The 108,910-nt window shown below is 37.1% G+C and overlaps 15 protein-coding genes and 2 pseudogenes across 23 annotated transcripts; 8 read left to right on the top strand and 9 right to left on the bottom strand.

The window, feature by feature from the left end:
• Positions 1 to 2,049: 2,049 nt before the first annotated feature.
• LOC147506922 (peroxidase 64-like) lies at positions 2,050 to 4,418 on the top strand. Its single transcript, XM_086558957.1, has 4 exons — positions 2,050 to 2,321; positions 2,422 to 2,610; positions 2,784 to 2,946; positions 3,044 to 4,418. The coding sequence occupies exons 1-4, from the start codon at positions 2,121 to 2,123 to the stop codon at positions 3,436 to 3,438; spliced, it is 948 nt and encodes a 315-aa protein (XP_086415083.1). The 5' UTR covers positions 2,050 to 2,120; the 3' UTR covers positions 3,439 to 4,418.
• A 5,142-nt stretch (positions 4,419 to 9,560) lies between these two features.
• Positions 9,561 to 12,020, bottom strand: LOC147506921 (protein STRICTOSIDINE SYNTHASE-LIKE 10-like). The gene is made up of 2 exons (XM_086558974.1): positions 11,761 to 12,020; positions 9,561 to 10,418 (listed from the first exon to the last, which is right to left on the bottom strand). The coding sequence occupies exons 1-2, from the start codon at positions 12,018 to 12,020 to the stop codon at positions 9,674 to 9,676; spliced, it is 1,005 nt and encodes a 334-aa protein (XP_086415100.1). The 3' UTR covers positions 9,561 to 9,673.
• A 40-nt stretch (positions 12,021 to 12,060) lies between these two features.
• Positions 12,061 to 16,875, top strand: RAP (RAP domain-containing protein). 4 transcript variants are annotated; one of them, XM_086558968.1, is made up of 5 exons: positions 12,061 to 12,201; positions 12,663 to 14,147; positions 14,229 to 14,311; positions 15,353 to 15,428; positions 16,022 to 16,568. In XM_086558968.1, exons 1-4 carry the CDS (start codon positions 12,177 to 12,179, stop codon positions 15,419 to 15,421), a joined length of 1,662 nt encoding a protein of 553 aa, XP_086415094.1. In that variant the 5' UTR covers positions 12,061 to 12,176; the 3' UTR covers positions 15,422 to 15,428; positions 16,022 to 16,568. The 4 variants fall into 4 exon arrangements, 3 of the variants coding, with proteins under 3 accessions (XP_086415094.1, XP_086415092.1, XP_086415093.1); XR_015194028.1 differs by lacking the exon at positions 12,061 to 12,201 and adding an exon at positions 16,673 to 16,875 and having other exon boundaries at positions 12,572 to 14,147; positions 16,022 to 16,324; XM_086558966.1 differs by lacking the exon at positions 12,061 to 12,201 and having other exon boundaries at positions 12,572 to 14,147.
• A 273-nt stretch (positions 16,876 to 17,148) lies between these two features.
• Positions 17,149 to 20,111, bottom strand: LOC147506919 (thioredoxin O1, mitochondrial-like; the record flags this gene model as incomplete). The annotated part of the gene is made up of 7 exons (XM_086558978.1): positions 17,149 to 17,442; positions 18,171 to 18,215; positions 18,670 to 18,749; positions 18,849 to 18,899; positions 18,975 to 19,076; positions 19,788 to 19,859; positions 19,928 to 20,111. Coding segments are annotated over 7 exons (648 nt in total), but the record flags the coding sequence as incomplete, so codon positions are not given.
• Positions 20,110 to 25,366, top strand: SKIP16 (SKP1/ASK-interacting protein 16). Of its 2 annotated transcripts, XM_086558971.1 has the most exons (5): positions 20,110 to 20,434; positions 20,530 to 21,204; positions 21,498 to 21,713; positions 22,459 to 22,565; positions 25,046 to 25,366. In XM_086558971.1, exons 1-5 carry the CDS (start codon positions 20,198 to 20,200, stop codon positions 25,122 to 25,124), a joined length of 1,314 nt encoding a protein of 437 aa, XP_086415097.1. In that variant the 5' UTR covers positions 20,110 to 20,197; the 3' UTR covers positions 25,125 to 25,366. The 2 variants fall into 2 exon arrangements, with proteins under 2 accessions (XP_086415097.1, XP_086415099.1); XM_086558973.1 differs by lacking the exon at positions 22,459 to 22,565.
• Positions 25,367 to 27,782: 2,416 nt separating this feature from the next.
• LOC147506917 (putative transcription factor PosF21) lies at positions 27,783 to 31,326 on the top strand. Its single transcript, XM_086558977.1, has 4 exons — positions 27,783 to 27,917; positions 29,798 to 29,930; positions 30,162 to 30,246; positions 30,837 to 31,326. Exons 1-4 carry the CDS (start codon positions 27,862 to 27,864, stop codon positions 31,133 to 31,135), a joined length of 573 nt encoding a protein of 190 aa, XP_086415103.1. The 5' UTR covers positions 27,783 to 27,861; the 3' UTR covers positions 31,136 to 31,326.
• Positions 31,327 to 32,129: 803 nt separating this feature from the next.
• Positions 32,130 to 34,967, bottom strand: LOC147506916 (uncharacterized). 2 transcript variants are annotated; one of them, XM_086558975.1, is made up of 7 exons: positions 34,585 to 34,967; positions 34,451 to 34,518; positions 34,285 to 34,379; positions 34,050 to 34,158; positions 33,384 to 33,397; positions 32,658 to 32,759; positions 32,130 to 32,531 (listed from the first exon to the last, which is right to left on the bottom strand). In XM_086558975.1, the coding sequence occupies exons 1-7, from the start codon at positions 34,695 to 34,697 to the stop codon at positions 32,373 to 32,375; spliced, it is 660 nt and encodes a 219-aa protein (XP_086415101.1). In that variant the 5' UTR covers positions 34,698 to 34,967; the 3' UTR covers positions 32,130 to 32,372. The 2 variants fall into 2 exon arrangements, with proteins under 2 accessions (XP_086415101.1, XP_086415102.1); XM_086558976.1 differs by having other exon boundaries at positions 32,130 to 32,528.
• LOC147506915 (GPI-anchored protein) lies at positions 34,943 to 39,722 on the bottom strand. Of its 2 annotated transcripts, none has more exons than XM_086558969.1 (8): positions 39,469 to 39,722; positions 39,092 to 39,165; positions 38,085 to 38,939; positions 37,241 to 37,486; positions 37,092 to 37,157; positions 36,492 to 36,632; positions 36,267 to 36,314; positions 34,943 to 35,534 (listed from the first exon to the last, which is right to left on the bottom strand). In XM_086558969.1, the coding sequence occupies exons 2-8, from the start codon at positions 39,105 to 39,107 to the stop codon at positions 35,467 to 35,469; spliced, it is 1,440 nt and encodes a 479-aa protein (XP_086415095.1). In that variant the 5' UTR covers positions 39,108 to 39,165; positions 39,469 to 39,722; the 3' UTR covers positions 34,943 to 35,466. The 2 variants fall into 2 exon arrangements, with proteins under 2 accessions (XP_086415095.1, XP_086415096.1); XM_086558970.1 differs by having other exon boundaries at positions 37,092 to 37,106.
• A 5,272-nt stretch (positions 39,723 to 44,994) lies between these two features.
• Positions 44,995 to 48,151, bottom strand: LOC147506914 (uncharacterized). Its single transcript, XM_086605860.1, has 5 exons — positions 47,059 to 48,151; positions 46,873 to 46,930; positions 46,176 to 46,277; positions 45,543 to 45,716; positions 44,995 to 45,181 (listed from the first exon to the last, which is right to left on the bottom strand). The coding sequence occupies exons 1-5, from the start codon at positions 48,149 to 48,151 to the stop codon at positions 44,995 to 44,997; spliced, it is 1,614 nt and encodes a 537-aa protein (XP_086461986.1).
• A 67-nt stretch (positions 48,152 to 48,218) lies between these two features.
• LOC147506913 (uncharacterized) lies at positions 48,219 to 49,223 on the bottom strand. The gene has a single exon (XM_086605859.1). The coding sequence runs from the start codon at positions 49,221 to 49,223 to the stop codon at positions 48,219 to 48,221; it is 1,005 nt and encodes a 334-aa protein (XP_086461985.1).
• A 7,035-nt stretch (positions 49,224 to 56,258) lies between these two features.
• On the bottom strand, positions 56,259 to 57,171 carry LOC147506912 (uncharacterized; annotated as a pseudogene).
• Positions 57,172 to 64,886: 7,715 nt separating this feature from the next.
• Positions 64,887 to 73,752, top strand: LOC147506911 (uncharacterized). Its single transcript, XM_086558954.1, has 7 exons — positions 64,887 to 65,316; positions 65,470 to 65,569; positions 67,671 to 67,730; positions 69,147 to 69,264; positions 70,974 to 71,056; positions 71,466 to 71,536; positions 73,297 to 73,752. The coding sequence occupies exons 1-7, from the start codon at positions 65,096 to 65,098 to the stop codon at positions 73,520 to 73,522; spliced, it is 879 nt and encodes a 292-aa protein (XP_086415080.1). The 5' UTR covers positions 64,887 to 65,095; the 3' UTR covers positions 73,523 to 73,752.
• A 516-nt stretch (positions 73,753 to 74,268) lies between these two features.
• LOC147506910 (putative disease resistance protein RGA3) lies at positions 74,269 to 76,758 on the top strand. Its single transcript, XM_086558955.1, is given in 2 exon segments — positions 74,269 to 76,174; positions 76,177 to 76,758. Coding segments are annotated over 2 exon segments (2,109 nt in total). The 5' UTR covers positions 74,269 to 74,647.
• Positions 76,759 to 76,843: 85 nt separating this feature from the next.
• Positions 76,844 to 80,926, top strand: LOC147506909 (putative disease resistance protein RGA1). The gene is made up of 5 exons (XM_086558953.1): positions 76,844 to 77,666; positions 78,735 to 78,817; positions 79,232 to 79,302; positions 80,428 to 80,614; positions 80,790 to 80,926. Exons 1-4 carry the CDS (start codon positions 76,844 to 76,846, stop codon positions 80,537 to 80,539), a joined length of 1,089 nt encoding a protein of 362 aa, XP_086415079.1. The 3' UTR covers positions 80,540 to 80,614; positions 80,790 to 80,926.
• A 2,740-nt stretch (positions 80,927 to 83,666) lies between these two features.
• On the top strand, positions 83,667 to 86,324 carry LOC147506908 (amino acid-ligase). 2 transcript variants are annotated; one of them, XM_086558949.1, is made up of 4 exons: positions 83,667 to 84,200; positions 84,833 to 84,967; positions 85,134 to 85,271; positions 86,075 to 86,324. In XM_086558949.1, the coding sequence occupies exons 1-4, from the start codon at positions 83,885 to 83,887 to the stop codon at positions 86,173 to 86,175; spliced, it is 690 nt and encodes a 229-aa protein (XP_086415075.1). In that variant the 5' UTR covers positions 83,667 to 83,884; the 3' UTR covers positions 86,176 to 86,324. The 2 variants fall into 2 exon arrangements, with proteins under 2 accessions (XP_086415075.1, XP_086415076.1); XM_086558950.1 differs by having other exon boundaries at positions 83,701 to 84,200; positions 86,079 to 86,324.
• Positions 86,325 to 86,717: 393 nt separating this feature from the next.
• LOC147506907 (uncharacterized) lies at positions 86,718 to 89,012 on the bottom strand (annotated as a pseudogene). Its single transcript, XR_015194024.1, has 6 exons — positions 88,794 to 89,012; positions 88,633 to 88,700; positions 88,298 to 88,547; positions 87,338 to 87,412; positions 87,184 to 87,246; positions 86,718 to 87,061 (listed from the first exon to the last, which is right to left on the bottom strand). The product of XR_015194024.1 is annotated as an uncharacterized LOC147506907 (transcript).
• A 1,742-nt stretch (positions 89,013 to 90,754) lies between these two features.
• On the bottom strand, positions 90,755 to 96,421 carry LOC147506906 (putative U3 small nucleolar RNA-associated protein 7). The gene is given in 11 exon segments (XM_086558947.1): positions 90,755 to 91,522; positions 91,525 to 92,236; positions 93,458 to 93,497; positions 93,918 to 93,988; positions 94,507 to 94,625; positions 95,297 to 95,429; positions 95,521 to 95,610; positions 95,692 to 95,760; positions 95,836 to 95,884; positions 96,182 to 96,246; positions 96,338 to 96,421. Coding segments are annotated over 11 exon segments (1,662 nt in total). The 5' UTR covers positions 96,344 to 96,421; the 3' UTR covers positions 90,755 to 91,214.
• Positions 96,422 to 108,910: the final 12,489 nt, after the last annotated feature.

Raw genomic sequence — 108,910 nt, 5'->3', positions numbered from 1 at the left:
GAGTAGCCAGAGTCTCAGAGTACAAGCAAAAGTTCCAAGAATTAGCAGCACGGCTAGTAGGTACTCTAAAACTAACATAAAACATAATAAGCATAGCAAATTTTATTTTCAACTGCCAAAGTGATACAGGAGGATCTGAGTCAGATGATGCTAAGTTGCCAGATTGCACATTGATGGCACTAAAGTATCATAAGTGACCCCCTATTTGGAAAGATTTTGGAGGTGCGCCTGCTGTCACTACCAAGCGACGCTCTGTGATAGCTATTTTCCCTTTCAAATTCATCGTTTTAAATTTTATTTTCTTTTTACCGTTTCGAAAATAAATCTGAATCCGATTTGGGCTAGACTTTTGGTAGATTATTTCTGTTTTCATCTAGTTAATTTTAGTATGAATAATATTTGGATTAGAATGTTTTTACAGCTATAAATTCCGGCTTGTGGGCTAATATGAGATATTATTGATTTTATTAAATTTTAATAGACATTAGAGACGTTTTTTCTATGTTTATGATAAATCTCTTGTGTTCTTCTCCGTTTATCATCTGTTAATTATTTATAGTCTCCAGGATAATCGCTATTCTGTTTTACTTCACAAATGAGACATGGGCTGAAAGAGATTGTATGGCATCTGTCCTACTCCAATCACACAAAGCTACAAGCCTCGGTGAGGAGTTAGGACCAAATTGTAGAATGGTGTTTTGAACTGCATTTATTTATCGGACAAAGAAAATAAAAAATAAAAAATTATAGGGGTTGTTCGATAAGTCACTGGAGCACTTACAAATAATCGTTGGAATCTATCACATCTTTTAAACATTCCAATTAATCTCTCATAAAATTTGTTATAATAACCTTTTCAGTTGCACGGTGCCAATATTTTTGTTGGGTTTGTGGCAAGCATATATATAAACTTCTAAATACCGCTACTGATGACTGATAGTTTCACCTTAACTACCTAATATTCTCTCTCAATTTATCTTCACTAATGCGGGGATTAGTTATTATGCACATTGTCATGAATAAACAAGACACACTTTAACTATTTTTGCACTGGCATTTCAGATATGTTCATCGTATTTCATTGACATCCAGATTTGCACTGCGTATTTGCATCCAACAGCTCACAGTCTGTTGAATTCCTTATTCCAAACTGAACTTAATAGTTCGTTTGTGGATACACCAGTTTCTTCCATATTTGAAAGGGATACTTATTCGTAACAATAACCAATTCTATGGTTCATAACTAGTGAATTTGTGATAGATCATGAGGGATCAAACTCTTGAGCCTGTGATCCCTGAATGCTGAGCTGCTGGTTACATGATTCGTATTTTAGTCCTCATTTGGTTAAAACAATATTGTAAAAGCATGTTCGATTTAAGTCCAAAGTATACGTACATATCAATCGAAAAAGTCAGAATAGCCAATCAAAATGCGTAAACTCGATGAAAAAACAAAGATTTCGACTGTAGCAGTAGCACGATAAATTTTGTAGCTATATTTAATTTCTAATACAAACTAAATAATAATGATAATCAACCTAGGTGGCTAGGTTTACTGTTATCATCTCTCTGCATGGAGGAAAATCTTAGAAGAGAATAATGCGAAATTAAAGATGTTAAAAGACATTTCACCTAATTAAATTGTTGGACGCTCAAGAAGGGGAAGGCAGGCATGTTATGGCAAAAAGTGGTACCCCTTTTAGGTTTGATTGATTTAGTCTGATGTTAAAGGAAAGAAAAGTTAGTACGTTGAAAGTGATTATGTATTTGGCCTATCGCTAGCTAATGATGAGTAGTGAATAAGTTAGCTTTGATGTCAATGTTTAATATTTAGATTGTGCATGTAGTATAGAATTAGTAGTTAGTACAGACTTCATGATGCAGAGAGAAAAGACATGTGACATGGTTTGTCCTTAATTGATGAGAATGCTTCAATAACACTTCTCCATTATCAACTCTTTGAGCTAATAATTCCACCTTATCTATTCACCAATGTATCTCTCTTTCTACCCTTCTATAAATACTCAATCATCTCTTTTAAGTAGAGCAGGGAATGTAAACACATGCATGCATTTTAAGTAGAGCAGGGGATATAAACACAAGCATCCATCTGAAGTATAATGGCAGCCATAGTTGCTCTGTTATGCACTCTCATCTTCTCAGTATATTCTCTAGGAGATGCGCTGAGCTTAAACTATTATGACAAATCATGCCCACAAGCCGAGGTTGCCATCACAAAGGCAGTTAAGAAGGCAATTGCAAATGACAAGACAGTTTCAGCAGCGCTACTTCGGATTCATTTTCATGATTGCTTCGTTAGGGTATATATTTTTTCGTATTCGCATGTGCTTATATATACATATACTTAACGTGTCATTTAGCTAAATCATTCAATTTAATGTGATATGCTTTTGTTTATAGGGATGTGATGCATCTGTGCTGCTAAATTCAGTTGGGAAGAACACCGCAGAAAAGGACGGGCCTCCAAATATTTCTTTACATGCATTTTATGTCATCGACAATGCAAAAAAAGCCGTCGAAGCTCTGTGCCCTGGTGTGGTTTCATGTGCAGATATCTTAGCTTTAGCTGCAAGGGATGCAGTCACTATAGTAAGTTACATATAGGCCAAAAGCAAATGCACTCTGCATAATTATTTGCACCTAGCTCTTTTGTTATCTCTTAGTAAAACAAACAAAAACTCCCAGTAGAAACCCAAAGAGATGTCACCATGAGTTAGTTAACTAGTGTTTGTGGTTGGTTGTTAACCATCTTCATTTTGTAGGCTGGAGGTCCTAATTGGGAAGTGCCGAAAGGAAGAAAAGATGGAAGAGTGTCAAAAGCAACTGAAACAAGATCTTTACCAGCTCCCACCTTTAACATTTCTCAACTGCAACAAAGCTTCTCTCAAAGAGGTCTATCCATGAATGATCTAGTGGCTCTCTCAGGTAATTATAAACCATATTTGTACATAGATTCAAATGCCAAAAGACTAACAGAGAGATCTGAGATAAAATGATTAAATTTACTCTTCATCACATGTAGGTGGACACACCCTTGGATTCTCTCATTGCTCATCCTTTCAAAACAGAATCCACAACTTCAGCACCAAACTTGACGTGGATCCAACAATGAGCCCGTCCTTTGCAGCGAGCTTGAAGAGTGTTTGTTCATCACACAACAAGGTGAGGAATGCGGGTGTGACCATGGATCCTTCTTCGAGAACATTCGATAATACTTACTTCAAGCTACTACTTCAAGGAAAGTCTCTTTTCTCTTCAGACCAGTCTCTACTCAGTGCACCAAAGACGAAAGCATTGGTCTCTAAATTTGCTAGCTCTCAAGAAGCCTTCGGTGATGCTTTTGTGAAGTCCATGATCAAGATGAGTAGCCTAAATGGTGGACAGGAGGTGAGGCTGGATTGCAAAGTTGTTAATTAGTTGAAGGTCGTGACAGCCAGTTCTAGCCTATTTAATTAAGACTCGAGCTATTTAAGAGGCGACCCATGAAGAGGGTCATCTTTCATTTTTACGTACTGAAGAGATTTTTGAAATGTATGTAAAATAATTTCACGATATCACTGTATCAGGTTATCAACTGTGTAATATACTAATATGTATCATTCAATTGCTATAAATAAAGACTCAACCTTCTTTCAATTTTTAGCTCGTAATTTTTATTTTTACTATTTAATGTATTTTGGTAATGGGATTGATAAAGCTTTGCCTTACAAATTCCAACATACAATTCAAGGAACCATATTTACATTTTACAGTAAGCAACTCTTGGAAGGTACAAGCACAAATCACTTCACTATGTCCAACTTACCACGCAATGTCACCTTAGCTTTCATGACTCCCAGTACTTATTCAGATCACTTGACAGCGTTTTTGAACAGCTTCCATCAGTCTCCATAAAACTCCAACTAATGCTTCGACCTTGTCGTAAAAATTATCCTTCTGGGAGATACCAATACTTTGGAAAGTCAACCCACTTTCTCCGTCAGATGCTTTGAGTTCCTGAACTCATTGCATGATTTCAATCTCATAAAGCCAGCAACCTTGGAAACATTTAGGTTGTTCAATGCTGCATGGATTTCATCCAAGATAAGGCCTGTAACTGTGCATCGAGAAAAGCAATGCCAGTGCTGCAACAATCTTCTCTCCTCTCCATAGCCATTCCATCTCATGAAAATGCTCTGTTGGGGGCATGGCTGTGTATTTGAAACAATTTAAGAAAGGGTCATCCTCATTTTCAAGGTTAAGATGTGTTGTCCCCTGCAGTGGATGTCTGTTGCTCTTTTTTGAGTTGCTTGTACATCTCGTCAATGACACTGGAAATATGATTGAAAGCTTCCATGAACAGTTCATACCTCCTTTGTTTTACAGATATTCATTGATTATCTCTCTTCTTTCCTTGCAGCTGCAAACTCCTCAATTTTGATCCATTTTTTCTCCTGAGAGTCCACCTCGATCATGCTCTCGATTAGCACAGAAAGCTCTCTTCCAAATTATTCAGTGCTTCCATATCAGCATGTCGTTGCCTACCCTAAACATCTTTTTCATCTCTCAGCTTCGCTGTCTTCCTCCCGTTTCCTCCATAACCTGTGGCATTCCTTCAGCTGATTGTGAGCTAGTTGCTTCTTATCAAGATTACATAGTTATTATCTGCAGTTCTCTTTCCATACATCTTTTAGGCATTCAGCTCATTTCCTTTTTCTACAACTTTCTTCAAGTTCAAAATACTTATCTTGCTCCTTGAAAACATCTTCCCCACTGCTTTTTCAGCTTCAAGGGCCTTGTTCACCTTATCCATTCCTCTTCAATCTTGAAGAATTGCCACAAGTAAATGTTTTTTCTTGACTGATAGATCTTGCAAGTGAGCTTTTCCGCCTCATCTTCCTGCTCCTTTTTATGCTTCCTATCCATGACTATTGTCTTCTTCTTTTGATAAACAAGTGCTGATTTTTCTTCCACTGTGGAATTTTCTTCTTCCTGTGCACCATAGTCTCTTAGGTTCATCTGAACCAGAGATCTGCTAAACAAGTCCAGTATGTTCCTTAAGGTTCTTGGTAGCGATTAATTCAACATTGCCCCGCAGTAAAAAAACTATGTAGTGAACCCATGAAAACTTTCATTTTCAACCTTTCTTTCGTACACTTTTGCAGAAAAATTCCATTGGCAACTCCAGGAAATTCTGGAGGCTTGGCCATAGAAGTTTCGTGAATCTGGATTTGCCTGGTTTAGCCTGTAAACCTTTTCCTTCTTTCAAGAAGTTGACTAGAGCTGAAAGAACTAAGTTTTTATTAGGGATGCCAGAATATCACTTATAGCTTAACCTGTATTGTCACCAGAAGCAACAAGATTTTCATTTTAACCAGAACGTTCAGCAGAACCTGATGCAACAGTCATAAGGCAATTATGCAAAAGTATAGCCACCATAATAAATACAACAACCATTGAGCTCAGAAAGGAATATAAATCATGATAAAGGTGCATAGGAATACTACATCTATTCAAATTTGTTATTCCTAATGATTCAGTATGTAACTCTGGGAAAACTCTAGTCTGGGTCTATTCCACAGAAAAAATAGAGGCCCTAAAGCAAATTATCGTTTTGGGAGGATATAAAGTTCAATAGTTGGACAAATTGGCAAAGAAGAATGATGACAGAAGCTTTGGGATTGATCCATAGGTGGGGTCCATTCAGGTCAGATTGCAAAGAACCTGACTAAGGTTATATACAGGTACCCTGTGTATCAACCTCCTTTATGTGATTGGTATTGGGCTCGGCCGATTGATAAGGCTCCTGGATTGATCAAGACATAATAAATCTACAAGTTCAGCGGCTTCTGATTAGCATCGGAAACTTACTTACGAGTCTAAGATAAAAAAAATATATCTGAAGGTAAAGCAACCCCAAAATGAAGTAAGAAGTTATAGGAAAGAATTTGCACATATTGCCAGTGCCACAGCAAGGTGCTTCTGACAATGACCAAAATGGTGTAAGAAGTTATAGGAATACTAGTGATGGGGAGCTTAAACCAAGTAGCGATCTGAACAAGCAAGGACTCCAACAAAAACTGGCCGAGCTGCAATAATATCTGACACGTATACTGGTGAGGATAATTCATGGTTGCATCCGCACAATTTTCCCACTATTCGCCATCGCAAATGAAGCATTTCTTCTGTTAGTTGCTTCTGAAGATCCTACCCCTATGACTCTTTGAGTACCAAGGGACACATATGAAACAGAACTCAGCAGGTGAACTTGCAGAAATCAAATAAGCACCAAACATGCGATATAAATCTCAAAGCAAACAACATAGCTTGCAATAGGAGCAACCCTTCTTGAGCAACTTCAGAAGAAATGCGAACACCGATTTAGTGGAGGACGAGAAGCTAACAGCCATTCTGCCCAAGCATGAAAAATGAGAAGAATCAGTATACGAGATATAGACAACATAAACACAAACCAAAACGAGAACTGCTCAAACAGCTTAGGAAAGAGTGAAAGACAGACCCAAAACGAGATTAAATGGACTTCTGCATATGCAGGAAGCCGGCCAGAAAGAGCATCCATAACTATTTGATCGAAGTCTTGCTGAGGAGCTGATTTCTCTTGTAAGAGTAGCAGAGTTGCACCAACAAATGGATGCATGTATGTAATTTGGAGAAACAAAAGCATGTAGCTCATGAATATATCAATCTAAGAAAGCTTTAGTTTCATTAAGCATTGGCAAAACAACATCCTACATACAAGAGTCAATACCTATGTATCCAGAGTCCTTGACAATGTGTCAACCATGTTCAGACATGCTTGAGCAACATTATGCATTTGTAATCATAGTGTACATTAGTCAATAACTTTATGCATATTTCATCACGAACTGAATCTGCAGGATATGTCCAAGTTTTTTCAAATAGTGCAGAGAGAAAATTTTCCCAAAACATTCACATTTTCTGCCATTTTGAGATGTCATCACTGAAAACTTCCCTTGCCTCTGCTGGCCTTTCTGGACAAACAATAAATTTTCCCAAACAGTAACTAGAATTCGAGGTGCCGGGCTAATTTGCAACAATCCAATTCCTAAGAAAATATTAGATTTGCCAGTTTTGCTAAAAAAATGGTTTTTTTCCCATGGCAAATAATATTTCAACTTTTGTTATCATATCAAGGTTTTCAAATTCAATAAAGTAAATAAAAGCACAAAATAAAATACAAAATAAATAAAACCTTGAGTACAAAACATTAATGACCATAATATGTTTCTCAAACTTGGTCCAAATAAAATGGAAGAAGAAGAACATACAAATATACAACCTGGTCTACATGCCATTAGCACAGAGAACAAAAAAAGTTAATTAACTGGAGCTATTAAGCAAAAATAAAAATACAAAATGTGTACATGCAAGTCAACCATCTTCCATAACTCAGCAACATAGCCAGCATTGCTGAAGAGCCCAGCATCACCCAACAACACCCAGCAACAACAGGCTTCAAACCAACCATTTCCAGCACAAGATACATTTTTTAAGTCCAACACACACACACAGCACCACCACCACCCCACCACCAAAACACATCATCACATTGCACACACACACACACACACACACACACACAATGAAATGCAAACCCATTCGTGTACCAACTAATTTAGGAGAAAATGAAGTGGGTGAGAGTTCCTTCTCATCACTTTCCATTTACTATTTACAAATAACCTCAGACTGACCCTAGAATAAATAAGTTATATATAAACAAACTAAAGGAAATAACAATACAATTTATGACCATTCACAAATTAGACAACCAATGCAACAAAATCATATTCCAAATGAACAAAACATTTCTATAGACGCTCAAGTCTTTCTCCCAAAGATCCACCTAAAAACCAACAAAATATGGAATGTCAAACTTTTATTCCGTGCCCATTAAAGTTCTCAATGCCTAAATAAAATTCCAGATCATGACACCAAGAATGATGTTTGAACCTTCCAGACAACCATTTTATTCCAAGTAGGCCAATAATCAATGTGCTTGACAAAAAGAAGAACCTCATCATGCCTAAATTGGACCTTCACATAAAATTTTTTAAATCCTAAACCCTTTCAACATATTGAGCAAAAAACAAAATTGCAACATTGGTCAACAGACCCATCCCAAACTGCACAAGTATCATCGGCGCACTAAGAAATACTTAATCTATAAAGCAAAACCTCGGCAGGCATTCGAAACGCATACTAAAAACAATAATTCAAATTGCAATACTACAAGAGGTATAGTCAGTATGAGACCAAGGAAGTATTATAATGAGTGATCGGGCATTCGGGCGCCAATCTTGTCAAAGGAGAGAGGAACAGATTCACAGATCTTTTAACACCAAAACAATTTCACCCAGATTTCAACTAGGATTAAACTACATTTTAAAGAATCTATACGCAGTACAGTAAGACCTATAGTCAGTATGAGCCCTGAGACCTAGTATGCCTAACAATAAGCAATCAATTTCCACAAAGGAGATAGGAACAAACTCACAGGTTGATTAGCAGGACCAAACACCAAAAACATTTCAACCCAGATGTCTTCAACTAAGATTAACATATATTTAACAGAACCTAAAAAATATCAATAGCTTGTCAAACATTTATTTAGATTATCCACCCTTTGTTTATACTCAAGTTTCTACAAGAATACCAAGGTCTCATAAAATTTACACCAAAACAATAGTACTAGTAGGACGAGATGGCCTACCATTGCCATCTCTCAGTAGAACTTCACCACTCTTGGCAAAACATAATGGCCTCGGATTTCGTTTATTGTAAAGCAAATGGGATGAGCAGGAATCACTGACGGACATCTTAATTGTTCTTTCCATGGCAAATAGCTTAACCCACGAATCACTTAAACCATAATTCTTCATCACCCATATGTCGAGATCAATACCATATGTTTTGCAAAGAACACAAAGTTCTCCTCCTAAAACCCCCACAGTCATAAAATCATACTCATCCATAGGACTAGAAAACTCTCGAAATACTTTTTCCTTGATACTAAAAGAGATGAGAGTTTCGCAGTATTTATTTTGGATTTTGCTATCCAGTGAATAGCACCATTTAAAACATTCCTGATTCTTTTTCAACCACAACTTCATATCGGATATTTGAAATTTTCCTCATGAAGGATCATTCATTCAGCAAATAAACACCGACTTTTTGAGTTATACACACAGGAATTGACAAAATGCAGAATTTATAAATTAGCAACTTCAAATTGATCCTTAAAATGGAAAAAATAAGAAAAAAAAACATAATCAAATAGATTTATGAAATCAATTGATGCTTTGGCGATATTAGATTAGATTCCATACCTGACATATCGATTGTAATCACGAGAGAGCTAACTACGTGATGAAAGCTAAAATTGCAAATATAGTGGTTTTGTGCCTTTCCAATTGTTATGTAAAATGTAAATATGGTTCCTTGAATTGTATGTTGGAAAGTTTTATCAATCCCATTACCAAAATACATTAATAGTAAAAATAAAAATTACGAGCTAAAAATCGAAAGAAGGTTGACTCTTTATTTATAGAGATTGAACGATACATAATCGAGCAAAATTAAGTAAGAGTAACCAGCAAAATCTCCAAAATCCAGAATTAATTACATAATCGATCTAACGTGAGAAAATGGTAAGGTAGGGCGTAGCCACGGATCCTACCGAGAAAATACCATTGTATTCATTAATCTCGCTAACAGATTCTGTGTAGGCATTACCATGCAGTGATTCCAAATGTCTACCTTGCTCATCAAGTCGAACTCCTATAGTTTTATCAGTATATGATGGTGTCGATTGTCCATCATTGAGAGCTACCCAAAAGTCGCCCATAGCATTTCTCTTAATGTTATCAGGTGTACCTGGAAGTTGAGTAAACAATTCAATCGTATTGGCTCTTGGACCTTCAAGCCAATACCTTAAAACTCGACGCGCACCAGTTTCAGCGACGAGTACGAATGTATAATCCTTGCTTAATGCAACTCCATTGGCAAACTTTAGACCTCTCTGCAACACGGTCACTTGTCTGCTTCGGGGATCATACTTCATCAGTCTTCCGGTACTGTCGCCGCTTAAGGTTACACGCAAGTGTTCCCTTCTTGAAAATCGGGTGCTGCTATCGGTAAAATATACTATGCCGCTGTCTGGGTGAATATCCATATTATTAGTGAATTTGAATGGCACACCTTCAACGCTAGAAGCAAGTTGGGTCGCCGCCCCACCATTCTTTCCAACACTCATAAGCCCGAAATAAGCGTCTGCTATATAAAGTTCGCATGTTGCGTTGTTGAATTGCAAACCCAGTGGCCTCCCACATATGGATTCAAGACTGGGATTAGTAGAGCCATCACACACGTCCCTTCTCCTGATTACAACCAAAACAAGTCACCATTAATACCTATATAGATATTCATAAAAATGCAACAAATTCTTAATTGTCTCATCAAGGCCCGATACGACAATGTATTATACAATTTATATAGACATAATGACCTAAAAATACAACTTACTTTAGTGTTTTTTACATTAAATCAATTCTTTACAATTGATACACTCTGTTAAATGAATGATGGATGGCATGTCAATTAACTGTTAGGATGGGGCCACGTGAATTGCACCCCTCCTCTCATTTTCCCCATTTGGCAGCCAACTTAGACACTTCTTCTCTAATATATAAAAAGCCCTCAAAGAAAAACACATAATCACATGGTAACTAATAAACCCATTTCTTTTTTTGCCAAAATCTATTCACCATGGTTAATTTCTTACTGGATTCTGTTTGTTTGATTGTTATCATAAAAGACCACCATCAGAAATAGAAAATTCTTTTCTCCAAAACCTAACATCTTTTAACCAAATAGAGGCATCAACATAGATTCTGTTATTGGATGTTTTTTATTGCTCCAAAACAATCGGTTTAAATGAGATAAGTTCCTGATTATCAATAGTTCAAATTGGTAGTTTGTCTAGTGTGGGTTGTTCATGGGAATCTTTTTCAAAATCTGTTATTGAAGATAATGGTTATGGAGTGCTTTGGGTGGGATGTCTCAAGGAAGATGGAAGCATGTGCACATAGCCACAGACAAAGATGATTGAAAATTTGATTACGTGAGAGAATAGACAAGTTTTCCTGCTTGTACTATTCAGGCACATGTTGAAAATTAGATTTGTTTTCGGGGGTATTTTAGTCATATAGGTTAAATAGCGAGAGAAGTGCAACCCACGTGACCATATTTCTGATGGCTAATTGATTTTCCGTCCAATTAGACTTGACAGATTGTATTGATCGTAAGAAACTGAAAGTATTATGTATTTTTAGGCAAGAAAAAAAATACATTGCATTTAATATAAAAAACACTAAAATACGTTGTATTTTTAGGTCATTAATATAATACGTGCTCTGTTCATATAGCAATGAAAATTCTATCAAATTTTTGGAAAAGTATAAAAGATTAACGTTAATTATTTGGGTAGAAATACAATTCGTATTGGAAATTGCAAAACAACATGAATACATTAAGCTTAATAATTTTACGAGAGGGAAAATAAAGATATTTGAAGCATGGTCATAGGCTACAAGAGGTAGAAGGAGGTACCTAACTATCTATTAGCTGTTTGTTTGATAGTTGACAAATTTGTTTGTTTGATAGTTGACAAATTTGATTTTGACAGTTTTCATGGAAAATCAATGATAAACGCAGTAGTACCTGTATGGGGCCGTGTGCGCGAACTCGCTCCAACCAAGTCCTTGCCATTTAAAAATCCGGCCATCAGAGACTCCCACATACGGACCTTTTCCATTGCAATCAAAAGCAAAACTTTCTGGTCCAGTAACACTAGGTGGTAATCGGATGAGTTGGTATTCAGGATATGTAGGATACGAAACTGTGAAAATGAGAGATAATGAAAAAGAAGTGAAGAATAACAACACCAAGTAGAGATTTCTCATTGAACACGATTTTGCCATGGTTTTAGAATGGCATACTTCACAGTCTTGTTTCTTATTTATAAGCACCTAAGAACTTCGAGTTCAACTCAAACTGTGACTCTGTTTTCATTCAACTCAAACTGTGACTCTGTTTTCATTCCTACTTCAGTTGATGATTAGCTTAAACAGAGGTTTATGAGTTCAACTCAAACTGTAACAGGTTGGCAAACTCTATCCTCTCTGTCCTCTCGTGATTACAATCGATATGTGTATGGAATCTAATCTAATATCGCCAAAGCATCAATTGATTTCATAAATCTATTTGATTATGTTTTTTTTTCTTATTTTTTCCATTTTAAGGATCAATTTGAAGTTGCTAATTTATAAATTGGTGCATTTTGTCAATTCCTGTCTGTATAAAGCTAAAAATTTGATTGCAAGAGAGAGACCAAATCCTTTTTATTTGTTTCTTTTTTGATTCGCCGAAATGGCAGGTATAAATATACATACCGATAAATTGGGATTTGGTATCACAGAGGAACAAAAGTCGTTTCTTTTATTATTATCTTGTTTGTTTTAGAAGAAGATAAATGGAGGGAGCTAGTTTCTTCACCACTATTAACACATTTGCTCCTCCTCCTCCTCGCCTATCTTATCGGCGGAGATATAATGTTGTCGCAGAGCTCAACCCGAACAACAACAAGAAGAAGAAAAAGTCTACTGCCACTAGGCTCATTGGAGACGAGACTCACGGGATGGACTGGTGCTCCAGGGCCAGAAATGCTGCCTTGATATCCATTCACTCACGCGGCCTCGCCCAACACCTCACTGACAATCACAATACCAAAAAGAAGATGAAGAAAAAGAAGAAGATTGACAATACTAGTAAGAAGAAAACCAAGAAACTAGTTAAAGAAGATTCTGACTATGAATCAGAACTAGATGAAGGCGAAATAGAAGCCATTCTTGATCAAGACATTAGAAGCACTGTGAGTACGATTGAAGAAAAGATGCAAGCTTTAGTTGACAAACTCTCTCAATTTTCACCTGGCGGCCCGTCTGACAGGAAGAAAGAGATCACTCTGAACAAAGCCATTGTAGATTCCTACACTGCAGAAGAGGTACTGGAAGTGACTTCTGAGACTATATCAGCTGTTACCAAAGGTTTGACCCCTTCACCTCTCACACCTTTAAACATTGCCACTGCACTACACCGGATTGCTAAGAACATGGAGAAAACGTCCATGATGAGATCTCATAGGTTGGCATTTGCTCGACAAAGAGACATGTCTATTCTTGTCGGTATGGCAATGTCTGCCCTTCCAGAATGCTCTCCCCAGGGGATTTCGAATATAGCTTGGGCACTGTCTAAGATAGGAGGGGAGCTACTTTATTTGTCTGAGATGGATAGAGTCGCAGAGGTGGCTGTTGCAAAAGTAGGAGAGTTCAATTCACAGAATGTTGCCAATGTGGCTGGTGCATTCGCTCTAATGCAGCACTCGGCTCCAGACCTCTTCTTTGAATTGTCAAAAAGAGCGTCAGATATAATTCACTCTTTCAGCGAGCAAGAGCTTGCTCAGGTGTTGTGGGCTTTTGCTTCACTTTACGAGCCTGCTGACCCTTTGTTTCATTCCCTTGACAATGCATTTAAGGAAGCTGGAAATCTCAGATGCTGCTTGAAAGAAGAAGAAATGAAATCCGAAGAAAATAGGCCTACTTTCGCCCTTAATTTCAACAGGGATCAGATTGCGAATGTAGCTTGGTCTTATGCTGTTCTTGGCAAAATCGACTCACCTTTCTTTTCTCACATATGGAAGAGTCTGAGCCACTTTGAGGAGCAAAGGATTTCAGACCAATATAGGGAGGATATAATGTTTGCCTCACAGATTCATCTTGCAAACCAGTGTTTGAAGCTTGAGTACCCACACCTTCAATTATCTCTGGGGACTGACCTAGAAGAGAAAATTTCAAAGGCAGGGAGAACAAAAAGGTTTAATCAGAAAACAACTTCTTCATTCCAAAGGGCCGTAGCCCATCTTCTTGTTAGCACAGGCCTTGAATGGATCAGAGAATATGTGGTCGGTGCATACTCTTTGGATGCTGTCGTAGTTGATAGGAAGCTTGCTCTGGAAATCGATGGGCCAACTCATTTCTCAAGAAATTTGGGTAGGTCTATGTGTTGATGTTCCTTGAGAGCTCTTCTTTCCTTTTATAACTAGTGGTTAACTATCATCTGGTTCTCTGCAGGGACACCTTTAGGTCACACAATGCTGAAACGCCGCTACATTGCTGCTGCTGGCTGGAAGCTAGTGTCTTTGTCACACCAGGAGGTGTGTTTTGCAAACATATACTTTGATTGCTTTTATTTTGCAGTGTATTTGCATGTGCCCCCCAGCCGTCAATTTTAGATATATGTTTATCTTCTATTCTTTATACCTAGCTATCAATGTTAACATTATGAGAGTTTGAAATTCTTTGTCTGAAGGGATATAAGAAAATTGAATGAACCACTTAAAAACAAACGATGAAATTTTTGTACTACTTCTTTGCTTGGTTGTTCCTTTGGATAAAATAATCTTATCCGTGCTGAGCTTACTTTTGTTGTCGGATTGTTCATTTGGACAAACTATCAAGTATCAACCATTGGCAACTTGCCAAGGAATCACTATCTAAACGAATGTGCTCTTTGCCTAAATATAGTGTGGATCATCTCTTGTTCAATTTCCCAGTCAGTAGAAATTTGAATGTTTATATCTATCATTTTGACAATGTTGAGAATGATTGTCTACCTCTGAAATGTGGTGTTGGAGCTGAAGGGTCCACTAATAAAAGGATGTCCATCCACTTCTGTGCTTTGAGAAAAATCCAAATACCTTGATTGGGGAAAAAAATAAATTCAAGTATGTCTGTCCACGCCGTGAAAGTAACAGTGTGTTGGCTATCTTAGTTATCACCTTCCTGGACTGAGTTTGTTTTAGCATTATATTTTGTAGAAAATGAACTATAAAATTGTGTAGCAATATTCTGAAAATGAGTGAACATGTTGCCAAAGTTCTGTCTGTTGTTACTGTGTATAACCACAAGTCCCACATACAGAGGTGAATGTGGATTATCTCTTCACCTACTGGATTTGTTACAGAGTTGAGCTATTTCTCTTACAGAACTACAACGACAGCAGCAGCAACATATTGTAAACTTTCGATGTCCATAGCATTTGATAACATCTGTATCAGTGTGGTTCTCTAATATGAAGGCACTCCTTAGATGGTTTTAATCGGTCAAAGTTGGCACAAATTCACAGAACCATTATCTTTCTTTTGCTATCATTGATAATGACTTATGATTCCTTATTCTCATTGTTATCTGAACAGTGGGAGGAGCTTCACGGAGGTATGGAGCAGCTGAATTATCTCAGAAAAATACTTGAAGATCATCTTTGAAGTTCATGTGAGTATCTTATGATCTGGTGACAATTAATGCTATGAACATTCAAGTAAGCGTGAATACTGTCGTGATGGCGGTGAAAATGTCGGTAAGCTTTTGAGTAAATGGTGTTTGTCTCTGCTAGGAGAGAATTGCTTCAGGCAGTACACTCCAGCAAATGTTTGTTGTTGTTGCTTTCATTTTTTTTTTTTTTTTTACATAATAAAAAAAATACTTTTCCAGAATTCTGTTTGAATTTGCCAGAGTATATCCATACTCTAGATCCAGATGTTCCCACTATTGCACACACTTTTACCTCTACATCAGAGCGATATAAATACCAATTACGCATTTATGCCAAAACATCAAATTTGCTACTAATTTTAACTAATCTATAAACTCTGAGTGCCTGTTTTTGCTGGAACCTACAAACTCACATAGGAAAACTTCTGTCGTCTTCTTCAAGCAATAATACTTGGGGAAGATTTCGGCCACATCCTTCTGAAACCTACAAAACTCAAGTACATTATCGTCTTTATTGGAAATGCCTCAGGTTTAGTATGCTTTTGTTTAACTTAGTTAATGCTTTTGTGTAATCTGTTTTTGTTTGTTAACAGACAACTTGTCATGGCATATGATCTTTGCTGGAACTTGTTTTCTGGCAATGTAAGTTGCTTGAGCATGCTTGTATCAGCAGCAGTGAATGTGGAAGTTGCATTTAAGTTGTGGACGGTGATACCACCACTTCTTCTTATTATGGCTATACACACAGACTCCTTGAGATGATTCATGCAACTATACAAAGGAGAGGGGGGAGGGCGGCGAGAGAAAATGTAAGCGGTTGTTGAAGGAGATCTAAACCCTCAGTCCCTCACATCCTCAAAAGTCAGCGCACACATAAGACAGTTTTACGAACCATGGTATTAAAGTTACTCCCTCAAGAACGAGTCTTACTGTTATTTCAAGGAAGTGGCATTACAGTACTTCTTTGTAGATATACGTAAATACCACTCTAAGCAACCTCGGATTGTGATGCATTCTTTGTGCCAGTATTTTTCTAGAAGTTGGTTGTGTAATGATTTGCATTCTATATATATATATATATGAACAATGATTTCACAGGCAGATCTAGTTTATCGGAAAAAAAATGCAGATCTTAAAGCATTGGATTTATCTTCTTCTTCTTTTTTTCTGCACAGTATTCTTGTTTTATGATTGTTTTTAGGTTGGTGCTAATGCTATATTGCAACTCTAAATATGAAATGCAGGACATTGGCAAGTACAACGGAGCGACCTTAAGTTTGTTATTGACACCACGAAGACATTTCATGTGTTGTATGGCTTAAAACCGGGTTTCCTGTTGTTTCAATAGACATTTCATGTTTGGTTTTGATATTTTGATATTTTGTGTAACCAAACTACCAAACTACCTGTAGGGTTGTATTGCCGAATTCAAGTGTGGTTCTTTATACATACATGTGTGAATGACAACCTAAAACAAGGGCCTACAATTTGCGTATAGCAATTACTAAATGGTTTTGTGTTTCTCAAGCAAGTTAAACTGGGAAACACAAACTCCACTAGCAGAGCATGACCACAACCCATACAACAAAACCCAATACTAATACCATGTGTTTCTCTCCTCTTGTTGAGAGCTCAGTTCAGATCCCAAATTGACTTCAAGAGCCCGACCTCACACTTCTGAGAGCCAAAAAGACCCCATCTATTACCCTTGAGCAACTAATTTTCCAAGACTTGCTGTCAATTAAGTTATTTGGGATTCAAATATTGTTATTTAATACAATCAATCACGCAGCTGAAATGATGTAAAAATTTTATTACAACCATTATACTGTATAAAACAAAAACATCCCGTAGGTACCACAGCATGTCAAAACTGTTCTCCCTGCCTTTGTCAAAACAACTAACTGCTATCCGAATTCTTGTAAAGGTCCTCCATTGTCTGCGCCAGAAGCGGGACATCAGCACCAGTCATTTCACGCAACTTTTTCCCCTCCCGGAAGAAGCGGAATGTTGGCTGCAGCAAAAGGTCAATGTCTATAAGGATTAGTTAATATCAATATTACTAGCACAAAATCAATCAAATGCATCCAATTAATGGAGTTTGATTCAGTCTAACAGTAAAAGTTCTGTTACTTAGATTTCTCGCTAGACATCCAAGTCGAAAGTACAGTGTTGCCTATATGGCTATATAAGCTCACTGGACCAAGAATCTGTAGTTAGAACACAGACGAATATAACAGAAGTATCTAAATAAACGTGTAGAACTTTCTACAAAGAGTGCAAGAATCGGACCTTTAACTACCCTAGTATGCTAATGGTCTTTCTTGTTTCTTTCTGCTGACAACCTACTAAATGTTGTTCATGTCTTTTGCAGTTTCAGGAATTGTTGATTGGGAATTCAAAAGGACGAAAAGAATTCACTTATAGGGAAGACCGCACAGAACAATATCACTAATGAGCACTGACACAAGTTGGAAAAATTTTAAATTAACATGAGAATGCAGGTGAGCTTTGCAACAGATATGAATAATCAAAATTTGGAAGTAAAGAAAGAAAATTGATGTCTGCGTGTGTGTGGGGGGGAGTTTTACATATCTATGCAAGACCAAGCAACACCATTTCACAGATGAGGAATAACACTAGAAAAACATTAAAAGAACAAGAATTAACATGAAATTCAGCCGTGTTGCTAAATATCTGTGGGAAATTTTTTAAAAATAAGTTTAGGTCAAGCTTTTTTACCACAGTACCAATCCCCCAATCGGTCAATGTCCTCATGAGCTCCATCTACAGACAATTTTTTCTAATTAGTTACACATGAATTACCATAAACACAGAGTTTAAAGTAAACAATATAGAAAGAACATTTTGTTTCCTACCAATGATCTTCCACCTATTTAGAACTAGAATGCAACAATTGGCAGATGTCTCAACTTAAGTAAAAAAGCTTATGCATAGAATGGCAAATATTACTGTCCAGGTGAGGTGTGGCACAAGGCCAGAGTTTGTATACAGTTCAATTTGATGATAGAGCATACTGCAAGTATAGACATATACTAGTGTGTGCATATAGATATTATATATACTAAATAGGTTTGAAGATGTCTAATGCTGTTCACAATCAATCAAAGGTGAGAAAGGACGCACAATTTGACAATCTCGTTGATACCAACTTGCATATAAAATGAGGAAAAGACAAAAGCAGGTAAATTGTATGAAGCAAGTAAAGTCCTTGTCTTACTTGATCAACATCAATTTTATATATTTTCACATGAGGATATTTCTTGCTCAACGCTTCGACAATGGGGCCCACTAGTTTGCCTAAAAAATATCAAAACTTACATTAAGTATAAACAGCATTATCAAACTTCAGTACTGTTTGGAAGCTAATGAAAAGTTTAGTGGGTTGAACAGTCTTACATGGCCCACACCAGACTGCAGTAAAGTAGAAGACACAAGGTACAGGATGGTCTATCACGCAAAAGAAAAATATGAATTAATAAAGATACAAAAGAAAAGCAATAGCCACAAATCTATAATGCTTACTAATGCGGCTGATGCGACTTCTCCGTTTCAGCCGGTGAATGCTCGTGTCTGCTCTCCCATATTTTGCCGTTTGTTTAGTTTCACTTTCACCTATTTTAAAGCCTACAAAATAGCAACTAAAGTAATTCAACTGATTTCACTAAGAGGTGGCCACACATTTCCAATTATTGAATTACTATTTGATACACAAGTGAAAGCACATCAAAACGGTTACCCATTTTAAGAAGAAAAATAATAAGTTGCGTTAGTTGGAAAAAGAATTAACCAAGATAAATTCTTAATAATTGATAATTGTATAACATATTTAAAAAGGGAATGGTTATATGAACTCCACGTTATAGTGACTCCAAAGTTACTCCACTCCTACAAGTGGAGTTACAAAATGAATTGAGGGCTAATTTTTTGTGGAGATATACATCACATCATAATGGAGAACACTCCAACAAAAAATCAATTCAATTGAAAATGTTTAACCTTATCAAAAGTTGTTATGATATGAAATTATTTTTGAGCCGTTGGATAATTTCATAACATTCCAAACGATTTTTGACAAGGTTGTACATCTTCAAATGAATTGATTTTTTGTAAGGATGATCTCTATTGCGTGTAGAACATCTCCACCAAAAATCACCTTCTAATTCAATGTATTTAGTAGTGGAGTCACTTTAAGTGGAGTTCATATAACCATCCCCAACCCCATTCAAAAATTGTCAACTTTATCTCCTACATTCAACTCCAACGCACCAATTACATTATCAATTTTGTTTTTTTAATAATTTTGTTAATAACAAATATTAAGAAATAAATAAATACCTTGAGCCTGGGATAATGCGTTGGTCAATTCATCCTGGGACTTAATGATTGAGATGCCAGAATAGCCTGAAACTGAGAAATATAATTTACACTGTGAGAAAACATGAAAAATCATAATGTAAAATATCATTAGTACTTACTATAAGATGAAGAGAAGTGAGTTCCAAGATTTGAAGGTGGTCGTTGTTGCTGGGTAAAATGAGGAGTTGTTGTTGTCAGGGCTTTAAAAAATGTGTGTTGTGGATTTAAGGAACGGAGAAAAGAGACCCCAAACTCTTTCTTGCTGCTGCTACGGCCATCTCTCTCTCTCTCTCTCTCTGAAATATGGATGGCATAATAATGTGCCGATACATATCATTATAAGGACACGTTGGTAAAAAAGAATGCTTTTTTAATCTTCCAAATATCATATGAATAGAGAGAGAATGGATGAAGAAATGAGGATGACTCTGGAGGGATTGGGAAATTTGAGTCTTCACCTGATAGAAACCAAGCTGGGTGCCAAAGAGTGCGCTTCCCTCTGCTGCGTCAACAAGAGGCTCAGAGATTCTGCTACCGATGACTCACTGTGGCGCACCTTCTGTATCCAGGATCTCCAACTCCAAGAACCTCTTGACCCTTCCGCCAATCCCACCTCTTCCTTCAAGGTTACTAATTTATCTATCTACTACTCATGTATTTGTTTTTGTTTTTTATTTCCTTTACAATCTATAATAATTATTAAACTGTAAATTAAAAATAGGTAGCATATCAAACTTGGAGACAGACATTTTCATCCTATCCATGGCCACTCGTCAAGCGAGTTAAAAACTGTTGGGATACTCTTAAGAATTGGACGGCCATTCAATTTCCTGAGGCCACTCATACCTTGCAGAAGGGAGCATCTGAAGCTGACCTTAAAGACGTCGAGGACAAACTCGGAGTCAACTTACCTCTCTCTACAAAGCTCTTGTATCGCTTTTGCAATGGTCAGGAATTACCTGTACAAGATCCCCAATTTGGCAGTCCCTTGGGTATCATTGGAGGCTACCTCTTTTATGACCACCTAGTCAATGTCTACTTACTACCCCTCACTCAAGTTATCACACAGACCAAACAGTTTGGTTTTTCAAACACCTCTAAATACATCGTTGTCGCTTCATCTTCTACTTATGTTCAGAAGTTGTTTTTCCTTAATTGTGTCACTGGTCAACTCTGTGTCGGTACCAGCAAGCTCTCCACTGACGGAGAAATGATGCCGTGCGTATTAGTTCCTGCTATTAGTCAGTGTCACACCATGTTGTTGTGGTTAGAAGAACATGGCCGCCGCTTAGAGAGTGGCATCATCCGTCTCAGAGAGGAAGGCAAACTTCGAAGCATCAATCTATTCCCAGAAGCAGCTCCATCATGCTCTACTGCTGTCACCAGTGGGGTTCAGGTGATCAATTGCTTATACTCTACTCTTGCCATATGTTACTGACAAAGACATTGCTGTCTAATGTTCCCCAGATTCAAAATCATATGTTTATAAATAGATTCATGCCTACTGATGTTTTCGGTTCTGGCAGAGATAATAGAATCTTAAGACAAAAACCCTAGAAAACCGATTACCTTGGGGAACCAGTGGGTATTTGATTACCTTGGTTGATGGTGATATTTGTGTAGCTACTGTTGCAGTGATTGTTTTGCTGTAAGTTGGGCAGGTAACTGACGGTGGTAATCATTTTTCAGATCCGCGCTTCTGCTGTGTTTGTTCCAGAACTTAGTTACCTTGAAAAGGGGCCTGAGTATTGGTTTTCTTATTCAATCCGCATGAGTCTTTTGTCTGAGGGGTGCATTGCAAATGGAACAACGTTCCCTTCTTGTCAACTTTATTGGCGCCATTGGATCATTCGAGGCAAGGATGGTGTCGTTTCCGAGGTCGATGGAGAAGCTGTAATTGGACAGGTAGGTTCACACTGATCTTTTGTTTTTTGTTGATATTTCCCTTGGCCAAAGCTTTGACTAGGTTTCTTCTTTGCTTAAGCACTGGTGTCATTTCTTTTTAGTTGTAATCAAGGACTAGAGAAGTGTAGAAGCTACCTTCTTGTATACTGGTGCAAATGCTGATTAGGTGGAGCCATTATCTGATTAGTCCACCAAAGATCAGGATACTGATTCGATCTATCTCTATGTCATTGCATCAATAGCTGTATTTATTAGAGTAGCCAATATAAAGCAAGAGTTAAATGTGTCTTGCTTAGTTGCTTGCTTGGTCAAAGAGTCAAACTCTAGGTAAGAGACATCACAATGAAAATGAATGGTTTGTAAGTTGTAACTAATTAATCTGTAAACCATTTATTAGAATTAAAAAATATAGGCACAGTTTGATCCTTGCTCTATACCTAAGTAAAGTTCCATTTCTCCAAGAAAATCATGCTGCTGTCAAAGCATGTAAGGTAGGAAAAGTTGGATACTGCAGAGGAAGATAATTATCAAAGGAAATAGCTCAGATCAACTAGTTGGCATCTGAAGAGGATGATACATTAGGCTCAACTCTCAACTATAATAATACTATTCACGCCAAAATGTAAACTATCTTCTTAAATTACAAGTTGTAAGTCTTTTGAATGGTAGTAAGTTAGTAACTCCTTGAATCAAAACCATGCAATTTGTTATTATTGTTATTATTATTTATTTTATGTGAGTGCAGTATCCGCTATTGTACCCAAACAGAAAGGAATTTGTTTATGAAAGTTGCACGCCATTGCCATCATGTCCTGGATCTGTTGAGGGGGATTTCACATTTGTTCCTGGAAGGTACTTTTCATATACTTCCAATTTAGCACCCGCACCCCCTACATACACAATAATTTGTTTCACAACACGTTATAAGGATTAAGTACATACCTGACAGCTGGCTTCAGTTTTATCCAAATTTGTATTGCATGTGAAGACCCCCCCCAAACTATCATCATATCCGGAGGCTTATTGCGAGATACCAAGTTTTGGTTTGGGGACATTGTTTCAGTGAGGAACTCGAACGTTACTGTTTTCACAAAAATGTGACAAATTGGAGGGGGAAAAAACGGTCAAGGAGTGCCAATGCCTAAACTCCTTTAATGCAATTAAAGAAACTTATGCACACTTTAATAACAGATTTGTATCATTATGTAACATTCTAATCACACTCTAAGAATGTGTATATGAAATGTGAAACATACAAACTAAGGATAGTGTGGTAATTTTAAGCCCATGTCAAATGCGTACTTTGGTAAAGGTGTTTTAAGAGAAAGAAGGTAGAGACAAGATAATAGTTACCTTCAATCGTGTTTTCTGGAGTGTTTTAGGAAGTAATTTGAGAAGGACTATAACCGATTGGGAAATTTCTGTTTTCACCAATTTGAAAGCCACTACTATCTATCAAGAAAGGGAAAGTTTGGAGTGGAAGATGTGCAGATATGGATGTGGGATAAAAGCAGGGAGTTCAGCGTAAAATCAATATATGGGGTATTAAGCAAGGTTCAAGCGAATAAAGAACTGAAGCCACATGAGATAATTGTCAATTTTCCGCACAAAAGGATATAGATGCCTTCTATTCCAGTATTCCTTTTAAGGTGGTGTTCTTTACTAGGATGGCTTTTCTAAGGCTTTTAGAAACCGTAGGTAAGATATGCAAAACATACGGACTTCGACAACCAATGAGTGGTCACTTTGTAGGATTTTTGAGGAGGATGTGAACCATGTTCTTATTCGATGCCCATTTTCTATATATGCGGGTGTGGGGACTATTGTTTGCATCTTTCAACAAACCTTGGTTACCGCCGAACAGAGTTGAGAAGGCACTAGGTGGAGACATCATTACACATATCCTAACTCCAAATCCAAGATGGGTGGCGGAACATCTTCCTAGAGCTAAGTTACATTGACACATATACGTGTGTCCGTATCCGACACGGCGTAATACCAAAAGTGGAGATATATCACATACAATATGTGTTGTGTGTTTCGTGGTGTCCGACACGGATACGTGGACACAATAATTTTTTTGAAACATGGTGTGTCTGTGTAACATAGTCCTAGAGTTATTACTTGGGTTCTTTGGTATGAAAGGAATCTGAGAATATTCGAGAACAAGACAAAGGAGATGCATAAAATCCAAATGGAATCAAGGGGACACTCTTTATTGGTCTTAGGGGCGACGAAATTTATAGATTTGAAGTTTCAAGACTTCAAATGTAATTGAGATTCCATTTGTTGTAGTATAAAGTGGTTATGTCTTTGCATATGGGAGGTGTAATCTCATAACTTGTTGCCTTACTAAGTGGAGGTTGCATTGTAATATATTTAATTAACGAATGGAATATATCTTTTATCGCTAAATCCAGAGATGAGGATATCAAATTGTATACTCTCTTATTACTCAGCTTATAAAGTTGAAAATGGAAAAAACAAATGAAATTTCAGTGCACACATCATTTTTTTTGTTAAAGATGATATCATCTTAGATAAACTTACAAGAAAAGTGTATGCTAGCATAACTTCTGGTATCCATTCGTGAAATTAATTCATGATTGTTCTAGTGAGATAAACCTCAGCATTCTGTTAGATAACTCTAACTGACCAAGATTCCACACTATTTTCCTTATAGGGTGCCAGATTTCTGGAGGAACATATTAGTAGCTACCCCCTACTAAAAAGTAAAAACCGATTGGCTACGAGTGGATAGGCCTCAGGAAGAAATATGTTAATCAGCTATGATTTAAACTCCTGAATTCCTGATGTAAGAGTGTAGGACTAATACTCCCAATACGCCTCCTCATGTGTGGTGTGACTTTAGCCTAACACGTGGATTTTTAATTTGGAGGGTGGAGCAGAGCACAATGGGCCCTTTGGGCCAAATTTGGAAATAGCTTGCTCCTGATACCATCTTAAATTTGGGAGCATCCAACACAAAACCAATTGACTACGACTGAAGTGGCCCCGACAACTTATATATTAATCCGGTAGTCTTTGAACTCCCAAAGTGGGACTAATAATCTCAAGAAAATTAGAACATGTAAATTGGAGATGATCACAAATTTTCGGCTTGTTGATGTAAATTTGGATGTGATACGAACTAATTTTGAGCATGTATTTACTGTAACAACTTGGCTATGCCGCGTCTAGTTTGTCCTTGTTGAAGGAAGGGATGAAGGGTTCTGGAAGCATCTGTTATCGTTAAGCTTTTTTCTTTTAACTATTTTGATAACCACATCTTTATAGATCTAATATGATGTTATTGCCTTTTGGCAATTTAGGTTGACAAATCCAAAAGGTGGGCCATTTATGGTAGAGGTTGCACAGTTCCCGCTTCAGCTGCCAGACTATGTTTACTGATTGCACCATCACCACTCCAATCATAAGAGGGTCTATACCAAGTTACCAACCATCTAAATCCTTGGAATTTGTTTTCCACGGACACCTTATGGGAGGCTAAATTTGCTATGCATCCTGACACCAAATTTGGTAATCTGCTTTTTTACGTACTTTGTAATTGTATTTCCTAATAAGGATAAGAGTAAATGTTGTGTTGGTAATCTTTTTAACTCTTTATAATGTGGCCAAACATTTCTTCGGCTTGTTGCTACTTCTACAATTTAGGTTCTAAGAGTGAATGCTTTAGTTTGTATCATCAAAAGTTGGTCTTTCACCTTGGGTTGATGCAAGTATTTCGAAAGATTGATTGAAATGCCGCCTACACAAATCCTAGCTTTCGGTTTACGGAGTTACTTTTCACCAAATCTTGTGAAAGAGGTTGTCTGGTCATTGATCGGACGGCTCAGTTGGAAAGTAGTTCAAGTTTATTTCCATGAAATACTGAATTTGATGTTCATCTCCATGCTACTAGAGCAAGTGAGACTGAGAGCAGATCTCCTTTTTCTTTTGGACAACCGGTACCAGCCAATTGAAGTTTACTTGCAGAGTTGCTGTTGTTGCCTTCCACATCTCCTAGTTTCCTTTAATTTTGGACATGTTTCTGAAATTGAGTTGTTGATATAGTGACGACCGAAACTGGAGTTGCTATATTTTTTATGCTTTTAGAGACTCACAGTCGTAACGTAACTACCAACTACGCAAGGCAGATGATGATTGTGAATTATGAATACTAGTAGAGGTTAATTCTAGGATGGTGATCCATGTGAAAAATGAACACATGTATGAGAGTAGTTACCTTTGGACAGCACACCTCCACACATGATTCCTTCTAGAAGAATACATATATCTTTTTTCTTTTTCTTTTTTCACTTTCTCTTTGTCGATTAGTCCTAATTCGTCCTGTTATTTAAGGAAAAGAAAAAAAAGGAAACAGAAACCCTGATTAGTCAAGTATTCAAGTTGTTATCCTATTTATTATTTGGTTTATGATAGGTTTAAAGTGTTGGAATGGATTTAGTTATAATATGAATGTTGTCAGAGATTAAAACAAGATCATCTCTTTTTGTCATTTCCTTTTTTGTTATTAAGTAGGTAAGATTTACATAAACGTATTGTCTAGGATTCCATAAAGTACCTCTTTTAATTATTTATTTTTGTCAATGTTGCCTTTCGTTTTAAATCATATCCCATAAATTACTCGCGTAGGGTAAAATAGTGCATACCCTTTAAAGTTGTGGTGTGCTCATGAGGGTAAGCTCAAAATTTGTCTTTTAAAGAGTTCTGTCTTAACCCTTTATGCCGATGCCCCTTTAAAGAGGCTAAGTTCTTTTGAATTATTTTTGAATTTTTGAGATGAGAAACCTGTTTTTAGGAGAGTTGCAATACAACTCATGTAAGGCCAAATTGTGTGGGTCCTCTGGTAACATGTTATAGGTGGCAACTTTTAAGAAGGGTATGGTAGCATCCAAAGGTATAGCTGGTCGTTGGTAAAGAAGCTGACACAGTTACTCGCGAAAAAAGCGTCAATTTTTTGGCTGATGTGGTACGTGTTTAGAGTAAGGCAGGTTTTGAAATTTAAAGGCTCGTAGCAATATATAAGGAAATCTATCTGTTAGAATCTTAGCAAATGACTAATGGCATTTGTGCTACAATCCTCCAACTTATACAAAATCTTGTGGTAGAAGATGCAATGGTCCGGGCTCACGGATAAGTCCATTTGTGTCTCACTAACTCTCGCTCTCGGAAGATGCACGTAGCAAAATCAGGTTTCCTTTGGTAAATCTGATTTTATGGAGGGTCCAGTTCTGAGCTTACCTACCAAACTTGGAGAAAAAGTGGGGCATGGGAAAAGAACCCCTGGAATCTCCATTTATTTGGTAAAGTTGGACACATTATTTGTAGAACACCATTTATTTGGTAAAGTTGGACACATTATTTGTAGAACACTATTTTGCCACAATACTCTTGTATATATATATACTGCATTCAGCTAGCTGCTTCTCTCCACTTGAGTTGCGTTGAGAAAGCAGGGAAGGACATTGGTGTGAGTTTCTATGGAGCACGAAGTTTCCAAATCTTCTGCAACTTGTCATGGTGGAAGTGGTGGTAATGCTAGTGGTTTACCTCCTCTTCCTCCTACTACATCAGTAGAAGGGTTGTCTTCTTCGCGTCGTCACTCCCTGTGCTCCTTCGGTACTGAAGCATATGAGATTCTGAGCAGAATATCTGAATTCCCAGACAGGAAAAATATAAGGCACCGGAGAGTTCATTCTGAGATTGTCAGCCTCCCTGATCCTGAGGTGATTCTCAATGGCGACTTTAGTACTGACTTTAGTATTGATGTTGGATATGATGGTGCTGGGGGTAATGCTCATTCTCTATCAGACATTTCTGATGAAGAGGATACAGAGGATCTCGTCTCCATGTACATCAACTTTGATAAGTTCAGCAGCAGCACGGCCTATTCTTCTTTATCTGCTACTGGTTCTGCTGCATCTTCTATATCCATGTCATCACTGTCTTCAGCATCCGCTGAACAAAACCACAGCCTCTGAATAGTTCTTTACCAACCAGTCGCCCTAGTACAAGAATAATTCGGCACCATCGCAGTAAGTCCCTGGACGGGACTGTTTTTATCAAACCTGATGATGATTTCCTGTTTTCGGATGCTGTTCCCTCCCCACAGCTTAGAAGAGCCATGTCACCAGCTGAGATTGCGGAGCTTGCCCTCACCGATCCAAAGCGTGCCAAGAGGTATTTTTTATTTTAATTTTTTTTAACGTAAGAAGGCTATATAGTATTGTTGGTCAAACATATAAAGTACAAAACTCAAATGGATCCAGTTGAACTTGGATATGATTTTGAGATTAGATTGAAGTAAGTTTGTTTCAGCGGGTTGTTAATTATTTCTATCATGTATCTGTTTACTCGTGCTTGTGTGGATACTTTTCAAGCTAAACATGCTTTTGAAGCTGCTAGTTCCCCAAATTCGAATCCCTATTGGGACCGGTCTGATTATTCAGTATCTCCCTTAAAGCCATTTAGGATCCGGCCAAAACATTTCGGTCTTGTTTCTTAATGGTTCACTTGTTCGATATCATGGTCTGATCTGATGATTGCAAACAACAAGGGTAGGTGACTAGGCGTTTTTGATGATCAGTGCCTTAGGCAGGCTGTACTCCTATGCTCAGTATAGGCAGTGCGTCCTGACACTCCGACATGCCCATTTCTTTGGGACTGAACATATTTCCTTTTATTTCTAGAATTTGATATCATATATGAAATCATTTTTCCTTTTTTTCTAGAATTTGATATAATATGAAAGATCTTGAAATACCATTTCCAACTACAGTCTTTATTGCAATCTGAGTGAAGGTTAAAACTCTAATCTTTCAGAGTTCTAAAAATTAACTGAAACATCTTTTTACATGTTAAATCTGTAATCTTGAATTGGATTCTCTTGATATGTTTTAGAGCTAAATTAAGTAAGTGATTTTGAATGAGATTCTCTTTTGAAACATTTAATTCTCCCTCGGCCAGAAATTAAGATTTTATGTTTTCTAAATGTTGGTAAAATCCTAAAATTTTATTTGTTTTCCTAAAAAAGTTGCGTAATCTTGTTTGGTTTTATTCTTATTAAGAAAAATTGAAACCCTTCTGGTTTACTGAATTTATGATTTTGATTATTGCCTTGATTAGCAAATATTTCTTGCTACCTAACAAATGGTCAAAGAGCAAGAAATCCTTTTTTAAGTCTAAGCTGTTAATCTGTTATTCGAACTGTCAGCTTGAAATCCCAGTGGTTTTCTGCTACTCAGGTTTTAAAATTCCTTTGAGATCTTTAGTATCACGTTTGCTAGGAGCATAACCTTTTTTTAGCTACATTGCCATGATGCGCCATAAGCTCTACTATTCTGCCATGCTAAGGAGTTCTATAATGTATTATACTAGAAACACCTGGTGTTACAGCCTCTTCAAATCTCATTTATAAGAAATGATGCTAGTTCAGACATAAATTTCTATTGTATATTCAAACAATTTATTTAATCTCGTTTATTTAATAAGCTGGTATGGATTTCCCGAACCCTCGCCCTTGGCCTTGGGTGTTTGCTTAAAATTTAAAAAAATAATAATAATAAGACATTTTATGCAAAAAAAAAAAAAAAGATTAAATGTGTATGCCATATATCATTATATCCAGACTGCAGTGCCACTATTTGTTTTATCAAAAAAAAGAAGGGCAAACTAACCTTGGTGCAGCAACTGTTTACATATGGCAAAGCATCCTTTGCGGGAATTGTCCTTTAACCTTCTTTTGTGGTTCAGTTTTGAAGCAATGAACATGTATGATTTCTGTCAAAATTTGAATGTGTTCATAGGGAACACTGTTTTTGGCCAAAGTATACTTCCAGACTCTACTGTTTCCTCCTCCTTTTCCCACTTTTTTAATGTTAAGGGAATTTGGAGAAACTAAGGTTTGACATAGCTTAACACTTAACAAGATATCAAAATGTTGACATCCTGAAATCATGATTTCCTGTCTTGATTTATTAGAGGTAAGACGGGATTTGTGACTTTTGCTTGGATTTATTATGTGAGAAAATTTTCACATGTGTTCTTCCCTCATTTAACAGGGTCCTAGCAAATAGGCAATCAGCTGCAAGGTCAAAGCAAAGAAAGTTGTATTACATAGCTGCACTTGAACATGAAGCAGGGACCCTGGAAAGAAAGAAAATTACATTGGCTACAAAGGTGGTCATGTTGAAGGTATTTTGCTCCCTAGCTACACTACATGTTTATAGTTTTACGAATTAAAGAATCAAATGGAGATTGTACCCATCAAACAATCAAGTAATCATTGTACGCTGAGTCAGTGTCTAGTGTACGTTGTGTCGGTGTCTAGTTATTCTATATTTATTTTCCTTAATATGCACAAATAATTTATCTTAGTTAACTAATAGATCATGGCTGCGATCTTTGTTGGCTTTTTATGAGCAGAAAGGAAACAGCGACGTGGCAACTGAAAATCATGAACTGGAGATGCAACTGCTCAACTTGGAGCAAAGGAAGTACGTGCAAGATGGTAAGGTTCCTCCGACTCTATTTGCTTCTTACTGCTGCTTTTGAGGTCCCGCGTAACATTTTAGCTTTCTAACATCTTTTACTAATTTAAAAATCCTGACCCTGACCTACAATCCCGTGACAGTATTTTATAATATTTTATGTGTAACTCTTCGTCCATTTTTTTGGACGGTTTTATCCCTATTTAAATTATTAAATTTCAGTAGTTATTTTGTCACAATATGGTAATAAGTGTTGTATTGTAAGGGTATAAAGGGAAATAAAAAAAAGGACAGTTGGTTGCTACATGCTTCCTGCAAAAAGATTGTGGGCTCCATATCAAAAGATTTTGGCACCACTGCGTGCTACTCTCACACGTGCATAATGCTAATCAAGATAAAACATGTATACTTTTAGCTGTTCTTATATCATCTGTTTACTTTTCCTTTTCCGTTACATGGTTTTCCTCGTTCTCTTTGTCCTCTGTTTTTCGTAGGCCTGTCCTGCATAATTATTTTCATTTTCATTGATCCAACAATAGTCATTTCGCAGGCTCTTCATCTTGTTTTCCTTTTATTTAACCAGTACAACTCATTCTTATTTTCCTCATAGCTCTGACCAGTGAACTGAATGAGGAGCTTTGGCGGCTGAAATGGCTAGCTGGGGAAATCATTCCGAAGGGCGCATCTGTGATGCAATTCAGCCCATCCTATGTACCCAACCAGCAATCATGTCCCAGTGAAAATGCTGTGCGCACCTTTTTAGCTGAGCACCAGTTGCAACAGCTTCAGATTCATTCTCAGCAGCAGCAACAACAAACAGGTGATAAGAAAATTGATGGATCTAAGTCGTCACCAACAGAGACTGATCATTCGACGGATGTGCAATCTTCATGTGGAGAAGAAGAGTGAGGAGGAGATACCCTACACCATTAAGCTCAAGTGAAAATTGGTTTCTATATGAGCAAACTCTAGTTTTGCATAGACATCATTATTTTTTACTGTTTGAACATGATTGTGTGCTTTATTAGAACAGAAGTATTATTAGATTGATATGACTATAAATTAATACTGGAGAGAATAAGTATTGGAGCTTTTAATGCTGCTTTTGTGTTTAACTCAATGGTGATCCACCATATAGTTTACATAGTCTGATATCCCAAAGCCTATATTGACTTTGTAAAATGGTGATGGAGAAGATAGACCATACAGGTCATTCCGTAAGTCAACTTCTACGAAGGTAAGGCAACTTACAGCATAACGTTGTGCAATATTGCCTCTCAAAATGAGATTTGAGATTGAGAATATCCGCCGAAAGCAGGAATTAGCAGGATTATTATAGCAGCCTGTGGCGTAAGATGATTAGCGTCTCAACATCCAACTTAAGTCTCTATGGAACATCATAAGGAAAGACTAGCAACAAAGAAAGACCAACCAAGATTGAAGATAACTTCGTAGCTATTACATGTGTGTATACAACTCCAAGTCCCTTAAACTTAACAGACCTAACAATAACAATCTTGTTCTTGACGCTCCCCTTCAAACTCTCAATGTGTAGCACCGTGAATTCACGAGGAATCTAGCCGAATACAATAGACACTATTGCTTTGCGAATTGCAATGCCATGCCCTCGTTGCAGTACTATTTATGAACCCAATTCATTGCATTATGTCATTCAGTTGTCACAATACTGCAACGTATGGACAAAGTGCAAACAAAATCAAGACAAAGTGCAAACAAATCAATCCCAAATATCTGCCTTGGTGTGTGATACCCAACTCTCAAGTGTTGGAAGCAAACCTTGATTAATTGACAGCTGCCCACCAAACCAAAGAGAAAGTGAGGAACCATCAGTGAGACTAGTGCATGTGGTACAATGGCAGTATCAAAATATGGCCACCAGCACTGACAAAAAAAGTTTCACATAAAACCTACATGATCACCTACAGAACTAATACCATATTTTGAGGCCAAAACATGGCTTGCAACCTAAAAACCACCACCAATGTGCACGTTTCCAGGCCAAAAAAGAATTTCCAACTCAAGTTTACAGTATATATGCAGTAATACCAAGTTCAAAAACATAAATCTTCAAAACCATACTGCAAAAAGGGGTGGGGGATTTTTCATTTTGATAATCTCGTCCCTTTTACACACTAGAAGAGCTTGAAGTGGTTGCTTCGGTCTCTACTTTTTCAATTGTCAGTGTAGCATTGAACCCAAATGCATTTCCTGGTTCAAAAAGTTGTTCGAGTTCCTCTGGTGTCTGGATTGTTTTGAACTCCTTACTCACGTTCAGCTTCTCCTGCTTTTGGAGAGAACAAGAAGACCCTGTTATTGTCAATGAGAGGACCTTAAGATGGATTAACTTTTTTTTTATCGTTTTTTTTTAAACTCGCCGTTAAGATGGATTAACTGAGTAATGATCACTTGCCTCCTCTACATATTCTGTCATGGTCATGCTAACAATTTCTTGTATAACAAACTTGATAACGCGGGCTTCTCCAATTGCCTTGACAAGGAAGTCCTTTGGGACCTGCAACATTATCTAGTTATCCAATTGAACAGACAGCAGTATACAAAGCAGTTGATAAAGAAATTTAGGATGGTGTTTGGATCCTTTGCAGCTCATTGATCCCATCAGGTCTTGTGTTTCTCTTTCAATCTTCTTTGCAAGCTTCTCACATGTTCTAGACAATCTCATTTATCTGTGAGGTGGATTGCATCATACGGACATCACATTGTTCTTAAACATTGTCTCTTGTGTTTACATAAATAGGTGCCCTTTTCCAACTCCTATGTGTTTTTGTGTGTGTGCAGAAGAGGGAGGGGGAGGAGGAGGGTGTATGATACACATTCCCGTGCCAATGTGACTTGGGTTTTGTTTTGACATACATGAAGTCAAACCTCATTGAAAACATTCACTCCAAATGCATGTCTCTTTTCTTACAGATACTGCACAACGGCTAAAGAATCATGTACAAGTTTCTTGGAGCAATCCAACATTTAATTACTTTATATCTTAACGTGTTATCTAAAAAATTCTAAGTCCGCAGTGGAACATGGACTCACGGTGCAGTTGTTAGCTTTTTTCACTAAAAATAAGGAGTGTTAATTGAAGAAAGAACATCTAAAAGAAATAATCATTAAAGCCACTTACGTTGGACGTTTTTCCTGGATGAGCCCCAAGTCCCCAGCATGATGCAAAACAAGATGTCAGATTTCTTTCTTTCCACAAAAGCATGGTCATTTTTATGCCAGAAATAAGCTTCATAATAAGAAAATGGGAAAAGAAAAGATGCATATGCTAGGGAAATTATGGGATGTTGCAAAAGTTTTTACTCTTATGACCAAACATAGCAAGCCTACTAGAAATAAAACAGCTTTCAGAACAGCTCAGTTGGTAAGAAATTATGCATAGAAGCTGTATCGTGTTTGCAAGAAGCAGCGAAAACATTTCCTGCAAAAATGTTTTCTTCTGTGTGTCAGGTAAAACTGGAATGAAATGGCAGAATAATGTCTCTCTTTCCTTGCCACTTCTTGCAACCCAAACGTATTTATAAAATATTATAATCTGGGATTCTGGGGTGCCACTTTTAATACTGTATTTTGTTAGTATCACTGCTACTCAACAGACTAAGATCATGTGGTCATGCAATTTGTTTGGGTTGAGAGATCTACTTGGGTAGTTCAGTTCATGTATATACAAAAGCGAAATATCAAACACAATTGAATTGTAGAAACCATAACATATCAAGACATCCGAATAGATGATTATAAAAGACTAAAGTGTTCATAAACACCAGCAGAGTGCTATAGAATCTACCTCCTTTCTGTCGGCGAAAACCTGGAACAGCCGGGGCAGTACGAGCCAAATTTGTCAACACGTCATTAAATACTTTTTGAGTGTCCTTTCCAGTCAGGTCCACCCTAACCTGACAATTATAGTGAGCACAGTCCCTTGAAGCATATAAATAGAAAAAATGAGACATTTCCACAACTTCATTTGGTGAATTTATTAACTGAAAACGTTAAAAATAATGAATTCCTCAATGGGCCACCTGAATCGTATCATCATTACATGACTCAACAACAACCTTAGCCTTCCTCAAAGTGACGCCAATGTCCTTCATATTTGTTACAGATGTGTCTAGGTCTACAGCAAGTTGATTTGACATCAGTGCAAGAAATGAGTAATCATGCTTATACTGGATAGAGAATGGTTACCTGGATTATTAACTGCATATATGGGCTGGGATAAGCCAGTGAGTCCCCTCCCATGGGTAAATGATAACCTAAAGACACAAATATAAAGTTGATGCAATCAATCAATGATCAAACAAGAGACGATAAAATCTTACCCCTTGAATGGACGTTGGTTGGCACTGATGCTGCTTCTTGAACTGATAACGAACACACTTACAGTGTGATTTGGAAGGAGAAGCAACTTGGTTGTAGTTAATATAGCCGCCATAACCTTTGCTTTGAATTCAGAATTCAGATTTCAGGAGTGGGCTGAGCCACTGAATATGAATAATAATGAAGAAGATTTTGTTTTAACAACCGACTTTCTTTCTAGTTTATTCCTTTCCTAATTTCACTACTCTTTCCAGTCAATTTTTTTTACATCTTGGCTGCAAAAACATTAAAAGTTATGATTTTTAAGATATCTTTTCTTTTCTTGCGTAGGGAAGATATTGCTCAAGGACTCTCTGTAAGTGATGGCAATCCCATTTTAATAACAGCAGCTCAAAATCAACATACTGAGATCAATCAAGTTACAATTTACTTCCAAGTATCTCTTCTCTACCAGTTTTGACTTCAGTAGTTCGACATCCACCCAGCAACTAAATTTTAGCGGTTAGTTGAGTGCTATTTGAAACATCCTTTCATAGTAGTCCAGGCAAAAGGAGGTAACAAAATGGACTTAATGAAACACAAGGTCCATGCATACAGCAGGTACTGCACTCCAGTCTCCAGCACTTCAGCTATCCCTGATTCTTCTTTGAAACTGAGGCATCCCAGAGAAATTACTAACATAATATACAGGCAAAAGTCGAAGGTAATTCTCATTAACCTCTACATCATTCTATCATTTCAAGAAAACCAGATGACCATGAATAGAAACCAAAAAACTGTTGCTATACATGAGACGTGTTACTCAAATATACATGTAAATGTCCCACAAGTAGTCTCCTGCACCTCAATAATTTCCTCCAGGTTGAGTATGGCTCACTTCCCTCCTACAGCATACTGAATACAAAAATTGAAATAAAGGGTACAAGAAATGTGAATCCATTGAAATGATAACCTGCAAGTTGTGACATCATGAAAACATTAGCCAGTCTTGAAAACATAATAAAAAAAATCCTAAAAAAAAGGATACAATTCTCAAAATGTGATAGGTAAGTGATTGCAATGGAACAAAGACAAGTTTGTAGTAGGTGTACTGTCTGACAATTTGGTCCAAAAGACTGCTTTCAAAATGTTTGGGAACTGGCTTCCCCTGCAGGATTCAGGTTAATTCATAATTTTCTCCTATATCGTTGAAAAGATTTTAGTTCAGGATTAATCTTTAGTTAACTCCAAATTAGACATGAAAACACGTCTTCCTCCCCAAGATACATGAGCAATGGTTGAACATGCAACAGCACTAACATTTCTTGAATCAATCTATATCTTCTGTGCAGCTAATATTTTGCCAACCACAGCGATTTTGGTAGCTTATAACAATGCATCGGTTAATGTCTGGGAAAATTCCTCTAGAATCTAGCCCACATCCATTGATCTTTGATTGAGCCTTGCATTTAACCATTTATATATCATGATTGAGGCGGCTACAAAATATTGTTATTTTCTTTCAAGCAAAACAAATGAACATCTTTTTAGGTGTAAATGAACATCTTTTCTTTCCTTTTTTTATTGGTAAAATGAATATCTTTTCTAACTAAACCAAATCCTTTCACATAAACAGTGAATTTCATAAAGAACAGGGGCAAAGTAAATTATAAAAGGGACTGAGGCTAAAGCCAACGATACACACCAGGGTTCATTGAGGTCTTCAACGTCGGTAGCGCAGGTAATGACATCTCTGTAAATTTGAACAACAGTGATTACTCTGTAGGTTTGGCATAAAACTAGAAAAGTATTACCAGGCCTTTATTTGGTTGCCTACATGGTAGAGCTAGTTTACTACTAGAATCGTTAATCAACATATGTATGTTAATATAGACTTGCAAAAACTTTCTTGTTATGTAACATAACTTACCAGGGGCACAAAGGGACATTGATGAAACTGAGGAGGATGAAGGCCATGGTGCAGCAACATTGTCACTCAAATCACATGTAAAGCTAAAGCCAGTAGTATTATCAATAATCACGTCTGAAGGCAAGCTTCGAAGAAGACATCCTACATTCACAACAAACTTAAGACCTTTTGAAGAAATGATAAACATAATATATTGTTTGGCTTTCACAGGGTAACCCTCGAGTATGAGCTTCAATGACAATGATTAGGTAAGAAATTTCTTATTCATCTAGATAATAAATATAATTGTGATGACCTAATGCTCAGTTGAAAATATTTCGCCAAAGTTTCCATATTAAAATTCACTTAGCAGACACGTACTAATAAGATCAGACTCATATGCTATTTGAGCAGATTTCAAGTCCTGAAAAGTGAATGTTGGGCCCAAGTTCTTTAAGTTTGCAACAAATGTCACGATACTCTAAATTGCAAAGAAAAGTACTTTGTGTCGCCATAATGACCAGTGAAATACAACACAGAAGGATTTAAGGCAAAAGATAAAAGCAAGAAAGACTTAGAACAGAAAGAATAAATAAAAATAAAAATAAAATATGAGCGAACCTTCTTGTCCATAAGCTGCTCCAGTTGAGAGGTAGCAAGTAACATGACAGGAAAATGAAAAAGATGCTGAATCAGATAATGGTTGTGAAATAGTTAAAAAACAGAATGACCCAAACCTTAACAAAGAAAAAACTGAAATAAAACAGTACCTTGAAGACTGAAGTCCTTCAAGTCCACATCACAAAGCTCATAGATATTCGTCATGACACCACCTCTCTTTAACATGGACCCAAACAATGTAGCACAATTTATGGCTTGCCTATTTGTAATTAGCATCTGCTTCTGTATCCCCACAATGTAAGTGTTTAACGAACTGCAGCAGGATGGATTAGGAGCGGCTAAATCTCGACATGCTTTGATTACTTCTGAAGGTTGCTTGAACTCCAAAGGACAAACTGCACGTCCGATGACTAGTTTAGTTAAATTAAGATTAGACAATGATTCTTTTACGTAATGTCCATCTAGAATCACAGATTACACACAAACCATTGTAATGTTCAACCCGAAGAATATAAATTATAGTTTCAAGTAAAGTTCATACATGCAATCAAAGCATTGATTAATAAAATATATGATCAAACGATTTCAGAAAGAACCTATTCATAATCACAGAAAGGGAAAAATAATGGATTGCTGCTCTTGAAATAGTCATAAGACAAAATGTTTGCAACTGTTTGTCAGTTATTCGATCTAGTCAGCTTGGGTAGCACTCTCATCCTTCCTCTTTATCTTTCACTTTGCTTTCTCTGCAGTTTTTTTTCTTCTACCGTTTCAAGGTCAAAACAAGAAGGGACATACGACCCAACTTGGAGATGGCCAAACTAAACATAATCGCAATATGTGCACCCATTAGGTAAAAGCAATAAGCATGACAACACAGATTACTAACTATCAATTAAATAAGGCTTAGTTAGCAAATCCACAATAGAGGGCAAAGTACAATGGCCAACAAGAAATTATGAAAGGATTAAATGTGAGTATCAAACACTACACCTTTGTTAACTTTGCAAGCGGATAATATTCGAAATGCATTGCTGGCAGCATCTAATGAGAGCTTCCTGGAAAGCCATGAGTACACCACGCTTTTGCAGTCGCTGAGGACATCTAACGTCCCAGGCTCCCCAACTCTATTTGATTCTAGAAGAGTTGATTCTCTTAGTGAGATGCGGAGAGCAGCATCAGATATTGCGTGCTGGCAGACTGGTCTGCAGCACTCTTTGAGAGGGTCAACATAGTTACAAGCATCTAATAATTTGCTCGTATTTACCATTTTCTCAAAGATCGGTGCATCCTTCACAGGACAAGTACCTCCAGTAAGATTTGAAGATTTTACAGAGCAAAGCTCGGGTATAGTGATGTTTGCGCCTCTGCTAGCCAGCATACTAATAATATCTGAGAAACAATAATTGGCAGTTACGTTCTGCATAACTAACTGAGAGGAATTGCTGCTGTAGTGACCTAGGAAGATGTGGAGTAAACTATTAACCTGGGGACAACAAATGACATTCCCCACGTATGCCGCTAAAGGTGCAGAGCAATCAGATGAAGTTTTGTCAACGACAGTGGAAATAACAGAAAAATCTACAGGACATTTCCCAGTCAAGACTGGTTCATGTGTGGTTGGAAAAGAAGGGTACATAGGTGAAATTGGTTCCTCAGGATTTGGATATAGTGGAACTACAGCGGGTGATATTTCTATGGGATCAAAGATTCCAGTAGTAGGCGGGACAGCGAGATCGGCAAAGATAGAACTGTTTGAGCTGGCTTCAGGAGGTCTCTGCAGTGCCCTTACATCTTGGTGGGTAGGCAACCAAATTATGAATAACAATAACCAATTGCAAAAATAAGCTGCAATAAGATAATAGCTAGTCAGAAATTCAGTATCTTTACTGGCACAATGAATATAGACAAACTTGTTTCCCAAAAGTGGAAATATATTTCCCAATTAAAGCATAAATATTTAATTAGACAATGTTGTGAGAGATTGGTGGAGGACTCACCCTTGAAAAAATCCATAGCTAGACTAGCCCTTTGGCGACATTTGAAAGAGAGATTATTCACCGAAACCAGATTGCTGTACAGAAATAGAAATGAAATTAGTTGAGCTAAGAGAGATTATTCACCGAAACCAGATTGCTGCACAGAAATAGAAATGAAATTAGTTGAGCTAAGGAGGAGCAGACAGAAAGAAAGAAGATTCAACTGAATTTGGCCTTTTTGAATCAAAATATTTTCTTCGGTGGTGGTAGTAGTAGTAGGTTACAGCTGGAAACGAAAATGTGTTATTTTGTTATTATTATTATTATTATTATTATTATTATTATTATTATATGAGATTCGGAATCACAGAGTTGGGAGTTAAGGGGAGAGTAAGTACCTGGTTTTTATTCGGAATCAGAATGAATCAAACCTTGTTTTATAAAAACTTTGCTTTTTATTAGTGACACTAGTACTAGCAGAGGAGTTCCGCTGTTATTATTAGGCTTTTTATTTTGTTTTTATATACCAACGGATTCCAAACCAAACTTCATTACGGTTTTGGGAATGATTGTCTCTCAGATTTCCATTTTCCCTCTATTGCCCATCTATCGCCGCGCTTTTTTCTCTCTCCTGCTCCTGTCAACCCGATAAGGCGATAACCAATCAAATTCGGTAATGGGTTCAATCCAACTAGATACCCATTTTTATACTAACCCAAAGTCCCAAACGGATAGAAACCAAAATACTAAAGCCCTAATATATAAACAATTATCTAAAACACGGGTCATAAGTATAACTACGTTTACACAATAAGAGACAATTGTAATAACTAATATAAGTATTAGATTATGAGGGCGTGCACACCCCATAACTACATATGTAAAGTCTTAGTATAAATATGTAACTCTGGTCTCTGGGTCACTCTACTCAATCTCTATCAATTAATCAATCTTTGTTATTCTTATTGGTATCTCTCCATCTCTCAATGTCATAACTCTCATAACAACACCATTTAACATATTGTTTGGTTGAGAAAGTATGACTCCTAAAAGTCTGGCTATTTTATAGTGTAGAGATATTTGTAATTAATTTTAACTAGTAAACGGGCACGTGCGTTGCACGTGCTAGCAATGAAAAATGGGGCGGAAAAAATGAAAGGAAAGAATTATGTATAATGTAAAATATTACATATTAAATTTGTCTGAATGAAACTTTAATTAAGGGGAAAAAAAACATTTGAATACGTTAGTTTTATTTTTTGTTTGATACGATTTTTGCTGCTCTGCCATGCTGCGAATAAATATATTTGAAGATGTATTTAACTGTCTGTAATTTAGTTAGTATGTAATTAGTATTGTATATGCCACAAACTTATTTACCTAAAAATATAGTTATTAGGGTAGCCAGAACAGGGTTCCGATCTCTAAATAGATCTGCTATAGCTTCTCGATCTCGATCAAATGGCTTAGAATCTGTCTCTACATCTGGATCTGTAATAGGATATGGAACTAAATATCGACCTGAAACTGGAAGGGGTGCAACTGATACTGCTTGTAGCCTACATCGGCAGTGGATCACGCCCATGATCATAAGGGCTTTTCCGTATGGGGTTGGATCATTGGCCCTGGTGATAGGTCCCGTTTGGCTAGGAGTTATCACTTCAAGCGGATATTCGAGACAAACAGCTGGCCAATGAAGTTCGTTCTAGGTTTATACATGTTCAGGCAATAGCATGGCCGAGTATAGAGAAAGTCAACCCAGGGCAATTGAAGAGGAAGTCAAGAAGAGCTCAGACTCCCATTTTCATCCACTTTAATGGTTTGATAAAGCTTATATCGATTCTCTTCGTGAATGTAGTGGAAATAAAACTAAAACTACTAATGAAGTTAATGTTCTAAAGACTTACGCAGAAGATGAACCAGTAGTAGATAAGTTAGAATTATCAAGAACAACATCTTAATCAAAGGGGACTGCTGGGAGGACGCGGAGCTCGTCAAGCAACTGACAGCTAGAACCAACAGGCTCAAGCCCTTTGTCTTCCAGTAAAAAATTGCATGCTGCACAAAATCAGGTAATATTCAAGAAAGGATCAAATGTGATTTACAGTTTTGTTGTCCAACAGAGAACAAAAAAATTATATTGACATGACACTGCCATTGAACAATCAGACGGTGAAACAGATTGTTTTCTCACAAAAATTGCTTGACATTCGCAGAGGCTTAGCTAGTAACAGGAGAGGATATGAAGCGAGAGGATATGAAGCGAGTATTAGTTGTTTGAAGAGACAAATCAAAGGACTGCCCTTCAATACCATCTGCCAAACTCCTATCGTTCAGGAGCTCAAGAGATTCCACAATCTCGGACATTGTTGGCCCGTGTAATGCAACTGTATGCATATCTGAAATACATATAAAAGGTGTTTGAATGTTTGATTGACCTCACCTGAATACAGAGAGAGACAATGTCAGCAAACCAAGAGAGGAACCTGGAGGAGAACATTGGTCACGCATCTCCATTTCCTTAAGATAATAAAGTCATCTGATTGATTTGGTGTTTTAATATTGAAAAATAGAAAAAAGTCAAATCAAACTGATTCAGTGAAGCCTTACATTCAAACAACCTTTAGGAATAAAAATCGCACGCAATACCCCTTAAGACAGCAGCAACAGGAAAACTCATTACTTGCATCAAAGTCATGCAGAATAAACTGCTCAAACGATACAACCTTGGTCACATTTTTCTTCCCACGAGTCTTATTACCTTTCATCCCTTCATTTCATTGAGGTTGAAAATAGAGTGTGTGATATTGACCAAGGAAGTATGTAGAACATTAGCAGAGCGATCATGATCCAGGAGGGACATTGTGACTTCTCTGAACCCTGTCTCACCAACCCTTACAGACCGCTTCAACCCGGCTGATCAAGAGCTTTTCCAACTAAGCCGCCCCTATTGCTCGGGATAGGATCAACACCAACCTTAACAACTTTTACAATATCATTCACCAAGCAATTCTCGAAAAAGCAACTTGATTTGCCAAGTATCTCAACCAATCCACTTTCTAGATGATTGAAATGATGGAAAATTTCATCCGCTACTCAACCCGTCAAGGCCAACACCACTAATCCACTATGTCGTTGATGCTAATAACACTTACTTATAAAATTAAGTTGGCTAAGCTGAGCTTGACATAATAGGATCATCAACATATAAAATTGATAATAAAAACTGGAATAAATGGTGATATGCAGCTATGAGACAATAGATAAGTACAGCAAATGCCAAAATCTAGATAGCCCACAATAAGTTGACTTTATATTGCATTCCCTTCCATATAAATGGCTTAAGATTATATGAAGAATTATTTCCTGATTATAATAGTGTTTAGTATAAAAGAGTTTTGTGAACATGTGCTCTAATGCAAAGGGTGGCTTTTAATTCAAATTAAGACATTTTTATTACTCTCTCCTAACCAAGTTATGATTTTCTTTCAAACGGATTTTTAAGCATTTCATATGGCTTCAGCGGCAGTTACCTTCCGATTTCTTACTATAAAATTTGGTGGTGCTGCTTTCGTCAATTTGCATTTTTTTAAGTATTGTTTTTCTTTTAACGAATGTAAGCTTAACTAATGTAAACAGGTAGTATGTATGTAAGTCATCCCTTAAGAAAACGATCATAGTTACATAGTTTCCCAGCTGTCATGAAAAAAATTGGAACACATGTCCCTCAAGTAACTTAGATCTTTATGATGTTATTTACACATGTCCCATCTGATAAGTATAAGATATTCGTGTTGAACGGGGCGGTATGAATCTGTTCTACTTTGCACACTGAAGTTTTCAATGTGATATACATGTCCTTCCTCAAGAACATTTAAAAATGTGTTGGAATGGTTCTTAGGAACAATTGCTTGAATTTGATTTCCCTGAAAATAAATAAAAGTATTTAGGCAATTTCATAATGGGGAGAATTTAATGTAACTGAACATAAATGACTTATACCAATTACCTGTTTATCAATCAGGACAACATCAAATCTTTTCTTCTTCTCTTGGGAGTCTTTACTGTCGAAGGTCCATCTTCTCGAGACACGAACTTTAATTTTACACCGTTGAGTTCTGTCAGTTAATTCAGACAATCGAACATATTCTTCTGTACCCATTTTTTACGTGTACCTAAAGTGGAATGGATTAGTTGAAAGGTTAAAAAAACCAGCAACATGCAAAGTACTGAAATAGCGAAATCTTTTTTTTGTGGGTTTTTTTCTCTAAAAGTAAAAAACAATCTAGAAAAAATTTAAAATCGGTAACTTAAAAGTGAGGAGATTTAGAAGCCGACCTTTTTGGAGTGATTTGGGTACTCGTTGTTCTTGGTGATGACCCATAAGAGAATGGAACAGCAGTAGAAGAAGAGAGGGATTTGGAAATGCAGTTTTCTCAGTATTTATAATAAGCATCATACCTGTTACAGGGTAGTTAGGATTGTCAATGTATTGAGTAACTGAATTTGTAATCTAAACGGTGTGTAGAGCGTATCTATTTTAAAAAAGACTAAACTGAAGCCTAGATTCTTGGCTTTAAGGGAAGTGGTTGGGTAACTGGTTATAACTGAAAAACTATGGAGGTTAAGATGGTCGATAGGTCCTATATCTTGTTCAGGACAGTTTTTGCAAGAAAAAAAGGAAAAAGAATTAACCATTTTATTGCGGGTGGAAAAAATTATGTGGGAAAAGATCTGTAAGATACTAAGACGTGTAGTAATTCCTGATAAAATACTTGAATATTATTTCAAAACGGGTAAATTCAAATTATGATATTTTAAAATAAAAAAAAAGTTATGAAATTTTTTTTTGTTAGGCAGACCTCTGTTGAACTTTAAAAGCAATATTAGCGATGATAGTTTTTGCATAACGAAACATTGAAAAAATTAACGTCAAGACGTTCAAAAGAGCGTGTGTGCTGAAATACCACTATGTGTAAATGATTTGATTATAGTCATCTCTGTATGAATTAATGTGAAGGAACAAAGTCAAGTGTGTTATGTATGTCAGAACGAAGTCCCAGTATCATACATCAACAATGACGACAACAATATAGTCTTGTCTAGAGTTCAATTCCTAATTCCTAATCTGTTAAACGGTAATTAGAGCAGCAAAATAGATGAAGCAAAGACTGCTATCAAAATAGCAGCAGTGATGATTGAACACCCTGACCAGCAGCAGCAGTGATCAGTAAAACCCCCAAACAGCAAGCTTCTGCAAAGGCTGTCAATTAAGCCTTGTTACTACATTAGTTCGTGGGGACTGAGTCGACAGCTCCAATGAGAAGTTCCAGCTGGAGCTAAAATGAGATTTTCTGCACCAAACCAAGTGCCACCACTATCTGACCAATATGGATAAAAACGCTGCGGGGACGTGGAGATCAATTTAAGTGACATCCATAGCAGTTTAAAACGCTGCAGATACTTTCCTCAATCCGTATCTTGATCTTTGCAGGGATAAATAGCAGTTGACGTGTTCAAAGTATTTTGGTTTAACCTTCAACCAAGACCCGGCAACTCTCATCTGCGGCAGCGAATATCCCATATTGACCTCTTGCAACATGAGCCAGATACTTTCCTCAATCCGTATCTTGATCTTTGCAGGGATAATAGCAGTTGACGTGTTCAAAGTATTTTGGTTTAACCTTCAACCAAGACCCGGCAACTCTCATCTGCGGCAGCGAATATCCCATATTGACCTCTTGCAACATGAGCCACATGGCATGGACCTTCCCAATTATCTGTGTGGACTGTTTGTTCAAAGAGAATAGGAGGCACTCCCATTTCTGCAAGAGTTCAGTACCAAAGGGAAACTCCATTATAATACATATGTTTAAAACTCGATAGTAAGTCAAGCAAACATACATAGTAGGACGTTTCAATTCTCAAGATTTTTCATTCTTGGACTGCGGCATGTTCCTGTATCGGCACTTGTCAAGTGCCCGATCAGGATTTCTCTGCTGAACCATTTGGAATGGATTGAGGAAAGTAGGGTGGCCTCCTATATTCCCCGGTAACATCTCTGTAACGCCCTTTCCGATGTCTGTCCCCGAAAGCTCCTGTTGCGTGCAACTAAAACCTCAAAAGAATTTGGCAAACTCAGATCGAATCTTAAATGTATGCGCATAAGGACCATGATAAACATCTGCGAAAATTAGTGGACATCTACAATGAGTAGAGACCCCTGGAGCTAAAATGGAAGGTTCTGTGACGAACCAAGTGGAACCACCATTGATTTACATATTTCAGGGACGTATATGTCATGAAAGGTTTAATTTCTTGATGTGAATAGTTCATGTACTCAAAATATATTAATGTGGCCTATGTTATGTCTTTCAAAAGTCTTGAGCAATTATTTAGCAAACAACCTAAAATATTGTACAGTATTTTCCAATTATCACTCAGCTGCCAAAGAATGATCGAAGTGAATTACCTGAGTAAAGCAGCCATTAAAAAGGTGAAGACAGGAATAGTACTTGCAGTCACTGCGGCCAACGTTTTGGATGTGTAAAGCAATGCAATGCCATACACGTGCAAGCAAATGGTAATCCTAAATTTAGAAGCACCGAAGTTCGATAGAGTTAAAAGTTTTTCTGCTTCATATTGGCTGAATACATTAAAATTAGCAGAATAGTATAAACTGGCCCAAACAAAGAAAGCATGAACATATTGCTGAAGGCTATAACAGACAGTGGTGGAGATTTATCTCTATTGGACATTTAAAAAGAGAAAATACCATTGAAACAGTTTTACATTTACACTAATAAAAGAGAAGTTAGAAGATCAATTTAGGAGTTGCCAAGTAGCTTAATTACATACCTTTAGAACATGGTCGAGAAGCCAAGTAGGCAAAAAAAAGATGTAGGTGGTAGAGTGAACAAACATATTTCTGCACATCCATAAAAATACAAATATAAGTAAGATATAAGTCTATCTATAAATACATGGATGCAGAAACGTAAGCGGCAAACTTTGATTGTATTTTTTTGAAATGTAGTGCTGGGCGCTGTTATCTGTTTCGAGGAGAACAAATTCTTAAACCTTAATTCTTATTTAATGTAGTTACTGAATCCATAAAGATAATGGGCCAGCCAGAATCCACATAGCATCAGCTAGATCGGTTGTACATAGAATTACTTTTCCAGTGTCAAATATGACATGTACAGTCCTGTGAAAAAACAGAAAGATACGTTCTCAAAGCAAAATTCCAAACTATTAGTCGTGCGATTCCGTATTTGTACATCAAAGAACATAGAAAAGCATAGTAAAGTTGTTTCCCCTCCTCCTTTATCTGGCCTTGGGACCAGCAATGCAAGAACGGATTTTGCATTGGCGGAGCTAAAAACTTGTTTATATTAGTTATGGTGATAGTCATGGGTTAAATGTTTTTAAAATTAGACGTATAGGAATAAATACACTCCACCTGCCACTGAGCGCACTACGTAAAGATAGCATATTATATTTTATATAGTACAATCAAGGATAAAATGTTGGAAATAAAATAATAAAACAGGGAAAGATTAATATTCTGCAGTCATGGGTTAAATCTAGATGTTAAGAAGACACATATGAATCATTGTATACAATCAAATATCGAAGCCAGCAGAGGAATAAACACTATTTTCTTGCAATATTAATCACTCATATCATCATATTCTGAAAGCAACACGTCACAATACACTATATTTCTAGTATAAGTTCCAACACGTCTATTTAAGGTTCCATTTTTTACCAACATCCTGATGTTATTCCGTGAAACACACCTTGACAACGCAACATATAGTTGCCCATGGGAGAAAACATGATCAGGAAGATATATACCTACGTAGATTTATTAATAGTCAAAGCAAAGCTAAGTTTTATTGGAAATTGTTTTCTAGTAAAACTAAATGGCATCTGTTCATTAACATTTGGTTGGAGAGGTATTCAAGGTATAAACTCTTTCTTACCTCTAAACTGTCCAGATGAAATCTCAGCATATATAGTATTATCATAAAAACGTAAACAAATTAATCTTGTGCCATTACAGAATCCTATACTTGGATTAATATTCCTAAGAAGCATGATTGGACAACCTTTCTTAAGAGTTAAACGATGCGGCGGCAGGCCACCTGGTGCAATTGAATTTAAAAATTCTTGTTGATATAAGTTTTGAAGATCAGGCGGAACAATATCAAATGAGTAATAAGTCTTTTCTTCTCCTGGGAAAAGGCCTATCACCTTATTATTAAGTTTATCAACAATATCATTTCTCGGTGTTAAAATTGCTCTGTCAATAATGTAATTCTCATTACATCCATTAATATTTAATGAAGGATAAACAAAATCTATTAAATCGTTTATTGATTGTTCACCAGCCCAAGGTATGACAATATCATCATGCAATCTAATCATATTATCGTCATCAATATAGGGCTCATTACCATTGCCAATACGCAAAAGGAAATCAGCAAACATTGGATCAGTTCTTGCACGCATATTTTGTGTTAAAGGAATTACCTCAACTTTTGGCCAGAAGGATGACTTGACAACACATGCGTCAATCTCTTGAGCTCTAGTAGAACGTGGGACAACAGGAAGCGTCTGACGAAAATCACAGCCAAGAACAATAACCTTTCCGCCAAAAGGGAGATTAGAGTCGGTGATATCTTTTAAGGTTCTATCTAAAGCTTCAAATGCATGTCTATGAGCCATAGTTGCTTCATCCCATATAAGTATATCTGCAGAACACAAAAGCTTGGCAATCGCAGACCGTTTTGAAATGTGACACATTGACAATGAATCAATAGTTATCGGGATTTTAAATCTCGAATGTGCAGTTCTTCCCCCAGGTAATGCTATTGCTGCAATGCCCGATGATGCAGTTGCTATTGCAATATGGTTATCAGTCCTTAGAGATGCAAGAAGTCCTCTATATAAGAAAGTTTTTCCTGTTCCTCCTGGACCATCAATGAAAAAAATAGAATTTTGTTTCTGTTGAACAAATGAAACAATCGTATCAAAAGCCTTTTTTTGTTCAATATTAAGGTCCCCAATAGCCATAAGGTCTTCATCAGGGATTTGTATAGATCTCTCCTCAATAATAAGCCGTGTTAATTCAATGTCTTCATCAATGTCCCCACCATTTTGGCAAATCAAAATCAGAAGTACTTTTTTGTTTTTCAGACAAAATATGATCAAGGTCCTTAAGAAGACGATTAATGAATAGTTCAGTATTACCATTTCTATCATTTCGTGGAGCGTAGTCTTCAATCATAAATGGGTAGAATTCATCCCAAAGATATCTTACTCCACTCGGCTGACAATAAATAAGAATGGTGGCAAACAATCTTCTTAAAGAAAGAGGCATATGTGTACTTGCAGCCTCTCTTAAACAACTTTTAATGCTGTCATCATGCTCAAGCAAACCACGTCTTTCAGCTGATTCTTTAAAAGTGCCAACAGGCACACCATCAACTGTTAGCAAATAATTGAAAGAAGTGGGACCTCTCACATGTAACAACAACAGACGTAAATAATATCGTTCTCCTTCCATAGGAGAAACTGTGGCAATCCTTCCAATTGTTCTACATTTATTTCTTCTACGAATCCATTCTCTACGAGTGGAATCCCAATAAAAGTATTCAGGAAACTCTAAGTAAAGATATAGGCGTGCATCCTCATTAATAAGATTAGTTTTGAAAAACTCAGTAAGCATCGTTTTCAATCTGTGCTCATCATCTAATATATCTTCAATAAGTTCACCACTATAATAAGAAACTTGTTGCCTATTTGGCAAATGTATCTGCAAGGCAACTACTGAAGGAAACATGCCATTTAAAGGAAATTTAAACAATCGCCAAAAAGCCTCAGGTGGGCAGATCCATCTGGCATTAACAAACTGTGAAATCTCATCCTCATGTGGATATGGTCTAGTACTAACTCCAAATGACACTCGATCAGGTCCTTTATAAACATATTTATACAAATATTTAACTGAAGTGATGCTCGAACAAATCTCAACATTAATATGACAGTTATATTTTAATAGCAAATAAGGATTGTACGGAACAACATTACGGTTGTCTAACGTGTATTTTCCTATACCAACATGTCTTCCATTATCACGTCTCATGTATGTAGCATACTTAATCAGTACATCTGCTAAGTCGAAGGTGCAAATGACTTAGGAAATCCACTCCTACATCTATTATTTTTCATACAAACTGCACTCCTATTAACAGATCCACATGCATTATGCATCATATGATTTTTAACTGCACTATACAAATCAGGTTCAGTACTGGGATCGGGAATTTCAGCAGAAACTATTTTATCTATATCCTCAGGATTCTGTATTTTATCATTTTCATGTAGGATGAGCAGGAAATGAGCATGAGGTAGACCTCTTTTCTGAAATTCTATAACATGAACTTGTGCAATAACTCTACCCAAAATATGTCTTCGAAACAAATCATGCTTAAGTTCTTCTAAAATAGAATGGAATGTTCTTGTAGCTAAATCAGGTCTATCTTGTGTGCGTTGGCCAATTTGTGTTTCTCGAGTAATTGCATGCCAAGATGAGTTACATGTTACAGTTATAAATAAATCAGGTTTTCCATACCTCCTTACCAATGCCATTGCATCCTGATAGCGTCGATGCATATCCCGAGGGCTACCAATATGAGAAGGTGGGAGTATTATCCTTTTGCCAATGTTACCTATTGATTATAAGATAAGATGCTTAAGTTTTAAATAAATAGACAATGTGAATTGAAGAAAACCAATATGAAGATGATGTTATTATACACACGAAAATATAAGGTACCTGCATGTGTCTCCCCAGAGTTCAGTGCATCCTGAATGCCTTGGTACAGCTCGGACCTAATAGTTTGCTGATTATCCCGATAAAATCTCATTTTCATCGTCTCAATTTTCACGCACATGTCAACTATAAACTGTTGTAGAAGGCGACATCCCAAAAGAAACAATGAGACTTCAGAAGGCCGAATCTGAATATAAAAGAACACGAGAATTTAGAATTTGTAATACATGGGCAAATAAGGATAGATTTAAAACTGATGATATTCTGCAAACAAATCCGTTGATAAATTGAAGTTCATAAAAAAAAACTCAATTCCAATAGAATCACACAAAAACATCATATGATTATAACAAAATAACTGTTAAATCCTTGAACTCCAAAGTGGTTTTTGCTCCACAGAGAAATGAAACTGCCCCTGCCTTAATTCAAACAAATTCCTCAAATAAACTGCAGGAAATCGACGATAGAAAGTGCCATTTCTCTTAAACAAACCTGGCAAAACACATTTTCAGCACACTTTTTTTTTAATCATTTTTAATAGCAGGCAGTGTATTCTTGAACATAACAACTTATTAAGTGAATTCTAGACTTATACATTTAAAGTTATTTGATTCTTTCAAAAGTAAAGTCGTCAAAATCTTAAAGTTATGGTGAACCAATGAGCATAGGTAGATTGAACGTCTCTCTTTCTTGAAAGGAAGGACATTACAAATGAAAGTATTAAAAGTTAGTTCTCAAGCAACAATAACATATAGCGTATAGTATTTAAAAAAGGAAAAAAAATTGTAACAGACACAAAGAAATATCAAAGCGAAGCACATAATGTATTTGGTTTTATTAAGTTTATACATACCTGCAAAATATACGCATAGTAACTGCGACAACTAATTCTTCTTGTATTGCAACGATGCACACCCAAGTCCCAACCATATTCACCAAAAGGCAACATTAAAGGATATTGTAATGGATCATAATATCCAGCGGTATCGGGGATTTGCCGGAGTTGACCTGTTTGTGTTTGAACAATAATATCCCTTGGTTCCAACCCTTATGGATTATTATCTCCAATCAATATTGCAGCGACTTGCGATGCCGTTGGTAATGCATGATCCCGGCGATCAGTTCTCAACTCTTTTATAATAAGGCGACAATTTTGCAAATCATCTCTCTGGCCGAGTTGTCTAAAGACGCCGACAAAAGGGTTATTACAGTTGTTGAGGATATTTTTTAACGTGGATATAACGTTCGTTCGCAAAGTTTGGTTTTCAGCATGCCGATTTTCTACCTCATGATCAGTGTCGTAGATGTACATCTGTAAATACCTTGGCCTTCTACCAACTGTAGGCAGGAGACTTCCAATCCTATGATAAATAGACGCTCTTGCACGAAATGAGTATACGCCATCCCGTCCATTTGCAAGATCTTGATCAAAATCAACACCCATCGAAGTAAATGCAAATATATGGTTGTACGACCGGATATTTTCTCTGAAATGTTGCCCAAGGTCAGTCCCATCACGAAACAGCTGAACTAATTCGGGTGGCGCCGATGGTCTAGGTAGATTTATTCTTCCTTTTGAGCAGCATATTTCAGCGGTTTCATGAACGAACTGTTTGGCTCCACAACTGCTGCAAATTCTAGGTTGAGGTAAAATGTAAGGGTGGAAGTCTTCAGGATGAACAAAATTCCTAGCACATCTATAAAACCCAGTGCTTATCCTTGACGGTATTTGGGATCGAATCGGTGCTGATGTCGTAGGAGTGTTAACATCGTGGTTATATGTAGACATTGTAAACAATCAGTTACCTCAGAAAAGCAACACTTAAAAAGTAAGAGAAAGAATAAATTAAAGGAGGAACCTAATTGCAGAATAAATAAAATGAGAAAACAGTTAAAAAATAAAAATAAAATTACTTAATTGCATGCGATTGTTAGGGATGTCTGTGTATCTAGCCTGTCGACGAATGTTGGTAAGACGTACACGCGCAGGGTGTGTTTGTGGATGAGATGCTGAAACTGGAAAACAGTGAAGTACACAAATGATTGGCAATAAACAAAGCACCCCACCCACAAAAAAAAATAAATAAATAAAAGAGAGAATTTGATTAAAAAATAAAGTTGTGCGAAGACCTTCTGCAGAAGTAGGCGAATGTGGTGTTTGGAACCGCCTTTGATATCTATTTCTATCCCTAATACTACGCAGATGTCTTCTTCGAGTATCAGATATTTGGATGTGGTCCTACACAGAAATAAAAATATAAACAAAAATGAATAATCACATACTTGGATGTGCTCCAACAAAAAAAAAATGACTAATCACAGAAGTTACTATTTGAGTAAATGCATGAAAGCAACGAAAGGAGATGGTCTATTATTGAGGCCAAGCATTCAAAGGACAACACCCTAAATTCATTTCTACTTGACGAAATATAATGCAAATATCATTCTGATTGGCCGAAGCACATTCCATAACAACCATTGCACATAATCACTGTATTTGGTAACAGGATAATCCAGCAGCCAACCAATAAAAAACTCCATTAATATTTACGTGTGATGAAGGAGAACTACCCGCCATGTGTTTGTTTTTGAAAAGGCTTACTATCCATGGAAAAACGAAATGAGAGAAAACTAACCTCATCCATTGCCAGTGCGTCTATGCAAATCCTCAAAAAGAAAGATGGAGATAAAATATCGGAGTTCGGAGGAGTTCGGTGAAGAGAGTATAAAAATCATATAAAGGAGAAGAAAAAAAAATTGGAGTTTGTAAACAGAGATGGAGAAGAGATGGAAAAGGCAGAGATGGTAGAAGGAAACAGAGATGGAGAAGAGATGGGGAATGGTTTGAAACGGTGTCTTTTGGCGCTATTATTTTGAAAAGAGAAGTAACCGGTTTTTTTTTTTGTTTTTGTTGTTTGTTGAAGGACAAACAAAGCCTTTTGGGTACCCTTGTGATTTAAAAGTTTGGGTAAAACCAAGGATACGTGAACTAAACTAAACGGTGGCTAAAGTGCCTGTATTCCAACCATGCTACCACACGACCTATATAAATGAAAAATAATTCTGTTTGTGATCTGCTTCTATGAGTCATTCCCATTGTAACAACAAATATTCCATTATTACAACAAAAGACAAATTGCATTCAAAAGCTTAGAGAAAAATTCCATAATAATAGGACTTTAGCATCTCACTTTTGATATGTTACATATCGTTTTTGATAGGTTACAAAACTCATAAATGCATTCATCCTGTTAAATGCTCAGTTGAACAGAATTCATAACGTAGTTCTTTATATCACAAAATATCCTCTTTTGGAGTTGATTTATTGCTTCATAAGTCGTCAGCCTTGGACATAATAGAAAGCCTACTCGGTCTGAATTGAAACGTATCTCTTCTTCTTGTTGGTGGCTTGTTTCGACGGGATGACTTTAAGTTTCTATTTACCAACAGCTATTCGGTAGATAAAATTTGAGTACTTGTTCCACCCGAAGAAGAGATGGTATTTGATTCTGCTGCGCCTATCTCTTCTTGACTTTTAGTTTCCTGCTGGAATATTCTTGCGAAGGCTACATCTGTAATGCGCCAGCCCATCAGTCTACTTCTTATGTAGGTTCAGCAACATTTTCTCCTCGAGTCATTCTTCCTGTTTTGGATTGTGATTGGGTAGTAACATTTTCTCCTCGAGTCGATGTAGTTCATCCCGTTTTTTCTGAGCGGCTTCTTTATGATGGAGTGTGTTAATCTCTTGAGAAAGTACATGTGTTGCTTCAGTTTTTTCTGCTTCTTCGCTGTACCACAGAGGAATAACTTTTCTTCAGGTGATTCCTAAAGAGATGCAGGGCATGTCAGAGAAATCAATAAATAAACTTCAATATAGGCGATTAGCATAAAAAAAATGTACAACTATTTTGTTTTGAGGCCTGTATTGTAGATCCTTGCAGTGATTAATAGGATTCGATGTAAGATCCCATCTAAACTTAAACCGAATAAGAACAACAGTGGACTTCAACAATGAGAAAGCTCCCACTGTCGCCTTGATCTGGCTGTCCTGCGACAAACCAATTTGCGCGACCATCTGACCAGACATGAACAGAACGCTTCTGGTACTAAGAAGCTCAGATAGAGCAGCACGAAGATATTGCAACATGTCTTGTCTAAGAATTCGGTAACAGATGGGTTTTTTCTGTTTCATTCTGGATTGTCTTATGAGGTTGAAATGTTGGCTGGCTGTGGATTAAGAGGAGACAGAAGATGAAGCAGTTCCCGAGGAGCTTGCTTGTATACCATTTCTAGAATCGTTTGCTCCCAACTATACTGCTTTCTGTATAACAATAGACCCATGAGCATGAAAGCAAGCAGGGGCCACCCCCTTCTCTCACAGTGCATCAGAAACACGAATGATATATGAAAGTTAAGATCAAAGTTAAAGAGCAAATAATTGTTTTAAATCCATAAAAATGAACAAAGAAAACATAGAAGATCAACTGAAAATCACTCTGTAAAATGTGTCAATACCTATTACCCATAATGAAATTTAAGAATGACTGGCCACAATTCCATTATTTGTCCACATGATTAAACTTTATACTTTAGGCATTGATCAAAGATTTTAAAATCCAGCTAATAGGTGGGATAATAGATCTCCTAAAACCTATGACAGATAATAGAGTCCAATAGAAAACAGATAAGGAAGCATGACCAAGAGAAGAGTTAACAATTTAGAATATCCAAGAGTTGCACATTGTTCAGCAAGTAGTGACAGACACCATTCTTTTCTTTTGACTTGTTTTCTTATAATAGTTAAAAAGCAATAAAGACACAACAACTTCTCTAAAACTCTTGAAAAATACAAAGACTGGCTAAAGACATGCACAAAATGCTTAGCACAGACGATTGGGTCGCTGCAATGGTATGACATGGCTCGTTGACAAATAAATAAACTACTCAATCTAGCCAATTTAGCAGAAGCTGGAGCTAGGCACAACAATGACAGCAAGAACAACATCAAACAATGCAGGTTTAACCAAAGATCATGCCCATACTTTAATGTTGCGCTTAGGTACATCCTGCATACCCAAAAAAAAGTCCGAGTAAAGAAATCGTCAACTGTGATGTTAGCATAATACATGCACTGATGGGAGATGTACCTGCCTTAAGAGATGCATATGTTGACGATAGGGACAGAATGGACAATAAGAATCCGCAAGACTAAATGAGAAAAAACCAAATTATTAATTACTAAACCACTACCCACAGCTTCAAGGAGAAATGTTTGAAACACTCAACCAATCAACCATATAAGACACAAATAATTAACTTAATTTAAAAAATGAAAGGATAACATCAAATTTGTTAAGGATGTGTAATATATAAATGACTTTAATTAGCACAAATAATATTAGTTTTAGTTACTTAATACAAAATTTTCAATAACAAAACACTATAAGTAAGTAACATTTCTCATTTGATCAAAATATACATTGTTTACAAATCCAACCGCATATGAAAGTATAAAACACCTCATCAAGGAAACCGTAAAAACAATTAGTATGGCATTAACATAAAAAATTCAAGGCCAATAGTAGTGCATACCTTGTCGAGAGTCTGTGTTGTAAGGGCATACAGTGGGGGGAGCCACCAATTTCATCTTAACAGGAAAATCCTCATTTCCAAAGAGCCTTAAGCTTTCCGCATGGCAGCCTGTAAAATGGAGAAGAATGGACGTAATATGTGCTACAGCAACTAAAATTTGGGCAAATAAGCTAAACAAATCATATTAGAAAAAGAAACGAAACGAATTAAAGTCAACAGTATGAGATCATGACCTTGATGTGAAGAACCACTTCCATCTGAAAACATTTCATTTCAATGTCTGTTTGTATTTTCAGCGGCTATAGGGTCATGCGCCTCCTAATGTTGATTAAAAGAGCATCATTAATCTCATCTGACACAGCGGGTACCAGCTTAGTGACATGTGTAGTGACAAATTGATAAGTTAAACAGAAACAGAATACCTTATACTACCAAATAATGAGGGGCGCGAATTGTAGTTACCTCCTTTCCATCTTGACCAACTTCCTTAATCTCGCGAAAAGTCGGGCCTCAAAATGGAGTCGATGATTCACGATTAACCCGAATGCCCGGTTAAACAATAACACTTAATCAAATTGCAAGTCGGTCCAACAACGGACTTTAAGGTGAGCATGGTCTAAGAAATACCTCATATGGATGTCCATATTTTCGGTATAGAGGCCAACCATATGCATGTCGATATTATTAAGTAAACTAATAGATAACAACCAATAACTACACTAAACAACTAATTCTATAAACAAAATCAACAATTCATAGATTAGGAACCACCGGAATAGCAACCTTAACAGGAAAAGTTTCTGGTGGAAGATTTGTAGTAAGAAGTTGTCTTAGACGACGGATTGCCTTGACCTTGTTTGCGAGAAAATCAAGCAAAGGAAGGAGTTCTTCTGTCTGAAGCGGGAAATTGGGTGAAAGCCAGAGAATAGGTCTCAATCCTTATTTGTACTCGCTCTCACAATGACTTTCCTTGCGCCGATGACTACTCTTAGAACTCAAAGATGGTTTTCTTGTATCCCTTCCTCTACGGAGTTCATCCCCTTCGCAAAGAATATATACCGAAAGTGCCTACCAAGTCCAAGTTTTCGGGAGGCTTAATCCCCAAGGAGATCACTGACCTTCTCCTCCATACAAAGTGAACTTCTAGGAGGAAGCAAAAATTTTTGTGTCTCGTGCTTGGCTTCCGGTTTTCTCCATCCACCAAATAAACACTATGCCGATGAGTAATAAACCCATCAGAAATCCCATTCTCTGGCACTGACTCTGAAGAATCTATCTTAAGGGCAAGCTCCAATTGACTCTTCTCATCCTCTGTCAACAGATAACCATAATCACTCTCCGTCTCATTGCAAGACGAGAAAAACCCATCGTCTGTGATAGCTACCCGTCTAGACTTGATGCTCACAACCACGTTATGCATATCATAAACTTAAGCTTTCCACTGCCCAAACCATTCCCGTCCAAGTTAAGTGTGGTAAAAGCACTTCTCGTGTCTGAGACATTGCAGTGACTTATTGTTGAACCTCTGCATCTTTACCTTGTGTGAGATTATGCAAAGTGAAGCAGGAAAACGAGGCTGAAAGATGAAGAATATGAAGAGCTAGACAATAAACATACCCAATCGATGAAGAGCAGATAAAGAAAGTTGATGTCTTAAAGAACGCATCAAAATGGTGCCAGCGCAAACAAATTGGAAACCAAACTTGTTCCCTAAACACAATTAAAAGTAAATTTAAAAAATAATAATTGCTGAATATTTTTTTTTTCTTTGGGAAATTATCGAAACGGTTGGTTAACTGAAAACTTTGGGCAACAGATTAGAAGACCATACCTTTCTGTTCGAGGTGGAAGTTGGGTAAAAAAGTATTGAATGATTATACCTTAAAAAAAAAGTAAGAAATAGAATAAATTTGAAGAAATAAACAAAGAGTAGATTTCAATTGGGAATGACAGAGTTGTTTTGAGTGGAATGACAGAGTTATTTTTGTCTTAAAATCGGGAGGGAGCGAAAGAACGGAGAAGACAAACGAACGGTTTAATTGGGAAACCGCGAAACAGTGTTTCTGTTTTAGGAAGAAGTTGAGTTTTATAGGCCGATTAACGGGAATACAGGAGGTAATGGCTAATTTACCCTTCGAACATGAACTGGGGAAAATTTTGTGGGTGAAACTTTCGGGTACCCTTGCGATTAAAAAGTTTGGTGTCGCTATCTGTTTTCACGTTGAGTTTTATAGTCTTGGGAAATTATTTAAATTACCAATTTACCCTTCGAACGTAAAGTGGAAAAAATTAGGTGGGTGAAACTTTTGGGTACCCTTTTGGACCAAAACATTGGGTTAAAACCGAGGATACGGGGACTAATAAACGGCGGCTAGTTTTCCCATTATATATAAGATAAATTATATGTATGGATGTTGGGGATTCTAGTTATCGGTTTAGGTTGGTTCGGATTGACAATATTCTTTATCGGTCCGCTCAATTGACCGCCTAAAAAATTACATTTATATACTTTTAAGGGAGGGAAATTGTACGATTTGAAAACAACCTCAAAAGCCTATGAAATCACATTTATCTCTGCTGGTCTCCCCATAACTTCATATACTTAATTTCATAAATTAAAGCACAAATATTAAATATATTAATTTGTCCACTAAAAGTTTAAGACCAATTATCAGACATATGCACCGTGAAATAGTTGAGAGATTAGGGGCGGAATACGAGTATCCTACCTATATTAATATCCGTTTCTCCCAAGAGGCTCATAATGAGCCACATCAACATAGTTTTTAAAATAGTCCCTATTTAAAAAATAATTACTTGACTTATTACCAAACTAACCCTGAATTTGGTCTGCTCTCTAATTTAATATAAATTAAAATTGTCTTTTCATGTGTTATGTTAAAACAAAAAACAAAGCTACGCATTATTTCATTATTTCAAATGTACGCATGGGATAAAAAAAAAACAATTTCTAAAAAACAATGGATTAGTTAATTGATATGTATTAGTTATTGGATATGGATATATATTAGTTAATAGATATGGATATGGATTAGTTAATGGATCATGATATGTATTAGTTATTGGATATGGATATGTTAAAACAAAAAACAAAGCTACCCATTATTTCATTATTTCAAATGTACGCATGGGATGAAAAAAAAAAAAAAAAAACTTAAAAACAATGGATAATAGTAAGCCTGGCCATAGGACAGGCAGATTAGCTAGTACTATATTGAAATGCTGAATTATAAGACCAGACTCACGGGCCTGGTTCAACCCAATTATGAATTGAACATCTAAACCATACGAATAGATCCTAAGAGCCAAGTCAATATTTTCCCTCTCTTATCACCTCTAATTATAAGAGAGATGAGAAATAGTCAAATTAGTTGCAACCCTATACTAAGCTTCATTAATAGCAGAGTTTCTAGAAATACAACTAAACAATATGGCATATATATTGTGATGAAAATTGTGATTCATAGTGTCATATTGTTGTTTCAAAATTAAACACTATGCTTCTTAGATTTTTTATAAATTGATGATAAAGACAGACTGCATCTTACAACAATCCAAGTGCGTGGTATCTCCATTTATTACTTTTATAAATTCCCTCTTCCAACCATTTGCCCAATCCCTATATATTTATATATTATTGTTTTTTATTTATCTAGTAATTCTATTATATATTTTTTTCAACTATTCTCTCAAGATATACAAAAAATGCGAACAACTTTATGCACCAATCAAAATGAATGGGTACCTCCACGAGGTGCAATTCTTATCGCCACATCAACTACGTCTACATCTATTTTATGGGACTTGTCTGAAATAGCTAGTGGAGCTTTTATACACCCTTAGTTTTGGAGTCACGTATATAGATTGATTGTTGGAAAAACAAAACAAATACATATATATGATAAATAAATAATCATACGATTCAATTTTAATTTGTATAAATAAATTATATACATTAGCAATCCCAAAATAAAAAGCAATGTTAAACTATATTTTCAACATAGAAACACAAACTACTATGTTATATCTCTTCTTAACACATGTAGAGTTTGCCGTTCGACCCTACAATAAATAGAGTTTAGAGTCATAATCTAAATAGAAAACAAGTGCCCAAGTTTTTTTTTTTTGGTGACAAGTGCCCAAGTTAGTTATGCCAAGGACGTTATACATCTTTTAGGTAATCGTTAAATAAAATATCTCATTTCTAGGAAATACAAATAGATCTAAGCCGAAAAATTATTATTTTTCGTTTAAAAAAAAACACACACACACACACAAACACAAACAAACAAACTTTTACTACATCTCGGCACTACCAAAAAATTATTGTGTTGGTCTCTTTTAAGTTTTTACCCCACATAACATACCAAAGTAACTAATAATTTAGACTTTGCCACTACCACAAATGATAATCAACCCATTAATGTCAAACTAAGTTAACATACTAAATCTTATAACTAATTAATTCAGTCGTCCGCATTCTCAAAATCAATGGATTTGACATTCAATACACAAAATCAATGGATACAACCATTATCACAAATCACAATAACCCATAACAAACTTTGAGTTTCATAAGAGTTTTGTTAGTATAGTGACAAGTGACTATGTTATATCTCCTGTTAAAATTTCTATAGTTCAATCCTATAGTATATAAAGTTTATAAGTCTGAATCCAAATAGAAAACAAGTGCCCATGTTATGTGAAGGACGTTATACCTCTTTCAGGTAATATTCGTTAAAGAAAAATAAACATCTATAAAAAAAAAAAAAAAAAAAAAAACAACTATTGTTTTTCATTAAAAAAAACAAAACAAAAATAATCTATTACTACATATTGGTACTACCACAAAATGATTATGCTTGTAAAGTTGAACACAAACTAGAGATCAAATAAACAAATAGTTTAAAGTTTAGTAGTACCCACAAACTAGAGATCAAATAAACAAATAGTGTAGAGTTTAGTAGTACCGCCAATGACAATCAACACATTAATGTCAAACTAAGTTAACATGTTAAATCTTAGAATCAATTACGCCGTCCACATTCTCAAAATCAATATGGATTTGACTTTTAGTACAAAGTGATTGACACGCTACAATGGGATTTAGACGGGGTAAACAAATGCACCTGAACCTGTAAATTTATTAGTAAATAAACGAGTTAACATGTTAATATTTATATTGAATGCGGGCATGCAACTACGGGTGTTAGCCACACGACGCTGTGAGAGCCATAAGGAGGAGAATGCTCGCTTAGTCATAGATATTGCAGCGCGAGATGCGGAGCTTGATGCGCTAAAGAAGGAGTTATCCCGTTACCGTAACAGTGCTTAAATTGTTCCTATCGTAATTTAGATTTGGTGTTCATGTATGTTTGCATGAAGTAGCTTGTTTGAAATCGGAATAGATAAAAACTCGCTTAATAAGTTGGATATGCTAAATGTGTAACCATCCTCATAAAATATTATACGGTGGTCTACCGTTGTCGCGACTATATTAATATAACTAAGTCACTTGATGAACAAGCGTAGTTACATTGCAAAGATTATCCAGTTGATGATCCTTGTGGAGACCAAAGGACAACCCAAAGTGCCTCATTAGTTTGGTTAATCTGAGTGTAGCTTAGATTTTGCCACCAAGGGTAGACGCTTGATGTAACCTAAACAATCACACCCAGACCAAAACGATACATTATCGTTATTGTGTTTGCATTGTTGAACCATGATACCAGGCGTAGGGCCACTGCATCACGCAAGCCGAAACTGAAGTGCAGGATGACATTCGCCACCCGAGTTTAATAAGTGTAAGAATATAAATTGTTGCATGTTGGAAGAAATTGTTATCGGCTAGTAGAGACATCAAGGAGTCTGTCAGCAAATAATAATAGATCATATGAACTATATTTCATAAAAAATATGCCCCCAAGTAGGTTTTGACACGATAGAAAACTTATGGACTAAACACTTAGAACCGCATGGTGTAGTGGGCAACTTATGGACTACATTATTATTATTATTATTATTATTTTGTATGGCGGGCATGAAGAAGGAAAATAAGTGAGTGGCATGAACGTCAATGACCGAATAAGACTTATTATGTAATGGGTATGTGAAAGTGGTGGCTTAATAATATAATATAAGATTTATATTGTAGTAAATTGTGAGAAAACACTTAACAAATAAAAGTGAAATACTTATCTGAATGTCTGGAGGTAAGATTGTAATCATCATGTTTGAAGATCATATCTAAGATTTGATTAGATCTGGTTGTAGCTTTCCCGTGACACCATATTATAGAAGTCTTAAGTTTTGAACTAACTCCATAATTTGTTCTACATGCCAATGTTTCTTTATACGACAACATAAACTTTCCCTATCAGTTTTATAAAACTTATGACGCTGCTATTTTTCTTTTAATTTCGTAAGTATTGTTGCGCATCACACTCTCGTGATTGTAATTGAACTTTATACTTGATTTTCTTTGGTATGATTATGAACGTCCAATCTGCCATATTGGAAGTTTGAACCAAATTGGCCTGGTAGAGAACAGGAACTTCTTGGTCCAACTCTCCACAGACGGCGCCAAAGAATATCGAGGCAAAATGTTAACCCGACACTCCCGATGTAGTGGTGCTTTCGAAAACTCCAAAGAGATGGGGATTAAGTTTTTTTGAAGAAGAGATACTACACCAATATTTTGGTTTCCTACGTAGTTCAGAATTTGGGATCAAGTCTTTTAAAACGTAGTTTTGGAGGCTGCAGAAGCCTCTGTATATATAGTCATCTCCTGCATTGGCGGTCAAGAAAGTAATTTTCGGAAGTTGCCTTCCTTGATGAATCATAGTATGATTTTATCTAAAATAGAATCATTTTCCGAGATTTCATTCTATCTCTGTACAAGATCTTATCGGATTGCATTAAGATTTATCGCCTCCGTGGATCGGGTTACTGGATCAGAATCATCCAGACAAATTGGATGAACTTGGGCCACCCAGATAGGCCCTGGACTAGTTCACAAAAGTGTTTATTTGACAGCCACCGAACTAATCCGCCGTGGATCGGGTTACTGGATCAAAATCATCCAGACAGATTGAATGAACTTGGGCCACCCGAATAGTTCCTAGACCAGTTCACAAAAGTGTTTATTTGACAGCCACCGAACTAATCCGCTGTTGGTCTCACTCCTGGTCTATAGTCTGAATACATTCTTGGACCGAAAACTTTGACCGAAAATATGATGTAGGATACTCGAGTTTAATAAGTGTAAGAATATAAATTGTTGCATGTTGGAAGAAATTGTTACCGGCTAGTAGAGACATTAAATAATCTGTCAGCAAATAATAATAGATCATATGAACTATATTTCATAAAAAATATGCCCCCTAAGTAGGCTTTGACATGTTAGAAAACTTATGGACTAAACACTTAGAACCGCATGGTGTAGTGGGCAACTTATGGACTACGCGTTGTTGTTTTTTTGTTTTTTTTTTTTTTTTGTTTTGTTTTGTTTTGTTTTGTTTTGTTTTGTTTTTTTTTTTTTTTTTTTTTGCGGGCACGAAGAGGAAAAATAAGTGAGTGACATTTTATTTTTTATTTATTTGTTTTTTTTATTTTGTGCGGGCATGAAGAACAAAAATAAGTGAGTGGCATAAATGTCAATGACCGAATAAGACTTATTATGTAATGAGTATGTGAAAGTGATGACTTAATAATATAATATAAGATCTATATTGTAGTAAATTGTGAGAAAACACCTAACAAATAAAAGTGAAATACTTATCTGAAGGTATGAAGGTAAGATTGTAATCATCATGCTCGAAGATCATATCTAAGATTTGATTAGATCTGGTTGTGCTTTCCCGTGACACCATATTATAGAAATCTTAAGTTTTGAACTAATTCCATAATTTGTTGGTTGAGCATTAGATCTTCTCTGCATGCCAATGTTTCCTTAGACTACAACATAAACTTTTTCCATCAGTTTTATAAAACTTCTAATGCTGCTATTTTTGTTTTAATTTCGTAAGTATTGTCGCGCATCATACTCTCGTGATTGTAATTGAATTTTATACTGGATTTTCTTTGGTATGATTATGAACGTCTAATATGCCATATTGGAAGTTTGAACCAAATTGGCTTGGTAGAGAACAAGAACTTCTTGGTCCCACTCCCCACAAGCGACGCTAAAGAATGTCGGGGCAAAAAGTTAACCCGACATTCCCAATGTAGTGGTACTTCCGAAAACTCGAAAAGAGATGTGGATTAGGTTTTTTTGAAGAAGAGATATTGTACCAACGTTCTGATTGTCTATGTACCCAGTAAATAATCCGGGATCAAGTCTCTTAAAACGTAGTTTTGGAGGCTGTAGAAGCCTCCGTATATATAGCCATCTCCTGCCTTGGTGGCCAAGAAAGTAATTATCGGAGATTGCCTTCCTTGATAAATCATAGTATCATTTTATCTAAAATAGAATCATCGCAAATCGGGTTATTGGATCAGAATCATCAAGACAGATTGGATCAATGAACTTGGGCCACCCGGATGGTCCCTGGACCTGTTGTGAACTCTTACGGATTAGTAGACGGGATGATCCAAAAGTGTTTATCTGAAAGCTATCAAACTATTACTTTATGAACCGAAAATGTGATGTAGGATACTCACATTTACACAAAATCAATGGATCTAACCATCCACAGTAAGTCAAAACAGACTTTTAATTTTAGTAGAGTTTAGTTAGTACCAAAAAACAGTGGCCATCACGAAACAAATATTTCTGGTAACGAGCACGTTTGGAACGATGTCTGGTAGATGTATGTTAATTTGTTGGTAACTAGGGTATGCGCGCGTACGTCACCTCGACCTCGACGCCACCGACATTACTCGACAACTCATCGCCATTTCTTCGCCGCAAATGATTTTAGGCGAAAATATTCGGCAAGACAAGACCGGTAACAACAACTCAATTTATAAATACACCAAATCCCACTACCCATTATCTATAAGCCCAAATCAATTGGAGGCGCTTAACGGTTTATGGGCTAGCCAAACAATTTATAAGTCCAGCTGCAATTATTGACTTTTGGTTGATTTTTAGATAGATTCTATAGTATTGATTACACTTAACAAAATTACACAAACTCTCCAAACACTTGGATCTGCCATGTCACAACTTAGAAAAGACAATGGGAACTATTGGATGGAGTCTCTGTGGACTCCATACCATTGCTTTTTATTAGATAGATAATTATCTTTTAACTCGAGTCAAATCTGAGATTAATCAATCACAATTAATTTGTTTGTTTGAAACCCTAATAATTGGTTAAAAATATCCGAATTATTGGTTGAAATTCGAAATCTGAGGTGGAGTGGTAGAGTAGGGCGGCCCATATGAAAAGAACACGTGTCGGGATTTAATTGGCAGGATCGGAAAGATCCGTAGAGACTAGAGAGAGCTAAAGGGAGCCAAAATAAAATCATCCGTCTATTTTTATTTATTTATTTATTTTTCTTTCTCTTTCAATTTTGTCATCAGTCTCATTCTTCTTCTTCTTCTTCTTCAAAACCTTCCAATGGCAGCAAGCGCGAATCCACCTGGAAACAATCAAGAAAACAACGGCAGCAATAATTACAATGGCCATAATGGCGTTGTGAATGGTGGCAACAAGTCATCTTCTGAGAATCATCCTCATCCAGCTCCTCCTCCCAGGGCTTTGAAGCACAGTCCAGAACCAGGTCTTTCCTCAAAATGGACTTCTGAAGAGCAGACTATCTTGGACGAAGGCCTTATCAAGTATTCAAATTTCCCACTGTTTTTTTAACTACTATCAAGTAACAACATTTTTTAGCTCTATAATATCATGTTAGTTAATGCTTTTCTTGCTTATATGTTCTTCCTCTGTAACCCAGTGCTGTTTTTCACTGCTCTTCTTATATGCTTTTCCAGATATGCTTCTGAAATACCCATGGCTCGCTATACAATGATTGCAGCGTCCTTGCATGACAAAACAGTACGCGATGTCGCCTTGCGTTGTAGATGGATGACTGTAAGTTTACATATTTAAATATTTTCCACTTTTACTGTTTCTTAGTTGCTTCTACTTGCAATTGCAGTATCCGGTTGTTTTAACTATTCAATTTTTGTATGCTGTATTTGCAAGCTAATGTTATATATTTGGTTTACATAATGCTTCTCTTTGGACACGAACCAAACAATACAAGTATGTCTGGTCTTCTGATTTAAACCATTGATGTACCTGCACAGGCCTCATTTTATTTTGTTTATTTTAAAATTAGTTCTACATATATGCAACTCAGTGGTGCCGTTTCCGATCTAAGCTACCCCTTATAAAGAATTACTTAAACAAGAATAAATTTACTAACATATAGATTTTCCCTTATGAATTACATTTCTGAGTTTAAGAACCTACTTGAATATAAGACTGATTTTTTCTTGTTTTGTTTTGGCATTATCTTCTAGTCATGAAGATTGCAGTCTCCACACTTAACAATTTCTACATTTATAGGAAACGGATAAAAATTTAAAGAATCTACAACAGCCATTAGCTCTAAAAATCTCTTCCAACTTTTTATGAAGTTATAAATTTTGGTCTGGTCTGATGTTTGCGATAATGATCATTTGGTGGCAAAATAATTTTCCCTCAGCCTTCAACTTTTCTCAAGAAAAAGAAGGATGGGGGGTTGTCATCTACCCTCCAAATGATGTGCTTTTAGTAACTTTCAGTTCTACTTTTTGAACACGAGGCTTAGGCCTGCTGTTTTCATGCTTTGGAAGTTGAGGTTTGTACTTGATAAAACAACTGGTATCACATTTTGAAGAAAACTAATTGATGAAACTTCAATGACTATTGTATGTGTATTCTTGGTAATGATCTTTTCTTGAAATATAGTCCCATATCGGGCATGTAAAGACTTTCATCAGAATATAATAGATCCTGGGGCCTCCTTGCATTGTGAATTGGTTATAGTTGGAAGTTTCAAATTTAAGATGGTATCCGAGCATGCTATTATATATCACCAATCGCCAAACAACTTACTTGCTCCACATCACCAAATACAATTAGTCCACATGCTTGGTTCAAGTCACGCCACAGGCGAGGGGGATGTTAAGATATATAGTTCAACATTGGGCATGTAAAGCCTTGCATTGCAATATAGCTTGGCTCAAGTCACGCCATGCTTGAACTGGCGTGTATATATATATATATATATATATATATATATATATATATATGATGGAGGCCATTGTATAAATATGGGAGGGATCCATATACAACACTTTTTATACAATGACCTCCATCTCACCTTACAAATTTACTTACGACTTGATTTTTTGTGGATGTCATCTTCCTACCATAGAGAACATCATTGCAAAAAATGGCCTCATTTGGAAATTTCTAAAGATGCCAAAAGAGGGTTGCAAAATTTTAAATCCTGACCGTTAAAATAAATCACATTTTCAAATCAAGTTTTGAAAGGGTTAGAAATTTTAGAATGATATGAAATTTTGTGGATATGATCTCTATAGCGGTAAGATCATACCCACAAAGTATTAGTCATTAATACAACTTATAAAAGGGTGTTGTATAAACTGTTGTATATGGATCCCTCCCCCCATATATATATCGGGCATGTAAAGCCTTGCATTTGAATATAAAAGATCGTTGGTTCGCTCCACTTGATCATTGCCATTTAGTTTGATTTGGATGCTCCAACTCGAAGATCTTTTCTATTTGGTGGAACCTTCCTTCTCCTTTAACTGTTGAGTGATATTGAGGGAGAGATAGCTCTTTGCCTCATGTCTAAGGAGGAAGTCTAGTTATCACCATGTTAACTGTGTATAGTTGTAGAAATTTGTTTCTAGGCAAGAGATTATTAATGAGTGAAGGTGGGCACACCATCCACCCCCTCACCTTTTCTCTCTATTATTTTTCTGTTTTTCCAGTTTTCCTTGTAAATACTCCCATTGTAACATAGTTATGTCATCAATGCCAAAGATCCCCAACATTTTCACTTACATATCTATCTTGAAATGTAACTGAATCTCACACAATAAGTATTATGATTTTTTTGTTATTATGCTGATGTCATTATATGGATACTTAAATGCATTTGTCCCTTTTACAGAAGAAGGAGAGCGGTAAGAGAAGGAAAGAAGACATGTCGAGGAAAAGCAAAGATAAAAAGGTAAGCTTTACTGTGATATTTGAGTTTCTGATCTTAACATATAATTGGTGTTTTTATTTTGTATTCCCATTTATATGCCAAACCATCACTTAGTGAATTGATTTTTTTTATCAGTAAGTTATAGACGGTTATGTATAAGTGCAATTAAGCAATTAAGTGGAAAAGAAAAAGGGTGAGTACTCAATTAAATCTTTGCGCATGTGAACCACATATTCTCAAGGGATTTGTTGTGGGTCGGAACTACAATTTGGAGAAATTGAATTCAGCCCGTGATTTCAATGGGTCATGGTTTATGTAAAAGGACTTTGGGGATCTACATAACCTCTTCTTAATATCACACTTGACAGACCATCCTAAAGTATTTATTTCAATCTGTTTTATTACTTTTTTTTTGACATTTTCTTCATATGTTTTTTCAGTGTCAATACTTGCTCATTTTATTAAATCTTTTCTCCTCTTTAACTGCGCAAGTCTTCATCTCTTCCCTTTTAATATTATCTTGCTTTGTTGTCTCCTTTGGCACATTCATCATTATTTTGTTTATCTTCCCTCCGGAAAAAGAAGCCAACATGATTCAGTCCACTAAGGTCTTGGTTTGGTAATATCCACCAATAAGTATTGTGTGGTTGTCATACAAAACAATTTCAAGAATAATCATACATTTTTTTTTTTGCTTCTTATGAGTCTTTTGATTTAGAGGAAGCTTCTTTGAGTCTTTTGTTGCTAGATGGGACCGTCTTATGTTTTTAGACATGGGGTGATGGTGCATGTCTGGGGTTTTTTGTTTTTTTCTTCTTATGATTTGTTTCATCGCTTGTAAATATTTATTTTTTGGTTGTTCTCTTGTAATGTAGGCCTTCTCAGCTTACTTTTCTTTTATTAATGGAATATCACTTTTTACCGAGCAAAAAAAAAAAAAAAGTAATCATACATGCCCAAACAATTTCGGTACTATCACACACAGACAATTAAAAAAAACAAGGAAGGGAAAATAAATAGTCAGAATAACCTTATTTCAAGTGATAGTTTGCAGACTTATTCTTTAATTGTTTCCAAATACTGGGAATGAGATCTCTCTAGATTGAGAGGCGCAACTTGACTGGTTTCTGTATTTAGTGATGATTTTAAGAACATGGGCGTGTTGTTTGGCTTTCCCTAAGGCCCCACAATGTCTTGAGCCACCCCTGAATGCAAGTTACGTGGCTAATTGAAAACTTCATTGCATGCCTAGGTTTCAAAACCAGCTTACCTGTCTGAAAGAGAGGAAAGAAATCGAAGAAAAGTAAAAAAGGAAAAGAATAGTTTCAACCACTTCTATTTGCACAGTTCTTCTATAATTTTCTTTTGTTTTTACTATGCAAAAAAGTGCTTTGACACCCAAAAATTAAGAAGGTTTATGTCGGATTTGTGTCTCAGGAAAGAACTACAGATCCTTCAGTGAAGTCATCAGCTCATTTAGCAATACGCCCAAGTGTTCCTCCATATGCTCCACCAATGATCCCTGTGGACAATGATGATGGCATTTCATATCAAGGTTTGCTTCATGTTTTTTTTTTTTTCAGTTTAGCTCATTGTACAAAACTGAACTTTTATGTTGTGATTGAAAGAAGTTGCTATCCTTGATGACTGTAAGGATTGTGTTAGTTATTGCCATGTCATTTGGGCGCTTAGGTCTTCTTGCTATGCTTCTAACCTGTGTATCTAACCTCTGTATTGTATGCACATATTGGTTCCTGATGAAATTGAATCCTAAATAATTTTTTATAATTAATTGGTTGTTCCTCCCTTGACTGACCTTCAACATGCATTTGATTTGATTTATCTCAAAAAAGTCACTTTCATCGTTGATGATGGAACTTCTAGACGATATTATACGTAGGGAATTTTATCTCGCGATAGTTTCCTCTTTGGAATGATGGAGAAATGCTGGAAGGTAGTTTTTAAGTAAAAGTTATCAACAGAGAAAGCAAAGATAAGTTTATCTTCTTAAACTAGGCTGCAAACAGCCAAACCATCTCAATTGACCTTCCCTCAGTTAATCAATCTGTGAAGCTGCTGCTGCACTATCCTGAAAGCGCTCATTCTTAACTGCATTAGTCCACCCATCCATCTCATCGTCCTCATCACTGCTTACATTATACTTATGAACATGGTTATCAGTTCCATAACAGTTCGCACTCCGCAGTGTTATTAATAAGTGCTCCTGCTTCAGGCTTATAGAGTATATACTTTTATTTTTCATCGAAGTTAATTGTTTTCCACTAATAACCTATGAATACTTGTTTGTGAGTTAAAACAAGTAGCTTAGTTGGTAAGGTCTGAGGGAGTTGTTACCACAGAGCCCCGACTTGAGTTCAAAAGTCGCTAGTACACAGTGTCGGACACAGCATAAAACTGAAACAAATCCAATTGAAGTTTGTTTACATGTGTTCGAAAACAGCGCAGGGTACAACTGCAGCTTCAACGTTGCAAATATTTTGGGATAGGATCTGTCCTTGTTAAATAGATTACATTCCACATGGCGTAAGCCATTTAGAAACAACTGTTGGCCTTAGTTGCAGTGAGTTTGACTATTTAAGTTGATTTAACTCTGCAGTGTTATTAGTAAGTGCTTTGCTTCGGTCTTATAGAGTAGATACTTTTATTTTTCATTGAAGTTAATTGTTTTCCACAGATAACCTTTGAATACGTGTTTGTGAGTTAAAACAAGTAGCTTAGTTGGTAAAGTTTGAGGGAGTTGTTACCACAGAGCACCGACTTGAGTTCAAAAGTTGCTAGTACATTAATATTTCTACCTATCAAATTAAGAGACTATATGCAAGGACCTGTGTCTATTCCTATAAAAGTCCTGTATGGGCATCCTTGATTATTGTTGTGATTTGTTTGGTACTCCTGTGAGGATCTACACATCATTTGGGAAAAATAAGGAGATATGTGCAAAATTTTTACTTGAAGGTTGCGTGATTGGTTGGAAAACACCTGGGAGATGGAGATATCCATAACACATACGTATTGTAGAGAACCTATGAAAAAGAAAATACCTACCCTTACCTTTACTGTAGAAAAATGCATGTATGCTATTCTTCAATCAACTTAGTGTGGGCTGAGTTTACTTCTTATCAGAAGATACTTAAGTGTTTCCATCATTTTTTTTTGTGACCACAAATATGGTATTGAACTATGTATAGTCCTTGCTTATTCTTGCTATGCGTCATTTAAATTTTTTATTTGGTTTCTTTTCAGCAATAGGTGGCCCTACAGGACATTTGCTCGAGCAAAACGCACAGGTTTTCGAACAAATTTCGGCAAATTTTGCAACTCTACAGGTATCTTCTTACTTTCTTGGTGACATCATTTCTACATAATGACATAACACCATAAACTATTTCATGTATGTTCAGTACCTCATTCTGAAAACCAAAGTAAATTTGAAGCAAACCAAGACATGCCGCAACGCCTGGCCATTATTGACATAATTCTTGGTTATGAAGTATCAACTGTTTGACCAAGTCTCAAAGCCATTACATTAATAATTTGTGTTATATCACGTTACCATTATAGTTGTTACCACCAGCTTTTGGCTATATATGTACATACTTTTATGTTGTCACGGGCTAGGATTCTGAGGATTGGTTTTCTCTTTTTTCTAGTTTTAACATGGAACATGCATTCTTTTGAAACAAGGCGGAACATATAATTCTAGACTGTATGAGCTGACAATTTGTCTTCTTGCAGATTCACGATGTTCATAAGAACATCAATCTCTTCTGTCAGACGCGGGATAATATTCTCACAATAATGAACGAGTACGTATTTATTTATCTCCTGGCTCTTGTAAGAATTACATTTTGTCAGAAGTTTGTTTGCAACATGGGTACACAGTGTCAGACACAGCATAAAACTGAAACAAAACCAATTGATTGTTTACATGTGTTTGAACACACAACGCAGGGTACAACTGCAGCTTCACCCCGGCAAATATTTTGGGATAGGGTCTGTCCTTGTTTGATAGATTACATTCCACATGATGTAAGCCATTTAGAAACAACTGTTGGCCTTAGTTGCAGTGAGTTAGACTATTTAAGTTGTTTTTAAAAAATAAATAAAAATGCCACGTAACTAAAACCCCCCCTCCCCCCCCCTGCTCTTTCCATTTGAGCCCAATCCTTGTGCAAAGGGTTGACTTATCGTGAGTAAAGTAACTCTCAGCACCCCCATATGTTCTGTATTTAACGTTTAAAGTATTGTTTGACAATATCAGTAAGGGTATTGTTTGACGACAACAGTAAGGGCATTGGTGTTTAGAAAATGGCTTAGTAAGGCATCCGTGTTGAACATTCAAATTCAAATTTATATTCTTAGCGATATTATTCACATAAAGCCTCTCTTTTTTTTCTTTTATAGAGAGAGGAACTAGAAAAGAATTAAGCCTAATTTGAGCAATGTGGGAGTAAATCCCCATATTCTAAGAAGAGACTATGTAGACTCCCTCTAAGGCTCTTATGCCTATACGGTCGCCTCCGGCTGGGTTCTTTGCTTTCTATATGCTGGTTTCCTGCTGGTGTTTCTGGCAACTGAACTTTTGCTGGAAAAATGCTAAAATAGGTTTTTTGACTTTTCTCCAGCAAAGTTAGTTCTGCTCACATCTCTCTTTTGCTTTGTCCTTGAATGCTTAATTTTTGTTGTTGTTGCTGCTGTTCAATATCAATCTGGTTATCAATTTGCTTTCTGTTATTCATTTGGTAATGCTGTTAGTGTTCCTCCACAATGAAGCTGCAAGTTACTAGCTTTTGTTATGTACTCCAAGCAGACAATCAGAGTTTGAATGTTCAGCTTCAAGGGGAGTACAGTAAGTGTAGGTAATTAGGGGCGAATGTCGGTGGCGTCAAATAGTGCCAAGTCCTTCTAGTTCATCTATATAAAAGTAAAGAAAGGCTTTATGTAACTTGTGTCTTTAAGAAATATGAATATGTAATTGACATTGAATGTTAAAAACAGTTTTCATCAGTAATGTTTTCTTTAGGGAGCCTTTCTAGTTTGGTTTGATCTCTTTTGCTCAGGAAAAAAAAATCACTTTTCTAAGGTTTCTAGTTTAGTTGAAGTTTGTATTTTACATTGAAATTAACTAAAATCTTCTACTTGTCATATTTTTCTAGTGAAAATACGGTGAAGATTAAAGAAGTTGCTAATGAATCATCTTGAAAAGAAAACTATTGGATCCCGTGTATCTTTAGCTGATATTGAGCTCTGTGTGTGCGTCCGCGTGCTCTGCCTTGTCATATTCTGGTTAAGACTTGAACTTCTGCCTTAGTCAATAACCAGGATTCTAATTTGATACTTCATTTGAGAATTGAGATCATAGAAGTATATAGAACGTAATCTATAAAATCTGTGTTATCACGAGAGTTTTTTTTCCCCTCTCTTTTGGTTGCAGGATTGCTCTAGCAGCATAGATCAATAGTATCAATTTTCATGGCCTTGCACTTATTGATGGTCATTATTATTATAGGTTTTACACTGTCTCTTGATTTATGAAATTGCTTGCCCTTTTATTTGAACTTCACAGCTTGAATGACATGCCTGGGATAATGAAGCAGATGCCACCTCTACCAGTTAAGGTGAACGAAGAACTTGCGAACACGATCCTTCCGAGGCCAACCCGCCCGATGCAATCGTGGATTGTTATATGTTCATCAGTTGGGGCCTCTTTAACTATTTCGTCAGTTGGATACTCGAGTCCAGTTTTGGAATCCAGGTCTCTGTCTGATTTAAATATTGCCCCAAAATTGTAAATTCTTGTTTTTCTTTATGAATGTGTTGATGGGAAGTTGTGTAGGGATGGGTGAAAAAGGAGAGATGGTTCTGATTTTCATTATTTGGAGTGCTTTTATAGTGAGGATATAATAAGCAGTTAGAACTTAGTTTAAGGTTAATCACAGTAAGGTAACTCGTTGTAATAAGTGCACATACATGTTCCCTTTTCCTGTAGTAATAATAGATAGAAGGAAAAATATGTGACAAATAATGTGGCTATATTTATTTCAGGCACATATGTGGAGTAAACAGAGGAAAGTTTGAGGTGCTCTCTTTTCTGTTTTCCTTTCCTAGTCTGGCGTGTAAGCATTTCTTTAGGTGTTGAAGAAGATTTCACATGCTAGGTAGAAATGCAAAACCCGAGCGTAGTTCAAATTTAGAAATGATGAGCATTGCGACTTTGGTATTGTTGCCTGTTGGTACCGTTGCACCCTCTCCCCCTCCCCCACTCTGGTTTGGGCTCGTGAAAAATGGCACATGTAGCATGGATAAAATTCATATTCCGACCAATGGAAGCAATTACTTGGGCTTTCGTACTGACCCATTTAATGGTACCAACATAATCTATGGTAGAGTTGCTCAACTTTGGACTATGGTACTATGGTCATCTCAATAATTTAGTTTAAGAAAAGCATCTAATTGTACCTTTTGATATACAAGTTCGAAATTTAAATACCAATAATATGATCATCTTGTTCTCAACTTTTTCTCAACAAAAAATCGGAATAAATTTTTAGTCATTTATCGTTACTTATATACAAAACTATCAAAAGGCGTTATGCGAAATTAAACCTTTCCAGCAAAGGAAACACCTGTGCAAGTGATACGTAAGTGATACTAGGAAGTTTTGGATCATGAGAAGAAGGGAATGAGATTCTGTGATTGTGAAAAGTTGTTGTAGTTGAGGTTGTGGGTTTAAGAGGTGTTGTTTATTACTTTAACTGAAGTTGAAGCCATGGTTGCTTGTGAAGAGAGAAATGAATAAGGCTGTGGACTTGACTTGACAAGCTGTTCGAGCTCCATTTTCTCTCTCTCCTTGATTTGGTCTTCCTCTCCCATTGTTAGTCCTCACACTTACAAAAACAGAAAAAAAAACAAAAAACATGGCTGAAGCAATAGTTTCTGGTGTCATGGACCAGCTGGCCTCAGTCATTCGAAAAGAACTTGAACAGGAGGTGAGGTTAGTGGTTGGCGTTCGTAAAGAATTAATAAAACTTGGCACTAAGCTCACTCAGATCAAAGCGGTACTTGAAGACGCTGAAAATAAGGAAATACGTGATAATGCAGTGAAGGTTTGGTTGGTAGAGCTCAAAGATATAGCGTATGATGCAGATGATGTTTTGGATGAATGGAACACACGAATTCTCATTTCTGCTAATGGCCCTCACGTTGTCAAGGTGCGGCGATCCTACTTGTTATCTATGTGTGCTTGCTTTAAACATGTTAGTGTACACCATGACATTGCTCATAGGATTAAATGCATAAGAGAAGGACTAGACGAGATTGCTGTCACCAAGGATCAACTAAGCCTCATTCAGAGTCATAGTCATGAGGAACCTCGACAACTCACTAGCTCTGTTGTGGATGTATCAGTGATATGTGGTCGGGATCTTGACAAACAAATGATACTAAGCAAGCTACTATGTGAGACTAGTCAACAAGAAACTCAGGTCCATATACCTATCTTGTCAATAGTTGGAACTGGCGGGTTCGGTAAAACAAGTCTTGCGCAGCTACTGTTTAACGAAGGAACTATCGCGACCACCTTTGAGCTGAAAATATGGGTGTGTGTTTCTCAACCTTTTGATCTTAAAAGGGTTGCCGAAGAAATCATTGAACAAGCTACTGGAGATAAGCCACCAAATATGGTTGGGTGGGAACCTCTACATCAACTTTTGTGCAACTCATTAAAGGGAAAGCGGTTTTTGCTCGTGCTAGATGATGTCTGGACTGAAGATTCCTACCGTTGGGAACTATTGCAACTATCTCTAGACGGTGGTGAGCGAGGAAGCAAAATCATCATTACAACACGTAACGAGGCAGTTGCGATGATGATTGGCTCAACTTATATACACAGGCTTGTACAATTGTCAGATGATGATTGCTGGCACATATTCAGACGAATAGCTTTTTGGGGAAGATCGGAAGAAGAGTGTGAAAGATTGATGGAAATTGGACATGAAATCACAAAGAAATGCAAAGGTGTTCCACTAGCTGTGAAGACATTAGCAAGTCAAATGCGATTCAAACGAGCAAAAGAAGATTGGATGGGTGTATTAGAAAGTGACATTTGGGAAACACAAGTGAGAAGTTTTTTACCTGCTATTTTGTTAAGCTACCATGCTTTGCCATCAGTTTTGAAACGATGTTTTATGTACTGTGCAATCTTTCCAAAAGACCATAATATACAAAAGGAGGAGCTGGTGAAGCTATGGATGGCTCAAGGTTTTCTCGGCTCTGATGGAGCAAGAGAGCTAGAAAGGGTTGGTGAAGAGTATTTTAATGCTTTGTCTATGCGCTCATTCTTCCAAGATTTTAAGAAAGACAAAGACGGAAACAATGTTGAATGCAAGATGCATGATCTCGTACATGACTTTGCCCAGTTCCTCACAAAACTGATTGCTCTGTTTTGGTGAATAATGACAAAATCAGTAGCCATAAGGTTCGTCATTTGACTGTTGATAATATAAAAAATCCCTCTATTTATGAGGCGGGGAAATTACGCACGCTGGTAGCCAGATCATCCCAGTCGGTTCCTTTTGCATTACTATTCCAGGAGTTGATATGTCTTAGAACCTTGGACTTGAGTTGTGTATATGGTGGTTTTGAAGTACTTCCCAGTGAAGTGAATAGATTATTACATCTTCGGTACCTTGATTTGTCGAAAACAAGACTGAAGGAATTGCCTGAGACAGTGAGAAGTCTAGTTAATTTGCAAACATTGAAGCTTAACGGTTGTTATAATCTTTGCAAACTGCCGGAAGGAATTGGAGAACTTTCTAACCTAAGACATCTGGAAGTTGAAGACACTTCGAGCCTAAAGTATTATCCGAGAGGAGTCATTGAGAGATTGAGGCAGCTTCGAACACTAAGTAAGTTTGTTGTGAGAGATGGAAGTGAAGGGTCCATGATTGGGGAACTGGAAAATCTCAATTTTCTAAAAGGAAGGCTAACTATTGAGGGGTTAAGGCATGTAAAAAGTGAACGAGGCTAAGCAGGCGGAATTGCAAAAAGAAAAAAACATTTCAGAGTTGCAGTTGGATTTCGGACACGTCAGAGGCAAAGAGGCGATACGAAGGATGGAAGGTGTTCTTGAAAATTTGGAACCACATAAAGAAAGCTTGGAACGATTGGTAATAAGATACTATGCTGGATTCACGCTCCCTCGTTGGATGTTGTCAGTTGAAGAATCTGTATTGTCCAATATTGTCGACTTGAAGCTTGACTGGTGTCCAAATTTGAAGGTGTTGCCCGCTCTAGGCAAATTACAATTTCTCGAACGGCTCGATTTAACAGGTCTAAAGGCGGTGAAACATTTGGGTGCGGATCTTTTGAGGGTTGAAAATGGAGCTTCAACGTCGTCATCATCAGTAGTGCTGTTTCCAAAATTGAAATATTTGAACTTGTATTATTTGTCAGAGTGGAAGGAGGAGGAGCATGATGTCCCAACTACTATCATTATCATGCCCCGTCTCCATACCCTAAAGATTGGATATTGCCCAAAACTGAAGGTGGAACCGCACTACCTGTTTCCTCCTCGGCTTGAAACTCTGGAATTATGGGGTGATGTAGGTGTTCTTTCAAAATCGTTAATCATGTCCCTCACCCACAACAACAACCTCAAGTCTCTTACAATCAAATATTTTCCGCATTCCTCTCTCCCCCAAGGATTAAACCAACTCACGTCACTTCAAGAATTGAATTTTTATATCTGCAAATTCCTTGATTTCAAGCCAGAGGAGTTGAAACCACTCACCACGCTTTGCACGTTGGAAATTGATTTCTGCCTTATCATGAGTATACGTAGCAGGGAGGACTGGAGCATCTTAACCCACATTCCCAACATTGTCATTGATTACATAAATATTACAAGCAATTCCTATTCCTACCCAGGTTTACCAGGTTTGTTTCATGTTTTTTTTTTAAAGTTTCTATCCTTGCTAGTATTGCCATGTCATTTGGGTGCTTAGGTCTTCTTGCTATGCTTCTAACATGTGTATATAACCTCTGTATTGTATGCGCGTATTGTTCCTCCCTTGACTGACCTTCAACATGCATTTGATTTGATGATGGAACTTATAGACAATATTATACGTAGGGATTTTTATCTCGTGATAGTTTCCTCTTTGCAACGATGGAGAAATGCTGTAAGGTAGTTTTTTAGTAAACGTTATCAACAGAGAAAGCAAAGATAAGTTTGTCTTCTTAAACTATGCCGCAAACGGCCAAACAATCTCAATTGACCTTCCTCAGTTAATCATTCTGTGAAGCTGCTGCTGCACTGTCCTGAAAGTGCCCATTCTTAACTGCATTCTTCCACCCATCATCTCATCGTCCTCATCAGTGCTTACATTATACTTATGAACATTGTTCTCAATTGCATAACAGTTCGCCACTCTGCAGTGTTATTAATAACTGCTCTTGCTTCAGTCTTATAGAGTAGATTGAAGTTAATTGTTTTCCACAAATAACCTATGAATACATGTTTGTGAGTTAAAACAGAGCACTGACTTGAGTTCAAAAGTCGCTAGTACATTAATATTTCTACCTATCAAATGAAGAGACTATATATATGCAAGGACCTGTGTCTATCCCGATAAGAGTCCTGTATGGAAATCCTTGATTATTGTTGTGATTTGTCTGGTACTCCCGTGAGGATCTACCATTGGGAAAAATAAGGAGGTATGTGCAAAACTTTTACTTGAAGGTTGCGTGATTGGTTGGAAGACACCAGGGAGATGGAGATATCCATAAGACATACGTAGTATAGAGAACCTATGGAGAAGGACATACCTACCCTTAGTTTATTACTATACAAAGGTGCATGTATGCTATTCTTCAATCAACTAAGCGTGGGCTGAGCTTACTTCTCATCAGAGGATACTTAAGTGTTTCCATCATTTTTTTTTTGTGACCATAAATATGGTATTGTTATGCGTTATTTAAAAAATTTATTTAATTTCTTTTCAGCAATAGGTGGCCCTATAGGACATTTGCTTGAGCAAAACGCACAGGTTTTCAAACAAATTTCTGCAAATTTTGCAACTTTACAGGTATCTTCTTACTTTCTTGGTGACATCATTTCTACATGCGCAATGACACAACACCATAAACTATTTCATGTATGTTCAGTACCTCAGTTGGAAAACCAAAGTAAATTTGAAGCAAAACAAGACATGCCGCAACACCTGGCCATTATTGACATAATTATTGGTTATAAAGTATAAACTGTTTGACAAAGTCACAAAGCAGTTACATTAATACTTTGTGTTATATCAAAGAACCATTATACATGTTAACATCAGCTTTTGGCTATATATGTACATACTTATATGTTGTCACGGGCTAGGACTCTATGAGAATTGGTCTTCTCTTTTTTCTAGTTTTAACATGTAACATGCATTCTTTTGAAACAAGGCGGAACATATAATTCTGGATGTATGAGCTGACAATGTGTCTTCTTGCAGATTCACGATGTTCATAAGAACATCAATCTCTTCTGTCAAACGCGGGATAATATTCTCACAATAATGAACATGTACGTATTGATTTATCTCCTGGGCTCTTGTAAGAATTACCTTTTGCCAGTTGTTTGTTTGCAACGTGGGTACAGTGTCAGACAGCATAAAACTGAAACAAATCCAATTGAAGTGTGTTTTCATGTGTTTGAAACACACAACGCAGGGCACAACTGCAGCTTCACCACTGCAAATATTTTGGGATAGGGACTGTCCTTGTTAAATAGATTACATTCCACGTGATGAAAGCCATTTAGAAACAACTGTTGCCCTTAGTTGCAGTTAATTAGACTGTTGCAGTGAGTGAGACTATTTAAGTTGACTTTTTTTTTCCTAATATATCACTTGACTAAGCTACTCCCCCCTAAAGTAACTCTCAGCACAACCATAAGTTGTGTATTTAACGTTTAAAGTATTGTTTGACAACATCAGTCGTGGTATTGTTTGACAACATCAGTAAGGGCATTGGTGAATAGAAAATGGCTTAGTAAGGCATCAATGTCGAACATTCAAATTCAAATTTATATTCTTAGAGATATTATTCACATAAAGCCTCTGTTTTATAGAGAGAGGAACTAGAAAGAATTCACATCATTTGAGCAATGTGGAAGTAATCGCCCATATTCTAAGAAGAGACTATGTAGACTCCCTCTAAGGCTCTAACTACCTTAGGTAGTTAGGGACGAATGTGGGTGGCATCAAATAGTGCCAAATCCTTCTAGTTCAGTGAAAATACGGTGAAGATTAAAGAAGTTGTTAATGAATCATCTTTAAAAGAAAAATATTGGATCCCGTATATCTTTAGCTGATATAGAGCTGTGTGCGTGCATCCGCGTGCTCTGTCTTGTCATATTCTGTTTAAGACTTGAACTTCTGCCTTAGCCTATAACCATGATTCTGATTTGATGCTTCGTTTGAGAATTGAGATCATAGAAGTATATATAGAACATAATCTATAAAATTGTTGCTATTATGAGAGTGTTTTTTTCTTTCTTTTTTCTCTTTTGGTTGTGGGATTGCTCTAGTAGTCTAGATTATAGTATCAATTTTCAGGGCCTTGTACTTATTGATGGTCATTATTATTATAGGTTTTACACTGTCTATTGATTTTTTAAATCACTTATCCTTTTATATGAACTTCACAGCTTGAATGACATGCCTGGGATAATGAAGGAGATGCCACCTCTACCAATTAAGCTGAATGAAGAACTTGCGAACTCGATCCTTCCGAGGCCAACCCGCCCGATGCGATCTTGATTGTTATGTTCATCGGTTGGGGCTTCTTCAACCATTTCTGTCAGTTGGATACTGAAGTCCAATTTTGGAATCCAGGTCTTTGTCTGATTTAAATATTGTCCCACATTTGTAAATTATTGTTTGTCTTTATGAATGTGTTGATGGGAAGTTGTGTAGGGATGGGTGAAAAAAGGAGAGATGTTTCTGATTTTCATTATTTGGAGTGCTTTTATAGTGAGGATATAATAACCAGTTGGAACCACTCTTTCAGTTGCCAGAAGAAGCTACTGTTGCAGATTTGATACATGAAGGACCATGGAATGAGAGGATTACCGGACTACCAGAAAGAGAACTGAAAAAGAGTATTTTGAGTGTAGAAATTCGTAATCATTTAGAGGAAGATAAAATAGTATGGAATGCCACTTCATCATGGCAATATAGCACAAAATCTGCTTACATGGGACTGAAGAACTCAAGAACATTAGAGAGAAGGTGAAATGGTACAAGTTGATATGGGGGAGAATTTGTGTGCCCGAACACTCCTTTATTGCATGGCAGCTGTTTAGTGGCAGCCTATCAACTCAAGATAGGTTGATTAAAAAGAACATTCTAAACCATTCAGAGTGTATCTTTTGCAGGAATGCTAGGGAGAATTCACACCATTTGTTTTTTGATTGCCCATATACAAAGGAGGCAAAGAGAAGAATTGGATTGACTGATAATGTTCTTCAGTCTAATCATGAATGGTACAGGATTTTCAGAATAACTAGGAAGAACACCACTGAATCTGAGGTCATAAGGGCAATGGTTTGTGCTGTGATCTATGCAGTGTGGAATGAAAGAAACTGTCGAAGGTTCAAGAATAGATCTCACTCAGCTAGTCAGGTTCTAAATGATATTATGAAGAAGATGCAACAAGCCATCAAAGAAGTAGAAACACAGGAGCAGCATGACAAATCTTAGAGAGGATGGGAATACATGCACAAAGTCAGTAACAGGGTGGAAAGCAAGTGCAGTTGAAGAAGCAAATGTTTCCTTAATAATAATATGATAATCTCGATACCTTGTAGCAAATGTCTGTAATCACTAATCACGCAATATCAAACTTTTTGGGTGTTAGTGAAGTGATTCTTCTTCTTCTTGGCAATTTGATAAATAAAGAAATTCATCAAAATGAGTTCAAAATAAACAAGATGCCTTTGATTATAAAGAACAAAAAACGAGATGTCTTTTGTAATAGTTAACAAGTAGTTTCTAGTTTCATCCCTTCACGTACAACTACATCTAATTAAATGAACTCCCAGAGGCTCAGAGCAATCTACAGCAATGACAACATCTTATCAATAACCACTCCAACCTGCATCCATGATGAAGCATAACAAATGATATTAGCTAATAGTGTATCAAACCTTGGTTCTCATTCTTTTTTTGGTGCTCATTCAATATATACATACATACACGCCATGATTCTCATAATACTGATAAAACTGAAATTTGGAAGGACAAGTGTTTCTATCAAAGTTCACATGCACGATCAATAATATGTACATCACATTGTAACATTGCTTAATATTTCAGGAAATGGTTGACAATGGGATAATGGAGACTCACAAGTCCTTGATACAGGTGCTTTTTAAGTCCAGTTCGTTTGGGGGGCTTCTGTCGAGCGAAAATGCTGATGGCAACGAATCTTTGGCCAGGATAGGAATAGTTTCAGGAGATGTAGGACATGAGAAAGGTGGAGAAGGAGATGGTGATGAAGAGAAGATGTATAGTTGATGACCTGAACCTACACTAATTGGAAGAGGGGATGGAGGAGTTGGAGGAGAAGAACAAGGAGAGGCAAAGCCCTTCTTCATCATGAATAACAATGTTTTTGACAACGTATGAGCATAATAATAATCCTTGATGTTTCACTGAGGTAGGTGTAGAAACTACTACCTTATGCTTCATGTAAGGTGAGTTTTGCCGTGAGTGTTTTTGATGTGTAGGTTCACCAAACAGTCAATCTCCCAACAGTCACCACACCTCACCGGACACCCCTACTTGTTAAAACAGAAAGAAAGAATTTTTTTGATGTTTGCCTACTAGTAGTAATAAATGCTGATGTGGTGTATCGTGTTGTATGTACACAATGGTTGTGCTGAGGTTTCTTACATTCCCACTCTTGTTGCCTGATACAGATATTTCTCATTCCCTATGGGACAGTTGTTCCAGTTTGTAATGCCTTGTTGTTAAGCTCCAAAAGAGTACCATTCTCTGTGATGGAACATCTTCACTTGCTATATTCATATGTATCCGGTTTTACTTATGCAGGACAAAGAGGACTAAATGGAAGAGGTTTCACCTGAAAATACACAGTGAGACTCAGGATGTTATGGTTTGTTTTTTCTCCTAAATCTTGTCCATTATAGTGCAAGAAATGCAGGGATGTAAACACTTTCTAAGCTTTGTCCTAATTATTTGGTCTATGGTAGGAGATAGATCTGCTTTTAGTAATGGTGGGTTGGATCAGTCCTCTGAGGAATGGCTTTCCAATTGCTTTAGTGATGGTGGGATGCAACTCTGCTCGGATGATATGTATGCTTCTTTTCATTTTACTTTCATATTAGACCTTGGAATGTTATGTCATTCTTCCAAGTGCATATGTGGATGTTTTGTACACAGTAACAATGATCAAAGATATGAATGAAGATCTTGCTGTATTGAAGATCCTCTAACTAGCTTTTCAGTTCACTGTAAGTTGCTCCCTACTAGGTGGGACCTAAATGTGCAAAGTATTTTGGTATCTCCTGCCTCTTGAGGTGTTGCTCAGTGGTAATCGAGTGAGCGGAGCGAACGATTTTGGGAGAAAGGGGGCTATGCGAGACAAAAACCAATTTGGTTGGTTTCTGTCTGTCTGTCCTCTTCTTCTCTCTTATTTTTTTTCGCCCAAATATCTTTCTCCTTCACCCATCTCTCTCTCCCCCCCCGGCATCACCCAATTCTCTCTCTCCGCCGCAGCTCCGCTCACTCCCCACTGCCACGCAGTATACTAGTTTTTAATGCATAACCACTGTTTTGATTCTTTTGAAAGATTGGGAAATGTCACAAGGGGCTAAACAATTGTGTTCTACTATTAGGCTGGGCTGGGCTGGGCTTGCATTTTGATATCAGCCTTAACACTGAAAGCTAAAGAAATTGACTACTCAAATAGTTCCTCGGAGCAGTCGATTACTAATGGCTTGTAGTTCGCTTTTGAGACACTTGGAGAAGAAACTGGCATACACAGTAGACAGAGAGAAGTGCAACGTGTGCATATAGAGAGCTGCTAATTGTATTGCTTAAAGAAAATTGCTAGTGTGCAACTCTTTATTACATACTATTATGTCAGAGAGCGGAAGAAGAAGCAGCAGCAGAAGAAGAATTGTGAAGCTGTTGTGTCCGTCTGTGTCGAAGCAGTGTGTAGAAGAAGTAGTGGTGTCGGAAGATGAGAAGGTGGACATGGGGTTCATCTCTCGTTTCTTTGGCCTGGACCCTGGGGCTGCTACTGTCAAGCTCAACAGACACTTAATCGGTTCTTCTTCCCTCACTTGGAAATCCCTGCTCTCCTTCTTCGCCTCCCGAGGTTTCCCCACAGGCTCCACTGACAACAATGATCCTATTATAGTCCATGGCAAGCTCTACAACTCCGGAACCAAGAGTAACTACTACTTGTTTCTTTTCTTATTTATTTAATTTGCTTCTTCTGTTCCACCATCCTCATTGTTTACAAACATATATTTCACCCAACGAATAGCCTGAATGATTTTGTATTGATAAAACCACGCCCCTGAATACAAGTTTTAGCTTATCCCTCATTTGTTCAGCCTCAAGGTACATTAGCATCACTATAGTTTAGGTGAATAACGGTATAGCATTGACACCCTTATGTCTGTATGTTATTGGGGATTGGGGAGCATAAAAAAGGGAGTCTATATATATGCCTTCTTGTAAGTGTTTGGTGATTTTTGTCAGATAAATTGCTCAAGCACAATATCTTGATCACCATCTTCCATAGGATCGGCAGACTTGCCAAACCATGTATACCGTTTTATTTGCAGATTCTTATTGTTTGCTTTTGGTATTTTACTTCAATCTTTATTTCGTTCATATTTGCTTGTGGTATATTAGTTCTTTTGTAGCACAACACCATAACTCATTGATGCCAATATTCTGAAACATTCTTAGGTTCCATTTTGTTGGCCTGTTAATGCCTATATGTTGCACTTTTCTACATTTTGTGTCTTAATGAAATTCGACGACTTTCCCCTTACTGATTTATCTTTTGTTTAGGACGGAGCGAATGTTTAGACACCGAAAAGTGGGATAAGCAAAGCACACCGCAGGATTTCTTCAGCAAAAGATTGAATACAGAACTGGAACGTGCCAACTTTTTTAAGAAAATAAAGATGGAACCTAATGACGCAGGTACACTAAAATCAAGCCTATTTATCTTGGACTATTTATCTTTATTTGACCATTCAATAGATGGACTGTGCTTGGTACTTTTGACAGCTGTGGGTGCCATTCTTGAATTGGAATGTGATAGAAATAGGTTGTGACATCAAATTGAAATTGAATTGTAATTTTACAGGAATCTGTAATCCTTCCAATGGAAAAGATGGTGATTGTCAAACAACCAGAGGCAATGGGCTCGGTCTTTTAAAGAGAAAGCCTTCACTAGAAGATAACAATCCTTTGAAGAAGAGTAGGATAGTTGAAGGCAGCTCAGGTACATTAGTTTGAAACAAGGATTTATATATTGGAAACTCACTATACTTTATGCTTATCATTATACCAGCATTTAGCAAACCTTTAGTGGTAAAATGATGAAGCAAAACGTTTGTGTTCCAAGGCTTTGCTTATAATTAAACTTGGTCCCAGTACCGAACTTCGTTAGGATGATGCAAGTTCAATCAAAACTTAAACAAAATGCGATTTGATTTGCATTGATGTAGTAGTAACTTTGGAGTGTGACTTACAGCAGGAAGTGATGATCCTCTAACTCCTTGAAACGTCTTTCTAACACTAATCAGTCTGATTTACCTAGCATATATATGTTTTGTACACGTATCCACTTCATTCTTTCCCCTACTAATGGAGCAAACTTGGTATTATAGAGAATGTACAATAGGGTTGTAATGAGTTTTTATACATAGAGCGCCATACAACACGTGCCATATCTAAAACTACCTGATCTGGTGTTTTCCCATCTAGAGATCCAGTCAGGTTTACCTACAAGCAAAACTCTATCAGTTGTTGTTAAGCTAATTGCTTGGTTGGCAGCTTGGTCTGCACAAAAGTTTAGTTCCCTCCATACTGATGATATGAAGAACCATATTGAACAGTTTTTTTTTTTTCAGTTTTCCAATCTTGGCTATATACACCATGGTATCTGTGAAGTACCAAAATCTTTGACTGCTGCTCATGATTCTGACAATAAACACATTTCTTTCCAGGCTTTTTCAATGGCTCTAACCATATATATTTGTTGTTTTTGTTCTAAATTATCTGAACCATCTCTTGTTTCCATAGGCAGTGAACCTGGCCTTTCCAAAAGCATATCACGTACCCAACTAGGTCACCGTTGCATCAGTGGGAATAAGAGGCAAAGAGAAGGCGAGATGATCATGTGAATCCATCACAAAAATGTTAGATGATTAGGATGTATTTCTCAAGATTTTCCCCTTGTGGTTTGATGTTAAATATACAAATAGGAATGGTTAGCATGACATGTACGAATAAATTGTAATTATTTTTGCCCCATGTTAATTAGTTGTTACTATTGGAGGTTTGTGTTTTAAATCATTTAGGCAGCCCAAAGGAACCAAACAAAATGTTCTTTGAACTTTCTGTCTATATTATCTCCATATATGAATCAATCATCCTTTATAAAAGCTATAGATAGACAATGGTCAAAGAAAAAAAAAATAAACAGTAGCCGAAAAATTAAGGTGGGTTGCATACTTTCCTTCTGTCATTTGCGTTGAGCATCAGAGTCAGAACACGAACAAGATACAGAATGGATTGTATTGAAGGTCCATGGACCATGGTACATGCTGAATAGACTCAGTAGTAGGACAAGTTTAAAAAATATACAAGCGTCCATTATTATACTTCAAGGGGATGTCCCTAAAAGCAATTGAAATGATGATGCGAAACGTGTACTTAAAAAGAATTGAGATGAAAGTGCAAAATTTCTTAAATGAAGGAATCACGGCAAACTTAAGATAGAAAAAACAGATAGACATTGTTCCAAAACAATGACCACTTAATTGTGTCAATACCAGTAATGCCAACCCTTCAAAAACCATTTCCAGTCATACAACAGAATAATTAAGCAACTTATGGTCACAAGAAAGCCTTTCCCAGCTGAAAAATGGGTCTGGTGTACTGCATGTATTAGCATTCTCCTAAAATTTCATTCCTGCTTGGCAGCTTCTGAGTGGACAGCATTGGAACAAATCACTTTCAAATTTAGGCTCTGGAATCCAACGCCAGAAGTATCTTCTTCCTTGGGCCCTGAAACCATCAAAGTATACCAATAAAAAAATAAAAAATTAGACAAAGCTTACTATATCTACCACCCAAAAAAGAACAGTATCAAGCAGTTAAGTGATCAAATGAATGTCAGTTTGTATTACCATTGGAACACCTAGAGCCCTGAGATCATCATCATTCATGTGCATCAAAGCGGTCATGTCAATCTGCATAAGAAGTATGATAATAAATCAATCAATCACAAGAAGCCTCCACTGTGACAGAAAATGCAGAAGCAAGCCTCCAAAAGTCACATACTTCCTCTGCTTGAAAGGTTATTGAGTATTTCTCCAGACCCAGAGACTGCAGCAAACTATCCACTGATGCTTCAGCCTGCACAGTTAGTACACGAGTTAAATATGATAAGGATGAAACGAAAAATTAGTTCTCCTGCATGGCAAATAAATGGTAAACAAAATTTTTGACAGTAAAATATTCTGTTTCAAGCTTTACTTTTTTTCTTTCTTCTTTGGTTGTTTAAACACCCCTTATTTCTTTAGAGCAAGTCCAATGGAGGGCTGCTAAAAGGTGCCACATAGGCCTTTTAGCAGTCCCAATCAAATTTGGCACCCGAAAATCCAAAAACCAGTCCAATGGGACTTTTTAGCAGCTGTTAAAATAGGGATACATAAACTTTGCCGTCCATATAGTCCAAACGCTAAAACACACAATTATCTTCTCTTCAGGTACAGACAGCAGAGTTTCTGCCATCCGTCCATTTAATTAAAATGGGAGACAAACAGCAAAGTTTATGCCGTCTGTCCACAAATTACTAACAGACGATAGAGACGGTAGAAACTATGCCGTCCGTCTCCTAAAACTTATTATGGCAGCTGCTAGCGAATGTCTTAACTTTGGCTAGGTTTATGGCTCCTTCCAAATTTAGGAGCCTTTTAGCAGTCCCATTGGAAACACATTTTGGTGGTTGGGGTGCTATATTTGCCTTTAGCAGCCCATATAGCACCCCCATTGGACTTGCTCTTATGTTGGGTGATTTGATTGCTATCTAGGAAAGTTGCATCACTAACACAAACAATCCCACAGCAAGTGGACACCTTAGAAATAACAAACTCTAGCACCCAAAATAAGTTTGCATTCACAACAACTTCTTTGAATATTCAAAACTAGATAAACATTAATAACTATGTTCAACTATCATGTAACTGTTTAGCAAGAATAAAATAGGACAAACTCATAGAATTAAAGGAATTCGACTACCTTCTGCTGAGACTTCTTCCTTGAGGCAGTAATGGTAGGTTTTTGATCTCTGGCGTGGGCACTTCAACTGGAATGCTTTTTCTAGCAGGCATGGGCACTTCCACTACTTCCTTAGAATCTGGCAAATCGATATTGGCAGGTTGGGCATGCATAGTACCAGACAGCTTTTGACGGAGATCCTGGGGACCTTTTACACTTTGATGCCTCTTTTGGAGCTTCTGTCGAAGATCTCTGACACCAACCTTGGGATCTTGAAATCACAGAAACATTATAAAAATCAAAATGCAGAAGAAACAAGACAATGTTAAAAAGAAAAAAACAAGTTTGATCTGTACTTGAAAGTTGAGGTTGTTCATCTTCCTCATAAAGATCATGCTTCCACTTGTTATCATTTTGGCGCTGCCTACAAAAGATAGCAGTAAGTAAGTAAGAGAAAGAATGTAGAATGTTTAAGATGGAAGTAAATAATGGGGAGTAAAAAAGATGGAAACTTTACCTCTTATTAGCATTAGAATTAGTATTAATGGCGTTGGATTGTCTGGGGGTGCCCCGTGAAGAAGCAGCAGAATCGTGAAGACGATCTTTGATAGACCTCTTATTGCTGCCACTCTCCCGTTACCCGATCAGCATACATCCCTACACTAATAACAATCTTCTCTCTTTACCAATAAATAAATAATACTAACAAATTCTTACTAGCTAGCTAGGGTTCCAACTTCACTTCCTTCCTTCCTTCCTTTGTCTAAGATTTCATCATCACCCTCTTCATCTATCCCCTCGATAAATATATATATATATATATAGAGAGAGGATGTCTAGGGTGCGTCGGGTGCACCCAAATTTCGCATGCGCACAGGATTTTCAGCCACATATTTTGAAGGATAAAATTAGAATAACTGAGTGAAGAAGTTTCAATTGGGTCACTAACTAGTTGTAGTATCGAACAATAAATGACATATTGAATTTAGTGAACGAGAAAGCACAGTTGGAAGATAGTGTTTATGGAAAATTTAGTGGGACAATTGGAGCTTCAGGAAATACCTCTGACCTATTATCTCGAGACATAGTTTCATGTGGCATTTTGAAGAGTGCGGTAAAATGTTGGAGTTTATACCAATACCAATCGATTTCCACACTGCATAGATAATTTGTATTTTAACACAATTCAATTCCAGACAAATTTCTAAATACCAACTACAATCTATATTAATATGCCCAACTTGCTAAACAACTATTAACAACAGATAATAATGTAAAACATAATTAAACGCATACCACAACACAAAGATATACTGTGGTTCGGCCAATGATGTCTACTTTTACAAGAGTTAGTCTTTTTATAAAGTGGAAAAAAAGATTACAATATCTCATTTCAGTCTCTAACCTTATTAGATCACTCTTATCTTTTTATAGGGTTGTCTCTCTGTAAAGGTTATATGTTAATCTTAATAGTTTTCAAAATTGGGTTTTCTCAAACTTTTGTGTTGTCTCTTATGTGTTTGGTTTTGCTAAAAATCCAAACTTATGATACAAAACTCGCGGTTCCACAAAAATAGAATCCTGCCAAAACATGCATGGGCATGTGGCGCGCTCAGAATTGTACTACAACGGCGCAGGGTGGGCTCTTGCCTTGGGCGATGTCCAGGCACTTGAGCGCTGGGTGCGCTCCAGATTTGCCTATGGAGACGGTGTCCAGGCTCTTGAGCTCGCAGGGTACGCTTCAGAATGGCTTATGGAAACTGTAGATGAGAGCCTGATTTTTAAGGTAGGAATAGTCTTAATAGGTTCAATCATTCAACATCCATCTATTTTCTAGTCTGTCCGGATGAATTTCAGTATTCAACATTCGTCGTAATTTGCTACGGTTGGACTTGATCGTCCCTTGTTTTCAATGTGAACCGCAGTCCCTCTCCCTCCTCAATTGGTAGGCTTCATATTGGGTGGTGTGGTGTATCAGATATTCTGAAGTCAAAATGGAATGCTGCTTGTATTCGACATAGGAAATCAAGAATTTGCGCACAAAATGCAGTATGTATATTAGTGTAAATATACCGACGTCCCTAAAAAAACTTGGATAGATTGATAGCCCAAGGAAACTGCCAAGTCTAGACACTAGCTCTACTCTTGGTAGGATTATAGAGATGGCAAGAAAAGTGATTTTAGTAAACTTATAGAGACGAAGTTGTGAAACAGAGTCGTGACCATGCTTATGAGAGATGTATCTGTTCAAACATGCATTAAAACCATGAACGTAACCTAAACAAATATGACAGAACACTTCGATTAGGAGTTGAAGAAAGAAACTATATGGATATTTTTGCCCGAAGAGATCACAATATTTTGACTATGCTCAACCATCCAGAGTACTACAGGTCCAGGGTATATTATTTTACTCTTTTAAGGACAATGCAAGTTATGACTGATAACACCTCAATGACCACATACCATACACATTAATTTGTCATAAAATTACTACTGCAGTTTCTCAAGTGAAATCAATCAAAGATATTAAAGCCACTACATGTATACGTTTAGTAACCTGCAGTCTAAAATACAATTTCCAGTTGGGCTGCCATAAGCCCATTTTTTCCTTGAATACAAATAACTCGGGTTAGTGTTTCTGTAGACGATCTTTCCTTCAATTCCACCATAAGGTAAACCTGTACTCTAGAGCAGCTTAGCGTTGCAACACAGTTTGAACTGCGGTAACAAAAATACCCGTGCAGCAGAGCAAGATTGGAAACGGGAGCAAGGGCTCAAAACCTCCTAGTCCTTGGAGCAACTACTGAAGTGATAGATTAACGGAAGCTGCACTTCTTGCAAGAGGATTTACTTCGTTCCAACAATGTAATTCAAGGGCTCTCGCAAGAGAAAACAAGTAAAAGGCATGCATCAAGCTTTAAGATACGAGGAAAGATCATGTGGGCCTCTTGCGAGCAAATCGCTGAAGAGTAACCGGAAGCTGCATTTCCTCATTCAGTTTCCGTTTTTTCACCAACTGTGGTTCCTTCAATTGTTCATCATAGAAAGGCCTTTTGGCTTTCACTACGCCCTCCTGCTTCTTCGACTCCCTTCTAGTAGGCTTGTTCCTTCCTTTCGTTTTCTTCTTTTTAGAACCCTTCCTAGCAGCTGCAATGGCAGCCTCCATCTCAGCTTCTCTCTCCTGCTTAGTCGGTTGTTCTTTCTTTCTTCCCGGTCTCACAGTACCTATCTTGGTCGGATCAGCATGATTGTTTCGGGTGGAAGCTTGTCAAGAAGAGCATGAACCTCCTTCTCCCTCCGCTGGCTTGAAGTTTCAAATGGATTTGCCACCCAAGTATCAAAATTAGGCTCTCCGGAGCCTGGCACAAGAATGGAAGATATACCCATTGAGTGACCAATCCCCAAAACATCCTCGTAAGGTTGGAAATGTAGTTTCCCAACTTGATAACCTTTTACCATTGAATGACTCATGTAACGGCTATATTCCTGATTTCCCATAGTATCTTTCCAAACCTGTACAAGTGATCCACTTCCAATACCAAGCAAACCTGTTTGGCTGAACTGCAAGGTTTTCGCATGGCCTGGGTATGTGTGAAGAACTTCGAATTTCCTTAGATCCCAAAGCTTGATTTTCCGCTCCATGCCTGCAGTGGCCATGAGATGACCTCCAGGATGGAAGGCCATTGCTGAGACAGGCCCATGGTGACACAGCATCTTGATGAGAGGAGCGGCACTGGTGGGCCTCCACATGGTGACTTTACCACAGGAGTGACCCAAACCTACAACAGCATTATAGGGATTCACCTGCATTACATCAGAACGACCAAGACCCGTTCGGTAACTGCCCACCATTCCACCATGTGTCACATCTTGGTAATGAAGTTGCCCGAACTTATTTATTGAAGCCAAGAGGAAGTGATTTCTTAAAAATTGAAGCTTCAGTACTGCACCATGTTCCTGCAACATATTGAAAGAGCAATGCATGAGTAGAGTGTTCCGAATAAACTCCCGCATATGTATACACAACGAATCTTGATTCAACCCCATTATACAGTCTGCTCAACATTTTCATTTTCTAATGTAACAACCACGCATTCTGTGGGCCAAACCCAAATATTAGAGGTGGACAAATATAAGATGTACAAGTCACTTAGGTAACTCTTTGAGGAGGTGGACAAATATAAGGTGTATAAGTCACTTGGGTAACTCTTCGAGAATTCCTTTTTTTTTGGATAGTTGAGTGGTTTATGGTACTAGTCGGTTTGAACAGTGCGGGAATAACTCCCAAATTAAACTAATTACTTCCATTTTTCTTTTGTCGATAAAACAAAATATTCATTAATGAAATGTAAAAGTGACAGATAGTCACAGTACAATGGCAAGACCAAACTAATTAATTATATAATTAGTGAATTTACTACAACATGAAAAAAAATTACTTCTAAAAAAAAAGGGGGGGTTTTGTACTAACCCCCCATTTGGTCTCAAAAGTCAGTTCAATGGTGTGACTGAAGGTGTTCAGTGGAACAGGTCAAGGCTTGGGTTTGATTCCTGCCTTCACAGGGGAAAGGGGGTCTCAAGGGATTAGGGAATAGATCCTAGCTGGCACTTACACCTTTTCCATTCATTAAAGGAAAAGACCATAGTCTGATTCTAAAATATGACAGCAGTTCAAACAATTTTTCTATTCCTCTGCTGGGCTTCAAATCTTATGAGTCTAATGTCTGAGCAATTTTTCTGATTCCTCGCTATTATTTGGATGACCGACAACAATTTAATCCCCAACAGAAAAAAAGTACATTTCTGGAAGTGGAAGATGTTCACAATTTCTAATTTCAATGCTTAAAAAATTCATTCAATAAGTTCAAAACAATTTTTCTATTCCTCTTCGACCGAAGTTCTGTACCATCCTTATTTCATAAATATATGGATACCTGTTACAGTTCTACAATCATATTTAATTGGATTTTTATCATTGTTGGGTTTTATAATTGGCTTCAAAATGTTGGTATTTCAAAGTTAAATATATTTAATAATTATTTGTAATGAAATTCAATGAAAAATGCATATAATCCCAATGAACAAACCTATTATGAAAAACAAAAGCAGAGAAAACAAAATCCTTGGTGACACAAGAAAATAGAACAGAAAAAGGTACATTTGAGGAGTCTGGGCAACAAGATGAAGTTCTGTACCATCCTTATTATAAATATATGGACCTGTTACCAAAGTAATTGATTTATCAGTGAGATAACATCAAAAAGAAAATATCACACGGGATAACTATTAGAGAAATTCAACAAAACGCGTATAATCACACTGAACAAAGATATGAATCACAAAAGCAGAGAAAACAAAATCGTGTAGAGAAAAATAAATCATGATACAGCCATATCGACCACAGACCACCAAAGTAATTGATTTATCTGGATAACATCAAAAGAAAATTTGATAACTTTGTTGAACAAAAGCAAAATCACACTGAACAAAGATATAATCACAAAAGCAATAAATCATGTAAGACAAATACATGCTTTGACTTTTGATCATGGTAAAACATATCAATCCACCCATTTCTAAATTTCCTATAAAAACAAAGTTTGTTATCGTCAAGAATTTATAGTAAAAAGAACGGTCTTACTTCTTCTGAGCTACAGCAAAAAACAGTTCATTGTGCAAGAAAACCACATCTCTCACAGTCTCCCTGACCTGAAATTTTCCAATAAGAAATTTAAAATAGGTTTAGGAACATGATTAAGCACACCATAAATGAATAAAAACCATACAACAAAAGCTATAAGAAGATTCATTCTTTGTTGTAAATAACAACCCCACCCCACTACCTCTCTCTCTCTTGGAGGACTTGTGAATTTTGATCATCTTGTAATAGTAAATATGATGACTCTATGTCGAGTATTTGAGTATATAGGCTGTAGTTGGGAGCCTCCAACTTGTAGGTGGAATTAACGAAGAAATAGCACAGTTGTAATCTGTTGAGTAATAATTGTTGTTGACTAAAGTAGAACCAGTTCATCTAGCAAGTTTATGTCAGCAGTCAGCACATAGAAAAAGGGATGTAGTCCCTCCACTCCATTACTACTAACATACCAAGAGTCTAATAACTATCAGTTGCAACTACACCTATGGCCTCCGTTGCTATTTATTCCAAAAGTTTATATCATCATAGCAGTTATTCACGTTCTCAACTTCATGGGACAAGAGCAAACCTGAAATTCTTTAATCAAGTTCAAATTTTTCATGTCAATCAGTGCCAGGTGCCCCTTGCGTCCTCCAACTGCTATATATCGACCACTTGAAGCATAGTCTATTGTGTAAGGACCTAAATCTGCACATAGAAATGACAAATAGGTTTGGGCACTTGAAATGCTTAAGTTCCAACAATCTCCCTAAAAACCAATTGCTGAAAATGAAAAATTCTATTTTAAAGATGCATATTATTAATCACAAAAAAAATTTGATCTAACGTAATTTATATCAAAATCAGTCTACCCATTTAAAAAGATCTGAATACAAAATGAGCCTACCATTTTCAAACCAAGATATATTGTATCATAAAAAAGTAAAAACATCAACTGCTAAGATGACCTTGTACCCAGTCAATTGGCAAACTAATAATGAGAAAATGGTGATTTTCTTTAAACCATGATCATCACAAAAGAGATCAGTGCGTCTGGACATTACTATCTGCTAAAAAATGTACACGCTTCTATGGACATGGAGATAACTCAAAAGATATTCCAACATTTAGTAATGCCAAAACAGGTTTGCAGATTTAATATCTTCTTATAATGCTGAGTTCTACCTCAATGAGTCTTCGATGTGAGTGTGCTGGTTTGGGTGTCTGGATACTCAAGTTATGATATTTGCAAATTCATTCATAACAAGGGTATCGTTTGTATTCGAAGCATCCCCCTTATCAATAACAGGAACACAATACATTTCTAAACAATAATCTACACCATAAATAAATAAACAAGAAGGGAAAACCTCGTCAACCTGGTAATACCAAATCAAATGGCTTCCTTGAGCTCAAAATATCAACTTCGCGAACAATTGACTCCTGCCGAAACCTCCACGTCTTTTCTAAACCTTCAGCTTCTAAGTACCCCGGCTCACTTGGCATAAGCCACTACAAATAAAATCCATAAACTTACTATATTAAATAAAAAGCTCATAACAATATTAAACCAAAAAAAGAGTAAAACATGAATAAAAAAAACCTTTTCAGTTTTAGCAGCAGCATTTGCAGATTTCTTATACAACTCCTCTTTACTAGCAAGTTGTCCCCTCAACTTCTTATCTTTCAAATTCTGCACACATGTCAAATTAATACCAAAAATACTATTATGTAGAATAAATAAAACAGTAGTTAGTTTAAAAAAATGACATACCTCAAAATTAGCAATATCACCACGGAGATATTTCTTGACTTTTAAATCTAACTCATTGGTTGTATTATCCTGCATGTATTTGATTCTTGATTTAAGTTTATGATAATAAAATAGTACAACTTATTACGTCAGCAACTTACTTACGTCTACTTCCGATTTTTTCGCTCCCATCTTTTGCCCTTCTTCTTTTCGACTATAAACGATGGAATCAGCCATTGAGATATATAAATAACAATGATCTATTTGATACCAAAGAATATATTTTTTACATACGCACCTAGTTTTATAAATATTTGCTCTAAAAGAATTTCCAAAACAAAATGTTCCATAAGAAAAATAAAACTTTCTATGTTAATAACCAGTGAACAAGAAAGTAGCCAATGCTAAAAGAGAGTGGTGCATGACTTTGTTTCATCATCATAGCATCAACGAACAATAAATAAATAAATATGCAAATGCAAATGCCAGTAGTTGTATACGTAAAGCTTACAGCTTCTGGTCATCATTGATTTCGAGCTTTTTCTGGCAACCAGTGGTTGAATTTGCAATATCGAACTGTAAAAAAAACAACAGAACATAAACATAAACATTGAGATTTAAATAGCAAACACAACATACAGATTTCATTTTTAAGACTTGATCAAACCTTCATCTTGTTGTTGAATGGAAGGCAGCGCTTACTACTTACTTTCTGCCCCACTCTATTATATCCCTTCCTTTGGGGTACCTATTAGGGTTTTTCGTATTGGGCTAAAGGCCCATAGGCCCATGTACCGGTTTTTTCACATATTCCAAATGAAAAATAACAGAAAAATGCTTAAATCTAGGGGTGCTCTTTTTGCCGAATTTCCGATTTTTCCTAATTACTATATTTTCATACATTTTCCGATTTCCAAAATAAAAATTAGAAATTGGATATAATTAAAAATCCGATCCGATCCGAAAAATTCGAAATTCCGATATTATTCCAATTTATTCCGAAAATATATACTTCTTCACTATCCACTTGATTAATCTCGAACTTTTCATTCATTTTAAGTTTTTTACTTCAAAAACAAAACAAAACATAACCTAGTTTCCCCACTTGAATTGGACAATAACAACAATGATATGAAAAAAAATGTCATTGAAGTCATACAATGACTTCCGCACTAATCCAACAAACAAATTCCAATAGATAAATATTATGTAAAAGCTACTTAGAGTCCAAGACCATAATCCATTATTTATCTCAGTTCAATTTCCACACACGAAAAAGATTGAAACATTACAAATACCCGCACTCAAATGTAATGCAATGCTTGCTATTGGTGGCTATAAAATCAATTCTTTTTTCTCAAGAAACAAGTTGTTGTTTTGGTGTTGTGGACAATTTTCTCTCCCTAAAAACATTGATGATATTCCAAAAATAATTGAAAGTAAAGAGATATTTGAAAATTTACCAATTTCAAATTTTTCGAAGTTATTCGAAATTTCGATTCAAATTGGAAATATATTTTGAATCCGAAAAAAAATTGGATCGGATTTGGCTAGCATATTAGGTTCCGAAATTTTTTTGGAAAAATTCCGAAGGAGGTTAATCCGATCCGATCCGATCCGAAGTCACCCCTACTTAAATCTCAAAGCATTTACTCGCTCCTCAACCCTCTCGAGAGGGCTTGAGGGCCGGATACCATGTTATACATTTGATTTACAAAATAAATTTAGAAATATTAGTTAAAAATGATAAAATTGAATGCACTTCACAATTAAACCTTCAAACTACTAACAAAACTTGTTAAAGTTGTATTAATTAATTAAGATCAGTTAAATTCATTTCATAAAATATTATAATGAAATTATAAGGTTGGCAAACTTAATAGATAAACTTTCTTTTAAGTGATTTTTAGCATATTAATGTTAAAATAAAATATATTGTAAAAATATTTATTAAAATATATGTAATAAATGTTGAGGCCCTAATGAGGGTCGGGCTTAAGTTTCAAAGTCTAGGCCCTTACCCTCCCCTCAAAGGCTCGAGAGTCGGGTAGGCCTAGCCCACGAATGTATGAGGGCCTCATTTTGAAAGTTTTTTCTTCCCATTGGGCGGGGCGGGCGGGCTAAAAGTTTGAGGGCCATTTTGACACCCCTAGTTCGTATTAAGGTAATTTTGTTACAACTAGTATACTGCAAAACTGTGGGAGTGAGAGAGAAAGAGAACGCACGGCTTTGGGTGGGTGAAGAAGAGGAGAGAGAGATAGGTTCTAGGCAGAGAGAAAGATATTGGAAAGAAGAAAGAATTTTTGGTGAAAAGAGAATGAGGACAGACATAAACCTACCAAATATAATTTTGGGCCACATGCCCCTCCCTCAGCATAAATCGTTTGCTCCGTTCACTTGACTAAGAGCATCTCTAGGTGGTGGTAGTATCACCTACATGTTTGAGGCAAAAATTTGAAAAAAGTATTCTCAAATTTTGACCAACTTTAGGTGGAGGCAAATATCAGTTGTAAATTTGTAGGGTCTACCATGCAATATTGATACTATCGCCCCAAATTGAAAAAAAAAATTATATATAAAAAAAACCCCATGCGACATTCCCACTGTTGTGTCAAATTGCAAAAAAAAAAAAAAAAACACGCGACATTAGCAATGGTGCGTGACATCCGCAATGGCGTGCGACATCCGCATCCGAAATCACAAATTTGCATCCACAATGCGGCTAGACCGGTGATAACTTTGGATTTGCCTCCACCTAGATATGGTTTTTTGCGAAATTTCGAATTGTGGAGGCAAATTTGGAAGTGATACTACCACCTAGAGATGCTCTAATAGGTTAGATATATTTAGTAGTATTTTGTTGTTGATCCAAAGACCCTTTTTAGATGGTTTCACCAAAGTGTCCAATAGCTACAATCTTTTATTCATAAGATGTAAGGAGAAACTTATGAATGCACTAGTTCTTCGTTTAAATATGTTCTCCAAATCACAAAAGTTTATTCTGTTATGAAAAGTTGCAACTGTAATTGTACTAACGGAAGAAGATCTAGCAGCTTGACATTTTGTGATTTTATGCATGTACTCCCAGTCACCACTTGTATCATGGGAACATACAACCAAAAATTCGTCCAATTGTCCCTAAAGGAGGACTCTTGCTTATACAATGGGTTGCCAGAATATGATCGTTTCCTAACGTGCAACATAATAGTATTAATAACTTCACTTTTGTATTTTTTTTTCTACAATTTTTTGGATGTCTTCAATTTTCAGAAACGCGGCATTTGAGCGTGGTGATCTTTTTCTTGATTGTGCAACATCCAGATTCTTGAATTACCTTTTGATCTTGTCTGCTTATAGATTATGACCTTGCAGATCACAGTGAAGCTAGCAGTTACACCTGTACACTCTGAAATATGTTAAGCTAAGTATAGCGTGCCATAACCAATTAACCAGCAACCTAGTTTATGCAAATGCAATGAGCCAGGAGCTCCTTTACGATTATTGAAATAGTCCTGGCTAAACAGATTTAAGGGGGGAAAATGTCTAATGCACATAAATACGAGTTACAACACTATTGTTTTTGAAGTAGCCAGGCGTTTCTTTGACCATTGCTGGTTGCTGACAAGTAGCCATTGTAAGGTCAAGAGACACTGTGAATCACATATCAAGCAGGTACTAAAATATTTCTAACAACTCGTTTTATGGCAAAAAAAACAGAAGGAATTGAATATACATGTCATGACTAGCAAACAATCAGAAAACAGATATCGACTTATCTCTCTTGTCATCAAAGTTACGACAGATAACTCGTTAAAGTCTTCAACTCTATAAATTAAATCATGGTGGTATGGAGAGTAACTGGAGGGACCTTAGCTTAAGTTTGTATACATATTAAGATAAGTTATGTCCTGAACCCCTCCCATATCAAACCCCCCAGTCAAATCGAGGTACAATTATTTGTACCGCTCTAGGCCTTTCTTAAAGTAAACTGACCACTCATTAAGCGAGATGATTATTGAGTACCATAGTCCAAAGTTGAGCAACTCTACCATAGATTATGTTGGTACCATTAAATGGGTCAGTAGGAAAGCCCAAGTAATTGCTTCCATTGGTCGGAATATGAATTTTATCCATGCTACATGTGCCATTTTTCACGAGCCCAAACCAGAGTGGGGGAGGGGGGAGGGTGCAACGGTACCAACAACAGGCAACAATACCAAAGATGCAATGCTCATCATTTCTAAAATTGAACTACGCTCGGGTTTTGCATTTCTACCTAGCATGTGAAATCTTCTTCAACACCTAAAGAAATGCTTACACGCCAGACTAGGAAAGGAAGACAGAAAAGAGAGCACCTCAAACTTTCCTCTGTTTACTCCACATATGCGCCTGAAATAAATACAGCCACATTATTTGTCACATATTTTTCCTTCTATCTATTATTACTACAGAAAAGGTAACAGGTATGTGCACTTATTACAACGAGTTACTGTAGAGAAAATTCTGTTTCTCACGGTCAGAGCGCGCCCGCTTTCGAGTGAAAGCGGGCGCCGACTTCGCTCACTACTCCAGATGTTTTAGCGCCAGCGCCAAGAAAGAAGCGCCAGCCATGGTTTTAACATACAGCCCACTGAAGAGTAGCGGCCCGCCGCCAGTCTTTTTTTGGGGCCTCGCCACAAGAATCGATTTTTGGTTTTGGTATAAAAACAAAATCGCTTTTTGGAAAACCTAACTTTTCCAAAACCAAGAAAGAGAGTGATTACAAGAGAACAATTCTTTTTGTGAGTTGAGTGTTCATTCTTTGTGAGTGAATTGAGAGAGACTTGTAATCTGCTATCTCGACATCTATTAAAGCTTGAACTCGCGAAGGTGGATGTAGGCAAATTCGTCGAACCACCTATATATCTCGGCCTTGTGGTTTGTTCTTCTTCTTTTACATTGATTGTTTTATTTCATATGTTTGTTATTTGATATCGGAAGTGTTGGGATATTGCTTGGAGGGTGTTGAAGTCTTGTCTATCGAGAAAGATCAATCTTTGTGTAGGATTGATCCGCTTTGGTGGTAACGTTGTTTTCGCAGCTTAATTATTCACAACAATTGGTATCGAGAAAGGGTATACGACTCTAGGATTTTGAGTTTAGTACTAAAAATTTGTGTAGACAAGGTGTTCGATTAAATTCGAGGTGAAATTGTTTCTTTTATCAGTTGTAAACTTGAAAGATGGCTCCCAAGATGTCAAACGCAAGGTTTGAAGTAGAGAAGTTTAATGGGAAGAATAACTTTGGGATTTGGCAAGTCCAAGTAAAGGACATCCTTATCCAACAAGGTTTGCACAAGGCCTTGAAGGGGATTAAATCTAAAGGCGAAAGTATGAGCAATGATGATTGGGAAGAGTTCGATCTTCAGCTTGTTCATCAATCCGGTTATGTCTTGCTAATGAGGTCATGTATAGTGTGATGGGAGAAAATACCGCCGCCGGTATTTGGCTCAAACCAGAGTCTATGTATATGACAAAGAGCATGACGAACAAGATGTACCTTAAGAAGCGTCTTTATCGGTACATGATGGTCGATGGTTCAACGATGCAAAGAGCACGCTAGTGAGTTCCGTCGACGCCTAGCGGATTATTTGAATGTTGGTATGAAGATGGATGATGAGGATCAAGCGGCATGTTTGATATTCTCCTTGCCGAAAAGTTATGAGCATCTAATGACTACATTCATGAACGAGAAGTCGCCGATCTTGATGAAGTTCGAGTGCACTTCTTTCTTATGAGTTGATGAAGAAGACACGCGTAGAGAATAGCATTGATGCAAGTCGGGGGCTAGTGGCAAGAGGAAATTATTGCGACGTAATTATTCAAGTAATGATAATTCTAGGTCCAAGTCAAAGAAGCCTTTAAAACATGTACAAAGGCTACAATTGCAATGAAAAAGGACATTACGCGCAAGTAATTGTCCTCACCAAGAAAGAGAACAAGAGATGGTCGAGAAAGGTAAGGCAAAATTTGAGGCAAATTATGCTTCAGCTCAAGAGGATGAGTTCACTCGGTGTCCACACAAGACTATATGACGGTGAGGTGGATTCTTGATTCCTGATGTTCCTATCATATGTGCCCGAATAGAAAGTGGTTTACTTCTTATGAGAGCATTGATGGCGGTTCCGCTTTTAATGGGTAATGACGTTGCTTGTAAGACGGTAGGAATTGGAACTATACGGTCAAGATGTATGATGGTGTAGTGAGGACTCTAACCGATGTGAGACATGTTCCCCGAGCTAAAGAAAAGTCTTATTTCTCTTGGTACCTTGATTCCAAAGGCCACAAGTTTGTGGGGCTAAGGTGGAGTCCTAAATATTGTTCATGGCTCTTCGCTTGTTATGAAGGGTCAAAAATATGGAACCTTGTATACCTCGATTGGTAGTACGGTGATAGGCGATGTAGCAGTGGGTGCATGTAGTAATGATTCCGAAAGACTAAGATGTGGCATACGCGCTTAGGGCATATGAGTGAAAAGGGTTTGTCCGAAAGTTATGCAAGCGGGGTTCTTCTTGAAGAACTTGAAGAAGCCAAGTATGGGGTTCCTCGCGGAGCATTAAGGCCTATGGGAAGCAAAGAGTCAAGTTCAAGTTCAAGTCAAGCAAGCACACGACAACAGCATCCTTGATTATGTGCATACAGATGTTTGGGGACCCTCCGTGGTGGCTTCCAAGGGAGGTAACCGCTATTATGTCTCATTCATTGATGATCATACTCGCTATGTGTGGGTGTATATGATGAAATCGAAAAGATGAAGTGTTTGAGACATTTAAGAAGTGGAAGGCAAGGGTCGAGAATCGCACGATAGGAAGGTAAAGACATTACGGTCCGACAATGGTAATCGAGTATACCTATGGACCTTTCCAAGAGTTCCGGCGGCGCTAATGGGGAATTGCCGGACAATTAATCGACCGAGGGGGCACGCCACAACCAGAATGGAATGGCGAGGAGGATGAATAGAACTTTGCTTGAAAGAGCAAGATGTTTATTGTCTAATGCCGCCTAGGCAAAAGAGTATCGGGCGATGCGCTGTCCATGGCATGTTACCCGCATAAATAGGTCACCAAGCATCGGCTATAGATTGCGGGACACCTTATGAGGTGTGGTCGTAACCCACCGATTATAGTATCTTGCGAAAGTGTTTGGATCGACGACTTACTACCATGTGAGGGACGCAAGCTAGATCCTGAGAGCTAAGAAGGCCATATTCTTAGGGCTTCAAAAATGGGTAAAGGGATACGAGATCAGGTGTCTAGAAGCCCACAAGTTCCCCGGGTCGCCAGAGATGTTACTTTTGATGAGACTTCCGCGTTATCTTTAAGTAGCCGGAAGTAGTCAGGGCGTAATGGTGAAGTCCATGGGTTCAAGCCACCGAGCTTGAGTTGTCCGATGCGCAGATGACCGGTTAGATCATGATGAGGTACCAAATCATGGAACCACACAAAGAACAGAAGAAGAGCAAGAGCATCCGCGAACTTGTAGTGGTCAACCCTAGCCACAGAGACAAGTTAAAGAAGTGCACAAGTATGGGCACGAGAAGCCGTGAAACACTATGGTCGTGGATTTAGTGGCATATGCACCGAATATCGAAGATGATGAGCCGATAGCTTCAAGGAAGCCGTTAGAGATGCTCATTACGAGATTGGTTGGTAGCTATGCAAGCGAGATGGAATCTCTTGATAAAAATCACACATGGGACCTAGTTTTATTGCCAAAGGGCAAAAGGACTATCGGCAAAGAAATGGGTGTTCGAAAAAGAAAGAGGTCCTTCCCCGAGTCCGGACAAGATCGGGTACAAGGCAAGAGTGGTAGCAAAGCGGTTTTTCACGTAAGGAAGGAGTTGACTACAATGAGGTATTTTCCCCGTGGTCAAACATACGCCCATTCGTGTGTTATTAAGTTTAGTTGCTCACTTCAACCGGGAGTTAGAGCAACTTGATGTGAAAACCGCTTTCTTGCATGGGGACTTGGAAGAAGAGATCTATATGAGACAACCCGGGGTTTGTCGCTATTCGAGAAAGAAGATTATGTATGCAAATTGAATCGGTCACCGTGATGCGGGTTAAAGCAATCGCCTGCAATGGTACAAGCGCTTTGACACATTCATGATGCAACATGAGTACACCGGGCAAGTATGATCACCGTGGTCTACTTTAGAAGGCTTCGTGGTAATGACTTCATCTATCTCCCCGCTTTATGTGGATGACATGCTTATTGCTTCCAAAAGCATGGTGGAGATAGACAAGTTGAAATCTCAACTTAGCTCGAGTTTGAGATGAAAGACTTAGGTGGAGCCAAGAAGATAATCGGGCATGGAGATTGACAGAGATAGGAAGAAGCTTACGGATAGTTGTATCTCGTAAAAATACATTCGTAAAGTAATTTCTCGATTTGGTATGGAGAATGCAAAGTCGGTTTCTACCCTTTAGTCGGCATTTTAGGCTTTCAGCCTAAGTTCTCTCCTAGTTCGGTGGAGGAACAAAAGCATATGGCTAATGTTCCTTATGCAAGTGCCGCGGGTAGTTTGATGTATGCTATGGTGTGCACATCGGACATTTCACAAAAGCTTAGTGTTGTGAGCGGTATATGGCAAATCTCGGGAAGCGAGATTGGGAGGCGATGAAATGGGTACTAAGGTACTTGAAGGGTACTTTGGATGTGGGATTAGCTTATGGTGGGAGGCACTTGTTATGTCGCTGGGTTTGTGGATTCGATTATGCAGTGATCTAGATAGACGACGATCGACTCATCGGTTATGTGTTTATGATGCATGGTGCACCGGTTAGTTGGAGGTCTATGCTACAGCTACAGCTTGCTCTATCTACTACGAGAGGCGAGTATATGGCAAAGGGCGAGGCAAAGGAAAGAGGCACTATGGCTTCGGTGGTCTTCTAGATGATTTGGGTATCGAGCGTAACGGTGTTGCCGCGTATTGTGATAGTCGAGTGCTATTCATTTTGGCGAAGAACCAAGTTCATCATGGTCGGACCAAGCATATTGATGTCCGATATCACTTTATACCTGGATGTCGCTGAGGATGGTGATGTAGCACTTGAGAAAGTAGACACCCATGACAACCCCTCGCCGATATGTCGACGAAAGTTGTCACCGGAGTTAAGTTCCAACACCGTTTGGACTTGCTCCAAATCCTACATGTTTGAAAGAGCCCCCAGTGGGCATAGCCCTTCTTCTGGCAACCGATCATGCGAAGTCTTCCTTGCCGGAGGTGTTCCCTACCGGATGTGATCTTGTTGATGTGTTCGGGCTTGGTTTTATGTGTTAAAACCTCACCGAGGTGGAGAATGTAGAGAAAATTACGCTTCTCTTCACGGCCGAGCGCCACCAGCGCCAGAGCGTGGCGCCGACTTCGCCACCACTACTCCAGTTGTTTTAAGCGCCCAGCCGGCAAAGAAGCGCCAGCCATGGCTTTAATACTGCCCCAAGCGCCAGAGTAGATACCGCCCGTCTTTTCTTTTATGGCCTCGCTACAAGAATCACGATTTTGGTTTTTGGTATAAAAACAAAATCGCTTTTTGAAAACCTAACTTTTCCAAAACCAAGAAAGAGAGTGATTACAAGAGAACAATTCTTTGTGAGTTGAAAGTGTTCATTCTTTGTGAGTGAATTGAGAGAGACTTGTAACTGCTATCCGGACATCTATTAAAGCTTGGAACTCGCGGTGTGGATGTAGGCAAATTCGCCAACCACGATATATCTCGCCTTGTGGTTTGTTCTTCTTTACATTGATTGTTTTATTTCATATGTTTGTTATTTGATATCGGTAAGTGTTGGGATATTGCTTGGAGGGTGTTGAAGTCTTGTTTATTGAGAAAGATCAATCTTTGTGTAGGATTGATCCGCTTTGGTGGGTAACGTTGTTTCCGCAGCTTAATTATTCACAACAGCTACCTTACTTCTTGTGATTAACCTTAAACTAAGTTCTAACTGCTTATTATATCCTCACTATAAAAGCACTCCAAATAATGAAAATCAGAACCATCTCTCCTTTTTCAACCCATCCCTACACAACTTCCCATCAACACATTCATAAAGAAAAACAAGAATTTACAATTTTGGGGCAATATTTAAATCAGACAGAGACCTGGATTCCATAATTGGACTCAAGTATCCAACTGACGAAATAGTTCAAGAGGCCCCAACTGATGAACATATAACAATCACGATTGCATCGGGCGGGTTGGCCTCGGAAGGATCGAGTTCACAAGTTCTTCATTCACCTTAACTGGTAGAGGTGGCATCTGCTTCATTATCCCAGGCATGTCATTCAAGCTGTGAAGTTCAAATAAAAGGGAAAGCGATTTCATAAATCAAGAGACAGTGTAAAACCTACAATAATAATGACCATCAATAAGTACAAGGCCATGAAAATTGATACTATTAATCTATGCTGCTAGAGCAATCCTGCAACCAAAAGAGAGGGAAAAAAAACTCTTGTGATAACACAGATTTTATAGATTATGTTCTATATACTTCTATGATCTCAATTCTCAAATGAAGTATCAAATTAGAATCCTGGTTATTGATTAAGGCAGAAGTTCAAGTCTTAACCAGAATATGACAAGGCAGAGCACGTGGACGCACACACAGAGCTCTATATCAGCAAAAGATATACGGGATCCAATAGTTTTCTTTTCAAGATGATTCATTAGCAACTTCTTTAATCTTTGCCATATTTTCACTAGAAAAATATGACAAGTAGAAGATTTTAGTTAATTTCAATGTAAAATACAAACTTCCACTAAACTAGAAAAATATGAAAACTGTTTTTAACAGTCAATGTCAATTACATATTCATATTTCTTAAAGACACAAGTTACATAAAGCCTTTCTTTACTTTTATATAGATGAACTAGAAGGAATTGGCACTATTTGACGCCACCGACATTTGCCCCTAACTACCTACACTTACTGTACTCCCCTTGAAGCTGAACATTCAAACTCTGATTGGCCTGTAGGGCCACCTATTGCTGAAAAGAAACCAAATAAAAAATTTAAATGATGCATAAATATCCCAAAATGTAATCTATCTAACAAGGGCAGACCCTATCCCAAAATATTTGCAGGGGTGAAGCTGCAGTTGTACCCTGCGTTGTGTGTTCGAACACATGTAAACAATATGCTGTGTCTGACACTGTGTACCCATGTTGCAAACAAACATCTGCCAAAATGTAATTCTTACAAGAGCCAAGAGATGAATAAATACGTGCTCGTTCATTATTGTGAGAATATTATCCCGTGTCTGACAGAAGAGATTGATGTTCTTATGAACATCGTGAATCTCCAAGAAGACAAATTGTCAGCTCATACATTCTAGAATTATATGTTCCGCCTTGTTTCAAAAGAATGCATGTTACATGCTAAAACTAGAAAAAAGAGAAGACCAATCCTCAGAGTCCTAGCCCATGACAACATAAAAGTATGTACATATATAGCCAAAAGCTGGTGGTAACAACTATAACGGTAACGAGATATAACACAAATTATTAATGTAATGGCTTTGAGACTTTGTCAAACAATTGATACTTCATAACCAAGAATTATGTCAATAATGGCCAGGCGTTGCGGCATGTCTTGGTTTGCTTCAAATTTACTTTGGTTTTCCGACTGAGGTACTGAACATACATGAAATAGTTTATGGTGTTATGTCATTGTGCATGTAGAAATGATGTCACCAAGAAAGTAAGAAGATACCTGTAAAGTTGCAAAATTTGTTCGAAAACCTGTGTGTTTTGCTCGAGCAAATGTCCTGTAGGGCCACCTATTGCTGAAAAGAAACCAAATAAAAATTTAAATGACGCATAGCAAGAATAAGCAAGGACTATACATAGTTCAATACCATATTTATGGTCACAAAAAATAATGATGGAAACACTTAAGTATCTTCTGATAAGAAGTAAACTCAGCCCACTCTAAGTTGATTGAAGAATAGCATACATGCATCTTTCTATAGACTATAGTAAAGGTAAGGGTAGATATTTCCATTTTCATAGGTTCTCTACAATACGTATGTGTTATGGATATCTTCATCTCCCAAGTGTTTTCCAACCAATCATGCAATCTTCAAGTAAAATTTTTGCACGTATCTCCTTATTTTTCCCAAATGATGTGTAGATCCTCACAGGAGTACCAAACAATTCACAACAATAATCAAGGATGTCCATACAGGACTTTTATAGGGATAGACACAGGTCCTTGCATATAGTCTCTTAATTTGATAGGTAGAAATATTAATGTACTAGCAACTTTTGAACTCAAGTCGGTGCTCTGTGGTAACAACTCCCTCAAACTTTACCAACTAAGCTACTTGTTTTAACTCACAAACACGTATTCAAAGGTTATCTGTGGAAAACAATTAACTTCAATGGAAAAATAAAAGTATCTACTCTATAAGACTGAAGCAAAGCACTTACTAATAACACTGCAGAGTTAAATCAACTTAAATAGTCAAACTCACTGCAACTAAGGCCAACAGTTGTTTCTAAATGGCTTACATCATGTGGAATGTAATCTATTTAACAAGGACAGACCCTATCCCAAAATATTTGCAACATTGAAGCTGCAGTTGTACCCTGCGACCTGCGTTGTTTTCGAACACATGTAAACAAACTTCAATTGGATTTGTTTCAGCTTAATGCTGTGTCTGACATTGTGTACTAGGGCCTTTTGAACTCAAGTCGGTGCTCTGTGGTAACAACTCCCTCAAACCTTACCAACTAAGCTACTTGTTTTAACTCACAAACAAGTATTCATAGGTTATTAGTGGAAAACAATTAACTTCAATGAAAAATAAAAGTATCTACTCTATAAGACTGAAGCAAGAGCACTTATTAATAACACTGCAGAGTGCAAACTGTTATGCAACGGAGAACCATGTTCATAAGTATAATGTAAGCAGTGATGAGGACGATGAGATGGATGGGTGGACTAATCCAGTTAAGAATGAGCGCTTTCAGGATAGTGCAGCAGCAGCTTCACAGATTGATTAACTGAGGGAAGGTCAATTGAGATGGTTTGGCCGTTTGCAGCCTAGTTTAAGAAGATAAACTTATCTTTGCTTTCTCTGTTGATAATTTTTACTTAAACACTACCTTACAGCATTTCTCCATCATTGCAAAGAGGAGACTATCACGAGATAAAATTCCCTACGTATAATATTGTCTAGAAGTTCCATCATCAACGAT

The sequence above is a fragment of the Coptis chinensis genome, chromosome 4 (genome assembly GCF_015680905.1).
Source record: "Coptis chinensis isolate HL-2020 chromosome 4, ASM1568090v1, whole genome shotgun sequence".
Classification (NCBI taxonomy): domain Eukaryota; kingdom Viridiplantae; phylum Streptophyta; class Magnoliopsida; order Ranunculales; family Ranunculaceae; genus Coptis; species Coptis chinensis.
Note: the sequence above shows the minus strand (reverse complement) of the source record. Positions and strands in the feature narration are given on the sequence as shown.

Excerpts from the sequence above, each read along its gene's own strand:
- LOC147506922 (XM_086558957.1), top strand. The coding sequence starts at position 2,121 with ATGGCAGCCATAGTTGCTCTGTTATGCACTCTCATCTTCTCAGTATAT. Across the intron at positions 2,611-2,783 it reads CAAGGGATGCAGTCACTATA|GCTGGAGGTCCTAATTGGGA; the intron begins GTAAGTTACATA and ends TTCATTTTGTAG. Across the intron at positions 2,947-3,043 it reads TGATCTAGTGGCTCTCTCAG|GTGGACACACCCTTGGATTC; the intron begins GTAATTATAAAC and ends CATCACATGTAG.
- LOC147506921 (XM_086558974.1), bottom strand. The coding sequence starts at position 12,020 with ATGGCAAAATCGTGTTCAATGAGAAATCTCTACTTGGTGTTGTTATTC. Across the intron at positions 10,419-11,760 it reads GCGCACACGGCCCCATACAG|GAGAAGGGACGTGTGTGATG; the intron begins GTACTACTGCGT and ends GGTTGTAATCAG.
- RAP (XM_086558966.1), top strand. The coding sequence starts at position 12,572 with ATGGAGGGAGCTAGTTTCTTCACCACTATTAACACATTTGCTCCTCCT. Across the intron at positions 14,148-14,228 it reads TCATTTCTCAAGAAATTTGG|GGACACCTTTAGGTCACACA; the intron begins GTAGGTCTATGT and ends GGTTCTCTGCAG. Across the intron at positions 14,312-15,352 it reads TGTCTTTGTCACACCAGGAG|TGGGAGGAGCTTCACGGAGG; the intron begins GTGTGTTTTGCA and ends TTATCTGAACAG.
- SKIP16 (XM_086558971.1), top strand. The coding sequence starts at position 20,198 with ATGAATAGAGAGAGAATGGATGAAGAAATGAGGATGACTCTGGAGGGA. Across the intron at positions 21,714-22,458 it reads GAGAAGCTGTAATTGGACAG|TATCCGCTATTGTACCCAAA; the intron begins GTAGGTTCACAC and ends ATGTGAGTGCAG. Across the intron at positions 22,566-25,045 it reads TTCACATTTGTTCCTGGAAG|GTTGACAAATCCAAAAGGTG; the intron begins GTACTTTTCATA and ends TTGGCAATTTAG.
- LOC147506917 (XM_086558977.1), top strand. The coding sequence starts at position 27,862 with ATGTCACCAGCTGAGATTGCGGAGCTTGCCCTCACCGATCCAAAGCGT. Across the intron at positions 27,918-29,797 it reads GATCCAAAGCGTGCCAAGAG|GGTCCTAGCAAATAGGCAAT; the intron begins GTATTTTTTATT and ends CTCATTTAACAG. Across the intron at positions 30,247-30,836 it reads AAGGAAGTACGTGCAAGATG|CTCTGACCAGTGAACTGAAT; the intron begins GTAAGGTTCCTC and ends TTTTCCTCATAG.
- LOC147506916 (XM_086558975.1), bottom strand. The coding sequence starts at position 34,697 with ATGGCGGCTATATTAACTACAACCAAGTTGCTTCTCCTTCCAAATCAC. Across the intron at positions 34,380-34,450 it reads ATATGCAGTTAATAATCCAG|ACCTAGACACATCTGTAACA; the intron begins GTAACCATTCTC and ends AACTTGCTGTAG. Across the intron at positions 34,159-34,284 it reads GTAATGATGATACGATTCAG|GTTAGGGTGGACCTGACTGG; the intron begins GTGGCCCATTGA and ends TATAATTGTCAG.
- LOC147506915 (XM_086558969.1), bottom strand. Across the intron at positions 37,158-37,240 it reads GAAGGACTTCAGTCTTCAAG|CATCTTTTTCATTTTCCTGT; the intron begins GTACTGTTTTAT and ends TATCTGATTCAG. Across the intron at positions 35,535-36,266 it reads GAAGACCTCAATGAACCCTG|GTTATCATTTCAATGGATTC; the intron begins GTGTGTATCGTT and ends CACAACTTGCAG.
- LOC147506914 (XM_086605860.1), bottom strand. The coding sequence starts at position 48,151 with ATGGCTATTGGGGACCTTAATATTGAACAAAAAAAGGCTTTTGATACG. Across the intron at positions 46,278-46,872 it reads CTATATGTTGCGTTGTCAAG|GACTGTACATGTCATATTTG; the intron begins GTGTGTTTCACG and ends GTTTTTTCACAG. Across the intron at positions 45,182-45,542 it reads TTAATGGCTGCTTTACTCAG|TTGCACGCAACAGGAGCTTT; the intron begins GTAATTCACTTC and ends TTGAGGTTTTAG.
- LOC147506913 (XM_086605859.1), bottom strand. The coding sequence starts at position 49,223 with ATGAGACGTGATAATGGAAGACATGTTGGTATAGGAAAATACACGTTA.
- LOC147506911 (XM_086558954.1), top strand. The coding sequence starts at position 65,096 with ATGGCAGCAAGCGCGAATCCACCTGGAAACAATCAAGAAAACAACGGC. Across the intron at positions 65,317-65,469 it reads TTGGACGAAGGCCTTATCAA|ATATGCTTCTGAAATACCCA; the intron begins GTATTCAAATTT and ends ATGCTTTTCCAG. Across the intron at positions 71,537-73,296 it reads ATTCTCACAATAATGAACGA|CTTGAATGACATGCCTGGGA; the intron begins GTACGTATTTAT and ends TGAACTTCACAG.
- LOC147506909 (XM_086558953.1), top strand. The coding sequence starts at position 76,844 with ATGGAAGGTGTTCTTGAAAATTTGGAACCACATAAAGAAAGCTTGGAA. Across the intron at positions 78,818-79,231 it reads CAAATTTTGCAACTTTACAG|ATTCACGATGTTCATAAGAA; the intron begins GTATCTTCTTAC and ends GTCTTCTTGCAG. Across the intron at positions 79,303-80,427 it reads ATTCTCACAATAATGAACAT|CTTGAATGACATGCCTGGGA; the intron begins GTACGTATTGAT and ends TGAACTTCACAG.
- LOC147506908 (XM_086558949.1), top strand. The coding sequence starts at position 83,885 with ATGTCAGAGAGCGGAAGAAGAAGCAGCAGCAGAAGAAGAATTGTGAAG. Across the intron at positions 84,201-84,832 it reads CTACAACTCCGGAACCAAGA|GACGGAGCGAATGTTTAGAC; the intron begins GTAACTACTACT and ends TCTTTTGTTTAG. Across the intron at positions 84,968-85,133 it reads GATGGAACCTAATGACGCAG|GAATCTGTAATCCTTCCAAT; the intron begins GTACACTAAAAT and ends GTAATTTTACAG.